The sequence below is a fragment of the Diceros bicornis genome, chromosome 7, assembly GCF_020826845.1.
Source record: "Diceros bicornis minor isolate mBicDic1 chromosome 7, mDicBic1.mat.cur, whole genome shotgun sequence".
Classification (NCBI taxonomy): Eukaryota; Metazoa; Chordata; class Mammalia; order Perissodactyla; family Rhinocerotidae; genus Diceros; species Diceros bicornis.
This window is the reverse complement of record NC_080746.1, coordinates 39,802,420-39,915,404: the sequence shown is the minus strand read 5'-3', so window position 1 is coordinate 39,915,404 and position 112,985 is coordinate 39,802,420. Positions and strand designations below refer to the sequence as shown.

The window sequence follows — 112,985 nt, the reverse complement described above, 5'->3', positions numbered from 1 at the left end:
AGACTCTGTTCTGTTCTTTTGGTGCTTTGTTTTGGCTTTTTCCATTGACCAGTCTTTGAGTTCACTAATTCCGTTCTGTGCTGTGTCAAATCTCTTAGTAAACCTATCTGATGGGTTATTAATTTCAGCTATTTTTAGTCTAGAATGTACATTTGATTTTTTTTTAGAGATTGAAATTTTCTGTCAAAACTCCCCATCTTTTCATCCATTTTGTCCATTTTCCTCTATTTTCTTTAACATATTAATCAGTTATTTTAAAGTCCTTGCCTCCATCCCATCTCCAATGTTTTGATCATCCATGGATATGTTCCTATTATGTGTTTTTGCTTTTGATTATCAGTCACTCTTTTCTGCCACTTTACATATCTACCACTACTACTATTATTCTATCCTAGATATTGTGTGTTCTAGATGATATTTTCCACCAGTGAGGGTTTCTACCTTTCTTTTGTTAGATAAGGTGACACACTGATTACCTCAATATAATCAGAGATTTAGCTGGGTTGCAGTTGGGTTTTTTTTTTTTTTTTTTTTGCTGAGGAAGATTTGCCGTGAGCTAACACCTGTGCCAGTCTTCCTCTATTTTGTATGTGGGTCTCCGCCACAGCGTGGGCACCGATGAGTGGCGTAGGTCTGTGCCTTGGAACTGAACCCGGGCCACCGAAGCGGAGCGTGCTGAACTTAACCACCTGGCCACAGGGCCGGCCCCTGTTTTTTTCTTCTGGTGAGGAAGATTGGCCCTGCGCTAACATCTGTGCCCGTCTTCCTCTGGGTTGCATTTTAAATAAGACTCAGGCCACCTCTGCTTACAGGCTGTTACTGCATGTGTTCCTTTTGGGGTTTTAATTGAGAGCCTGGCAGATCTCTGTCTCCTCAGCCCTGAAAGATGATAGGGGGTTCAGTTCTTCCCTTTGGAAGATTTGAGCTCCATGAACCCTCAAAATCTGACAAATATTTTTCATAGAACACTTCCCTCTCAGCAGGACTTAGTATCATGTATCTAAGTCTGCAGAAGACTTCACTCTCTTTTTTATATTTAGATCTTTAATCCATTTGGAATTTATTTTATTTATGGTGTGAGATAGGAGAATGTAATTGGATTATTTTCCATATGGAGACAGATTGTTGGCCCTGCTCTTTCCTTTATCCATACTCCTTTCCATGTAACTCTGCAGTTTCTGCAACTGAAAAGGCTGAGTGTATCTCTTCTCCCACCCTTGACTTTTGGCCCTGGCCATGGGACTTGTGGGTCTTAGATACATAATGCAGGCAAGGCTTACCTCTTGTACCTCTGCCATCACCATGAGAAGAACATATTCTGACCAGCCATATTCTGACCATTCTTCTTCTCAAACAAGAAGAATGAGAAATACATGGTACAAAGTCATCTGAGTGACCTGTAAACCTATAACTTGAAGTAGAACCAACCAGCTGAGGCCAGCCTAGATCAGCTGACCCTCAGGTGTGTGAGCCAGCCTAGCTGAGAGAGTAGACACCCCAGCCAAACTGCAGAAGTATGAGCACCTTATAGAGATTAAATGAAAAATAGGTTTAAAACACTTAGCACAGTGACTGGCACAAATAGAGCCCATGATAAATATTAATCTAATTTTAAAATAAAGTATTAAAACCTTTTACAAATTTATGCATAAAGAGTAAGTACAGTAGTTCTCAAACATGATTGTGTAATAGAATCACTGTTGAGCTTGCCAAAAATAGGTTCCTCCTGAAAATTCTGTTTTCAAACCCACATGTATTCTGTTTTGGTACAGACTGACACCAGGGAAACCCTATTTCCCTAAGTACTTTAGAAAAGTAGTTCAAAATCTTAAGTATATTTTGGTCAGTACAAAACTTGGAAAGACTCATGATAAATGATATACATAATCCCTTAAACTGGAGTTTTGTAATATAAAATAATCCATCTGTGGAATTATTACTAACGAAATACTTTCTCGGGGACTCAGAGACTGAAGTTACACCACTGCTTCTTAATCTTTTAAATATTTATTCTCAGGCACTCAAGCATTAAATATTTATTAAGCGCCTATTACGTGCCAGTATCTATTATGCTTGCTGGAGATAGCCGCCGTAACGGAGTTTACAACTAATGGGAAAACAGATAATTATATAGGATCGTTTTAAGTAGCGATAAGCACAATTAATTGTTTTCTTCAAAGTACGCCCTTATTGTATAAGTCTTCAGACATGCTGTTTCTGCTGAATCTCAGCATTCTCAGAGGGACTCTCATCGCTCAAATCCAGGAGCCATTCATTTCCTTTTCTCTACCTCTTCGGCCTTCTTCAGCTTTCTTTCCTCCATCACTTTCAAACAAGTGAACACGTAAAACGCAGACGGACACCAGGGACCAGCCCCCCCACCGCTCCTCACCCGGACCCCTTCCTCCCACCGCGGGCCACGCCTCCTGCAGACCCGGGAGTTTTTCCCGACGCGGCACTGGGATTCACCGGAAGCGCTCGCCAGAGGGCCGCAGCGCCGGCGCCTGCCAGTTTCGTTCCGGGAGACTCCGAGCGCAGCGGGTGGGTGTATCTCCTGCAGTGCATTCTGGGAAAGTCACTGCGGCCTCCGCTTTGTTTCCGGCCCAAGTGCCCGGCAGGTTTCCCGAGGGTTGTCAGCGGCACCTTTACTGCCTCTTTCGGTTTTCGGGTCGGGCGGGGGTCCTACCGTCGCTCGCCGACGCCGCCGGCATGTCTGGGGTGCGCGCTGTGCGGATCAGCATCGAGTCGGCCTGCGAGAAGCAGGTCCAGGAGGTGGGCCTGGATGGCACGGAGACGTACCTGCAACCCCTGTCCATGTCGCAGAATCTGGCGCGTCTGGCCCAGCGGATCGACTTCAGCCAGGGCTCGGGCTCCGAGGAGGAGGAGGCGGCGGGGGCCGAGGGCGACGCGCAGGACTGGGCGGGCGCCGGGTCCAGCGCGGACCAGGACGACGAGGAAGGTAAGGCCCAGGTCTGCTGCTCGAGTCCGCGGGCCTGGCCCGGGTACTGTCGCTCGGCCTCGGGCGCTGGGTGAGATGCTGGGCGTGGGAGTACTTGAAAGTAACACCTGCGGGGAGCAGTAGTTGTGCTCATCGTCATCTTTGTTTATAGCTGGACAATTTAGGGCACCGGTTGGCTCTTAATACTCCTTCTCCTTCTGCAGGTTTCCGTGAGTGGGAGCGTTTGAGACACTGTCGCTGGTGAAGTGTTTAAATAAATTTTTAATAGAGAGTCTGTAACGTGGCACATTCTAGTTAAGAGCCCAGTAATTCGTATCGCCGCTCTGCCACTCACTTATTAGCTTGTGATCGGCGAGTTAATGTCTTCCCTTTGCAGTGTGGCTGATAGTAACACCTACTGAAAAGAGATCTGTCTTGACTGGAGTGTGGCATAGGTGTAAAATAGATAAGGTAGGCCGGAGCCAAATCATGTAGTGCCAGTAGGCCAGGATAAGCATTTGGCTTTTATTAGAAGAACAACTGAAAGCTTTTGAAGGATTTTAAGTAGACAGATTAAAAAGATTACTCTGCATCGGATGTAGTAAATGAATTATGGGGAAAACAGAACGGGAAGGAGAGAGGCTAGTTAGGAGAGAATTGTAGAAAAAGTATGAGTGCTTTTTGGATTCTCATTATTGTCGAGAATGAACAATACAATTCTTGATTTAGTTATGTGCAACAAACCCTGTGTAAATGGGAATTTAAAGATGGCATTTCAAGCCAGTGGTGTTAGGAGAACTGGGTCCATTTCGGAATAAAAGGTAAATACTGCCTCATACCTCAGACAAAAATTATTTCCACAAGGATTGAAATGCAAATGAAGAGAATAAACAAAATATGGGAAGAAAGTTATAATCCTATAACCTTAGGAGTAGGAGAGACCTTAAGCAAGATAGGAAACAGAAGTTATAAAGGAAAAGATAGACATTTTAATTACGTTAAATTTAAAGGTAATAATGGGAGAAGATGCCATAAACAAAGTAGAAAGATAAATGACAGACTGGGCACAGTATTTGCAACACATATGACACACAAGTGGTTGATATTCTTTATATTCATAGAGTCCTTTCAAACTGAAAAGAAAAAGACAACTCGGGCCGGCCCCGTGGCTTAGCCGTTAAGTGCGCGTGCTCCGCTGCTGGGGGCCCGGGTTCAGATCCTGGGCGCGCACCAATGCACCGCTTCTCTGGCCATGCTGAGGCCACATCCCACATACAGCAACTAGAAGGATGTGCAACTATGACATACAACTATCTACTGGGGCTTTGGGGGAAAAAAAAAAGGGAGGAGGATTGGCAATAGATGTTAGCTCAGAGCCGGCCTTCCTCAGCAGAAAAGAGGAGGATTCAGCATGGATGTTAGCTCAGGGCTGATCTTCCTCACACACACACACGAAAAAAGACAACTCTTTGAAAAATAAGCCAGAGATATAAACAGTCAGCTCACAGAGGAAAGACTTCAGATCTCACTAGTAGGAAGAGGCAAATTAACACATCCTTAAAATAGTATTTTAAGATTAGCAGAAATTTCAAAGATTGTTAACGTCCAGTGTCGGGAATGTGAATTGATAGAGCCTGTTTGGAAGAGAGTTTGACAGTTCAGTATGTGTCAGAATTTTTAAATGTGCATCTCTTTTGACCCACTAATATCACGGCTAAGAATTGAACCTACAGAAAAAGTTTTACGTATGCACAGATGTGTGTTCAAGATGCTTACCACTACTAGCATTGTTGGAACCAGTCTACGTGTCCGTTAAATACGAATGGTTAGACTTATTGTACATCCATGCTCCAGAATATCATCCAGTGTTAAAAGAATGAAGTAGATCTGTATGTGCTGACATGGAAGTGTCTCTAGGACATATAAAGTCAGGGAAAAAACAAGTAATAGAAAAATGGGAGTATAAGTATATAAATGCATAGAAAAACATTTGGATGGGTACTCCCCAACTGTTAATAGTGATTACCTCTCAGTAGGGGAGATAATTAGGGGTAAAGAATGAAGCAAAACTTTGACTTTTTATTCTGTAAGTCTCTATCGTTTGAACTCTATATAGTGAGCATGTGTTCGTGAAACTTAATTTAAAAAATAAATTTAAAAAAAGTGATTCAGAGGTTGGAAGATATGTTAATAGTGTTTACTATCTGAGTGCTGCCGTTATAGGTCATTTTTATTTTTGTACTTTTCTGTATTTTGGAAATTCTCTATAATTACTCAAGTTTTAAAAGCTGAAAGAAAAAGGGTTATTTAAAAGGCTTGCATAAATTTAAAAAGATTTGAATGCCTACTTATCATGTTGTAATGTTAGATTTAACCTATGGAAATTAGATCTATATTTGTTTTGCCGTTGTAGGAATGCGTACTTAAATGTTAACAGCCATTCGAGAAAGGGTGGAGAGCATGGGATAAAAGAGGGAACAATTTGAAAATAAAATTCATTATTTCTTCTGTTAGTACTTTTAAACCTCTAAATGAGCTTTCTAGCTTCTATTCAATGTAACTAATACCTGTGTATTTCTTTTTTCTTTCTCTTTTTAGGTTTGGTAAAGTTTCAGCCTTCCCTTTGGCCTTGGGACTCAGTGAGGAACAATTTGAGAAGTGCCCTGACAGAGATGTGCGTTCTCTATGATGTTCTCAGTATTGTTAGGGATAAAAAGTTTATGACTCTTGATCCCGTCTCTCAGGATGCACTTCCTCCAAAACAGGTATTTGTGGGCTTTAATTGAATAATGGTACCATTTTATTAAGTCCCAGGACCATTTTCCTTTCATGCAAAATTAAGTCAGTCCGGATGAATATTTGAAAACTAACTGGGTCAAAACAAAGGCATAAAACTGTATCTCCTTTATCTATTATTTTGTTAATATACTTGTGACCCTTGGAAAAGTTGTTTCGTTAATAATGTAATACTTTAAAGAGCCTGGATCCTTGATCTGTAATATAAAATATTATACAAAAATGTGGTGGTAAAATGGCTTTGGAGTCAGATAGACCTGGGTTCAAATTCCTGCCTTTGCCCTCATATCCCTGTGACCTCGAACAAGTTATTTCCTCTCTTGAAGTCTTAGTTTTCCCCCTCAAACCCCCCTCCCCACTTTTTAGGGCCTGGTTAGAAAAGTTAGAAAGGCCAAATTATGGAGGGTATTGAGAGCTAGGTAGAATTGTTGAGATTTGATGAAGAGTATATTCAATTTTTGAACATTAGAAAATGAAAGGGAGGCAGCAGAAGGATGAATTGGTGAATGAAGAGTCTGAAATCAAGGAGACCACTTAGTAGGTGCTTAAGGAAACAAGCATCGGGACCATGACCAAGTAAGTGGCACGAGAGGAAGTAATAGCTGTAAGAACCCATTTGTAAATAAAACTAATTGAATATAATTACTCACATAGCAATAGTTTCAGACTCTAGAAACATTGTGCTGGAAGACTTCTTAGAGATCATTAAGCCTGCTTCCTTCATTTTACAAAGAGAAAAACTAAGGCCCAGAGCCTTTTCTCTGTGATGTGTTCAGGTTGCAGTAAAGCCAGTGGTTAGAGAGCCAAGACGAGAACTCCAGCACCTCACTCATAGCCCATTGCCTTTCCCGCCATTCTGTGCTTTTCCCAGAGAGGAGTCTCCAGGAATTCCTTGAGCTCTCTAAGAACTTACAATTAGGTTCCCTAATATGATCAAAAGATTATTGTGGGGCCGGCCCTGTGGCTTAGCGGTTAAGTGCTCGCACTCTGCTGCTGGCGGCCCGGGTTCAGATCCGGGCGCACACCGACGCACCTCGTGTCTGGCCATGCTGAGACTGCGTCCCACATACAGCAACTAGAAGGATGTGCAACTATGACATACAACTATCTACTGGGGCTTTGGGGGAAAAAAAAGGGAGGAGGATTGGCAATAGATGTTAGCTCAGAGCTGGTCTTCCTCAGCAAAAAGAGGAGGATTAGCATGGATGTTAGCTCAGGGCTGATCTTCCTCACAAAAAAAAAAAAAAAAGATTGTGACATTTTTTGAAACTTCATGATTTTGACTCTCATATAGCCAGAAAACTTTCTTTCATCAAACTTGGCTTTTTGGAAATATGTCTGGCTGATACAGTACACAAATGGGTGGTGATTATGGCTATTGATGTATGTATATATAATACATAGATTTTGATTTCTCATCAGTTTTCCAAAAATTAGCGTTCAGTGAAGTACTTTTAATATTAATACTGCATGGTTTCAGTGTTAATTCCAAAGGCACTTTGCTTGCTGTAATACAAGATAATTTTACAGCTATACTCATTGGAGTCATTCATTTATTCATTAAGTCAAATATGATGTGCCAGGCATTATTCTAGGGTCTGTGAATATAGTGGTTTCTGCCATCATGAAGGTTACATTCAGGCAGAGATTATAGACTTTAATCAAAAATGTAATGAGTGCCACAAAAGAGTGAGCTTACACGTGGGTGGAGAGTAGGGACTGGCAGTACATAAGAGGGGGACATAACCCAGGCTGGGCAGGGTTGATGCAGTGGTAAGTTCTGATCTGTAGTTCACTGTGGTGTGTTTGGTTTAACATAAGTCTTTATTTGAGTTGACCAAAGAAATAGGTTGAGGTTATTATTATTTTTGTGTGTATGTGTGAGGAGGACTAGCCCTGAGCTAAAGTCTGTTAGCAATCCTCCTCTTTTTTGCTGAGGAAGACTGGCCCTGGGCTAACATACATGCCCATCTTCCTCCACTTTGTATGGGACGCCTCCACAGCATGGCTTGACAAGCGGTGCGTAGGTGCGTGCCTGGGATCCGAACCCCAGGCCGCTGCACTGGAGCACACGCACCTAAGGGCTACGCCACTGGGCTGGCTCCAAGGTTATTATTCTTAAAAAACATTATTATGTGTACTTTTCCCCCCTTCTCTTTGCTTTTCTTTAATTTGTAAATTTTCTCTTGAATAATGGGTATTTCATTATTGGGAAAATGTATAATTTTAAAATCATTTAAAAATTTGCACTTTTGGTTGTTTTTGATAGAATCCTCAGACGCTGCAGCTGATCTCTAAGAAGAAGTCACTTGCTGGAGCAGCACAGATCCTGTTGAAGGGGGCGGAAAGACTGACTAAATCCGTGACTGAAAACCAAGAAAATAAGCTACAGAGAGACTTCAACTCTGAGCTTCTGAGATTAAGGCAACACTGGAAACTCAGGAAAGTTGGAGATAAAATTCTTGGAGATCTCAGCTACAGAAGTGCAGGTGTAGATTATTGTTAGAAACTATGCTTTTAAACTATAGTTTGTCAAAAAACTACAGGGTTGATTGTAATGTTACATATTCTTCTCTAATGTATTATTTCTCAGTTACATGTTATATTTTGAAGTTTTAATTTCTGTACACATAATCCTGAAGAAATTAAAATTACTGTCATAGCCTTCCATAAATATATATAAATAGTTTAGATTCCATTTGAAAACGTTTTAGGTACATTTAACAGAAAGGTCAGAGATAGGGTTTCTGTGCTAACACATGTTGACCCTCATTGACATTTTAGTCAGAAATAAGGAGGTAGGGCTACACTCCTCAATCAGGAGTTTACATGTAGCCCTTAGAAACTGGGCATAAAAGGAGAAAAGAGACATTTCTATTCCTATTCTTTTTTTCTCCCTTTAGTCTGCTGAGCTGTTTTTACATCCTGGGTGAAGAGAGGATGGTGAAAACACTTTGCCTTCCTTTTCTGCCAAGGCTACACACTAACTTAAGGAACATATTTTGTTGGAGTATACCAAAGTTTGGTGATCTTGAATTCACATCTTCTGGTATAAATTCTTTGTTGTTGAGCTGTAATAGCAGGTTCTCAAGGTACTCATGGTAATGTCTTTCTATAAGCTGCTCAGGTGTATTCAAAGGAACTGTACAGTAAAAGTTTATAAGATTAGGGGCCAGCCCGGTGGCGCAAGCGGTTAAGTGCACACGTTCTGCTGCGACGGCCCGGGGTTCACTGGTTCGGATCCCGGGTGCGCACCGACGCACCGCTTGTCAAGCCATGCTGTGGCGGCGTCCCATATAAAGTAGAGGAAGATGGGCATGGATGTTAGCCCAGGGCCAGTCTTCCTCAGCAAAAAAGAGGAGGATTGGCATTGGATGTTAGCTCAGGGCTGGTCCTCCTCACAAAAAAAAAAAAAAAAAAAAAGTTTATAAGATTCACAGCTCAGTGGCTTAAAGGCTTTGAATGCCAAGGGATAAAGTGAGGAGCCCTGGTTGTGATCGTGAGATAGCAATAGTAGAGTGATATTTCAGAAGGATTCATAATCCCAGAGCAAGCCATCATTATCCTAAAATTAAAGGAGGGTAGGGCGAGGTGGTCATGTCAAATATTGGAGGACCTATGTGCCTCTGCTTTGATGAGTTTTGGGAAGTTTTGAATTATGAAGGTAAAATCCCATTACAAAGATGAATTCAAGATGACAATTCAAGATGACAGAGACATTTTTACATTTTAATAGGTGGTCTGTAGAAGCAGTACTTCTGGCTCTGGACATTGTAAATTCTTTCCAACAAATAATTATGTACAAGTACTTTACCTAATTTCTCTTTACGGGACAGTCGCCCATGATTATACAGTCATGCACCGCATAACGACATTTTGTTCAACAACAGACCGCGTGTATGATGGTGGTCCCATAAGACTAATACCATATAGCCTAGGTGTGTAGTGGGCTTACCATCTAGGTTTTTGTAAGTACACTCTATGATATTTGAACAATGATGAAATCGCCTAACGACATATTTCTCAAAACATTCCCATTGTTAAGTGGCATAAGACTGTACAAGGATTTGATTATATTCTATTTTTAATTGCAAGAAGATCTTAAACATCTCCCTTGTTATAAAACAGCAGTTACATTTAAGTACCCACTCCTCGTATAATTCAGCAGCCCAGAACAACTTACCCAAACTTCTGCACTGCACGAAAAGATACACACAAAAATCTAGGAACTGGTTGAAAAAGAGGTGGTGTATGCTCTATCCTTTTGTCCTCTTGCTGGATTCAGAACACTTCAGTTGAAACCTTATTACAGAGGGTGAGCTCCAGAAGTATTTAATCTCCAAGGTTTAACTCTGAGGAAGTATTTTCTAGAAGTATATTCATTTTATCGAAACTGCATTGGAATAAAAGTTTGGATGGCTCATGGAGTTCCTTTATACTAACTTTACCATTAGACTAAGGAGTGTTATTTTTTAAGGTAAATAAATCTTTTCTCCTGCCTTCTTTCTTCCCTTTGCCCACCACCCCTTCTCCTTTCCTCTAAACACATGTGTTTGGTGGGAACTTAATTTATGATCAATGATGTGGATGTGAAATATTATTATATACTTAATAAGTACTTAAATTAGTTTGTTAACTGTTTTTGATTTTCCTATTTTTAATACCCCATTAGGATCTCTTTTTCCCCATCATGGTACATTTGAAGTAATAAAGAATACAGATATTGATCTGGATAAGAAGATACCTGAAGATTACTGTCCCCTGGATGTTCAAATTCCTAGTGATTTAGAAGGATCTGCATATATCAAGGTATTTGTCAGCGTATTTTTCAAATAATTTCTTAGTAATAGCCCAGAAGCTAATTTGCTAACATCTTTTTTCATGTTTTTATTGTCACATAGGTTTCAATTCAAAAACAGGCTCCAGACATAGGTGATCTCGGCACAGTTAACCTCTTCAAACGACCTTTGCCCAAATCTAAACCAGGTGTAGTTATGTTCTATTCTCTAACTTCTAGTCTTTTTTTTTTTTGTGTGTGAGGAAGATCAGCCCTGAGCTAATATCCATGCCAATCCTCCTCTTTTTGCTGAGGAAGACCGGCTCTGAGTTAACATCTATTGCCAATCCTCCTCCTTTTTTTTTCCCCAAAGCCCCAGTAGATAGTTGTATGTCATAGTTGCACATCCTTCTAGTTGCTGTATGTGGGACGAGGCCTCAGCATGGCCCGAGAAGCAGTGCGTTGGTGCGCGCCCGGGATCCGAACCTGGGCCGCCAGTAGTGGAGCGCACACTTAACCGCTAAGCCACGGGGCCAGCCCTCTAACTTCTAGTTTTAACTGAGCTTACATTTACAAATAAACTGAAGATAAATATAAATAGGAAAAATAGGTACTTTGGAGTAAGAACAATTGGAAATGTACTGTTTAGAATTTGTTAATTGACCATTAGTGAATAGTTGTACAATATTTTTTTAAAGATTGAGCTTGTTTACCAGTTTTTTCTGTGTAAAAAGAATTTTTATATTTTGGAAAAGATATGCTGTAATACAGTGTTTTCTGGACTTTTGTCTAAGGTCTTCAGATCACCATTAAGCTAGTTAATACATCATATAGTTAGGTAATTAATATATATGTTTATGTTTCCTGTCTTTCAGGTTCCCCACATTGGCAGACAAAATTAGAAGCAGCACAAAACGTGCTCTTGTGTAAAGAAATTTTTGCGCAGCTCTCTCGGGAAGCTGTTCAAATTAAATCACAGATCCCTCACATTGTGGTGAAAAACCAGATTATCTCTCAGCCCTTTCCAAGTAAGAGCAGCCAACCCTTTGAGATTTATAAATAGGACTTTGTGGTTTGGGGACCAGGACAAAGTGGGGAGCTGTTTGGGTGTGTTGAAGGAACAGTAAGAGCAGAGAGGTAGTGTGCTCTTCATAATGGCAGCTAGTAAAGTGGGCAGCACAAACTACACTGGTGACTCTATTCTGGGTCCCAAATAGCGCACCTCCGGGATTTTAAACAGCATATGTTAAAAATTTGCAGTAGCAAGACCTTTATTAAGCAACAGTTGCTTTCAGGGTCTATGCTAACACATTTGTGGAGGATTTTTCAAGGATCATGCCTTATTGTCCGCATGAGATATCAATTAGAAAATGCTTAATTTATTAAAAACTCATAATATTCCTAAATTTGTGGAAATTGAATTGTAATCATATTATTCAAAAGCAGTTAGACTTACCCTGGAGATCAGTTTGTAGTTAGCTGTGCACTTGTTTTTTACATAAGTTCTGAGGAGTATCTTCATAGATCTTGTCAAGGGAATGGGTTTTCAGAGTGAAAAATTCCATCCTCGTTCTCATGGGAGCAGAGAAGAGTGTCTTCTAGTCAGTAAGACCAGATACCAACTCTGTGTGTTTTTTAAAAAAGGTTTTGTTTTTTTTTTTTTAATTTAAAGGCAAGAAGAAACTAGTTAATTAATATATAGTTTCTGTTCACCTGTCTTTAGCCACAGCTCAAAGTCAGCAGCCACATTGTAGGTCAGCAGAATTTGAATTGTTGACATATGTGGTACTTTATTATACTCATGAACAGTTTTTCCAGTGAAAAATGTTACTCATGAACCCTCTTTTTCAAGTTTAGAATGTATCTTTTGAGAATGGGCTATGATTATGCTTTGTGAAGAGAGTTTCTGCCTTCCCGTATTTTAGGTTATTTATATCGGTTCTCCTTATTTTTATAAATAGGCTTGCAGTTATCTATTTCTTTGTGCCATTCTTCACATGATAAGAAATCCCAGAAATCTGCTAGTGAGAAGCAAAGTCCAGAGGACCATCTTTATGTCCTAGAGCATAATTTGCATCTACTAATGAGAGAGGTAATGCACTGCGGTAAGCATATCCTGGGCAGTGAATATGCACAGGCTCCCCTCTGCTGAATCCTCATTATTCTCAGAGCAATGGCAGTCGGTGTCTGTGATCCTTGACATTCACTGCGAAAGAGCCTTGCTGTATGCTGGGGGAATACAGACATAATCAGAATACAGCCTCTGTTCCCAAGCATAGCTTCTAGTGGTAGAAATAGACCAGACGTTTTATAGAGAGGATAAGAAACATGCTAAGGCTCCAGAGGGATTCTGATTGGGTGATCAGGGGAAATGTCTTGCCAGAGCCTGTGAACAGGATAGGTGAGTTATTTCAGGACATACCCTACTTACAGGTCGTCTAGAACTGTGTTTCCAGTTTAGGCTAATTTCAAAAGAATCCCCCAAGAAACTTTTAATAGAAGTATATATTCCAGCCTCACCCCAAAACCTGGGTCAGTTGTTTGTCATGGTGCAAGAATCAGTATTTTCTGAAAGTTCCTCGGGTGGTTCTGATAGGCAGCCAGGTTTGGGAACCCATAATCTAGGGTATAAAGGAATAGCTACTGATTGCATGTGTTCTGTCAATGAGACTTACTGAAGAATGTTTTTTTTTAAAAACCTTTAAAATAAAAATGACAGCTTGAGAGGGACCCTTCTTTTTACAAACTCGCATTATGCATGGCCTAGTAGATGTTAACGTTTTCCTGTGTGCCAGGATTGCCTTTATGTGTTGTTCACGTCCATTGCTTTTGTGTTTCCAAAATGTGAGCTGTGCTTTGATTGAACGTTGTGTAGTATTTCATCTGTGGCTGTTTTTGTTACAGTTTCATAAACAGACCTTGAGTTCCATCACGATGCCTCATCCAGCAAGTGCACCTTTTGGCCACAAGAGAATGAGACTTTCGGGTCCTCAAGCTTTTGATAAAAATGAAATTAATTCATTACAGTCCAGTGAAGGGCTTCTGGAAAAAATAATTAAACAGGCAAAACATATTTTTCTGAGGAGTAGGTAAGGATGAACAAAGTTACTATTTTTTTTGAAGCTGTAGTCCTGTTTCCTTTATTAGTTACCTCATAAACATTATTTTTGGCATGCTTTAACCTTTTTTCCAGGGAGAGGAAGGTGGCTGCAGGGTCAGAGTTTATGGTCCTAGACAGTCCTGTCAAGTCTGGGAAGACTTCGATCCAGGGCCCATGTAACTTCATATATTGTTTCTAACACTGGCACTAAAATTTTGAAAGACGACTGACTGGGAATGTGCCCTAGAACACCATACTTTCTTCTAGAATCCGTCCATGAGATACTTCTTCCTGAACTGATTTAAATCTTTTTTTGAAGCTGTCTGTATTTTTTGGTTGTCATGCATTTTAGGCCTTTGGAAGGCACTTTCCCACATGTTGACTTATTTAATCCTTATTCTCTGGGGTAGATGGTGTTAACCCATTTTTACTGATGAGATTGAGGCTTAGAGAAATTGTACAACGTGCTCAAGGTTACACAGCTAAAAAGTAGCAAAATCAGGATTTATGCCTGGGTCTGTGTAACTCCAAAGCTCATTTTCTTTCTTCCATGCACATTGTTTACAAAAGAACTGGCATGATTGGGCCTAAATAAATGTGTCTTTTTCAAATGCTAACGGATGTTCTTCTATTTTATTATTGGTACTTAGTGAAGAGGTCTGTTGTTACTTCATTCATAATTGTGCCTTGATAGTACTGCAGGATTTTAGGCATGGGCACACTGCTGTTCCATGAATGATATTTTATTTTTGGTTTTCAGCTTTTTCCTGTTAATACATGGTTTTATTAGCACATTAGCTTGTAGTCTTAGAATGGAAACTTTTAGTAAAATGAATTAGGAAGACATGTTAGAGAAGATAGCATGATGCAGTGAAAAGAGTAAGGAATTTAAGGTAAAAAATGGGTTTAAGCCAGGGCTCAGCCACTTGTTAAGTAATTTTGGGCAAGTTACTTAATATCTATGGCCTCCATCTATTCCTCTGTCAGCTGAGGGTATAGGAGTCTGGGCTTGTGATCAAATTAAATAATGCATACAGAAGTTCTTTACAAACAAGGAAAATATTATATGGTAGGTTACTGTTGTTACTTTCCTTTTGTATATTTCAATTATAAAAGCTGTTAATTTGAGTATATTGTCAATCTTGCAAATTTCTGATTAACCATAAAGTTAAATATTCCTTGAAATAAATGAAGGCCTGGAAATAGCTCTCTTTAGAATCGTTATAAATTTCAGAGTAGTAGTTATAATCTTGGAAGCAGCAAAGCTTTAAAAATGTTCCGTTTTTTTCACTTAGGTATAGAAATCATGTTCCAGTGTATCAACACCATCTGTATAATACCATACGCAGCGAGACCTACTATTAACATGCTCATGTATTTTGATATATATGTGTCAGGGCGTGTGTATTTTTTTTTCTGTGTGTGTGTGTGAGGAAGATCAGCCCTGAGCTAACATCCGTGCTAATCTTCCTCTTTTTGCTGAGGAAGACCGGCTCTGAGCTAACATCTATTGTCAATCCTCCTCCTTCCCCCCCCCACAAAGCCACAGTAGATAGTTTATATCATAGTTGCACATCCTTCTAGTTGCTGTATGTGGGATGCGGCCTCAGCATGGCTGGAGAAGCAGTGCTTCGGTGTGCGCCCGGGATCTGAACCCGGGCTGCCAGTAGCAGAGCGCGTGCACTTAACTGCTAAGCCACCGGGCCAGACCCAGTGTATCTTTTCTAAAAACAAAAATCTGGGATCATTAAATTTTATACCCTGCCTTCAAAGATATTTTAATAGCTATGTAATATCCCATTATGTGAATATTCCATGGTTTTTTTTTTTTGTGAGGAAGATCAGCTCTGAGCTAACCTCCATGCAATCCTCCTCTTTTTGCTGGGGAAGACTGGCCCTGGGCTAACATCTGTGCCCATCTTCCTCCACTATATATGGGACGCCACCACAGCATGGCCTGACAAGCGGTGCATCAGTGCACGTCTGGGATCTGAACCCGGGCCACAAGCAGCGGAGCGTGCACACTTAACCGCTATGCCAGCGGCCAGCCCCCATGATTTCTTTTACCAGTTCTCAATTGCTAGATATTTTTAATTTCTAGTTAGTTGATAATTGTAATGCTGAGATGAACACTCTCACGTACGTATTTATCAGCCGTCAGAATTTTTGAAGCACTGTCAGGGAAACAAATCACAGAAAAAGAAGAAAAAGTTAAGTAAGCATTGAAAGAAACCAGTACTAGAGCAGAAGTAGGGTCAAAGAGCAAATTCCAAGCCCATTTTTCTAAAAGCCCTTGTCCTTCATCACTGGCTAGTCACTTCCTCCAGGCCTTGCCTTCTCTTTCATGAAAGTGCTAGAGTCAGATCATTAGAAACTGAGGACCTCTAATAGTTTGGTTAACTTGCCTGGTTTATGCTTTGTTCCAGGCAGTGGCTGTTGATTAGTGTGTATAAAATATAAAGGAAAGATTGCCGGCTCTGGAGTTAGACTCCCAGGTTTTGTACTCCAGCTTACATCTCTGGAACCTGGGGCAAGGCACTAAACATGGCCCAACTGCTTTTTTCTCTTCTGAAAAATGGGATGATAATGGTACCTACTTCACAGGGTTGTTAGTAAGATTAAATGATGTTGGGGCCGCCCGGTGGCGCAGTGGTCAAGTGTGCGCACTCCGCTTCGGTGGCCCAGGGTTCGCAGGTTCGGATCCCGGGTGCGCACCGATGCATCGCTTGTTAAGCCGTGCTGTGGCGGCATCCCATATAAAGTAGAGGAAGATGGGCACGAATGTTAGCCCAGGGCCAGTCTTCCTCAGGAAAATGAGGAGGATTGGCATCAGATGTTAGCTCAGGGCTAGTCCTCCTCACAAAAAAAAAAAAAAAAAAAGATGCTGTAATTCATGAAAGCACTTACTACAATATTTGGTACATAATTAGCACTTGATGAATCTTATTTCTCATTTAAACTTATCATATTTATCTTTCTTGCAGTATAAGATTTTAATTGTGCAGAAAGTCTCTCTAGCTTCTCTCTCTTTTTTCCTTCCTTTTTTTTTTATACAATACCCTGTCAGTTTCAGGTATACATCATAGTGATTCAACATTCTCTCTTGCTTCTCTTGAAAATGATTATAATTCCATGACAGTAATGGGCCTCAGCTATGGGTGTGTCCCAAGTCATTTGTCACCAGGGATCAAATACTGATATTTATGAATGATTTATATTCTTAATAGAGCTGAGGTTAGTACCCTAGAAGTGTCCTTCTTGCCTGTGTTCTGATAAGATTTCCTGAGTGGGAGAAAACAAATGGAGTTAAAAGAGAATAAAGCTGTGCATGTGTGTTGTAATGGGAAGCTGAGAACCAGCGCATCAGAGCAACGTGAAGGAGGGTCTTGAAACTACATCTGACCTTGCTTGAAAATCTTTGCTTTTCAAATGGTGGTATTTTCAAAAAGTAGTCATCTGATTTTCAAGTATCCATAAAACTGATAAGTGATTTCTAGTCTTATTATTTTATATGGTGACTTTCTAAAAATTTTGATTTCTTTTCTTTTAAAGAACTGCTGCCACCATTGACAGCTTAGCAAGTCGCATTGAGGATCCGCAGATACAAGCTCATTGGTCGAATATTAATGATGTTTATGAGTCTAGTGTGAAAGTTTTAATCACATCACAAGGTTATGAACAAATATGCAAGTAAGTGTCAAAAAGTTATTCATTTAATATATTAAGTTACTTTTTATGTATTGATGTTTGCTGAGTGATAATATCAAGATTTTGTTTTTTTTGCTAGGGTGGCATACCATTCTAGTAAATTATATCAACTATAGAGTGATTGTGAGAATGAGAGGAAAGAATGTCTAAAATAGTCTCTATTAGATAAATGTCACATATTTGAGCTATGGTGAAAAATGAACCTTGGCATTGAGCAGAAAGCTGCCATACCTCCTTAGACTCTGGTCTGCTTCACTTCTTGCCTAGAGGCTGTAGTGAGTCTAGGATATTTGAAGTGAGTAGGTTCATTTATATTAGAGCCTATACTCTTGGTATTGTGCCTAAAACAGCCTAAGTTTTATGGCTCTCTCCTGGCCTGGAATTAATTCTGTGTCTAATTCAGTTCATGATTATGCCCTTAAAACTGTGTGACATCTGTGCAAAATGACTTTTGTCCCCAGCATTCATAGAGCAGCCATCTACTTGATTTACATTCACAAATCACAGGTTAATATAGAGAGAATTGATTGGTGGTTGCCAGAGGTGGGGCTGGGTGAAATGGGTGAAGGTGTTCAAGGTACAGACTTCCAGTTTAAGATAAATAAGTTCTGGGGGAGTAATGTACAGCATGGTGACTATGGTTGATAATACGCTATTGTATATTTGAAAGTTGCTGAGAGTAGATCTTAGTAGTTTTCATCACAAGAAAAAAAAATGGGTAACTGTAAGGTAATGAATGTTAACTAAACTTATTGTGATGATCATTTTGCAAAATAATACATATATCAAATCATTATGTTGTACAGCTTAAACTAATGCAATGATAAGTGTCAATTATATTCAATAAGACTAGGGGGCACAAAACAAGTTAATACAATTGGCTAGTAGTCACGAAAGGCATTTTTGGTCTCCATTTGAGCCTCTTTGAAATTTAACAACTGACAAGATATGGCTGAGTCCCCTTCCCCAAGTCAGTCTGAGAGAGCCGTTAGCAAACGTTTATCAGGGTCTGTGAATACTTTTTATTTTTCAAGATTCAGTTGCTTTATTTCAGGCAGACCTAACTAGCCACAGTGGTCTCTCCATTGAGCGAAACACACCTTGAAAGAAAATCACCACCCTCAGGACTGGGGGAGTATAATACATTTATAATGCTATTTTTTAATATGGAGGTTTTAATTCACTATTTTTTAAATGAAAAACAGTAGATGAGCATGATTTAAAAGATCAAATGTAGAAGATAAAAGAGTGCACAATGGAAAGGAAATCAGTCTTGAAACTTGTAGGAAAAGAGGGTGGAATGAGGCTGGATCATGGCTTTCTTCCCCCATACCTAAAGAAATAATGAAATAATTGGGGTGACTTAGGGGTGTGGTGGGAGGGTTGGTGTTGAATGTAAATGAAAGAAACAAGTTTGGCATGAGTTTTTAACTGTTAGGCTGGGTGGTGGGGTCATTGTACTCTACTCTTGTTTGCTTGTAAAATTTTCCATAATAAAAAGTTGAGAGTGAGCACAAAGGAGAGGAAGAGAGAGAAATTATCAGCATTAAATTGTTTGCAGCTAGAACTAAGACCAAATAATTTATGGGATTATGGTTACAGGACCCAGTGTAAACGTTCTAAACTTCTGTGAAGAAGGGTTAGTGATAATGTGGCCTTGATAGAATCAGGAGGGAAGAGGAAGTAGAAGGAAGTAGTAGAATGCCCTTTTCCTCAACTTTTATAGCTGCAGTTATGTTATGCTGTTTAAAGTTGAAAGTAATTCTCTTTCTTAGAACGCCACCGAAGCAGTCTTGAAAACAGTTTCTTACACATCCTTCCAGGAAAGTCTATGCATTTACAAGCGTATATGTCTTACCTGCTCCCTACCTCTTTTACACAATATTGTGTGCTTTTTGAAAAATGAGATATAATTCACATAACAAAATTTAACATTTTAAAGTTTACAATTCAGTGGTTTCTAGTATATTCCCTATGTTGTATAACTATCATCACTGTCTAATTCCAGAACATTTCCATCACCCCAGAAAGAAATGTTGTACCTATTAGCAGTCATTCCCAGTTTGTGTGCTTTTTTTACTCGGTAGTATTATATTGGTAAATAAGCATTCCTTATCAGCACATAAAGATCTACTTCATTCTTTTTTACAGCTTTATTGTGTTCCATTATATGTACCGAGGCTTTTAATCAGCCTTCTATTGATGAACATTTTAGTTGGATGACAGCAAAATAATTTGTATACATGCAAGTATGTGTATAGGATAAAGTCCTACAAGTGTAATTGCTGGCTCAAAAAATAAAGACATTTAAAATTTTGATTAATGTTACCAAATAGCTTTCCAAAGTGGTTGCCATGACTCTGCTGTGATGAGAAATCCTCTTCCCTCACACCCTTGTTTTAAAAAAAAGACTTTAAAAAATTTGGTTAGATTAATAAGTCTTTTCCTTTCAGCCTTCTGAATTTTGTGTTTTGCTTTGAAAGAAATATATAAACTTTAATTCATCAAAATTACAGTTTTACGTAGACAACTGCCAAAATGTTTTATTCCTAAATATTTACTATAAAATAAAGTTAGAAAAAAGAGGTACTATCAGATGTGAAAAGATATAATGCTATTTCTTCTGCATTTGTTCATCTAGATTATTTGGTTTGGGGAATTTTGTGTTTCTTGTACGTCATATGCTAAAAATTTGTAAACTGGTTTGAAAAAGTGTCGTGATCTGCATCTTATTCACTGGCTATTTGATGAGTTTCTTTGTTTGACCTAAGTCAAGTTTAGAGTGTACATATTCTGACTTGTTTGCTGATTATTTCAGGAAAGGGTGAAGAGTTAAAACTTTTTCCCTTTCTGTATGAAAAGGAAACTCTGGCTCTGGTCCCTTAGTAACCGGATAAGGAAAGATGTCATCTGTGTTACTAGGCAACACTGCTTATGACAAAAATGATCCCAAATTGGTAAAATGGATCTGGACTGGGAGGAATTCTAAATACCTGATGGGGCTGCCTTTGGATTTCCCCGGATAGAGTGACTTCTCAAACTGGGCAGGTCTCTTGCGGGGACCCTGGAAACCATGCCTATGGAGTTGTTACAAGAGCACGTGGCTCCTATGAGGAATGAGGTTTCTGAGTCAGGGCAGGTCCCACACACCCAGTGTGGATCTCATCTCACTGCACTGCTGCTGTGTAGACAGCTGCATGTCCTGCTGCAAGGACTGCCATAGAAGAGGAACAGCCAGCGTTGGCCGGCTGGCAAGCTGTGGTTCCTCTCCTGTACCCTTCTGAGTAGACGAGTGCTCAGGGTGGTCTATGGTAGTCTGGTGGAAGTCTGACGGTTTAGTTGAACCCAAGAAAACCCCAGTCCCTCATGGGTGTTGGTGTAGATTATTAAAACTGTCTGTTATTTTCTTTTTCTTCGATGTTAGGGTTTAATGTTTGTGGCGTTATATAAGGTAATTTTGAACATTTCTGATGTTAAGTATATGTGTCTGTACAGGTCCATTCAGCTGCAGTTGAACATTGGGGTTGAGCAGATCCGAGTTGTACACAGAGATGGAAGAGTGATCACACTGTCCCATCAGGAGCAGGAGCTGCAGGATTTCCTTCTGTCTCAGGTAAGAGTTGCAGGCTGCAACTCTTGATCCCCTTCCTCTCATGACCATTTAAAGAACAAAGTGGGTGAGAAGTATTTCAAGTATAGTAAAGTATAAAAAGAAAACCATTGTTTCTGCCATCTTATTTAATTTCTAGTGCACATTTTACAACCTATTGGTTAATTGAAAATGTTGATAAACTATCCTAGATTTGTTTCCACTAAGTTTAAGATGAAGAACCAGTTCTGAGACTAGCAGACTTGTTTTATTTCTCACGTTTGCCAAGGTTTACAAGCCCTCTAGGACCGCATGAAAGTGGAGAAGTATTAACCCAAGCAAACCAGAGAAAGGGAGATCAGATACAAAACTATAGTGACCATTCTCCATAATAATAAGTGGAATGCTTTTATCTTAAGCCCTAAGAAAGAGTTCCTCATATTAAGGGGCAGTATGGAAAGTGCTGGGTTCTAGTCTCACTCCACCACAAAATTTAGACAAATTTCTAAACCCCTCTTTCCTCATCTGTAAAGCAAGAACAGTATTTTTCGTGCCTTCTTCATGGAGTTGTGATGATCCAGTGAAATACTGAGTTATGGGAGAAAGGGTAGGTTTCGAAATTCTAATGTATTTTTCACATAAAACATTTATATTTTACATAAAATTCAAAAAAAAATACACTCTCCATCCTAGAAGCAATAATCTTTTATGCTGACTTCCTTCTTTGGTGCCAAGTAAATAAAATGCATTTGTGAGGTATGGCAGCTCTTGGTTGATTACACCTGAAATGGCTTTGGTCAGCTTAAGCACACAGACACAGACACACACGTGCGCACGCGTATTGGAAGGCTATTGGGTAGCTCTCAGAATCAATGAGAAGTCTAGAGAACAAGGCTTGCAGATGGATAGGGATCAAAGGAAACCAGCTGGTGAGAACCACAGCCAGGGGGATGCCACTGTTGCCATCCTGGCACTATTGCCTTCATCGCTGGTCGGGGAGTGCACTCTAAATAGCCCCTGGGTATCAGTCAGGGTCTTAACAGGAAATAGTGGCACATTCAGGATAATTTCAGGAGGGTCTGTTTACAAAAGTTTGAGTGTACGAGAACCACCAGGGAAAGTATGGTGACCTGCTGCTACTAGTAACCAGGTAACCAGGCCTGTGGGGTTTAGTAGTCAGTAGTCCTAAGCCAAAGGGATAAGGAGAGGGACAGTCATGTAGAACAGGCCACTTTGAGAAGACCAGCGGCCTTTTGTCAGGGATACAGCCAGTCTCGGCAACCTCACAGGGAGGGTACCAGGGGAATAAATGCCCTGACCTTACTCTCTTCTTGCCGTCCCGCTGGCTCTCACTGCATGGATTACCTGGGTGCCTCCCATTATCTGAACCTAGCCTGAAGCCAGAGGACATAGAAAGCCGTTAGTGTAACTATACAGATCAACCTTCCAGGGCAGAGTAGGGTGCAGAGTGGATTTGAAGGAGTGAAGGTGAGATAGTCAGCACACCCTGCTGCTTGTAATGTTGCTTCACGTTCAGGGATACAGGTAGGAGTCTCCAGTTGGCCAGGTTTCGGTCGCATGCTTGTGCTCAAGCTGCCAGTGGACAGGGAAAGCATGTGTCAGACTATTTTAGTTCCTGCAGTGGAAGGTGGGGTCCTGCTCCCTCCACCCAGTAGTCACACAGGAGGATTCCTCAAATGTGAGATAGGGTCCCTGTGCTAGGCAGTGAAAACCCCAACGAAAGTTTACTTCACATTCATGATGTCAACTCACTGCAAAGTAAATATGCATGCTGATTGTCAGTAAAGTTTCCTTTTCTTTCACAGATGTCACAGCATCAGGTGCATGCAGTTCAGCAGCTAGCCAAGGTTATGGGCTGGCAAGTGCTGAGCTTCAGTAATCATGTGGGACTTGGGCCCATAGAGAGCATTGGCAATGCCTCTGCCATAACTGTGGCCTCCCCGAATGGTGACTATGCCATTTCAGGTACTTTCTGCTTCTTTACATGTGAAGAGACCTTTGGGAGTTTGTCCTTAACATGTAGCTTTAATAGTTACATAAACTAAAGAGTAATTTTTCTCTGCAGTAAGTGAGTTCATGTAGTAGTTATGCTGAGCATTTATCTGATTATAGCTATTATTCAGAGCAACAGATTATTACTTCTCTTTCTAGATGTTTTGCGTGGCAACACATTTTCCTAGGAGATTATCTGAAAACTGCCATCAGCATTGTTACTCCTGCAGTTCAAAACCTTTAATGGATAAATGCTTTTTAAAAATGTATTTCTGCAAATCAATAATATCTGCAAGAATATTATCTGATCCTAAAGATGGCAAACGAATAGAACTGAGAGGAGAGATGTCTTATTAAGCACCTACTCCGAGCAGGGCACTTTAATAGGCACTTACACGTGTTATCTAGTTAAAAATTATATTTGGAGTGCTTTTGGTTTTAGTGTGATCTTTTCTAACCCCTGCTCTAAATATTTGCAAAAGTGGGTAATTAGAAATTTTTCCCCACAGGATCACAGCTTGTGAATCCATAGGCTTGGTCATTGCTAGGTCTTTATTGATAAGAATTTCAAAATACCCTTTTCTCCTTTCCTGAGTAATAAAGCTTCATTAAACTCTGAAGTTCTTAGTGCAGAATAATCTTTCCTTTCTCCCTCTCAGTCCTGATTCTGAACATTTGAGTTTCACTGTATGGTAGGTGTACATTAACCAACTCAGTGAATGATTGGATTATCAAATAATGTGTTAGAAAAAATAAATTGGTGATTTTCTGAAAATATATAGGACATTTCACTTTCTTAAGCCAGAATTCATCTTGCCTCATTTTTATACTACAAATAGTAATTCATGAATATTTATACCAGCCCAGTATATATGAATTAGTAAAAAAATTTTTTAGCACATTGAAACTGAAAAGCACTTTTATTTTTTTTTGTGTGAGGAAGATCAGCCCTGAGCTAACATCAGATGCCAATCCTCCTCTTTTTTTTTCCTGAGGAAGATTGGCCCTGGGCTAACATCTGTGCCCATCTTCCTCTACTTTATATGGGACGCTGCCACAGCATGGCTTGACAGGCAATGCGTTGGTGTGCGCCTGGGATCCAAACCTGTGAACCCTAGGCTGCCGAAACGGAGCGCACACATTTAACCGCTTGTGCCACCGGGCCGGCCCTGAAAAGCCGGTTCTTTTAAACAAGTTCTTTTAAACTAGAACTTTCAAGTTGGTAGACAGACAAGGTTTTTGTATCCACGGTAGAATGAAGTTGTGGGATCTACCCTTGTTTTCTAGTTTGGAAAATGAATGTATTGATATTTTGGTTTTGTTCCACAGTTCGTAATGGCCCTGAAAGTGGCAGCAAGATTATGGTTCAGTTTCCCCGTAACCAGTGTAAAGACCTTCCAAAAAGTGATGTTTTACAAGATAGCAAATGGAGTCATCTTCGTGGACCATTCAGAGAAGTTCAGTGGAATAAAATGGAAGGTCGAAACTTTGTTTATAAAATGGAGCTGCTTATGTCTGCACTTAGCCCTTGTCTACTATGATTTTTTCCAGAACAGTTTTCAGATTATTTTTTCCAGTGAGGTTTCCAGAAACTTGGACATGAGATGTTTGCAGATCAACTATAAGCAGAAGGAAGAGAAATCTTCCAAAGGAGTATTGTTTTAAAAAAGTAATAACGAGCAAGTGTTTACCAAGCATTTTGAAACCTTTCACTTTATAAGTGACAAGTGCTTTGAAATGCAGAAGTTTATGTACAGTTATAGAGTATACAGTATGGAAAGATGTAAAATAATACATTTTTTTATGCAGTTAACTTGAAATGTTACTTATGGGTTTGAACTTAGTTTTTAAAATATTCCTTTGATGTTGACATCAAATAAAGCATATGGTTAAAAATCCCAGACGCTTTCTGAACTCTTAACAACCTAAATGAATTGTGTCTTTACTTAACTCGTCTTATTCCACTATTTGTTAAAAAGATTGCTTAAGAATATTTAAATACTCGTATGACCCAGCTTTCATCCAGGAATTCACTCACATGGGGAGAAGCAGATCCTTCCCTGAAGCGTAACCAAGTACCTGCCAACATAAGGAGCCTCTCCTCCCCTCCGCACCAGAGCTGTTAAAGCATGCTCTTGTGTTAATGAAGTACACCCCCTCCAGCTGTCTTCTTGATGCATGCCTGGGTCTAACCTAAACAGGTACATTGAGAACTTCCTCAGAAAGTACCAGCTGAATGTGTGGAAGGCAACAGATTGTTATCTTTAGGGCTTCCTCAGTCCCTTTTGGGGACCCATTTGAATGATCTCACTCTGCTTGCAACACTTAGTGTCTCGCCCTGCCCTGGGATTCTCTGGCTTCCGCCCAGGGACCCGGGATTGCTTCTTCCAGTTAAAGACTTGTCCTGTTTTATTCCACTAGCTCTCTGCTTTCTCACGGGGAAGATACTAATGGGTTAATGGATTACATTTTGCAAATAACATGTTTGAACTTCTTGGAAATAGTGCCCCAATCCTAAAATGTGCCTGAGGCGGCCCGGGTTGGGATCCCGGTGGGCGGGCACCGACACACCACTTCTCCGGCCACGCTGAGGCCGCGTCCCACCTACAGCAACCAGAAGGATGTGCAACTACGACATACAACTATCTACTGGGGCTTTGGGGGGCAAAAAAAAAAAAGGAGGAGGATTGGCAATAGAAGTTAGCTCAGAGCCCGTCTTCCTCAGCAAAAAGAGGATTGGCACGGATGTTAGCTCAGGGTTGATCTCCCTCACAAAAAAAAAAGTGAGGAACTTCCCTTAATAAGAGACTTAGGCTTATAGGACCTTTTGGTACCAATATCGATAATATATAGGTAATGGTTTCCTTATGAGTAAGGCTTTCAATTTTTAAAAGATACCCTTCTTATAAGGTGACTATGAAGTAACTTTTAAAAAGTCTTTTGTGTTTCTCCACCTTTTTTCTCTTCAAAGAAAAATGGAACTTGTAGGCTATAAAGTACCATAACACCTTCGGGTTTGTGTTTGCTTTTTTTCCCTTCTGATCGAAGTTCTGCGTCTTTCTATCCATGAGAATTAAAAGAATTGGTATGAATCTGCAATTAATTATTTAAAAGTCATTAGTACCTCGTAAGTTTTGGTGGCCCACAAAAGTTGCCTTAGCAAATTTTACTAAGCTGATCTGTACAGTTCTACTCACATACGGAGTCTCTTATGTGACTTTGCAGGCCCACGCTGTAGTACAGTGAATCTCAGACTTTTGCCAAAGGACTAGTTTTTGTTTTTTTTAATTTCCATTTGTTGCAGATTGATACTTCTTTGATAAAATATAATAAAAATGAATTACTAGAAAAATTAAATTTAAAAAACATACAAAAGCCCCCCCTTTAAGTGGCTGTCAAATATAAACATTTCTGAATGCTTTATTTTCTGTTTCTATGATTATCTTGTCATAAACCAGTAACAGGACCACGTCTGAGTAGAACAGATGAGAATACATGCACAGATATTACCACCTGTTCTTCTAAACGTCATCTGAGTAGACTGTAATAACTGAAGACTGACATGATCTTCATATGCCTGCCTTTCCCCATTTTAAGTCGCTGTGTAGTGAATAGCCATTACCCACTGAAAGAATAGTGGAAACTAAAGTAAATGTGGGGAGAAATGGCAGCTCAGTTGCTGTGCAGCAAATCTTGTGCCTTGTGTGTGTTTACATTTTCCAGCTTAATGTTTCAACCTGAATCACCTGGAGTTGGAAGGATGTGCTGTGAACTTGGGAGACAGGCTGGTGAAAACGAGTTAGTCCCTCACCAAGCAAACAGGTTGGTAAAAGCTGTGTTGGAATGTTGGCTCCCCTACTGCTTAGCTGTATCAGCTTGGCAAGGTCACCCTCTCTGACCTGTTTCCTGATGTATCAAATGGGGACAAGGATGCCTCTGCTAACCTCAGTGGTGATTCAAAGCTTTCAATGTGGTTGATAATGGATATTAAATTCTAAAGTGCTATGCAAATATAAAGCATTAAGTAACTGTTTTATAAAAGTCAAGCCAATTAGAAGTTGGAAAAATAGTTAAGACACCAGCTTTATTTTTATTTATCACTAGGAGAAAGCGTTTCAGAAAGTCCTGCGATGTTCAAATTTACAGATGGTAAAGACAATAAGTGCGTTAGTGAGTAGGAAGATTTTAGTTTGTTCTGGTTCATTTTTAAAGCCTGTGCTTTAAAATGCTACAGTGCTCTGTAGTCGACCTCTCGCCATACTCTCTGCCTTTGTCTTTAATTCGTTCCTTTCACTTCCCTACTCCTGTTCTTCGGCGATGCCTCACATACTTGGGGCAAAAGTCAAGTCTCTTTGAATCTCACTTTGGGATGGGAACTTTTTCCCATATTTTTCACTTTAGGATGGGAACGGATGTAATAGGCTGTTCACAGCTGAGACATGCTGTCTCTGAAATACGAGCACCGTGACGCAACTGCTACTCAGAAATCAGTGACCAGAGCTTGGTCTTCGTTCTCAAGTTTGCAGTTTCCTATCTGCAAGTCCACCTCTAGAAATTCATCATATAGACACACTTCACAAAGCACAGATTCACAAGGATCATTGTGTAAGGGTTATCGAGGAGGTCTGTAAAAGTGAAAAATTGAGACCAATGAGAGAATGACTAAACTTATGGTAGAGGGGCCCCAGACAAAGGTGCTCATTTTTACTTCTCTAAAAGTTGAGCTCAGTGGCCGAGGAATTTTTCTACTCTCGATATTCTGGCTCCCCTTGCTTAGGAATCAGAACAACTTTCATGTTCTATGGTATTTGTTTCCCTGTTTACTATCATGAACTGTTGTAGAACAGACTATATTTGGCTTGAAACTTAATAGATGAGAGAGAAGATTGAGATATAAAAGTTACATACAATCTGAAAAACTTCCTGATGATTTAGTGAGTATACCATGGAGATGAGGCCAGTGGCAGAATCTCCTCTTTCACTCAAATCTGTGCATGGCTTCTGTTAACTTTCTTTACAAGTACTCCCAATCCAAGCCCCTTGGGACCCGAAGATGCAGTAACAGACATATGTGATCTGTATTTGGTATTTGAAAAAGCCTAATGGCAATCATACATTTACCGTCTAAAACTTCATCAGATTTCTTGGCCAGGGCACCATCAAATCAAAGTGATACGCCTGATTATCTCATGTTGACCAGGAATTCTAATCAGCATTTATGCATTGTTGATGAATAGAAATAGGAAACTGAATTATTATTTAATAAGTTTACTTTGTTTAGTAAGGAAAAATCCTTCCAAACCATGAAGTACCTGAGGGAAAAATACTTGTAGCATTTTTAGGGACAGAACTGCCTGAACGTCAGTCACTGGTCTGTTGCATCAAAGGAATTTTGATTCCTAGCTGTGTGTGCACTTGATAAGGTCAAATCTAAAGCTAAAACTTGACTCATTTTACGTTAGCAGTGCTTTTTCTCCCTCCCTCAAACATTCAATCTCTGATAAACTTTACTTAAAACCCACCAATATTATAAAACATTGTAGGGGCTGGCCCTGTGGCTTAGCGCGCTCCGCTTCTGGCGGCCCTGGTTCAGATCCCGGGCGTGCACCAACGCATCGCTTCTCTGGCCATGCTGAGGTGGCGTCCCACATACAGCAACTAGAATGATGTGCAACTATGACATGCAACTATATACTGGGCCTTTGGGGAAAAAAAGGAGGAGGATTGGCAATAGATGTTAGCTCAGAGCCAGTCTTCCTCAGCAAAAAGAGGAGGATTGGCATGGTTGTTAGCTCAGGTCTGATCTTCCTTACAAAAAATAAAAATAAAAAAAATAAAACATTCAAAATGCACTGAAAGAGAAAGAGATCCATAGGAAATAAAGTTGAACGCATTAGTTAACAAGAGGGAGCCATCATGGTTGAAGGAACAAGTCTTTAATGTAATAGAAAGACTGCCCAAGATATTTATTTTGTATATATCATTTGAAATAAAAAGTAATTTTTCAGTGAACAATCAATTATAATATATCCATGCTATAGATTGCATTGTGCAGGCAATAAGAAGAATGAAGTTCAGGATATATATATATATAAAATAGAATCCCATTTGCCTAAAAAGAAAATAAATTAAATATGTGTATTGTGGTACGTGTATATATAGATATGTTCACATATGCATATGCAAGTCTAGAAGAATACACTCCAAATTTATTGTTCTCTCTGGAGAGTAGGATTGGAGGGAGAACTTTTAAACTTCAATATCATTTTAATTTTAAAGAAGGATTTGTAACCTTTGTAATTAAACCAAACCAAAACCACCCACCTAATTTTTAAAAAGCAGTGGAAATAGTGAACTCAGCAACCATGTTCTCAAGGACTGGAAAAGCTGACAGCTGGGATGGGTTTGGGTGTGCAAAGAGGCGCACATACTGGCAACTCACACCATTCTTTAGTGAAGTTGAGTTATGGACACACATGCTAACAAGAGCCACAGGGATTTACTCTGCTTTCAGTAAACTAGAGATGTGTCTGATGCTTCCCCGGAAACTAGGCAGAAACCTCTGCTGGATATATAAAAGCTGATGACAGAAAGAGGGTTTCCCTTTCCCCCAGTATCCCCTCTGAGCTTCTCAAGGAGACTGAATGTGAGTCACGTCCCTGGGGTTTCATATTTGGTTCCTCCGTCTTGGTTACATCTCCCAGCATCCTATTCTGCCACCTCTTCTCTACCCATGTCAGTTATCCAGCCCTTCTGAATTGCATCCTCCTGCAGGGCCTGCCTCTGCATTCCTGCACGGAGCAAGATATCCTGATAACCTCTCTTACCTCACACTGCCTTTGCTCCTCACCTTCCCGTGGTGTGATTTCCAATCAGAGTGAGTGTGAAGTGCTGTCAGGCATTTACTACCTCATGTGGGCTTCAGAGGACGGGGATTCTGTCTCAGCTCTCCTTGCACACCCAGAAGACCGTGAAATGAGGAAATACAATATATACCTTTTTGGTTTCTTAGATCACAATCTCTGAAAGGACATTCTGTTGACAAAGCATGTATGTTCTGTTGGGCACCTTACTCATCGTTGAACGAGGTGGTACAATTGTCGCATCCTCGTTTTTAGCCCTTTCCAGAAGCAGAAAGTACTCTATTACAATTAATATTCTGGAAGCAAAAACTTCAAATTAGTCTTCAGGCTACAGTGCAGGGGAGATTGATGGGCTAATTAGATGTTTTTCTGAATTGCTCAAGAATATTTACAGTTAAAAGCAATGTGGTGAATTCCATTGTCATTTAAAAAAAATGTGCCAGACCCACAGCTGTGGCTGAGGGTTTGTTTGTGTCTACAGCTGGTGGAAACCTCACCAAGCCTCTGAGTTCTCAGCAGGAGTGGGCTTACACACAATGAAGCAGGATTTTATTTTCAGGTTTTATTTCATTCTTTAAAACGTTTTTTTTCACAGTTTGAAACATAACTTACAGCTTAACATTTATAGTGGCCAACCTCTATGATTTAATATTTTCTTTTTTGAAAAATAGACAAAAACCTCAGGCTCTGGAATCAAAACCTTTCCACAGGAATGTTCAGGATGGAGGGAGCTTTACAAGTGCAAAATAAGGAAATGGAAAGCTGAGGGAATAACCTTTGGTGAGATTTTTGGGGGGCAATTTAATTTACCTCTGGGTTTGCCCCTGGGTATTCTTTTCCATTTCTCCTTTTATGATTGGAGATTACTACCCTGACTTCTGACAAGCTGAGAGGTAGAATTCTGGAAAGCAGGTCGGGTAAGAGAGGATACACAGACAGACTCCAGCAGCTACCCAGATCCAAACCGCTTTCCTGCTGATGGGCTTGCTGTGAAAGAGAAGAAAGAATCCGACTGCCCTCGACTCCCCTTTTTCTCTGGTACTGCTCACCCTGCTGCTTCATGGCGAGACCAGTACAAGGAACCTGTCCTGGCACAGGCTTGGTTCCTCTGACTGCTCCTGGGGAAAGGGCACGGGTGTGCATGTTTACACATGTACGTAAGGAGGTGGCCCGAGGTGAGAACCTTCTATGAATCAGGTGCTAGAGCTACAAATCAGTCGTGTAGACCAACTGCTCTCTTGCCTTTTGAGTCAAGTAGTGCCTTCAGAGCCCTCCAATAGATCACTGAGAGCTCCTGAATACTCCAAAAGATCCCTTCCTGTAACCCTGGATTCATTATTTAGGGAAAGGCCTCATACTAACTTCTCCAGGCAACTCCTTATCTGCCACAGGGCAAGTAGAAGAGATGTGGACATTGGAAACTTGAAGGGAGGCAGGAGAGAAGGGAATATTCTAGTTCTTCATGTTTGCATGGATGAATTTGCAGCTGAGGGCTGAGGACACAGCTAATAACCTCAGCCTCCATCAATAATTGGGGTAGTACCTTTGGTCTGGAGCTAAGAATGTTTGAGAGAGAAAAGATAATGGAAAATAAATTCACGCCTGCTTTAGAGCTTGCCAAATGGAAGTTGGGGATGGAGAAACTCAGGTCAACATGGTGACCAATAAGTTGAGAGAGGGCCAAGGCCAGCTGTGATGTAGTCCCTAATTTCACTTGGAGCCCCAGTACCCCAGAGCATTTTATCAATTTCCAGTACTCAGATGGTATAGCGCTTATTGCTTTCCAAGTTCTTGAAGAATCCTCCTGCTGTTCTTAAATCGCTCAGAGAGCTCTATGCTACTGTGGACTTCACGTGATACCCTGACTGAGGTAGGTAAGTACCAAGTGTTCCTTAGCCCAGTTGGGAGAGAGCAAGGGCCTGACTTGAGACATGAAGTGTTAGTGACCAAGGGGGACAGATTCAAAGCCCGAGCTGACTGACTTTCCAGTTGTAACAACCATTATGCAGGCTCAGCTTTCACACAGGTAGCATTACCTAGCTTGTCAGGGGGACATTTGGAGGCCAGATGCTGTCCATAGTGGAAATGAACTGTTCTTTTCCTCACACTGGCCTACGTTGGGCCCATAGGTGGGAAAATCCAATTCATGTTGGAATGAGAGAGGAGGAGAAAGGTAATTTTCTCCCTATTCCTGGTTCCCAATGCTGGACCCTCAGAAACAAATTAAGCTCGTCTCCCTAAATCTCCAGGCCATGGGGCATCCTCGGCCTGCTCTCACAGCAACTCACTGCAGCACAGCAGCACCCATCTCAGTCTCTTTCTACCTCTGCCTCTTAGGCATCAGACTGTCTAAAAGCCTCAGGTTTTCTCACAACAGCTCCCACAGCAGAGTGTCGGAGGGCACAAGGAGAGCAGACAAGAGCACAGAGAGCTGTTCCAATGCTGGCTGCACACTCGATCTAGAGACACTCTGGCCTCTGATACAGGGACCCCTCCAATGGCCATCCCCCGAGCCAGAGCAGAGCACAGTGAGCAAGCAGCCAGCACCCACACTATGCCATTGGAATGGGTCAACAGGGCCCAGAGACTGCAGCCCAGCAAAGCTCTGGCTCAAAGCCTCAAGCTCTCCTCCCCTTGAACTTCATGCAAGTACAAGAACTGACTTTGTCCCATCCAGAGTCCTCAACTCCACGCAGTCAATTTTGTTAACGTCCCGCTGCCCCATCAGGAATGGGTGGCTGTGGTGGGGCAACAGGAGGCTGCAGGGTGGAGTGTCCGTGTTCAATCAAACAAAAAATAATGTTTTCCTCTTGAGGTAGGAATGTAATTGGGCCCAGCCTTGGCTAACACTCAACATCTTGCAGCTCGATCTCCTCAGTTGTGCTTTCTGCAAAAGCAAAAGACACGTCCGTGAGTTGCAAATCAGCCACACAGGGTTTCTCGGTGAGAACAAGGTAACACATGCCACCTCCAGCCATAAAAACATGAAGTGACTATCATAAGGCCCAGAGAATTACCTTTGAGTTTGTGTCTCCTCTTCCTCTGGAATTTATATGCACACTTATTACAAACCCACATGAGGCTGATTAGCACGGCGGCCACAGCAGCGAGAAAAGCAAGGAAGACGACGACGAAGTGGAGGTCTTCATAGAGGATCTCTATGGGGCGGGTGAGGGGAAGGGGAACATAACGGCTCTTTTAACATCATGAAGTCTGCCGGCCTCCCACACGCTCACAGCTCAGAGGGGAGCTGGCCCTGGGGCTCTTACCCGACACGTGCAGCACGATGGTGCCAAACTGGCTGCTCCCCAGGCTCTCCGTCACTGTGATGACGTAGTAGCCAGAATCCCTCACGCCCACACTGAAGAGCTGGATGGAGCCGTTGTCGAAGGTACAGACTCTGTCCTTGTGGCTTTGGGAGATGTTGGCCTGAGTCCCTGGCTTCCACTCCACGATCTTCTGCACTCCCCAGTTGGATGTATACCTCCATACGATGGTGGGGACGCCATGGCAGGAGTATTCAACGGAGAGCAGGATGTCTTCTTCCACTGTAGCATTGATGGCGGACTGGGGAATGTACAGTGACACGCCCTGACCTGCAGGATGGAGTGCAAGATGTAGGGCAACTTACATGAACTTACAGTGAAATGAACATCTATAATTCATTAATTTATTTACTGAGTGTCTGTTACATGCCAGGCTCTCTTCTAGGTTCTGGTGCTGATGTTACAATGGTGAATGTTATGGACTGAATGTTTGTATCCCTCCCAAATTCCTATACTGAAGCCCTAACCCCCAGTGTGGCTGTATTTGGAGATGGGGCCTCTAAGGAAGTAATTAAAGTTAAATGAGGTCATAAGGGTGGGGTTCTGATCCCATAAGATTAGTGTCTTTATAAGAAGAGACATAAAAGCTCCCTTCCCCATCCTCATCCCCTCCGCATCCCTATCCCCCTCCCTCTCTTCCTCCCCATGGGCATGCATGGAGGAAAGGCCATGTGAGGTCACAGCTTAAAGGATGTCTGAGCTCTCATCAGAAACCAAACCCTGCCAGAACCTTAATCTTGGACTTTCCAGCATCAAGAACTATAAGAAAATAAATCTCTCTTCCTTAAGCCTCCAGTCTGTGGTATTTTGTTACACAGCCTGAGCGGACTAAGACAGTGAACAAGACTCAAGGCTACTGTTTACTGTTCCCTGGGGCTTCTGTTCTATAAGGGAGACATACAAGGGTTAAATAAACAAACGAGATCATTTTAGATCATGCATGACAAGAGCTTTAAAGATAATAAAACAGAGCACTGGTGACGGGTAGGGGTGGAGATGGTACACAACATTAGATAGGATGGTCAGAGAGGACCTCGCTGAGGAAATGACATTTGAACTGAGACCTAAAGGACAGGGAGGCAGCCATGTGAAGACATGTGGAAGAGCATTTCAGGCAGAGGAACAACCACAAAGACTGAGGTGAGAGTGAACGTTGGTGCATGAGGGACAGAAAGAAGGCCAGCATGCCAGAATGCAGTGAGCAACATGGAGAGTTAGGAGACAAGGCTGGAGAGTTGGGCAGGACCCAGGTCGTGATGTGAGGGTCAGCGGTGGGGTTTTACTCAAGGGTGATGGGAAGCCATAGCAGGGCTTAGGGAGGAGGGTGACATTCTCCATTAAGCTTGACAATGTCTGCTGTGGAGAACATTCTGGGGGTGAGGGTGCAGAGTGGAAGCAAGAAGAACAGTCAGGTGGCTGTAGCAGGGGACTAGACAAAAGATGGAGATGTAGCCTTGGGGAGAGTGAAAAGCAGTCTGATTTGGGATATGTATTTGGAAGTAGGGAGGACATGCTGATGAACTAGATATGGGGGTGGGTGAGGCAGAGAGGCATCAAGCAGAGATTTCCGTGTGTGCAGATAAATAGTAGTGCCATTGGCTAAGGTTATGTATGTGTCGTCATACATGTATTAAGTAGGTACCATGCACAGGCCCTGTGCTGACTGCCTTACACACATCATCTCTTCAAGTCTCACACAACCCACTGCGATTCTATCGAGGATGCAAGAAACTTCAGTGTCAACAAGACTAACTAGTTGTCCAAGTTCACTCTGCAAGGCTGAGAGTCACACAAGGGCTGCTGACTCCAAAGCTCATGTATTAACCTCTACGCTCAAATCAAAGGTCAATGGTTGGCAGTGGAGGGCACAGAATGTGACAAATGCCCCCTACACGGAGAGGAGTGGTCAGGGCTTGCTGGAGACTGGATGGTGAATAGGGCAGGACTTCGGCTTGGAGCCCATCCCGTGGTTCCCACCTCCACTTCCTGTGTAGCCCCCTCACTCTATGGCTGCCCAGTTGCCCCAAGGTCCCTGCTGTGTGGCTCCAGGTAACCATGCCCGTTACTTTTCCAGGCCTTTCTCATTGTCTTTTCCCATCCCCAGCATAGCCCATTAGCATCCCTCTCCTAAGGCCTGGCTAAGCGATGAGATAATCCGATAAATTCCACGCTGAAAAATTGGGAGGTAATAATGGCTTTCAAGAGTTACAGCTGCCAAGTACCAGAAGTGTGTTTTCTCCCCAACTCTGGGGAGAAAACATTCTGTGTTTTCTCATTTTAAAAAATGTTAAACTCACTGGACTGTGGTTACCAGGGGCAGTGGGGGTGGGGGGAGGGGGTGGGGGATGGGCACAAGGGGTGAAGGGAGTCATATATATGGTGATGGACAAACAAAAATGTACAACCCAAAATTTCACAATGTTAGAAACCATTAAAACATCAATAAAAAAAAAAAAAGAATTAATTTTCAGAAAAAAAAAATGTTAAACTCACAGAAAAGTTGCAAGTACAATTAATATCTATACACCCTCTCCCTATATTCATCAATTATTAACACTTTGCCACATTTGTGCTCACTCATGCGTGCTCTCTCTCTCTCTCTGGAAGAAAATGGGTCAAATTCCAGATCAGCCCTGGGAGGGCAAAAGTTATGTATTTTTTATCTCTGTGTCCCCTGTACCCAACACAATGCCTGACACATAGTGGCTGGTTAATAAATGTTTGTTGAGTGAATGAATAAGTGAATGACCAAATACTTATAGCAACAAGAAGGGCGAACTGTTTCCTGATAGAAATGTTGCCACTTGGGTGGTTTGAAAAATTAGGCACATCTAAAAGGTAACATAGGGACCGGCCCCATGGCTTAGCGGTTAAGTGCGCGCTCTCCGCTACTGGCGGCCCCTGGGTTCGGATCCCGGCCGCGCACCGAGGCACCGCTTCTACAGCCATGCTGAGGCGGCGTCCCACATACAGCAACTAGAAGGATGTGCAACTATGACATCCAACTATCTGCTGGGGCTTTGGGGGAAAAAAAAGGAGGAGGCTTGGCAACAGATGTTAGCTCAGAGCCGGTCTTCCTCAGCAAAAAGAGGAGAATTAGCATGGATGTTAGCTCAGGGCTGATCTTCCTCACAAAAAAAAATAAATAAATAAAAGCTAACATACATATAGGAAAGAGAACTATAATTTAGTCAAGGCTGCATGTGCCAGTTACTATATTATATACTTATTGTGTACTTTACAATCCTTCTCTCTCTCATTTTTCACGTGAGAGTCAGCAACGTGCCCATGTAGCTAGGAAATGGCAAAGGCAGGATTTGAATGCATTTCTGTCTGATTCAAAACGCTGTGTTTTTCAAACTCTACTCTACTTTGTGACTATCTATCATCTATTTAACTATCTTTTCTGATTTCTCTGACCCAAAATATGAGCAGTTGGAATCATGATTACTGTAAGATTTGGAGAACCATATTTAGAACTAGTGACAAATCTGTATCATAACCTATGTGTATTTCACGTGCATCCTATGTCAACCATGTTGGTCAAGGTTACTGATGGATTAGTCTCCTGGGAGACCACCAGCCCTCTGAATAGCCTTAGGGACCTTCACTTTGAGCCTATCAGGTACTCTGGCCTGAGAAACAGCAAAACTGAAAAATGAACAAAAATAACAAGCCAAAGTTTCTCAGATGCTGATACCCCTGGAAACTGGCCAACCAGTCAGAGTTGGTTTCTATATTTTTTCTTGACCAGAAAAACTTCCTCCTAATCAGACAGACTAACGAGGTATTTAACTAGGTTTAAGGAACAAACAGTCCTGCTTCTTGACACATATAATTAGGAATAAATGGTCTATAGCAAAGATGGAAACTTAACAGTTCCAAGAGTTTAAAGGCAAACTGCTCGTCTACTGTTTAAGAAGTGGAATTAATGAGTAACCACTTCAGCACCCCATGCTGAAATCATTCCAGAACAAGCCCAAAAAAACTCTGTGGCTAGACCAATATTCAGATCTGGCTCAAACGGTCCACTCAAGTAGGTTGGTTCAATAAATCAGATTTTACTTGTAAAATGGGTGCCAGGAAGCCATTAACAAGAGTGAGCTTTGTGTGGACAAGGGAAGATGTCGATGACATGTTACTAAGTTAAAAAATAAATCTTATTTATATTTGTGGAAATATGTGCTTCTATTTAGTGGTGTGGAGTCAATTCCAACTTCTAGTGATCCTATGTACAGCAGAGCGGAGCCCTGCCCGGTCTTTTTGTGCCATCCTTTCACCTTCCAGCGCTATATCAGATGATGCTCCACTGCTATTCATAGGGCTTTCATGGCCAATTTTTTCAGAAGAGGGTGGCCAGGTCCTTCTTCCTAGTCTATCATAGTCTGGAAGCTCCGCTGAAACCTGTCCACCATGGGTGACTTTGCTGGTATTTGATATACTGGTGGCATAGCTTTCAGCATCACAGCAACATGCAGCCGTCACAGTATGACAACCAACAGTCGGGTGGTATGGTTCCCTGACCAGGAAACGAACTCGGGCCATGGGAATGAGAGCGCTGAATCTTCACCAGGGCTAGACCACCAGGGCTGGCAAATATGTGCTAAATGTACATATTATGTATAGAAAAATGTTGTAGTAATATATGCTAAAGTGTTAACAGGGATTGCCCCTTAGAGATTGGACGGCAATAGAATTTTATATTCGAAGTTAAACATTCATATAAATTTGAATTTTCCATATTTATTGAATTGATAATAAAAAATATATTTTTAAAAATCTTTTTAAGTTCTCCTGATTAGACCAAGCAATCTGAAGGGCAAAGTTTTAAAAAAATGTTTAAAAGTTTACCTTGCTTTTCATCTTCACTTGAATTCTTTGTAAAAAGCAGAAAAGAACTAAATTCTACCCATTTCCCAGACAGATGGGGATGCCTCCTCTAAGGAAAAAGTCACAGAACTGAAATTTTAGCAGGGCAGAAGTCACTGGAACCTGAACTGAGAAGCTTCCTGAAAGCCTGATTTCCTGGAGCTAGGGAGACCCGCTGGGAACTATCAGAAAGAAAGCACCAGGCAGGTGAAACCAGCCACTGAGCACAGGCTGGACTATAATACTCAGAATGGTTCCTTATTCCTTTTCCTACATATAAATTACACAGGTAGTGCTTTGCTGTTTTTAAAGCAGGATATATTTAAGCAGGATATATTTAAAGCAGGATATATTTCCTGAAATCACAATAAAGGTCAACACTGTTCAGACCACACTTTCAGTGGACAGCTAATGGTGAGGCAGATACATTGCTGACATGGTCTCTGAGTTTAAGGAGTCAAGGAGGATACACCTTACTCAGGACAACTCATTTTCACCTCACTTATCTGGAAAGCCACTTATCCAGCCAGCGTGATGATCAGATGCAGCGAGAACCAGGAAATAAGCGTCATTGTCATCATTATCAAACCTGTAAGCAGCTAAAATAGGAGTCAGAAAGCTAGGGTTCAGGAGCCCTAATTTGGAAAACTGTTGGAGCAGGTGCCGGAGTGATGAAGCACATTACAAAAGGGTTATTCCAGGTGGCACTGAGGTGTGGTGGAGACACCTGGTGTGGGCAGGATACACACAGGTGCAACCCCGGGACTCCTAGCTGTGAGACCTAGAGAAAGTGCCTTCACTTCTGAGAGCCTCCGATTCCTCTCCTGTACCATGAGGACTGGAAAACCTCCAGAGGAACACTGTGAGGATGAGGTGACACAACCCTGAAGGCCCAGCAGGACACAGCTTAGTGCCCGTCCAGGAGCTGCAGCCCCCATTGCTCTTCTGGATCGGTGTGTCACTGGCCTCAGGGTGACCAACCCTCCTGGGGTTGAGAGTTTTCCCAGGATTCGGGAGCTTCAGTGCTAAAATCAGAACAGTCACGGGCAAACCAAGACAGCTGGTCACCCTATCTGAGACTCAATAAAAATGTTGAAGAGCAAAGAGAAAACTCTAAGATACACGATGGCTGATTTCTGAGGCACCCCCGGGGGCTCAGCAGTGGAGGTGCAGAGGTGGCCAGCTCCAGGTAAGCTGAGGGAGGACGAAAGACCTTCCCTTAACCCTCTGGCTCCCAAACACCTCTCCCATTGGTCAGCAATCCCACTGCAGCCCCATTTTAGTGGGGACCTCCCACCAGTCGCTGAACCCAGGCCCGCACTCACCATGCTTCCTCTACACAGGGCTCTGGCTGGCAGGTGCTGGCCTGGTGAAAAGTATATTGTTATCCCCATTTTACAGAGGAGCAAATTCAAGGTTACTGAGGTTAGGTAATTTGTGCCATGTCACAGTAAATGGCTGAGCAGAGACTGAGATCCTGGGTACTTTTCACTGTCCTGGTAAATGAGCCAGGAAGTTTGCAGGGGTTGGGGAAGGGGGACGACACTCAGTTAAGTGGAGGCTTGAAGAATAAGATTTTAAAAGCGTGGGAAAAGGAGGGAGCACAATCCCAGCTGAGAGAACAGTGAGTCCCCCCAGGGAGGCATGATGGAGCCTCAGGTTTGGGACCTGGTGAGCACGAAGTGCAGGTTGGCTGTGGCTCGAGGAATCTGCGACAGGCTGGGGATTCCTTGAAGGAGTTATCCCTCAGGCAGGGAGAACCAGGATGGTGTTCAAATAGAAGCATGGCATGATCTGACCTGGGTGTCTGGAAGGGCAATCTGGCAGCAGAATTCATTATCTTATCATTTACACACATCACCTGCACTGCCCCGGGCCCACCGCATGTGCTTGTCCTGTGCATCTTCAGGAGATCCCATGGCTAGAGCCCAATCAGTTGGGAACAACTTGAGGTGCTGGGTGTGGCCCTAGCTGGGCCAGCCTTTCGCATGCACTGGGGAGAAGAAAGGGGGCAGCTAGAAGCACACGTATGCATGGTGATTTCACAGCCTAGGGCTGTGAAATCTTTTTTGGGAGAACTCGCTTCTGATTCATCTCAGAAACCCCAGCGCCCAGTACAGGGTCTATACGCGCTCACAATATACTCGTATGAATGAATGAATAAAGACAGGCACACCCTGCCTGTCAAACTGCTGCCCATTTGGAGAGATCAGGAAGTGGGGGGTGGGGGCGGGGTCTGTGTTAAGCCAAGGGGGCAAGGGATCTGGCTGAGGGAGGTGCTGGCAAGACCCCTATTCCAGCCCCAAGTCTGCTGAGAGTCAAATAGGTAGGAGGAGAAATGGCACAATTTATAAGCCACAAAATATCCATGTCCCTGCCTGACTTCTGCCATTCTTGAAATAAGTGAGCCTGGAATGTCAGAAACACAGCTCGTGTGGGAGGCCAGCACAGCAACCTCAATAATGGCTTTCAGGTTTAGATGCCATGACGAGTGTTGATGACTGGCATCTGCATGTAATTTACAGGGCACCTAGCCCTCCTGCTCGTTCAGGTGGTAATTCCCCCTCTCAGAGCCTGATTACTCAGAGACCACAGCTCAGCTCGTCCCCGGGGGAGCTCCCCCATGATCTTACTGTATAATAGCCCCGGGAAGCCACCCAGATGTCAGCCAAATCCAAACAACACGAACAGATGCAGGTTTAGAGGGAGGCCAGCAGGCTGCTCCCCTTCATCAGATTCCTTATTTGTACCCCAACCAGAAAAATCACTCCAAAATAGCAATAGCCACCATTTCTCTTGGTAACCCCTCTTAGGTACCAGCTGTCATACACAGTTATCTCAGCCCAGTGAAACCCAGGCTGGAAAAGTTGAATGACTTGGCCACTACCAGACTGGGAAAGATGAAGTTTGATAACATTATGTTATCAGGGGTGTGCAGAAGTTATACTCAACATTACTGTGGGGTTGTAAATGGGTGTAACCTGCTTGGGGGGCAATATGGTAAAATCTATAAAAATATTAAATAGCACATACCTCTTGACCCAGAAATTCTACTTTTAGGAACTTATTCTACAAATAATAAGGACACATAGATGCAAAGATATATGTGTACATACCATCACTAAAGCATAGTATAGTCAATCACAGTACAAAAGACTGGAGACACCTGTGTGCTCACAGTTGTGGGACCGTAAAGAAAACTGTTCTCTACTCACAACACTCTGCCAGTAACTACCTGGACTTAGCACAGACCCCACAGGTTAAGGGCTCAGTCTCACAAGACTGGCCCCCACTTCAGACACTGAACATGAGTCCAGGCCTCCTGTACTTCTGACCAACCGGCTATACATCGGGGGTTCCCACGACCCCCTCCTCAGGTTTGACAATTTGCTAGAACGGCTCACAGAACTGAGGAAAGCACCTTACTTACTATTACCAATTTGATATAAAGAATACAACTCGGGAACAGCCAGCTGGAAGAGATGCACAGGGCAACGTATGTGGGAAGGGGGTGGAGCATTCATGCCCTCTCTGGGTGCACCACCCTCCCAGCACCTTGATGTGTCTGTTCACCAACACAGAAGCTCTCCAAAGGCCTTCAGATAGGAATTTTTTTGGAGGTTCCATTACATAGGCATGACTGATTAAATCATTGGCCATTGGTGATTAACTCAATCCCCAGCCCCTGTCCTATCTCCAGTTTGGGGGAGGTTAGGGCTGAAAGTTCCAACCCTCTAATCACATAGGTAGGTCCTCTGCCAACCAGCCTTATCTTCCAAGAGTCACCACATTAGCAAACAACAGAACACTTATCACTCTGGAGATTCCAAGTGTTTCAGAAACTTTTATGTCAGGAACAAGGACTAAGACCGAATATTATAATATCATTATCACTCAGGAAATTACTAGGGTTTTAGGAGTTCTGTGCCAGGAACCAGGAGCACAGACTAAATATATGTTTCTTATTATGTCACAACTGGTTAAATAAATTATCAATATTCATACTTTGTAATACTACAGAGACATTAAAAATGAGGTAGATCTATATGCATGGATATTGTATGATCTAAAAAACAATGAAAAAACACAGGGCAGAATAGTATGCAGAGAAGGTTTCCATTTGAGTAATGATATGTATGCACACATGCACAGATGCACACTTATCCACATAAATGCATAGAAAAATCTCTGGAAGGATACTCTAAAATCCAGGAGCTGTGGTTGTCTTTAGGGACGAGCCTGGGTGTCTGGGGTGGAAGAAAGCCTTACATTTCACTTTATACCCTTTTGAACAATTGGAATCTTTTAGCAAGTTTGTGAATGACTAAAAACTAAAAACAGCATGATCCTAAAAATAAATAAAAACACATGCCAAGACTGGGTCTGAGCCCCAGATTTGAAAATGTTACTAATTCACATGTACACAAAGTACTTCACAAGCACCATCTCATCCTGTGAGCAGGCAGGAGACTTGGGTTAAGGAACTATGCTTTTTGCTTCACAGGCACTTACTTATTTGATCGCTACTTTACAGATGAGGAAACTGAGGCTCAGAGGCATAAGTGCCCAAGTTCTTGCCAAGTAGAAAATCAGAGCTGAGGCTGGACCCCAACTCTCTTTTCACTGCCCCACAGCTGCTTGTAATAAAATAAAACACTGAGTATAGAGGTGGAGTTTGACCATTCTTTTATGTTTCTTCAAATAGCACATGGCTCAGTGCTGGTAAAGACTTGGGAGATAGATGTGACAAGAAGCAAGAGTCTAGACCTGGCCTTTCCAATATGGTCCCCGCTAGGCACATGGAGCTGTTGAGCACTTGAAATGGGTAGTCCAAATTGAGATGTGCTCTAAGTGTAACATACACACCGGATTTTGATGACTTAGTATTCCGTATGTTAAACAGAATCTAAAATATCTCAATAATTTTTTTACATTGATTACGTTGAAATGATAATATTTTGGACATATGGGGTTAAACAAAATATATTAAAATTAATTTCACCTGTTTCTTTTTACTTTTTTAATGTGGCCACTAGAAAATTCAAAATTACATACGTGGCGTATATTATATTTCTATTGGACAGCTTTGGGTTGGATTATCACTCCTCCACCATCTTGCAGAAAAAAATCCTGTTCCCTTGAGGTTGTTCCACTCTGTCTCCCAGTCTTTCCTCTTCATTCTTTTTTTTTGTGTGTGTGAGGAGATCAGCCCTGAGCTAACATCTGCTAATCCTCCTCTTTTTGCTGAGGAAGACTGGCCCTGGGCTAACATCCGTGCCCATCTTCCTCCGCTTTATATGGGATGCCACCACAGCATGGCTTGACAAGCAGTGCATCTGTGCGCACCCGGGATCTGAGCCGGTGAGCCCCGGGCTGCTGCAGCAGAGCGCGTGCACTTAACTGCTTGCGCCATCCGGCCGGCCCCCTCCTCTTCATACTTTAAACATGTTGGAAACTCTACTGCAAGGTATGGCATCATCCTAGTACCTCCAGCACCCCCGTCTACAGGAACATTCCCCCTCTACTCTCCCTTGGCCTCCAGTAAAGCAGCCTGCTCTGACCACAACAGTTGGCCTCCTGGGTCCTTCCACTCCAACTCCCTCCACTTTTCCCAGTCCATCATCCTCACTTCCCTCCCTATCAAGCCTGGGTTCCATGGCCCATCATGTCTCAAGCACTCTTGCCAATTCTTTAAACTCCATTGGCTTCCGTCTTTTCATCATATCTGCCTGGCAAAACTCTAGCCCTGGATCAACAACTCTCTACTTTCTCTCTTCTCAAACCTGAGCAGTCAAGACTGCAGGAGAAAGTCTCACAGCAGACGCTCTCCAGAACAACAAAACACACTGTTTCCAGTTTACATTCAAGATCACCAGATTCAAGACAGCCCTCCTACTGCCAATCTGACTATGTTGTTCAGTGAATTTACTCTTCCTTTTTCCACGATTACTATGACCAGGTCCCTCCAATCTCTTTAGACATCCAAATTCCTCCTCATTCTCAGCAGATGACCTTCTCCTGGGACGCTGCTGACCACTCTCTCCTGCATGAAACACTTGTGTGGCTTCTGGGCCACCACACTCACCCGATGTTCTTCCCAGCTCCTTCTCTGACCATGGAGTGGAAACTGCAGGCTTCGCAAAAGGTCAGCTCCGCCCTTCTCCCCAGATGCAGAGAAGGACACCTGGCTGGGGGGGCAGAGGGTGGCAGAAGAGGGCAAGATGCCGGTTGAGGAAGCCCTAGGAAGGCCAACCCATGCACACTCTGTGGAACCAAAAGACCTAGGTTCTGTTTTGACCGCTCTATGCTCTAGCTGGGTGACTGTGCCGTCCGTCACCTCTCTGACCCACCATTTCTTCATTTGTAATCAGGGATCGGCACAGCTTGACTGTCAATGATTCAATAAAAAAACAAACCACAAAACATGTGAGTGAGAAAGCTTGACAGCCAGGAAAAATTCCAAGGGGCATAGGAGCTTCCTTCCCTGATTTCTCACCCAGAGGAAGCCCTGATTCCAGGCCATGAGAATTCAGTCCAGTCTCTTTCCATTCCATTTGGGAAGGGAAGTGAAGGGGACTAACATTTACCAAGCTCCAACACCAACTTGGCGGCCCACGCTCCACATGGAAATCCATTATTAGTTAATGTGGCACCTGACCAGCTCCCCCCAATCTCTTCTCAGAGCCCCTGCAGAGAGGGCCATATGCACCCACCTTCCTGGCCACTGCTGATTGGACCAAAGTGGACCACCTGATCTAATCTAGTTATTGTCAATCCTTGATTGAACATTAGACCATCTGGGGAAGCTTTTAAAACTCCTACCCCAGACTCATGAATTCAGAATCTTTGGGGTGGGACCAAGGCCTCCATGATTTTTAAAAGTCCCCAAGTGATTCCAGTGTACACCCAAGATTGATCAGAACTGAGTGAATCCACAGTAAGGGGTTAGCTGCCGAAGCCCATGACCCCTTCATGGGCACTTTAACAAAGCCTAAAGCTAAAGGCGTGCAGGGCTGCTGGGAAAGAGGAATGTTTGAGGCACCTGTGACAGCCCTTTCAGCCACATATTTGGGGGAAATGGACTCTTTCTGGTATCCCTCAAATTCTATTGTATCTGGTCCTATTTCTAGTGATGCTTTGGGGTTAGGGAGGAAGAACAGGGGAGTTATGTAATTCCATTTGCCCCATCGACCCTCTCCAATGCTCCACTGCAGTGGTTCTCAACATTTAGCTACATCAGAATTACCTGGAGGGCTTGTTAAAACACAACTGCTGGGCACCATCCCCAGTTTCTTATTCAGCAGGTCTAGGGGGAGGCCCCAGAGTTTGCATTTCTAACTAGTTGCTAGATAATGCTGCTGCTGGTCCCAGGACCACACTTTTAGAACTTCAGTAGTTATGTTTCTGCAAGACTTGAGGGCAAAGGAGGGCACTGAGGATGCTCCCAGTATCCCTGCAGGCCGGCCCCTCCTCTCCTTCTCCAACACTGCTAACACCACTTCTGCTAGGCAGGGACCAGCATCTGCTGCAGAACTTCTCATCTTGGAGAAAGAAGAACCCAATCATTGCCAGAATGAGGACCAGTGGGTAAAGACTGAAAGGAGACAGATTCTGGTGAACAGAATTGAGGCAGTGTGTATATAATGGATGCCTTCATGGACTCTGGAATCAGACAGGCTTGTGTTTGATATTTAGGTCTGCCAGTAACAGCTGTGTGATCTGCGGTAAATTACTTAGTTTTTTTCAGTCTCAGTTACCATACCTATGAAATAAGTATACTGAGTGCTGTCCCCACCTCCTGCAGCAGAATGAGGTTTAAGTGTGGCAATACGTGTAGGGAGTTTATCACTTTTTTTTTTTTTTTTTTTTGTGAGAAAGATCAGCCCTGAGCTAACATCCATGCCAATCCTCCTCTTTTTGCTGAGGAAGACCGGCCCTGAGCTAACATCTATTGCCAATCCTCCTCCTTTTTTTCCCCTTTTTCTCCCCAAAGCCCCAGTAGATAGTTGTATGTTATAGATGCACATCCTTCTATTTGCTGCATGTGGGACGCGGCCTCAACATGGCCAGACAAGCGGTGCATCGGTGCGCGCCCGGGATCCGAACCCGGGCCGCCAGTAGTGGAGCACGCGCACTTAACCGCTAAGCCACGGGGCCGGCCCGTGTCAGTTTCTAACACTCGGTGATCACTCAATAAATATTAGCTATTATTAATGAGAATTCCTTGAAGAAGCACTGAGCAGCTTACATCCCCAGGGGTGTGTAAGCAGAAGCTGGAGGTGTACCAGGGACTGAAGCAGTAGATCTGAGATGGAGAGCTGGAGTGTTGGGTGCAGGAGGCTGGTTCTTCCAGCCCAAATCACATGGTAGGTATAGAACTGGAATGAGCATTTGTAAATCTCTGATTCCCTTGTGGAAGTGTGGCAAGAGACTGGGCGACCTGAAATTTCTCCCTGTGGAATTCCTCCTGGACTGTCTACCATAAGCAAGAGTCAGCTTTATCAGAAAGCTGAACTCTTTTCTGAATGGCCATGGGCTATGGTCATGTCACTGCCGTGTTTCTACTCAGATGCCAAGGAAGCCGGGCACGGCAGAGGCGGCTCCCTGGCTCTGCACAACCTTGTGGGGAGCACTGCTGGGTTTGCTCTCTGCAGAGCTGGGCTGCAGGACTTATGGTCAGGCCTGGGCCAGTGGCCAGCCTGGGGAATGGGAAGGTGGGGTCCTCCTCAGCCACCCCTGCAAAAATGTGTGTGGAACAGGAGAACGAAGGAAGAAATGAGGCGGTGTGACCTCTCAACAATTCTTTGGGAGGACTTTACAGGATGCCTGAAGGCACTTGGAAGAGGGGTGTAAAGTGATCAAAAGATAATTCAGGCACACCCATGACTGAGTATGACGGTTAGGGTACAAAGTTCCTCCTTCAAAGAGACTAAAGGGCCAACTCCTCTTCATCCTGTGGGTCTCATTTTCAACATCCCTTCTTCCAGAAAGCCTTCCCCAATCCCTCAACACCAGGTTAGGAGTCCCAGCTCCATGTTCCCGTAGCTCCCCGTTCCTCTCTAGCAACACACTTATCTCAGTATGTTGCAATTACCCTTGATTAATGGTTCATCCTCCTAGACCAGCTGTCAGCTCTGAACACTGGCGCTGGTCCATCTTCTTCACCGTTGAATCCCCAGGGCCTAGCACAGTGCATGGCACTGTGGTTTCCAAACCATATGGTGGTTTCCATAAACACCTGCTGAATGAATTAATGTCCCTAAGCAAGTCCCTCAACCTTTCTGAGCCTCAGCTTCCTTACTGATAAAATGGGGACTAAAAACACCTATTTGCAGGATTACTGTGAAAATGAACGGAAAGCAGCTGTTACAGTGCCTGGCACAAAGTAGGTGCTTAATAAACAATCACAGTTATTATTGTCTTGTATTGTTATTAACGATTATAAAAACTCAGGAGATACTGGCTTTTCTTCTCTTCAGTTGGCTGGAGGCTCTTGTTAGCGATCTTTTTAAACCACTCGTCGGGCTGGGTCTCCTCTAGCTCTGAAAGACCTCAATAATCTGGTCTCAAGTTTCTTTTCCATCTCCATCTCCCAACACTCCTTGCCACCACCCTCAATTCCAGTTGCACTGTTCTATGGACCACTCCTCACTGGGCCTTTATCCCTTCTATCTCAGCTCAGATCACCCTCTCCCCACTCTCAGGTTTCTCACTCTCCAATGCCCATCTTAAATGGCACTTCCTCTGCCAGGCCCTATTAGGCTCCCACAGCACAGTTCACAGCCTGCCTTGCATGCATGTTAGATGAGTAACAGCCCATCTCCCCACTAGAAGGAGCAGGTAAGCATGTACCATATGCTTAGGTCTGATTTGAGGTCAGCACCCAGCAGTGTATGACACAATGGATGGCTCATTCAAGCTGCGGGTGTCAAATGGAATTGACAGTCTACCAGACATCAAGGAACAAGTTGTGGTTTAAGAGTCCCTGCAATCCCATCCCAAAGTAAGGAGAAGGCTTGGTTGATAGCAGCAGGAAAGAGCAGGTCTGGTGTTCTGGGCATTGGCTTCCAAAAGGAATGTGATCCAGTCCCACAGTGAGCCTGGGGCAGGGATATTACATAAGTACAGAAGGACGAACAGTCAGAGGAGCCTCACGTTAGGTCCCCTGGCCACTGCCTGGTGTGGAGGGACCCAGATCTCTCTCCTGATTGTCTGGCACTAGGGTAAGGGTCTATCAGAGGAACTAGTCCAGCACCTTCCACCTAAGATCCAAGACCTTCCCAAGCTTCATTCCTTTAACTGTTAGACGATTTATCAGATTGAATATGAAGAAACTAGCAAGAGATAACAAACCTGGTTTAACTACAGAATTGTCACCCTGCCATTGGCCCAAAGGGAGAGAAGAAAGCAATGCTGTCTGAGCCCATTATTTCCTGCTGCTCAGAACTTTTTCCCTCCTTGCTCACCTTGCCACCTCCTACTTTGCCTTCAAGACTTCTCCTTCAAGAATCCTCCTCCCAACTCTGAGCTGAGCTAAATACCTTCCTCAGTGCTCCCAGGGCATCTGACCTCAAATCATCCAGCTAGGATCTGACCTCCCCTCTGGGTCATGTGACTCCCCACTGGGGGACGGTGCTGAGTATCCGCAGGTCCTGGCACAGTGCACCTCACACAGCAGGTGCTCAGAAACTATTTATTGAACCAAACCAAACTTCGAAGCAAAGCAGCCTTGTCTCCTGACCTAAGCCTGGCAGGAAAGTATTCATAGGTTTGTCAGGATAAAACCGCAAATAAGACATACGCGAGATTCTACTACACGCAATGGTGGGTGTTATGGAAACAGAAGGTGGGAGAAACGTGCACACTTCTTGACAAGCTGTTTCCATAGGATGAGACTAATAGAGGGGACCTGGAAATGGTCTAGTCTAGGAGCTCTCTGCCTGGTCACACATTAGAATCACCAGAGGAGCTTAAACTCCAAACAGTGCTGCGTCCTACCCTCAGAGATACCAATTTAACTGTCTGGGGTAGGGCGTGGGCATCTGTAGGTCTTAAAGCCGCCCACATGGTTCTAATGTTCAGTCTTGGCTGAGAGCCACTAGGCCAGCCACCCTCCTTGTGTGCTCAGAGAAGGAAGGTGACCTCACATCCAGGGCTTACAGCCAGCACTGGGACTGGGACTGGGAGCAGTCCACCAGGCCCTTCCCCTTCCTTCTGCCAGCTGAGGATTCCCCAGGGAGCCCCAGAGCAGCCTGGCTCCTCTGGAGTCAGCATGGCACAGGCCTGAGCCTCCCCCCCCCGGGGTGCACCTCACAGGAGGAAAGGCCCATTTACTTCCTGGACCACATGTGAACTAGGAATGTCCTGTGCCCCCTTTACAGTCCAGTGTGTCATTTTCCCTTTGCCCACACGGCTGACCAGTGCTTTCCCAGCCCAGCAAACCAGTTACGGGAGAAAATAATTTTCCAACTTTGAACTTGCCAACCCCTCCTCTCTCCTACTCGCATCTCTGCTGGATAAGTAAATATTTTCCTACCTCAAGCCCATTTTCCAGGGAAAACCCAGGTACAGGCAGACCAGGGTCCTGAGAGCACTGGACTATGGAGGTGTAGTGTCAGCGGGGTCTCTGAGCGGGGTACCAGCTAAGATCCAGAAGCTGCATGCTAATCAGCTCCTCACTTCCTCTTCGGTAGCTCAGCATGTCCAGATCCTGCCAGGCCCCAAGAGCAATAGTGCACCTACTTTTTGAGCACTTGCTGTATGCCTAGAATTCTCTTCTCCACCCTGTCCTGCTGTATACACTTACTCATCTTTCAAGATTCGGCCTCACCTTCTCCATGAAGCCTTTCCTACTCCCCAGGGAGGATGCCTTCTGGTGACTGACAGAAGCAACACACATCCTCTTGGGAAGGACTCAAACTCAATCCAGGCCGACAGAGATTATAGCAAAGCTATTGATTTGTAACACGCATCTTGACTTTAGATATATTAAAATATTAAACAAAATCTTAGAGTGGATGAAATATATAGTGTCCTTAGGCCCTGGGGATAATGGAGAAAGTAGGGTTTCCTGACTGCAGCCCCTCCCAGACCAGCACAAGTATACTCAGGACTCCCTTGGAGATCAGGAACGAAGGAATATTGGTGACTTTCTGGTTGATGCCACCTCTCCCTCAATAGCTTTAATTTAATCTTCCAGGCATTTTGAGCACATTTTGAGGAGGTGTGTGTGCAGGAGGTGCCTGTCAGCCTGGAGGTGGCCTCGGCCTTCCATATCCTCTATACCACGTGCATCACCAGCACTGCCCTCGTCACCCTGCATTAGGGGTCTGCTCTCTCCCGAGTGAGGGCTAAAAGCTGAAAGCTGCATCATCCATCAGGAGGGGGCTGGCTAAGTAAAAAGCAGCATATTTATATGAAGACATAGGTATAGCCGTTGAGAGGAATGAGCAAGATCTCTGCTTATTAATGTGGATAGAGCTAAAAAGAAATTTGATGTAAAAATTAAGTTACTTAACAAAAAGTAGTATGATTAGGGGCCGGCCTGGTGGCGCAAGCGGTTGAGTGCGCGCGCTCCGCTGCGGCGGCCCGGGGTTCGCTGGTTCGGATCCCGGGCGCGCACCGACGCACTGCTTGGTGAGCCATGCTGTGGCGACGTCCCATATAAAGTGGAGGAAGATAGGCACAGATGTTAGCCCAGGGCCGTCTTCCTCAGCAAAAAAAGAGGAGGATTGGCGGATGTTAGCTCAGGGCTGATCTCCTCACAAAAAAAAAAAAAAAAAAAAAAAAAAAAGAAAGGAAAAAAATTAAAAAAAAAAAAAAAAAGTAGTATGATTACATTTTTTAAAAGCACACCCAAACACCACTTTTTTTTTGGTGGGTACATTTATATGTTTGCAGAACCACTGTCTATAAATCTGAAAGGACAATGCAGAAAGAGACCACACCTCACTTGTCGCTGTTTCATCAGACCCAGTGCAGAGCCCTAAGTGTGGTAGGTGCTCGGTAAATGTGTGCTGCATGGATGGCAGCCCCGGGGGACCAGTGTGGCCTGGTCCTGGAGTGACGGATCTGGGTGTCTCCCCAGGGGCCTCAAGGGGATTCCTCCTATACCGGCTCTCCCTTTCCTTCCCATCCATCCCACCCCCCTCCCCCCCCAAGCTAAGCCTAGAACCCACAGCTTCTTTCTGGTTGTGGCAGCTCCCAGCCTGTCCCCTCCCTCCCCAGACCCAGACTCAGACCCTACTCTGTTCCTCTCTTCTCCTAGGCACTGGGCCATGAGTGACTCAGGTCCTGGCCTGTCCCCTCCCTCCTCCAGCCCTGGCCCCACCCCATTAAGTGGAGATGTTAAAGGTCACTTGTGTGTGTATTCATGTGTGTATGTGTGTGTGTGTGCTGGGAGAGAGGGCTGCTTCTTAGAAGCTGGGGTTGGAACATAGGAAGCAAGCTGGCTTGGCCCCAGGACATCAACTAAACTTTGCTACTCTAGTCTTGGATCATCTGCTTCCAAATGAGAGGCAGCACTGCATACTCACAGGCCTGATGGCTAACTTACCACGTTGAGAGAGGAAATGAACAAAGGTCCAAGAAAGGGCCCCACCTCGGCCAGCTGTGGGAGGCCTGCCAGCTTTCTAAGGAGATAAGCCTTTCAGTCTCTGTCTTAGTGCTGGCTGCTATAACAAAATACCATATATTGGGGGCATAAACAAAAGACATTTATTTCTCACAGTTCCAGAAGCTGGGAAGTCTAAGATTAAGGTGCCAACAGACTCAGTTCTTGGTGAGGGCCCTCTTCCTGGCTTACAGATGGCTACCTTCTTGCTATATCATCACACAGTGGAGAGAAAGTGAACTCTGGTCTCTTCTTCTTCTTATAAGGACACTTATCCCATCGTGAAAGTCCCACTCTTGTGACCTCATCTAAACCTAACTGTCTCTCAAAGGCCCTACCTCCAAATACCATCATATTGGGAGTTAGGGCTTCATTATGAATTTCAGGGGTAAACAAACATTCAGACCATAACATTCTACTCCTGGACTCCCAAAATTCATGTCCTTCCTGCATCAAAATACATTCATTCCATCCCAACAGCCCTAGAAGTCTTAACCAGTTTCAGCTTCAACTTTAAAGTCTAAAGTCCAAAGTCTCCAGCCGGCCCCGTGGCTTAGCGGTTAAGTGCGCGCGCTCCGCTGCTGGCGGCCCGGGTTCGGATCCCGGGCGGGCACCGACACACCGCTTCTCTGGTCACGATGAGGCCGCGTCCCACGTACAGCAACTAGAAGGCTGTGCAACTATGACATACAACTATCTACTGGGGCTTTGGGGGAAAAAAATAAAATAAATAATAATAATAAAAAAATTAAAGTCCAAAGTCTCATCTAAACACTATCTAAATCAGTTATGGGTGAGACTGGAGGTACAATTCATCTTGAAGCAAAATTACCATCCAACTAGGAACCTGCGAAACCAGATAAGTTACCGGCTCCCAAAATGCAGTGGAGGGACATGGGAGACCAGAGGATTGACATCCCCATTCCCAAAGGGAGAAATCAGAAGGAGAAAAGGGGTGACGAGTCCCAACTGAGTCCAAAACCTAGCAAGGTAAACACCAGTAGATCTAAGTCTCAAGAACAATCTTATTTGGTTCAGTGCTGTGCCTTCTGGACCCACTGAGGTGGTGGTTCTGCCTTCAGGACCTACTGAGGCAGGGATTATGCCCCTCAGCCCTGCAGCTCTGCTGGGCAGTTCTGTGTCCCCAGAGGCTCTGCGGGGCCTCCATCTGGCCTATTGAAACCAAGGCAATGACCCCCCCCCATTTGAAACTGAGGAGGCAGCTCTGATGATCACTGAATCACCTTCGGAGTCTTTCTTTCCTTGTCTTGAAAAATAGCGCACATTCACAGCTGAATAGCCATTTGCAGTGCTGTGGGATCTAACAAGTCGGACAGCCTTCCTTCATATCATTCTTTCATCATCCCCTTCAAACTGGCAGTGTTTCTGCTGGGGTGGCTGATTAGGTCCATGTCCACACCCAAACTAATCTTATCAAATGGTGGTTTGGCCACACTCTTGGTGTTCTCTTCCAAACGTGCTCTCTCATTTTTTGTAATACAGACAGGGTGAGAATTTTCCAAATCTTTAAGTTCTAGTCACTTTTTGCTTAACAAATCCTTCTTCAATTCATTCCTCTCTTTTTGTATTTTACTATAATCAGTCAGGAGGAACCTAGCCACTCCTTCAACGCTTTGCGTAGAAGTCTCCTCAGCTAAATATCTAATTTCATCACTCCCAAGTTCTACCTTCCACAAAACACTAGAACATGAACACAGTTCAGCCAAGTTCTTTGCCACTTTTTAACAAGGATCACCTTTTCTCCATTGTCCAATAACATGTTCCTCACTTTCATCTAAAACCTCCCCAGAATTGCCCTTAGAGTCCATATTTCTAGCATGCACCTCAAAACTCCTCCAGCCTCTACCCATTACCCAGTTCCAAAGCTCCTTCCACAGTTTTAGGCATTTGTTACAGCAGCACCCCACTTCACGGTACCAATTTCTGTCTTAGCTCAGGCTGCTATAACAAAACACCATAGACTAGGTGGCTTAAATAACAGACATCTATTTCTCATTGTTCTGGAGGCTGGGGTGTCCAAAATCAAGGTGCTGGCAGATGTGGAGGGCTCTCTTCCTGGCTTGCAGACAGCTGACATTTTGCTGTGTCCTCACATGGCAGAGAGAGAGAGGGAGCTCTAGTCTCTCTTCTTCTTAAAAAGAACTAATCCCATCATGAGGGCCCCATCATTATGACCTCATTAAACCTAAATATCTCCCAAGGCCCCACCTCCAAATACCATCACATTGGGGGTTAGGGCTTCAACATATGAATTTCAGGGTGACACAAACATTCAGTCCATAACAGTCCCATCTATAGAGAAAAGGCTTCAAATGCAGGGTGTTTGTGTTTGCGGGGCGTGCTTTAACACAGACTTCAGCGTAAATGATGAATGTCAGACTTTCTGGGTGGAAACTTCTGACAGAGGCTGAAGAGGAAGAGAATGGAGGGAGCTGGTGAGAGGGAGGAGGCCCACTCTACATCATCAGGGCTGGCCCTGAAGCACAGGCCTCCTTCAGGAAGATGCACATCCATTCACTACCTCTTAAGGGGTAGACCCTGGCTACCATCAGGCAAATGCTGGGAATCCAGAGCTGAAAAAGAGTGCCTGCCTCCCTGAACCTTACAGCTCTGCAGGAGTCAGATATTCAATGCGGAACTGCAAAACTTTTACCTGTCCTCCAGGTTTTGCATGTGCTTCCTCTTTGTCTAGGACACCCTGCATTCCCTCTGTCCCATTCCCTTGGCTGCTCCTGTCCATCTGTCAGGGCTGGGGAGGTGTGGCTCTCTGTGGGAGGCTTGCGCTGGTTCCCCAAATCTGAACCTCTATGGCTTCCAGAATGTTGGCACCTCCTGCCTCTTAGTGCTTGCCACTCCAGGCTGGCACTCTTGTTTGCTTGTCTGGGGACAAGATTGTGAACCATGGCATCCGCTCCTGCAGGCAGAGGGCACCGTGAATGAGTGAGTGAATAAATGAATTATACGCTGTGGCAAATGGCTGGCCCCCGGACGTCAGGGACGTCTGTACAGATGTTGCATAAGAATGGTGGTTGGAGGGGCCGGCCTGGTGGCCTAGCAGTTAAGTTCGTGCACTCTGCTTGGGCAGCCGGAGTTCGCAGGTTCGAATCCCAGGCGCAGACCTACGCACCGCTCATCAAGCCATGTGTGGCAACATCCCACATACAAAATAGAGCAAGATGGGCACAGATGTTAGGTCAAGGATAATCTTCCTTAGCAAAACGAGGAGGATTGGCAACAGATGTTAGCTCAGAGCCAATCTTCCTCTAAAAGAAAAATAAAGAATGGTGGTTGGAAACATGTGCTGGAGGGTTGAAAAACAATAAAAAAGGTCACTGCAATGCCAAACACACCCACCAACCTGATGGACTAACAATCGCCTATTTCTTGCTCCATAGAAGCCAGAGGCACATGCCCCATCCCAGTCTTTCTGGGTTTCTAAGATTTGCAGCCTCAAAAGCTGGGCTCTAGCCAGAGGTATAAAGGTCAAGAGTGCTAGATTGCCCAGGTTTGAATCCTAGCTCTACCACTGACTAGCTCGTGTCTTTGTGCAAATGACAACCTCTCTGTGCTTCAGTTTCCTCATGTGAAACAGGGATAAGAGTAGCACTTATTTCATAGAGTTTCCCTGAGGGTTAAATGGTAGAAGTCTTGTAAAGTCCAGGGATGTTGAATGCATCCGTGCTTAATAAGTGCTGGCTCTTACTATATGTCCTCCTACCTCCAGTGGCCCTGCACTGGTCACTCTCTAAACCTCAGCTGATTAGTGTGCAAAATGGGAATGATAATAATGATAATGATTAAATGAGAAAGTAAAACTGCGTTGAAATCGGTTGTTTGTGCGGATGGGAGTGCGTGGGGCTGTGCGCTACATTTAGACTCATCAAGCTGGGGGATTCTAGAGCCGACCCACCCAAAGCCCTCGGCTCAGTGTGGAGTGGCGAGGTCCACCTCTGGCCTGAGGAATTCAGGTCTTAAAGCCCCACCCAAACTCTCAGAGCCCCTTTTCCTCAAGAGTCTGCTGTGGGTTCGTCTGAGTGGTCGGGGGCACCTATAAAACGTGCTGGTGACCAGGAAAGCCCGCAGGAGGGTGACGGATCCCGTACGCCCTGGGGTCTGATTATTTCGGGAAAAAGAAATAAAAAATATTGCAGAGGAGGCGGCGACCCACCGGGCCGGGAACCGGTTATCTCCTGGCCGGCTTCCGGCTCTGATAACGCCCGGCCGGGCAAGGCGCTGGGCGGGCGCCTCGAAGTGGCCCCGGTGCCGGCCCGGGGAGCCTCCCCTTTGCCCTGGTCCCTCCGGCCGCGATCGGCGCCCGGCTCGAGGCCGCGCCCAGCCCCGCCGGGAAGCGGCGCGTTCCCTGCCAGCCGGGCCGGCGGCCCTGCGGCCGCGACACCTGGGACCCGCGCCCCCGCGCCCGGCGCCCCGCGCCCCGCTCCCCGCGCTTACTCTGCAGACAGCGGGCTGCGGCCAGGCAGAGGGCGAAGAGTCCCAGGGAGATGCCGCCGTTCTTCCTCCTCCGGCTCGGCAGAGGCCTCATGAGCAAGCCCCGGGCGGCACGGGCCGGGCATGGGCTTCCCCGGCGGCGCGGCGCGGGCCCGGCTGTGCGCTGTCGCAGCCGCCGCTGCCGCTCCTGCCCGCCCGCCTCCTGTCTCCCTGTCTCCTCCTCCTCTGGTTCCCGCAGGTCCTCTAGGGAGAGATGCAGATGAGCTGGTTGTACTGTGGTTGAACCAGTCCCCAAGGAGAGAGAAAAAACAGGAGAGAGAACAGGAGAGAGAGAGAGAGAGGGAGAACGAGAGAGAGAGAGAGAGAGAGAGAGAGAGAGAGAGAGAGAGAATGGGAAGCAGTGGGAATGCACACACTCAGAGGTAAATAATGGCAAATGAGCAGTCTCCTTCCGTTCACACCCAATTTTACCGGTGTTGATTCAAGATTCAGCTGGATGCTGGGTGGCAGGAGGGAAGGAAAGTACTAGCTGTTGCCTGAGGACCAAGAGGGAACATATAATGGTTCCTTCAAGGAGAAGGCTTTTAGGAAAGTGAAATAGCCTGGAGTGAGAGGGATAAGAAGAGGACGAGGGACCCTCAGGCTGCTCTGGGTGGAGCCATTGGACAGTGATAATATCCATCCACCATCTACCCATCCATCATCCACCCATCCATCCACCCATCATCCACCCACCATACATCCACCCATCCATCCACCCATCCACCCATCATCCACGCACCATACATCCAACCATCCATCCACCCACCCACCCATCCACCCATCCACCACCCATCCACTCATCCATCCACCCATCCACCACCCATCCACTGATCCATCCACCCATCCATCCACCCATCCACCCATCATCCACCCACCATACATCCAACCATACATCCACCCATCCACCGTCGGCCCACCCACCCACACATTCACACATCCATCCATCCAAGAAGTGTTCATTGAGAACCTACTTGTTTGCACAGGGCCTGGCACGTGGTAGATACTCGGAGAACATTGTTGGAATGAGGCTGGACAGTGCTAACTGCTGGGGATACAACTATGAACCAGATAGGCATGGACACGTCTTTAGAAATCCTAGCAAGAGGTGGTGGCTGGAAAAATAAGCAATTGCTGTACAGTGCGTATGTCGCTTTGATGAGGATGCTATGGGGACTTAGAGCAAGAGTAATTAACCCTTGGGGGGAGAAGTATAGGGTGGGAAGGAATTAGTTTTGGTCCTAGCTAGTCATGAAGTTCTATTCTAGTTTGTTAAAACTAGATTTCCTAGCCTCCTTTACAGCTGAGGTTAGCAGTGTGATCCAGTGCTGCCCAGTGAAGTTTAACAGAAGTCTTGGGATGTTTCTGGGAACATGTTCGCTTTCCCAATAAAAGTGACAGATAGGGATAGGGCTGTCCTTCCCCCTTTCTTCCTGCTTTGAAGACATTATAATGTTTAGATCTGTGGCACCTATCTTGCATCCATGAAGTTATGTGGATGAGGACAAAAGCCATCATACCAAGTACGGATGGTGGAGCAGAAAGATGGAAAGAGATAGAAGACCACGGTAGTCCAGCACACTTTCTTATCTCCTTCTGGTTCCTAAGGGGGACTCCTTGCCAATTTCGTGTATTCTTGGTGAGGCTGACAGTAGTGGTACCCTGCTGACTGCCCCAGGGTGGGCTTGTGAGCCAGGCTGACCCATCAGAGTACCCTCTTCATCAGTCAAAGTGTTTGGTGCAGGGATTGGGCAGATGGGGTCCTCAGGGTCTTCCCTGGAAATGATATGTGGCCGTTGTTGGGATTGCTAAAATCAGAGGATACGAGCCTGGGAATACTGGGGGACCATCTGGCCTGGCATGGGGAGAGGCCCTGAATTGAATTGAAAGAGTGAGGCCAAGATAACACCAACTGAACTGGGAGCTGAGAAGAGCGATAGAGCCCTACTGACATGGTTGGAGCTCTGGGAGTCTGGAGCACTTACCTTTGCCAGTTATGAGCAAATAAATACCCTCTTTTGCCCCAGAAAATTTAAGTTGGATTTCTATGACATATAATTGAGAAAGTCTTGACTAATACAAGTGGTCTTCTTGACGTTTTTCTGTTTTGTTTATTCCATGTAAGAGGATTCAGGAATCACTTGCATTCATTTGTTTATTCAAACAAATCAAATCAATTCAAACAAATCAAATTATCAAACTTTTATCAAATCTGCCCGCCTGTACCAGGCAATGTGCTAGGCCTTGAAACTCCAAAGATGAATGGCTCCTAGTCCCAAGAAACTCACAAACTAGTGGGGACAGATGATCCAAATTGAGAAAGGGCTCCAGGTATATAGGCTCTTCCCGCCAAGCTGAGAGGAAACTGGCTGTTTTGCGGCCTGCCCTGTAGACCTGGCACCTGGCACATGGTAGGTGCTTAATAACGATTTGTTAAATGACTATATGAATGAGAAAAACTCAAGTCTGAGAGATGTAAGAGAGAAGGAAGAATGTCATGTGATAAAGGGCTGGTAAAGGCTAGAGTGACTCAGTGATGCTGTGAATTCTTATCCTGCCTCTGTCACCTACCAGCTCTTCAGCCATGGAGAAGTGACATCAACTCTCTGGGCCTCTGAGGGGGTCTGACTGTATCAGAAATGGTCAGCCCTGTCTGGACATTAGAAAAAAGCACTGGGGCTGGGCCTCACTCCAGTTCCAGTATATCAGATTTTCTGGGAGTGGGGCCTTGACATTAGTGTTTTTCGAAAGCTCTCTGAGTGATTCTAATGTGCAGTCAGGGTGGAAAACCACTGCTCTAGATTAGTTAGAAACTTCTCATGGTCATGTTCGCTGACACTTTAACCTGAGTTTATCACATCCTTTCTTTAGAGTAGGATTCCAAGGAGGGGAGGAGGGAGATAACACGAGTCCATTTAAGCCATGATTATATTTACCATTTCATTTGTTCTTTCTTTCATTCTTTCGACAAATATTACTTAAGTGCCTACAAGATCCCAGGCATAGCACTAGTCTGGTTGAGGCAGAGAGGGAGGAGTAGGAAGGAAGACTAGAAAAAGACTAGATTAGGACTAAGATTTGAAGGGTTTATATATTGAATACTGGGGATGATTGTTTTTACTAAAAGGATGTAATTCAAGATTCACATTTAGTATGAAATGTTGGCTCCTCCTTTGCAATCCTTGGCATATGCTATAGACCTCAGGTATTTGGTAACTCTTCTCACAATCAACCACTCTGGAAAAAAACCAGACCCACTAGTGTTTATTTTCTCAAAGTCTTCGAAGCCATTCTTCTCTTCCACGAGAAGCAAATGATGTGTGTTTATAGCGACCTAGCTTTATGACAGCCAGATATCCCCATACAGTTCTCATTTTCGAGGACAGTCCTGATTTTAAATACGCTATTCCATTGTTCCTGTAAGTACACAGAAATTTGTGAGACCATATATCCTGATGTTTGGTTCTGCAAAATTGATCACCACATTCAGATGACCTGTAAGTTCTTGTTTGTTTTGTCTCTTTCAAAAATATGCTTGTTGTTTATTGTGTATATATGTTGTTATGGTGCCAGGCAGGTGGCTGAACTGGGAGGGGATTGTGCTGAATGTTACAATATGGAAGACATATAGGAATCTTTGTTAAAGTTGGTTCCTTTGAGCTGGGCTTAATGGTGCCATATAGTGCCTGAGCTGGTTTGTGTTCCTCATGTCACCTTGGGACCACGTGGAGGCCAAGCCTCCTAAGGGAGGGATCCAAAATGGAAAGTCTCTTCCTCCTTTGAACGTGACTGGTCCAAACTGCCTGTACCACGCAGCCTGTATGTAGCCTCTATGACCAGAAGTTGTGGTGATTGATGCAGACAAGCCTTATCCCTTATTGGCATATAGTCCTCTTAAGGGTGAGTACCAAAGCTTTTTCTCTTAGCATCCCATCCACATGATACTAGAGAGGCTAGGGAGCACATTGGGTAAGAACTCTGGCTCTGGAGTCAAACAGACCCAGAGAAAGCCCAGCTCTTCCACTCCTAGCTGTGTGACCTTAGGCAAGCTGCTTAACATTTCTTTACAGCAGTTTCCTTATCTGTAAAATGGAATTCTGATGTTACTACTTGATAGTGCTGCTCTGAGGGTCAGATAAGACGCAGGTGTGAAGTGGGATGGGTGCATGGAAAATCCTTGATCCATGTCAGTTATTTTCACAGTGTCCAGCTCAGTGCCTTGCTTAATAGGTGCTCAGTAATTAAATAAATGTCCCTAGTGTATTCATGCTCTTTAGTCTTCGGTTCTAAGACTGTACTTCCAAAGGGCAGAGACCATTTCTTCCAAATCTACGGACTTTCTTTTCCTGCACAATGCTGGGCACATAAAAGGAGTTCAGTACATAGGTAGTTGAGGCAATGTGGTGGATGGCAAAGTCTAACTTGATTTCTGGTCTTAGCTGTTCCATTATGGACATGATTTAATATCTCTAGATCTCGGTTTCTTCACTGGTAAAAATGAAGAAGAGTTAGGCATTGGGTATATGGTCTGGAGTAGATGCCATGTGCTTGCTCTCAGAATATGGTCTACAGGAGATTTTAGGTCAAACGTAACAAAACAAACATAAAAATTAGAAAGACACACAAATGGAACACTTTTCCTGTATTACCTAGTGTTTGTGAGCTAGTTGGCCAGCAGGGTCTGACATTACCATTACGTACCTGGATGGGCTGGGTATCCCGTGTACAAGATGGGAATTGACCTGTTTAAGTCTAATTTCAATAAAAATCAATGAAAAAGTCACGAAGTCAGGACACGACGAAGGAGCACTGCCAAAGAAAAATAGGTGTGATGAAAACTTATGAGCCATATTTTAAAAATCATGATTTACCACTATATTGAATACAAATTAATGTGGCCTATATGCCACACACAATTTTCTGATCCCGTGGACCATTACTGAAAACACTGGTGTGGGAGCAGTCTGCTCCAGCAGGGAAGAGTATTTTATCACTGGCGTTGTTTAGAATTGCCAGTGCATGGTGATAATACAAACTTTTAGGTGGGTCTTATTCTTATTTTTAAATTCTCTTTAGACACTGCACCTCTTCATTGAATTAGGGGCCAGATGCTCCCTGCCCTTGGTTCGCCATGGATTGAAAATATTTGGATGCCCTTGGACTAGATCTCTTCAGCTTCCTACAGCTTGAACATCCTTCTCATCGTTTAGTTCTCAGCCCAGATCTCATTCTCTTTGAGAGGCCTAAGGTAGCCCTACCCTACCGACCTTCATAGTCATCATCCTATGTTTTAAAATCATTTTTACCGAGGTTTAATTAATGTGCAGGAAACTGCATCTGTTTAAAGTATACAATTTGATGAGTTTTGTTATATGTATACACCCTTGAAACAACCACCACAATCGAGATACAGAACATTTCCATCACTCCTCTGTGATGGAAAACGTTCCTCTGTGCTGTCAGTCCATCCTTCTCTCTGCTCTCAGCCCTAGGCAACTACTGGATTGTTTTTTGACAAGATAGATTCATTTGCTTTCTCTAGAATGTTATATAAATAGACTCATACAGCAGGTAGTATTTTGTGTCTGCCCTTTTTCACCCAGCATCATGATTTTGAGATTCATCCATGGTATGTATATCCATAATTCATTCCTTGTTATTCCTTTGTATGGATATTCTACAGTTCGTTTATTCATTCACCTGTTGATAAACATTTGGGTTATTTTCAGTTTTTTCCTATTGACAGCAGTCTGTTTTATCATCTTCATTGCATTATCACTAACTGAAATTATCTTGTTTGTCTATTTGGCTGTTTTTGACTCCCCTCCGCTCCCTAGCTAAAACAAACAAGACCTTATCTTGTTGTTGCTCACTTCTTCTGCAGTGCTGGACACATGATAGGAGCTCATGCATTAAATAATTCCAGGAATTTCAATGTTGGGCTGTACTTGGAGCATTCCTGAGTTCAAACACAAGCTATTGCACTGTTAGCTTTGTAACTTTGAACAAATTGCCTCACCTCTCTGAATCTCAGTTATTTCGTCTGTAAATTGAGCATGATCAGACTCTCTCACAAGGGTGTTGTAAAGATAAAGGCAGATTACTAACAGTGGAAAGTCAGTGCTGTCCTAAATGTCTTACAAGTAATAACTCATTTAATCCTTTAATCAATTAATCAACCTCGTGAGGAAAGTACTGTTGTTATCATTCTAGCCATTTCACAGACGAGAAAATTGAGGCATGGAGTTAGTAAGTGGCAGTGCTTCACTTGAACCCAGGCTGTCTGGCTTATGAGACTCTTCTCCCCATCCCTCTGTTATTCTGTTTCTCTATGTCACTAAATGAGATGATATGGGAAGTGCCCAGCACAGTACCTGACACATACTAGCTTCACAATAAATATGAGCTTCCTTCTTCCTTAGGTGTAAAGTCACAGAGCAAAATGCCAAACACCCCACCATTTACCTACAGTTTCAGGAGCTTATGTGCAAAGTTGCAGCAGGTAAAATTCAATAGAATTTTATAGACTGGGATATACTACATTATTTTCATCTCTGGACATTTCAGTTTCTTGGTTTGAGACATGATTATAAGTACTGGGAAGATGATAAGTTTGTCAAGTAAATTAGTATGGTTATATATTTTTCCAGTAAATTGGCTATGAACTCTTGTTCATACTTGTGGCCCAGAAAGGGACTCCTGATCCCCTTTTAAGGCAATCCAGGGGCTGGCCTGAGAATGGGATCTGATCCTGAGGGTGTCCAGGTTAACACTCTAAGCAACTCACACAGCCACAGGGACCAATCAATGTCAAATGATCAGGGTAGGACAGGTGCCAACCCTCAGGGATGGACAGCTATTTTCTGATTTGGACCATAAACACTCTGCTAAAAATAACTGTTTAGGAATATTCTTAGAGCTACAGGCTATGAGCTCTGTTTATAGACTGTTATCTGAGTGGCCAATCTGGAAGAGGCCCTCAGATCCAGCGAGAGGCAGGAGGGAGGGGAAAACTAGCTGATGCGGCTTCCAGTAGCATAGTTCTCCTTGGTGGAACATTAACCCAATAGAGGCAGGTGCAGGACAGGTGACTCAGCCACGGCCTGCTCCTGATCTTGGGGACTTACACAAGCCACAGCCAGTCTTCTATGAGACCTGATGGGGAGAGATAGCAAAGGAGTCCCTCTTTCTGCCCTCTGGCAGCTGCCAGTCTTACGGCGACACAGAAGCTAACTAGACAAGAGCTTTGTGGTAGGATAACACGTGAGGGAGTCCCAGGCACAGAGCATGGCATCCTCCAGGGCAGAGGGGCTGGGAGAGGGGACGACAGGCACCAGAGGTAGTTTCTTGGAGTGGATAAGTCTTGATTTTGACTCATCTGTCCCCGGGCTGACTTCATGGGTGTATGACCTGTGCTCAATGGGCCTCACACTCTTGGATTATTGCTGTGCTGTTGCCATCTTGAAATTCTTAATAGTTTTCAAACAAGGGATCCTACATTTTCATTTTGTATTGGGTCTCACAAATTATGTCTTGATCATCCCTATCAGGTTACTTCCATCATTTATTAGTTTTCCTCCCAAACAGGCTTCTCCTGTTTTAATTCACCTCACCTGAAAATGCCAGCTTCTTCCTAGTCCTCTGGACTTAAAATCTCAAGGCGGCTGTCACCCTTGCCTCACCTTCCATGCCCAAATGCCTGCCAAGACCTGAGGAGTATCCTGCTTCTCAGCATTTCCAGAGCCATACACCTAGTTCAGGCCTATCTGGTCTTTTGTCTAGAGTCTCTAGACCCTCGCTAGCTACTTTGTGGTCTAGGGATCATCAACATCAGCATAACCTGAGAGCTGGCTGGAAATGCAAAATCTTGGGCCCCACCCTAGATCTACATTTTGACAAAATACTTAGGTAATTCCTATGCACTTTAAACATTGAAGAAGTCCAGTCGGTGGTCACTGGTTATGTATTAGAATCACCTGGGGAGATAAAAAAACTACTAATGATTGAGTCCTATCCTTAGAGATTCTGATTTAATTAGTTAACAGAAGTATTTAAAAAAAAAATCTGGTTATTTTAATCAAGATAATGGGCAATCAACATAATTGAGTTCTGAAGTGGATCATTTCAATCAAAATTATTTAGTATTGCTTTCTACATAATCTGAAATCAACATATCCTGCCCATTAATATGACTGCTGTTTATATAATTATCATCTAGATCAAAGATATATAACACAATTACACAAACTCATATGGAATTTCTCTGAGAATAAAGACATTTACATATAACATATTGATATAATTTTTGGGGGGTAAATGTCTTAAGGAGCCCCTAAAATGAGTTGCCACTTTTTTTGTCTGAGAGCTACTTCAGATCTGGATTTCCTATGAAAATGGATGTCACGCTGAGTTATTTGGAATACATGCATATACCCTACCCCTGCACACGTGCAGTCACTTTAATAGGTTCAAGTACCACAAACTGTTCAAAATCAGTAAATCATTCCATTTTTCGTCTAATTAAAAAATGTTTGGTGCAGTAAATCACAAACTTAAGCTGTAAGCATCGGTATTGTTTTTTAAAGCCCCTCATTCCCACTTGTTTCAGTTATCTATTGGTGCATAACAAATTACCCTAACACTTAGTGGCTTAAAGCAACACGCATTTATTATCTCACAGTTTCTGTGCTCAGGAATCCAGACACAGTTCATCTGGATCCTCCGCTTCAGGGAGCAGAGGCATTGGCCCAGGGGCTCTCAGAAGGCTGCAGTCAAGGTCCAACCGGAGCAGCATTTGCTTCCAAGCTCACTCGGTGGTTGTTGGCAGGACTCAGTTCCTCGCAGGCTGCTGGACTGAGGGTCTCAGTTCCTTGTTAGCTGTTGGCTGGAGGCCACCTTCAGTTCTCTGCCACTTGGGCCCCTCCAACTTGGAAGCTTGCTTCATTAAAGTCAGCGAGAGAGAGAGTCTGCTAGCAAGACGGAAGTCACGATCTTTTTTAACCCATGCATAGAAATGACATCTCATTTCTTTGCCATATTATATTCATTAGAAACAAGCCACTAGCCACTAGCCTAAACTCAAAGGGAGAGGATTACACAAGGGCATGCCTACCAGGAGGGGGGGATCGCTGGGGGCTATCTTGGAAGTGTGCCTACCCCACCACCCATGTGATTCCAATGTGTACTGGGATTGAGGACCATTGCTCTAGAACAGGAGGTAAAGAAGCCCATCCCTTAACTCAGATTAAATAGTAAGAGATTCCAGGTGATGAAAGGGATATACCTGGGCTCTATGGGAACAGCGTGGTAACTGAATAGTAACATCTGCCAAGGTTAAGGGATGTGACAAATGTGCGATAAGCCATCCCTAGTCTGGACTCTGCAGAACCCAGTTATAGACTTTTGGAGTAGTCTGATAACTCCAGTCTCCCCCAGTCCTCCAACAATAACAGTTTTTTTCTGACTTGTTTGCGGTGCCAATTATTCTAAGCCCATGTGTGCATGTATAGCCTTCCTCAAATAATACTATAAATAATAGCTAATACCTTGTGAGGACTTACTAAATGCCAGACACTGTTCTAAGTGCTTAAAGTTTATTATCTCATTTCACCTCACAACAATCCTATGAGGCAAGTTACTATTACTATCACCGTTTTCTTTTTCTTTTTTTTTATAATTTTATTTATTTTTCTCCCCCCAAAGCCCCAGTAGATAGTTGTATGTCATCGCTGCACATCCTTCTAGTTGCTGTATGTGGGACGCAGCCTCAGCATGGCCGCAGAAGCAGTGCGTCGGTGCGCACCCAGGATCCGAACCCAGGCCGCCAGCAGTAGAGCGCTCGCACTTAACCGCTAAGCCACGGGGCCGGCCCCTCTATCACCGTTTTCAATGAGGGAATTGAAGCAGAGAGGGGCTAAGTAACTTGCCCAGGTCACACAACTAGTAAGTGATGGAACCGAGATTCAAACTTAGCTCCTCTGGCTCCAGAGTCCCAGCTCTTAAACCACTAATTTAATGTAAAAAACCTTCAATATCTACACATTTCCACTTATGTTTGTCATGACATTGCCATTTATAATAGTGAAAAATTGAAAACAACATCCCTGTCCAACATTAGGGAAATGGTGAAGTAAGTCATGATACATCTTTATGAAGACCTATTATACCCATCAAAAGGGGTGCTTTTCAAAGAATTTTAAAGACATGGGAAAATGCATAAAATGATATTAAGAGAAAAAGAATCACATATATCATTTAACCACAATTATGAAAATATATCTGTATATAAATAGAGAAAAATGAAAATATAGCGGTATCTTTCTGTGGATTATATAATTATGGGTGATTTTTTAAAAAGAACATAATTTATATATGTTAGAATGCATAGATCTTGTGTCCAGTTTAATACATTTTGATAAATGTATACACCTGTGTGACTGCCATCCAAAATGATAGAACATTTCTGTCATCTAAGAAAGTTACTTTATGCCTCTTTCCAGTTAATCTCTCTCCTGCCTTTCTTCCCTGCCAGTCCCACACCACTACTGTTATCATTTTTATCACAGTAGATTAGTTTTAATGACATGGAAAAGTGGCCCTCTGTTTTAGAGTCTCACAAAGATGCAACCAAGATCAACTGGGGCAATTGTCTGTTTTTGAATTTCATGTAAATGGAATCATATTCTTTTGTGTTTGGCTTCTTTCACTCAATATTACGTTTTAGAGATTCATCATTACGTTGCTTTCTTCTTTTTATTGCTGAATAATATTCCATTGTATGACTATACCATGGTATTTATCCATTTTCTTACTGATAGACATTTGGATATTTTCCAGATTTTGGCTATTATGAATAAAGCTACTATGGACATTTATGTTTTGTCTTTATGTGATCAAATATTTTCACTTCTCTTAGGTATATACCAAAGAGTGGAATTGCTGCGTCACAGAGCAGATGTATGTTGAACATTATGAGAAAAGAAAATGACAGTTTTCCAAAGTGATTGTAACATTTTACACTCCCACCAGCAATGGAGGAAAGTTCTAGTTGCTTTTCCATCCTTGCCAACATTTGGTCAAATCAAATTTTTAGCCAGTGTTGTGAGTGTAAAGTAGTATCTTATTGTGTTTTATTTGTGGGGAAAATACCATCTTTAGCCTGGTTTCAAGTTCATCTAATAGATAATTTCAAATACCTTCCCAGAGTCCTCTGATTACCCCTCCATGTGTCCTGTGTTCCATTAGAACTAGACTTTTCTTGGGCCCTGAACCACCTGTGCTTTCCTGCCTCTGTAATGGCTGCAAGATTGAGGGTGATGAGTTAGGAGTGGAGAAGGAGGGGAGAAAGAGGAAAACACAGAAAGGGAGACAGAAACAGACATACACAAAAAGACAGACAGAAGCAAAGCAGCAGAGAGGTGGAATTAGACAAAGACGAGAGACAGAGGGAGACAGCCAAGGAAAGGAGGTAGGCACAGGATAAAGTAGGAGGGAAACAATGAGAAAGCAGGAAAAATGATAAAGAAAGAGAGCAAGAAGAGGTATGTGTGTGGGGAGGGGACACAAAGAAAGTGAAGTGGGGCCAAGGAAAGGAAGTAGGGGGACAAAAGCCAAAGAGAGAAGCCAAATCCTACCCATACCACCCATCCAGCAGGCAGCCTTGGAATGGCCCAGGACTGGAGGGAGGAGCATTTACCAGCAAGATCTGTCTCTGCTCCTGGTGGGCTGATGCCCAAGAAGCAGAGCTGAGTTATGCTGAGAGCATCCCTCATTAATATCAGAGGCCTCAGCCAGCCCTAATGGCCCCTGAGCCTTGTGGGCTGCAAAGGGACTGGAGAGCTAACATGTTAGTTGGGCAGATGCCAGGCTGCACTCACAGAGCTGGCACCTCCCTGGACCACCCTGGGGTGTGATGCCAGGCCAGGACCTAGAGACTGCTGAGTCATCTGCAGGGCAAGGAGTAGTTCCTTTGGGGTAATAGAGACATGACGAATCCAGTTCCCTCTCCTGGGCCTAACCAGAATGACAAGCAGACCCTGTGAGTATAGTTAACGGTTAGAGAGAAGCTAGTTCATGGCAGCTGTGTTATTTGAGAAGTGGTCAGTCCTCTGGGTTCATTTGGTCAGTCAACAGACACTGAAACTTGTCCAGATCCCACCTGTCCTCAAGTCTAGCTCATAGTCTAGTCAGGAGGAGGAGACAGTCAACTAAATTACTAATAAGACTAAAATATATCCTGTAAGAGATAAATACTGTAGCTCCTTTCAAATGTCAGGGGCTCAAGAAAGACTTATTAAATAAATCCACAAATGAATGTTTAACCCGTATACCTAGTAGCACAGAGGAAGAGCGGTTATCTATGAACTAATTCTTTGCACAGGGTTGTACACGTGGTAGACGCCCAATTCAATTTTATTAGATGAATGGCTGGTTACATTTCACTCCAGAGAAAAATGCAATATTCTTCAGGGAAGCGGCACTGTTAGCTGCTGTCACTCACTGTTAGTTTAATATGAACTTATTCATGTTGTTCATGTTTGCTGATATTTACAAATCACATTAGCTCCATTAAAATCTGTTCTGTGAGGTGGACAGGGCTGGAATCATCATCTGCATTTACAGATGAAGAAATTGAGGGCCAGACAGGCTGGGTGTGTCCATTTGAAGTACCAAAGCCACATGTGGAATGCAGGGCTCCTGACAGCTAACCCCTTTCTCGTTCCACTGTTCCATGCGGCCATCCTCACGCTCAGTAATGGCTAATGGAGGGGGGCTCTGAGGCGTTTAGGATTTTGGGTGGAAGGATTGATGGTGGTGAAGGTGGGAACAATATGCTGGCACTAATGTAGTAGCTTTATATAAATTATTACATTTAACTATCACAGCGACCTTGTGAGATGGGAATTATGATCCCCATTTTAGAGTTAAGGAAATATAAGCTCAGAAAAATTGCATAAATTGTCCAAGGTCAGAGCTGGGACTCAACCCAGATCTGTTGCACCTCAAAGCTCACTTTTTTCCCATTGCATCATGGTTACTTGAGGTAATTTTGGAGAGAGAAGAGCAAAGTGATAATATGGAAGTTTCTGAGACTCTTCCAGCAAGTCACAGTGGCTCTGGGGAAGGGTAGGAGTGGAAGGGGGGAGATGGTGCCTCTCTAGGCCTCAGGGGCACCGAAAGATTTCTTCCCTGTGGGGTGAACACATGGGATTTTATCTGGCTTTTTTTCCAGTGAAAAGTCCTCAGAAACTGGGGAGCTGGGATTCCAGGGACAATTCCAGGGACAAACCAACCAATCAAGTTTAAGTGAGACAGAATAGGGGAGAAGTTCTGAGGGGAAAGAAAACAATTTGCCGGTAATTCTCCGAGGTCGATTTCTAATTCATGCCTGCAACCTGCGTGGGTAAGTTCGGTGTCTGTGGGGTGGCCCAGCCTCTCAGTTCAAGCTTCTCCTTTCCCTCCATCTGCTTCAGCCTCCACTGCATGACCCACCCCATGACTCTGCTGTTATGCAGATCAACTCTACCTCTGACATCTTAAATGGCTTTCTTACAGCCTCCTTCCCACTGCCATTTTAATACTTATGGAAGCCTCCAGAGCCTGGAGTCCAGGCCCTGATCTCTCTGTCATCCTTCATTCTGTTTGTCAGCCTGCATCGTTAGTGAGGGCTTTTCCAGTTGCATCTGATATGAGATAGGCAGGAAGCTAGATATGAGCTGGGAGCAAGGTCACTCCACTGGGTGCAGCGTCCTCATTACCAGGCCATGGCGCTTTGGACATGCAACACTCCCCCTGACCCTGACCAAGAGTAGCCCCAAGCCTCATTATGCCCTCATTTGCCTTGTGGTTTTGACTCCCCCTCCTCGGGGGATCACCGCCATGACGGTTCCAGAGATGCCTACGTAAGGAAAAAATCTCCCCCTCATGATGTGGGGGTGGAGACAATGCCCCGATTGGCCCACGTTCCAAGACCCTCACCCGCCCCTGGGACTCCACCTTCCAAAGCCACCACCGCAACTTCGGGGCAGTTGCTCCCCTCGAGCCTGCCCGCCCCTCCGCTTTGGGGGTGTGCTTTCACTTTGCTAATAAATCCTCCTCTGTCAAAACTTCCTCTTTGTGTCGGCTCTCAAATTCCTTTGTGTCTGTGGACTAAGAACCTGGGACCTCACCACAACGATCTGACTGGTGCCAGTGACAATAGGAACCCATTTTAAACCTGCTTAAAGGGAAGAAGAGTTTGTTGGCTTTTTAACTGGGAAGGCATAGATATATATATGTGTGTGTGTGTGTGTGTGTATCTCTTTCCTATTGTCACCAAGGGGAGGGGCGGGCAAGTGAGTAACTGCCCCGAAGTTGTGGTGGTCAGTGGCTTTGGAAGGTGGGGTCCCAGGGGCGGGTGAGGGTCTTGGAATGTGGGCCAATCGGGGCATTGTCTCCACCCTCACATCATGAGGGGGAGATTTTTTTCCTTACGTAGGCATCTCCGGAACTCTCATGGCAGTGATCCCCCACAAGGGGGGGGGGGGTCAAAACTGCAATGCAAATGAGGGTGTAATGAGGCTTGGTGCCACTCTCAGTCAGGGTCCGGGGAGTGTTGTATGTCTGAAGAGCTGCTGCCCGGTAATGAAGACGCTGCACCCGGTGGAGTGGCCTTGCTCCTATCTCATATCTAGCTTCCTGCCTATCTCACTATTGCTTCTGTTTTTCTAGAGAACTCTAACTAAATGCATTGACCAACTGGCTCCCAATCCCATCTGCACCATTTACTAATCTGTGACCTTGGACACATCTCTTAATCTCCCTCATTATCAATTTCTTGATATGTAAAACAGAGATTTAAAAAATATGTATTTAAAAAAATCTCCTTCTCTTCTCTTTGCACAAAGGTCCCCTGCCTGCTTCCCTGTGTCTATGAGGGAGTGTCTGAGGGGTGAGGCATCAGAGAGGGTACCAACTGGTTATCATCCCCACCATTCAGGCCTGCCCCATCCTGCCCTGTTCTTCTTCTGCTGATGGCCCTTCCAGACCGTCCAATGTCTGCGTTCCGGTGGAACCTGTGGCAGTGACTCTTCAGTCCCAGCTCCCATCGGGACCAGAAGAATCAGGCAGCCTTCTCTCTACTCCCAATGCTTCTTCTACCCAGGTCTTCTCCTTCTGGTTCAATAGCCTCTCCACCGCCTTCGAAGTCCACACATTTGGACATTGTCAGCCTCCCCTGTTCTTAGGGGCATCGTCCTCCTCCCTGCAGATCCTCTCCCATGTTACTTGAGCAGTGTGTCATCTGCCCACGGTTTTCTCTTCAGTGCTTTCCTGTGCCATTGTCTTTGCTGACTTCAGTTGATGATCCATCCAAATATAATACCCACAGAAAAAAATGCATAAAACATAAACATACAACATGACAAATAATAAACACAAATGTACAAGTTTACAAATAATGGTAAAGCAAACATCTATGTTACCACTGTCTAGGTCAAGAAATAGAAGGACTGGAAAACACCTGGAATTGATTGCTGTTTCAACTATACGGGCAGCTAATTGTCCCAGCAGTACACATTAAAAAACTGTCCTTGGCGCACCTCTGTCATGTACCAAGTGCTCATATAACACAAAGTTCTCTTTCTGGACTCTATTGTATTGGTGTATTTGTTGGCCCATGTACCAATCCATACTGTCTTAAATATTATGGCTTCATAACAAATCTTGATATTTGGTAATGCCAGTCCTTCATTTTTATTCTTCTTCTTCAAGTGTATCTTGGCTGTCTTTGCCCTTTGCATCTGCATATACATTTGGGAATCAACTTGTCAATACTACTAAAAATGTGTTGGGATTTTGACTGGCATTGCACTGACTCCATAAGCCATTTGGAAAAGTTGACATCTTTACAATATTGTGTCTTCTAATCCATGAACATGGTATATCACTTAATTTAAAAATTATATCTAATGTCTCTCAATAAGTTTTATATTTTTCCTCATTAATATCTTGCACAGTTTTTGTCATATTCATCCCTAGATACTTCATATTTTTTTATGTGATTATAAAAGGTAGGGTCCATCTGCCACAGATACAGAAAATTTTTCTATGTGGTTTTGATTATTTGTGAAATGAAAGAGCATCTTTGATAAGGTCTCTGCCTTTACTTCGCCTTTCTCTCATTTACCTGGGTCAGTGATGGCTCATCAGTGAGAAAGGGATGCATTTTTCCTTTATGGAAGGTACCCTTCTATGGACTAATAACAGTAATAAACAAAACTCGATCAGCACTTTGAAAAGTGTTTCCCACTTTATTATCTTATTTAATCCTTATAACCATCCTGAAAGGTAGGCATTTTTATTTCCATTTTACTACTGAGGAAACAGAGGCTCAGAGACATAAAAAGACCTGCTCAGTTTCACCTGGCTTTATTTAGCTCAAGTTCAGGACTATTGACTTCAGTCTAGTTCTCTTTCCTCTGCCCATAATTGCCTCACCTGCTGGCACCTTTGAAGATGTGGGGTTTTGTTGTGTTTTGCAATGTCTGGTCAGAGTAAAATTTGGAAAGCTAGAGAAAATGAGAGTAGGCCCAGAAGAAAAACGGTTTACATGGACGGAGTGGATTTTATATTTTCCATTTAACAGTGAATACTATGTTCTCTTCTCTTCTGCGAGGAACTATAGTTCAGTCAAGAGATCTTAGTTCTCATTCAATTTGCTTTCACATAGGGTTTCAACTCAGAAATTATTGTAAGTCCTAACAAATGATTACATTTTTTCTTATTAGAATATAGGAAACTTGAGGGCACATATTTGTGTTCCTGGTGCCTGTTACAATGTTTTGGGCAATAAATATTGCTGAAGTAATGCATTTTTCTCCTGTTCTTAGAATCTAGAACTCTTTCCTCTGGAAGCTAAATGTTTAATACCTTGAATACCCACCAGGGGGCGTTCCAAGACTACCTGGTGTAGGTCATACTTGCTGCAAAAGAATTCTGGGCACGGGGACAAGGAGCTGAAATGTGATTTTTGATTTAAAAGAAGGAGAAAGGAGAAGGAGAAGAGAAAACACCTTTGGTTTTGGCATTCTTTGCACTCACAGTTGAGCCATAGCGTGAGACCTCCTGTGGTTTTACTTAGGCATTTATGACTCCCTCGTATTTGACGTATTTTCTAGAGCCTCCAAGTCAGGGGCTTTCCTGTTTTTCTCTGTACTCAACACAAGGTCCAGCAGGTAATAGGAGCCTGATAAATTCTTGTTGATCTGAGATGGCTAGCTCTATCTGCAAGTCTGACGCCCCCATACCTCTTCCCTGAGTTAGGCTTCCTTCTGGCTGTTCCCTTTCTTGGTTGATGGCATCTGCTGTCCTGGCATCGCGGTTGAATCCTCAGAGCCACCCTGCTGCCCAGCAATCCCTCTGGAAGGGTCTGGTGGGCGTTCAGTCCCATTCCCTACAGTAACTGTTTCAAACCTTCAGTTCTCTCCTCAATTCCCCCTTCTCTTCCTTGCCACCCCTCTGTTTCAGGAGATAACTGCTCACCCCCCCCACCCCCGCCCCCACCGCCCTTCACAGATAAAGTAGAAGACAGCTTCCTAACTCTGCACCGTGGAACTTCCCCATATTCCTACCTATTCTCCTCTGCTCTCCTCCCCTTGATATCGAACCTGAAGTGGGTTCGTTCACCTGTCATGCAGCAAGCCAATCGCTGACACCGGGTGTAGTGGAAGAAAGCAGGAATCTTATTGCAAAGCGCTGAGCAAGGAGAATGGGCAGCTAACGCTGTAATCTCGAACTCTCGGAAAAGCTACAAGCAACGGTTTTATAGGTAGGGGATGGAGAGCATGCAGCCTTGGGGGCTGAGGTTCTAAGAGTCCTCCGCACAGGCGTGACTGTCTGTTGTATGTACTGCACATGGTGGATTTTTAGTCTGACGTCTAAAGTTCACAATCAGTCATTTTAGCTTCTCAATGTTCCTGCAAGATGCTTAGGCAGGCAGGGGGCTGTCAGCAAGTCCCTCTCTTATCAGCGGTCCTCCTGCTGTTCTGCAAGGCAAGCTCAGAAACTTTGGTGGTTTTGTTTCCCATGTTAATCTTGTGGGTGCGAGGCACAGTTTCCCCCTAATCCAGGGAAATTTTAACTCCTTCCTCCTCAGTTTCACCGTGATGCTGGAAAAGATCTCTTTTATTTTGGTGAATTCTGTCCACCTACACTCTTTTGTTCTTTCATTTGTTCATTTATTTACCCATTCTTCAAAAATTTGTTAATTATTACTAAGTGCTGGGTTCTGGGAATACAGCGATAAGTAAAACCCACGAGGACTAGTGGGAGAGACAGCTGTTAATTGAATAAGCAACTCTCTAGGTGAAGTGGGTCAATATTTTCATTTTACTCTGAAATGTGCTAAGAAAATATGGCTTTTTAGTTCCTATAACTGATACATAAGCCAATTATGGTACCTCAAGTTTAGACTAAGGAATCAGGTTAAACACACCTGGGCAGGCAATTGTCCCCTCATAGAGCCACCTGCACCTGCTGGAGGAGGGTCCTGCTTGACCCCAAAAGAAGGGCTTTGCTGGGTGCAGTGGCAGGAAGGCCCACCCAGAACCTGGTGACTCCGATTTCTCATGCTACACTGTTCTTGTGTCTGTGGCTCAGCTCTCCCCATGGGCTTTGGGGCCGGGAGGAGAGTGCAAAGGGGAGATGTGGATGGGGACAGAGTAGACGTGTGGTACCCATGGCCAGAATTGGAGAGAAGGATTCTGGGAGCAAGTGGAGGCAAGGTCCAGTGGGTTTTCAGGCCAGGTCCATGCCCAGAGTTATTAAATCCCTGGTGTCACAACATGAGGATCAGTTAAGATGGAAGCCAAGTGAGCCAGTGATTGAGGGGATGCAACTGTGAGGAGATTCTGAGCAGACAGTGGGAAAGAAGGCCTGGTTGAAGGCTTGAGCTGAAGAGAAAGAGTCTACTTCATATCTTCCTAGTAACCCGTCATTCGTATTTGCAGTTCCACTACTATTTCTGTCTATTTCTGCCTCAACATTTCATCCGATGTTAAAAGGGAAATGGTGTCTGGGGGAAGAACTGCTCTCATCTCTTCTATTTTTATCATCAGATTCAAATAACATATGCTGAGCACTTTTGATATGCCAGGGACTACGACTGCTTTCACATACTGCTGTAGACTGAATGTATGTGTCCCCTCCAAATTCATACGTTAAATCCTCACCCCCAGTGTGAGGATATTAGGAGGTTGGGCCTCTGGGAGGTGATTAGGTCATGAGGGTGGAGCCCTCATGAATGGGTTTAGTGCCCTTACGAAAGAAACCTCGGAGAGCTCCCACACCCCTTCTGCAGTGTGAGGACACAGCCAGAAGACAGCCGTCTATGAACCAGGAAGCAGGCTCTCACCAAGCACTGAAGGCATCTGTTGATGCCTTGATCTTGGACTTAACCAGCCTCCAGAACTGTGAGAAATAAATGTTTGTTGTTACTTTTGTTATAACAGCCCGAATGGACTAAAACATATGCACTTCTAAAAATTTAATTCCCCCAACAACACTGTGAAAATGGCACCATTTTCTTTATTTTGGAGATGAGGAAAATTGAGGTTCAGTGAGGTTGCCCCAGTCACATGGCTGGTAAGTGGTGTCCAGTCTCTGGCTCCGGGTCCAGTCTTCTTTCTCCTGTATCACATTGCTTTCATAGCAAGAATGTGTCAAGTTGTCATATATAGAAAGGAAGCTCCAGAATGTGGGGCCAACATGAAAGAAAAATACCTCAGTGAGAGACAAGGTAATAAAACCTGACACACAGTGGATGAGTGAGGCCCCTCTAGCCTCTTCCCCTGAACACCTCTCAACATGCAGCAGCAGTCGCAGGAGACAGGCAGTCCTCAAGTCTGCACAGAGTGGCCAAAAGGGAGGCGTTTAGAGCTGGGTGTGACCCCTGCAGGACTGCGTGGGAGTGAAGGAGGAGAATGAAATGGGCGGCCGTGGGAAGGCGTCAATACCACACAGTGCTGGCTCCAAGGTTTATCCACTGCTGGCCCCGTTCACGCCCCCTCCATGACTCAAAAAGTTCTCTCCGCTGGGAACTTGTATTACACCCATAGCTCCCAGGCTTATGAATTTCATAGAACTGTAAAATTAAAAAAAAATTTAGATAACGTAAGGTCAGCAATGTTTTATTTTGCTGAGAAAGCACAAACAGCAGCAAAGCAACAAGCCCTGCCTGAAATCCACTCTTTCTAGCATTGCATTAAAGATTTTTAAACACCCATAGGTGGGAAGGATGAATAACAAAATAGCCTTATACACTGAATGCTTTTAGCTGGATGGACATTAATATAGTGTCCCTATTTTTCTTATTTGGTTGTGGATTGGTGGAGACTCCTGTAGATGGGTGTTTGGGAGTCTCTGCATTTGATGATTTCCCATAGAAAGATCACCCACTGGCCCGGTGGCATAGCGGTGAAGTATACGTGCTCTGTGGCAGTTGCCGGGGGTTCACGGGATTGGATCCTGGGCAGGCACTGACACACTGCTAGTCAAGCCATGCTGTGGCGGTGTCCCATATAAAGTAGAGGAAGATGGGCACGGATGTTAGCTCAGGGCCAATCTTCCTCAGCAAAAAAGAGGATTGGCGATGGATGTTAGCTCAGGGCTAATCTTCCTTACAAAAAAAAAAAAAAACGATCACCAAGCATCACTCTTAACTGCTCATCCAATCCATTCATTTGATTGATAAACGATGTGATTAAACACGGATAGGACAGACGCTAAGGCTGAAAAGGATCTTTCCAAAATGTGTGCAGTTAAGGGCAAGTCCTTCTTTTGGGTAACACCTCGGCTCTTGAAGTACCTAAAATCCTCATGGAAAGTAGTGGAGACACGTACCATTTATCACATTTCCTGGGTGATGAACAGCATCCATTCTACTCCCAGACCCAGGTCTAGAATATGAAAGACTCCAGGATAGGTTTAAGAAAAAGTATGCTCAAACAAATGTGATTGAAGCTTATTTAATGGGGATCAAAATTTGAAGCCTGGGTTTCTGATGAAAGGAGTCAGGTTGAACACACCAATTCACATCTGCTCACTCTTGAAACCTCTCCAAATTCAGGGTGGTAAGAGGACTTTTAAAGAAGGCACGAACTCTTAAGGATTAATAGGAGGAGAAAAGAGATGATAGAAACAAGATTTTGGAAGATGGAAAGGAATTGAGCTAATTCTGGGCTAGCAGAAAAGGAATTCTGGGGAAAAGCCAAGGATCCATTTACAACACAGGACCCTCTGCAGACTCAGACATTGTTGGCACCGAGCACTTGTGGCAAGAGCGGGGTAAACGTGAGGCTGAACATCAGAGGATTGGCTGAAAGTCTAAGTAGGAGTTAGACCCCAGATCCCAACTACACTCACAAAGTGAGGTGGAAGATTGGAGATTCTTTCTCTGAAGAGGCTGAAGAAGAGAGTCTCCAAAAGAACACAGTTGTGGCAGGGCTACCATACGGAAAAGGGGGGATCAAAGTGGCATTAAAACAGCCAGGACACAATGTCTGACAGAGTATGTGTATATGTGTTGACTATGGGAGAGAATATTTGAAATTGGGAAGGATTAAGAAAATTCTAGGTTTACAGTCTTTTCTCTCTAAATGGGCCATCCTAAGACTATATAACAGTGTAAGGAGTTCTCTTTCTATTTTATTTTATTTATTTATTATCTATTTATTTATTTATTTGTGAAGAAGATCAGCCCTGAGCTAACATCTGCCAATCCTCCTCTTTTTGCTGAGGAAGAGTGGCCCTGGGCTAACTTCTATGCCCATCTTCCTCCACTTTATATGGGATGCTGCCACAGCATGGCTTGACAAGCGGTGCGTCTGTGCGTGCCCTGGATCCAAACCCGTGAACCCCCGGCTGCCGAGACTGAGCGCGTGGACTTAACCGCCAAGCCACCGGGCCAGCCCTCTCTTTCTATTTTAAACGGTTGCCTTTTTCCACTTTCCCAACATTTTCTATCACCTTCTATGTTTCATTACAGGGTCTCTTGACTTTAGGCTCTCAGGTGCTCTATTCTAAATATTGCAAAGCCCCTCAGATACCCATAATCCTTGGGGAATGAGCCTGCTGAAGTTTCTCATCATCGTATAACTGTCAGACACACTCAGGTCCTCAATGTAGTAGTAATGATCCTGCTAATAATAACTCCCAGACTTCCTTCCAGTTAGGGTTCTGCATGTGACCTAGATGTGTCTTCTGAGACTTGAATAACCAGAGTGAATAATGTAAGGAGGTAGAATGTAAGGTGGTGGCCATGTGGAGAGATTGGATCTTCTTGGATGCTGTGGTGGAGTGTCTATTCTCTGGCCCCTGGCTCCATAGATGCAAAGTGGCAGACAGCTATAGCAGTAGGGTTTCTACTAGAGTAGTCTCATGATGTGGTTGTGTGTATCTCTTGGCTGCCTTGTCCTAAATTTGTAGCAGCCAAGCTTAATTCTATGTCTCCCAGGAATTCTGTAAATCATCCTGTAACAAATCCCTTTCTGCTTAAAATAGCTGGAATGGAGGAAATCTGAGGCTCTGGCTCTCTCTCCCTCTGCTTTAAGCCTAGACCCCAGAGCAAGCCCCAAGAAGCCAACTTCCTGCTCTCTCTAGCTCTCCAGGACCAACAGGGCACTCTGAAACCCAAGACTTTCGATCACTCTGACTCCAAAGCTCAGCTTTAAAAATCCCCCATAGTGGAAAGATGAAACAAGCAAACCATTCATAACTGTTGAGGCTTGGTGATGAGTACATGAGGATTTCTCTCTACTTTGTATATATTTAAAATTTCTGTACTAAAAGTTTAAAAAGAAAGCCCTAAGAACCTTCCATCTTTTTACTATTCTTTCAATTCTTCTTGTGCAGTTTCTGTCCTTGAGTCTTGTGATGTTAATCCCTGGAGCAGAAGGTGAAGGAGGAATAAGACATGTGGGCAAAGAGGCCTGGGATGGAGTATCAGCACACCTTCTCCAAATCTTTTTTAGTTTGTAGTTGGTGGAATTGGAGGGTTGAGCTCTTTCCTGATAGTTCCACTGTTCCATGTTTCTATGCTGGCTCCTTATGCCTCCCTCCATAACCTGGATGCTTGAATTCAAATCTCATTCCTGCCATTTACTAGTTATGAGAATTTGGGCAATATTCTCAAACTTTCTGAGTCTTAGTTTTCTTATCTATAAAACTGGACATTAGCATCCACCTTGTGAGTTTATCGTGGACATGAAATGCTTTGATGTGCCTAGCAAAGTGCCTTGTCCAGAATTGGTGTTAAGTGTGGATGTGAATTCTCTCTTTCTCCTCCTTACTTGTGTTCCTATTTCATCACCACTGACTAGATAAGACACACACTTGTGTGAGAGCAGGGTCTGGTATTCCTTGTATCCGGTGCCCAGCACAGTGCTTGCCCCAGAAGATGGGATATTCAGCATTTGTGGAGCTAGGAACTAACAAAGGAGTGAGAAAGGAGACAAAACTGGATGAATCCATTTTTCCCAACTGTGATAGCTGGCTTCCAAGATGGCTCCAATGATCCCTGCCTGCTGGTATGCACACACCTTGGTGTGTGTGACTAATAGCATATGGCAAAAGTGATGGTATGTCACTGCTAGGATTAAGTTATAAAAGACTTGGGTTTCTGTTTTGGATGTCTTCCCTCTCTCTCTCTTTAATCTCTCACTCTCGGCGAAGCCAGCTGCCGTGTCGTGAGCTACCCTCTGGAGAGGCCCATGTGGCAATGAACTGAAGCTTCCAGTCAATAGCCATGGAGGAACCGAGGCATGCCAATACCATGAGAATGAGCTTGGAAGCAGAATGTTCAGCCCCAGCCAACCCTAAAGATGACCGCAGCCCTGGCTGTCAGTTTGACTAACATCTTGTGAGAGACCCTGAGCCAGAACCACTCAGCTAAAATGCTTCCAGGTTCCTGACAATCAGAAACTGAGTGAAATAATATTCTTCTATTTTAGGTTGCTAAGTTTTGGAGTACTTTGTTCCAAAGCAGTAGATAACGAATACAGATTTTGGTTCCGAAGGTGGGACGCTGCCATAATGAAAACCTAAAATGTGGGAGTGGCTTTGGAAGCAGGCTATGAGTTTTGAAGAGAATGTTAGTGAAAGGTTTAGGTGTACATGGCTCATAGAATTTTGGACTTTGAGGAGGCTGCCTGTGAGGGCTTAAAGGAAAGTAAGGAAAATCTTATTGGAAACTTGAAGAAGGGATATCTTTGTTATGTAGCGGCAGAAATAACTAGCAACACTGTCGCCTGCAGCAATGTGGAAAGTAGAAAATATACTTAATGAAGTGGGTGATCTACTTCATGGAATTTCCAAGTAAAGAGTTGAAGGTGCCTCCTGACTTCTCCCTACTGTTTATTATAAAATGTGAGAGGAGAGAGAGAAATTGAGGGAAGGACTGTTAAGCAAAAAGAAGCCAAGGCTTGATTGTTTTGAATATTCTCAGCCTCTGCTGATGGCAAATGGTGTTAAAATTAAGAAACGGCTTCTAAGCAAAGATCAAATCCAGGACACTGCCAGGTAAACCTGAAGATGAAGCAAGGGTGTGAGTGTAAAACCTTTTGTTAAGATCTTAGAAATATCAAAGATGGTGCCTCTGAGTACCCCAAATCTCCATGTCTAGCCCAGACTCTGACCTCTGGACCCCTGTACCCAAAGCCCACTGGGCATCTGTGCTTAGATGCTCGGCAGGCACTTCAAAGTTAACATGTCCCAACGCAGCTCAGCGTCTCTCCACCTACAGCTGGCCCTCCTCTCGGGCTTCCAAAATACAAATTATTCCAAAAATACAGACTTGATTGTGTTTTTCCATAGCTCACCACTCTCTAAAGATGCCCTTCTGTAAAATTCCTCCTTTTGGCTCTGACCACTCATCCTCCTTCATACGTGTTGGATATCATCCATCCAGAATTCCTTGTGTTCCTCACACTCAGGCTGTCTCTCACCTGGACCCCATGCTGCTGTTACCTCTGACTAAAATACTTCCTTTCCCATCCATCCCTCTGCTGGCATTTTCATGCTCTTTTTTTGGGTTTTCCCCGAGTCCCCAAGGCTAGGTTAGATACCCCTGCTACGTGCTCCAGTGGGATGAGCAATGGGGAACGTAAGGCAAGAGGCAAAGGGGGAGACACTTTGAGAAGATGGAGCCTGGGGCATAAGGACAAGCTGCTGTGCAGAACATCGGTTGTTCAGATTTACTTTGAGACCTGACTCTGTGACTCTATTGAAAGTAGCGTCTTGGTCGGGGCCCAGGACAGCTGAATCACAGCCTAAGGTGTGTCCCAAACATCCGTCAATCACTTGCCATATCTATCCTAAAGGACAATGCCCAAAGCACGAGTTTCTTCTGCCTTTATGCTTTCCACAAATAGGCCATTTTTCTTTCTTTAAGAGCGTGGGCTAAGAATGATCAATTCCATTGGTCCTTAGAGGTGGCATCACAATAGCATCTTTGACTCTCTACCAGAGCCCAGTCCTTCAGCGAGAAGTGCCAACAAGAACAGGGTGGCCCTAGCCCTGGCCTGGGGGGCAGGAATTGCTTGTTCTGCCACCGACTTATGTGTGGCCCCAGATGATTCCCTCCTCCTCCCCTGGTAGCCCTTTATTCATCTGTAAGATGGGTATAATAATTTTTACCTACCTCAGAGGTCTGCTGGGAGGTATAATTAATGGTGTTAAAATACTTTGAGAGGCACAGATGAAAGGCCCTATTTAAGTACACATCATTATTATGATTAATGGTATTTTTCTTCTTCGAACACACTGGGAGACAGCCTTCTTAGTTTAAGTCATTTAACTGCATCTCATCTCCCCATTCAGACAAGAGACAGCACAGCCTCCAGGCTGGCCACACAAGAAAACTTTAATGCTTTGGAAATCTACAGACATCTTAAAAGCGATTTCAATCTCTCTCTTATCCACCTTCTTTTGACATCCCCCCAAAACGATCTGATTTGAATAGTGGCAGTTTTATGTATGATGAATAATCTGCTTAATCCAAAGCATTTTACCAAGTGTGAAGGGAGGAGAGAAAAAAGCTCTTTAATGTTAATTAAAATGCACAGATTAACTCGGCAGCGGCCCAAACTTTTCCCAGACCACAGAGAAAATGCAGACATCTGTGAGCCAGTGAGGGGGCAATTTCCCAAGGTGGGAACCCAAGTGACTTACTAGGGGCAGTGCTAATATCCTGTTGGGTCCTGAGATTCCCAAGAGTCAGGACCCCTGCTTCAGGGGAAAAACCTGTTTTGAGGTTCCCACCTAGACCCCTCCAGGCCACCTCACAGAGCATGATGTTTAGTGCAGGCTGTGATAGACAGAGATGACCACCTGGCTTCCCTGGTGGGCCTGTCGGAGGAGTGTGACACCCGGGGCAGCCAGGCTAGAATTCTTATTCCCACCTGCTTCTAATTAGCTCCACAGCCTTGGGCAGGTTACACAACCACTCTGTGCTCCCTGTGGACAACACATGTCCCTCATAAGGTGGAGAGGGGACCAAGAGAGAGAAGGCATTTGAAACATCATAGTGCCTGCCACGTGATAGGTGCTCAATGTATTTTCATTCCCTTCCCCTTGGAGGGCCTGAAGAGGCTAAATCTGCTTTTCTGAAGCAGCTGGGCAAATGCCCAGAGTGTCTGACCACAGAGCAGGTTTCCGGGAGAAGCTGAGTCTTGCTGCTGCCTCATCTATGCAAGGTCATGACTTTGCATGAAGTCATGAAGTGGGGCAGGTCCTATCTCCCAACCCAGTAACCCAGTATAGAGCAACATCCAAGGACTCAGGTAGGAGGACCTGGGGAAGCTCCTGTAGTGGCCCTTAGACCCTCTGATTCCAGAATCTTCCAACCAAGAGCTGCAGCATTCATGACACAATTAAATGGAAGGCATAGAGGAGCTCAAGAGGGATAAGGATCAGCCATGTGTTTTTAAACTGTTTAAAAATTTCTTTTGAGTATTTAAAAATCCTTTTTGTCATTTAACAGACTTGTGTCTAGAATTTATTTATATGCGTGCATTCAGAAATGGACTCTGTATCTGTACCTATGAAGACACATCAAGGTGGCATTAGCTATATTTGTATCCCAATCCTTCACTGGCAGGGGTTCACTTTGTTCCTCTTCTTCTTGATCAGAACATGCCGTGGAGTATGGGCTCAGTTCTGGATACCACATTTTAAAACAGGCATAGACAAAATTGGAGTGAGTTTGGAGGTGACAGTCTGCTGATAAAAGGAATCACAGAGCTGAGAGCTCGAGAGAAGGAAGGCTTGGGGAGATGTGCTCACTGTCTTAAAGTATCTGAAGGTGAAGTGAAAGACAGATTAAACCCTAGGTCAAATTATGAGGCTGCAGAGAGATAGCTCTTGGCTCATTGGAAGAAAGATCTATCTAGCCATCTGGCTGCCTGATGTGGAATGGACAGCCTTGGGGATGGATTCCCATCAATTAACATCTGACTGAATAATTGACAGGACTGTGATGGGAGGATCCTGGCGCTGGGGAGATGTGTTGACTTGAATCAGGTCACTTGCAAATCTCCAAAGTGTAAGCTTTATGATTCTAGAATTTGCCTAAATTAACCATCCGTGTATAGAACATCTGGCAGCATAATATTAACCAGAGTATTTGCTTAGTGGGAGCAGTCCTTGGCAATGCTTTGTAATATAAGGTTTACCGTACTTTTTTAAGTTCTGAGAACATAATTTCTGCTTTGTACTAAATACTAATAGACATGTGAGCATAAGCTTTAGTATTAAGCTACTCAGGCCCTACAAAGTTGGGAAGTGGGGCCACAGTGCAAACTCTTTTTATTTCATTTTTTCATTTTTGAGGAAGAAAATTGGCCCTGTGCTAACATCTGTTGCCAATTGTCCTCTTTTTCTTTTTTTTTCCCCAAAGCCCCAGTACATAGTTGTGTATCATAGTTGTAGAGTTGTAGCTCTTCTGTGTGGGACGCTGCCTCAGCATGGTTTGATGAGCGGTGAGTAGGTCTGCGCCCAGGATCCGAACCAGCGAACCCCAGGCCGCCTAAGCGGAATGCGCGAACTTAACCGCTAGGCCACTGTGCCGGCCCCCAAACTCTTTTTAGCAATCCACAATCCGCTTGGCCACTTTGGTTGGCGTAGGTGGGAGTCGCTGAAATAGTTGGACCAAATTACTTGGTTTAGTGATGCTGGCAACACACCCCTGAGGGCTCACAGGCCCTGGGGAAATGCTCTAGCAGCAAGTGCACCCAGCAAGCCACAAGCCAGTGCAGGCCCAGGGTTAGATGTGGACACTGCAGGACACCTCAGTCCACTGTAGGGTCCAGTCAGCCTTCAGGACTAAGGTGCAAGCAGCTCATAAGTTAGGAGAGGGCTCTCATGCAGGCCGTAGGGTGGTTGGAGACGTGACTCTGGAGCCAGGTTCCCTGCGAATGACTTCATTTCTTTGCTTCTCAGTTTCCTGATTTGTGAAATGGAGACGATAATAATAATAGTGCTTGGTCTATGGGATTGTTGTGAGGATGGAAGGACCTGATAGGGGATGTTCCAAATGTCTTAGTGCAGTTCTAAGCCACATTGTCTTCAGAAGGATAAATGCTACAAACTTAGAAAAAATATTGTTTTAAATGAAACCAAAAGAACGTCATTAAAGCACTTTAGAAGAGTACTTGGTATATAGTAAGTGGGATTCACACTTGGGAAAACTCTGGTTTGCTGAGAAGCCAACCCTGAAATCTCACAGATGGAAGACATTCACTAGATGGTTCAAGGTGTCAGAGGAAGAAGAAAAGAAAACTGGGGTCCCAGGAGCTTGTCTCCTACAGCACCTGTCTGATTTGTTCTGCTCTTAAGCCAGTGGTCCCCAAACTTGAGCGTGTCTCAGAATCACCTGAAGGGCTTATTAAAATCAGATTGCTGGTCCGCTTCCCACAGTGTTTGGTTCAGTAGGGCTCAGGTGGGGCTCCTGAACTTGCTTTTCTAACAAGTTTCCAGGTGATGTGGGTACTGCTGGCCTGGGGACCACACTTTGAGAATCACTGTTTTGGAAGAACTAGTGGAGGAAACTGATCTGGTTTCAGTTCATTCCATCTTCCCTGGGGAGGGAGAGAATCAGGAAGCCAGGCCAGAGCAGGCTCTTCTCCATACACAGCAGTCTGGGTGGGTGATAAAAGAAGGCAAGAAACTTCCATTTATGAAACATAAACATTGTTGGCTGAGGTTGGAGCAAGTACCCCAGAGGCCCAGAGGTGGACCTAGCAGGGAAAATGGTGATCATCTAAGGCAAGTACTGGTAACAAAGCTGAGAAACACACTTGTGATGGTTAATTTTATACATCAACTTGACTAGACGCGATACCCGGATATTTGGTCAAACATTATTCTAGATGTTCCTCCGAAAGTCTTTTTTAGGTGAGATTAACATTAAATCAGTAGACTTTGAGTAAAGCAGATTACCCTCCATAATGTAGGTGGGCCTCATCCAATCAGTTGAACTCCTTAGTTGAAAAAGACTGATGTCCCCAGAAGAAGAGGGAATTCTGTCAGCAGATGGCTTTGAACTTGAACTATAACTCTTCTCTGGGTCTCCAGCCTGCTGGCCTACCCTGCAGATTTTGGACTTACCAAGCCTCCATAATCACATGAGCCTATTTTCTATCTCTCTATATATACACATCCTGTTGGTTCTGTTTCTCTGGAGAACCCTGACTTAACACAACACTCATTGGGATGTGGCCACTGGCCTGTTAGGAATGCACATGTGATCTCTTATTATTGTCAGAAATTTGAAAGCATATTTTGTCAACACAGTTGTTTGAAATGTTTATTTTCTCCCTGGGCTGGAGGTGGGTGGTGGTGCTGCGTGTCATCTATCGTGGTGTTATTTAAACTGATCTCACTCAGCATAAGTCAATGATGGGAAGCTTGTGCTGCAGGGCCCACATCCCTGGTGACAAAGGGGCAGGTACTAGTTTGGTGTTTTTCTTCTAACAGGTGATGCACCTTTTTATTTTCTATTTTGGAATACTTACTCAGCACTTTGAGCTTCAAAGGGCCCTGTAAGAAGTAATTAGTATATCCTCACAACAGCCTGGGAGGCAGTGGGTGTCATTCCCATTTTACGTCTGGTAAGACAGGTAATAAGATTGTGAAACATCTGAAGATGCAGACAGAAACCAAACTTGGGACTGCCTGACACCTAGGTCTGTTTCTTCTGCAAGGCCCTGCTTTTTTCCAAAGAGATTCACATTTGGGGGATCAAAATTATTCTTATTAACAATAATAGATACTGTGTATTGACAGCTATCGTGTGGCAAGTGCCATATAAAATACTCTGCATACATCACCTCATTCAGTTCTCCCAACGACAACCCCATGTAGCTAATGAGATTACCATCCACACTTCACAGATGAGAAACTAAGACTCAGGGGTGCCGGCCCGGTGGCGCAAGCGGTTAAGTGCGCGCGCTCCGCTGCGGCGGCCCGGGGTTCGCTGGTTTGGATCCCGGGCGCGCACCAACGCACTGCTTGGTAAGCCATGCTGTGGCGGCGTCCCATATAAAGTGGAGGAAGATGGGCACCGATGTTAGCCCAGGGCCGTCTTCCTCAGCAAAAAAAAGAGGAGGATTGGCGGATGTTAGCTCAGGGCTGATCTCCTCACAAAAAAAAAAAAAAAAAAAAAAAAAGAAACTAAGACTCAGGGAGGTTAAGACATTTGTTCAAGGTAGCGCAGTTGGGAAGTGGGAGTGCTGGGGTTTGAACTCAGGTCTCACTTTCTCCTAGTCCCACACCTACACCACCAGACTCAAATGCCTTGTATGAATCCTGAGGATCCACTGGGGGACAAGAGCTTCGAGGCCAGCGATTCCGAACATTAGAGATTTTGACCCCCTTCGACTGTAAACAACACAGGGCAAGGAGCTGGCTTGGCTTCTTCACCACTGCAGCCCCAGAGCTTAGTGTAGACCCTGGTACCCAGTAGGCGCTCAGTAAATATTTGAGGAATAAACAAATGAATAGTAGACTGCTTTGGGACCTTTCTGGAGAAATGCATTGAAAATAAATAAGGCAGCTTCTTCGAGCTCTGTAAGAAGTTGCAAATATCATTTTGGTGCCATGGAGGTCTAATGTGGGAAAAAGTATGGTGTGCAAGGACTTACATTGACTGGCTCTAGAAATTCTCACGCAGCATGCTTCAGTTCTCCCCTGGCCCATTTGGAAGTTTAACCCAAATGATCTTTTCCTAAACTAACACCAGCTTAAAAAGGATGGGAAGGGCATTTATTGGGATATGGACAAAGGGGAAAATATATAGATGTTATCAATTGGCCAGCTTCCATTTGCCCACACTTGTCCTTAGATAGGATGTGGTTTATGGTGTTAATGGCTTCTTCTGGACCGTGTTTTGCTTGGATGGGTTACCATACTTCATCTCCCAGGAAAGCTGGAGAAATAGTATTGGGATTCAAGATGCTTGACATCCCAAGAGGATGAGATGGTGTCCACTACAACAGCAGTCTGTGACAAGGAGTTAAATTCTTTTTATAGTGCCTCTCCTCAATTTCTGTCCATCAGAGCAGAACCAGGTCTGTACTTACCCTTCCCTCAGCTTGTTATCTTGGAATCCAGAGGCTTATCTCTCATTTCTGTATTCCTTCCTAAGACCCAGATAGTGGAGAGGAGGTCTACCTGTTATTGGCTCAACCATATTATCTTACTAGGTAGGACTGAGTTGAACAAAGTTATTTTAAATTTATGATGTACTTTAATGATATATTTTTAATTAATAAATATTTTTATTGAGACAAAATATACATAAAAATGTTACCATTTTAACCATTTTAAGTGTACAAGTCAGTGGCATTAAGTACATTCACATTGTTGTGCAACCATCACCACTATCTATCTTCAGAACTTTTTCATCATCCCAAACTGAAATTCCATGCTCACTGAATAATAATTCCCCATCGCCTCCTCTCCCTAGCCCCACTATTCTACTCTCTGTCTCTGTGAATTTGTCTTTTAGTTAATTTTATCTCTCTTTTGTCCTTTAGTTTTGAGCGGAGGCTAGGAAGCGCCAGCCCCAGGTGAATGGTTATGAAGATCATCCAGATTCCAGAGAGATGGGATGCTTTTTTTCTCCTGTTACCTGGGAGTAAAGAGTGAGTCTAGATGGCAGAGGAGAGAAGGGAGAAAACAAGATGCACTGACCAACCTCCCTGAGTCAGGCCTCGGACATACAATCCCCCTGCAAGGGCTAGTGTCATCTTCATCTTAGAGAGAGGGAACTGAGACTCAGTGGTGGGGTGACTTGCCCAAGGTTGTAAGAGGAAAGCTGGGATTTGAACTCAGATCTGACTCCTAGTCCAGTGCTTTCTCCTGGTATCTTTTTTTTTTTTTTTTTTCAAAAACAGCATTACTATATAGCATAAAATTTATCTTTAAGTGTACAATCACAATTTTGTATATTGTACATTCACAATATTGTACAACCCTCACTACTAACTAATTTTAGAATATTTTTATCACTCCAAAAAGAAACTCTGTACCCATTGGTAGTCAATCCCCATTCCTCTCTCTGTCACCCGGCCTCTGACAATCACTAACCTACTTTCTGTCTCTATAGACTAGCCTATTCTGGACATTGTATATAAATGGAATCATACAACATGTGGTCTTTTGTGACTGGCTTCTGTCACTTAACATAATATTTTCAAGATTCATCCATGTTGTATCATGTAGCATTCCTTTTTATTGCTGAGTAATAGTATTTAATTGTATGGATATATCATTTTAAAAATTTATTCATCAATTGATGAACATTTGAGTTGTTTCCACTTTTTTGGCTAAGAATAATGCTGCTATGAACATTTGTGTACAAGTTTCTGTGAGGACATGTTTTCATTTCTCTTGGGTCCACTTTTTCTTGCCTAATTGCCTGGCTAGAACCTCAAGTATAATATAGAATAGAAGCAGAGAGAGTGGACACCCTTGTCCTGTTCCTGACCTTAGGGGGAAAGCTTTCAGTCTTTCACCTTTAAGTGTGACGTTAAATGTGGGTTTTTTTGTACATGCTCTTTATCAGGTTGAGGGAGTTCCCTTCTATTTCTAGTTTGTTGAACGCTGTTATAAGGAAAGGGTGTTGGATTTTGTCAATGCTTTTTCTCTATCTATTGAAACGATCACGTGGCTTTTTTCCCTTTATTTTACTAATAAGGTATATTACATCAATTGATTTTTAGAAGTGAAACCAATCCTGCATTCCTGGCATAAATCTCACTTGGTTGTGGTATATAATCCTTTTTACATGTATGTCGAGTTGGCCAGTGCCGTTTCATCTGCTGCAGCTGCACCTCTCAGGCTGTTTCTCTTCCTCAAAGCAAACCTGCTGTGGTGGTCCTGGATCACATTTCTGATCTTAAACACTGCTGAATGGCAAAGGCTACCCTGTATCCTAAACATCACTCAGCTGGATTCCTCAGGGGACTTCAGAGCTTGATGAGATCAGCCACAAAGAGAGCTCAGGGGACGCACTGGGAGGCTGCTGTTTTCTTCCAGGGTGTGGGGGAAGCATGTTGGTGAATTGCCTGCGAGTTTAGTGAGCTGATGTACCAGATCTATGGCCATCCTATTTTCAAATATTTTGTAGTCTGGCGTGTGACCGCATGTCCAAACTTTCAGCCTAGAAAGCATGGCTTCTGTTTGTCGTTATAGCCCAGCCATCCAGCTCTCAAGCCCGACTACAGCACCGTTCTGTAGCGCGGACCCTCATCTACAGCTACAACTTGGGGAAGAGTTTGGCTCAAAACAGATGTTCCTCCACTTCAGACTCTCAATTTTTCCTACTTGGTCTTGCTTTTTTTTGTTTTGTTTGCTTTTTAAACACTACCAAAGATTCAAGAGAAAAGACCCTGAAAACTGAGGGGTGAAAATTTATGGTAGCCAGTAGCTGGTGGCATCTTGAGTGCCCTAATTACAGCACGCAGTCCAAAGTGTACTGGCAGTAAGGAAGTATAGTCAGTAAATCATCCTGGAGCAAACTAATAGATGTAATCATAGAAGAAAAATAGCGTTAGGTTTGGAATTAAATCAAGCTGAATCCTCTGAGTTTATGGCTTTCTGCACTAAGCACTCTTATTATGTATCATTGTTATTTGTTAGATAAAGGCAGGAGGATACAAATCTTGAGTCCTCCATGAAATTTACGGGCCTTGAGGCTATCATCCCAGCCCTGGTGTCTCTTCACTCCTCTTGGAGTGTCCAAGAGGCTGGTTTTAGGTGGCAGGTTTTATCTATCATCCTGATAAGTTTTGAAGATAGCTTCACATCTGGGCATAAAATGGTGTTTTGAATACACTTCTCCCCTCAGCAGTCTGAACTGATCCTGCCTCAGTTCTTGAAGGAAAAATGCAATTGGCTACAGGATGTCCAGAACCTGCCGTGTCCATGAATACACGGGCTCTGCCCAAGCCTTCCCAAGGGGTAGTGTGATGTGGGAAGTGGGGTTGGCAAAGCTGAAGTTTCAAGTTCCCCTCATCTTCCTAGGTGGTAACCTTGGTAGATTTACCTTAGCTAGAGGCTGAACTTCTGTTTTCTTCTCTGTAAAATTAAACTTGCCTCTCTGGGTTGTTGTGATGATTAAGTGAATGTATGCAAGACATTTAGCAAGGAGCTGGATGCACGGGAGGTGCTCAGTAAACGTTGATTCGCTTCCTTTTCTCCTTCAGTTGAGGCAAGACCAGGTTCTGCAGCTGTAGACCCAGAAAAGAGTGAACAGCACATGGTGGCTATGGGGTTGTAGCCGTGAAATCGGCATGGCCGCGTCATGGAGAAATTAAGAGCCGGGAAGCCTGGGTTTCAGTCCTGGCTCTGTTACTTACTAATTATGTGGTGTAATGCAGGTCTCCTAACCCCTCTGAGCCTCAATGTCCTCATTTTAATAAAAGTGATGATTATCTCAGACTGAGGATCTTCTTTGCTTGCCTTTGATACCTATACGGATAGTCCCCAACTTACAATTTTTTGGCTTTACAATGGCGCAAAAGCAATATGCATTCAGTAGAAACTGCACTTCAAATTTTGAATTGTGATCCTATCCTGGGCTAGTGATATGCTGTACGATACTCTCTGGTGATGCTGGGCGGCAGCAGCGAGTGAGCCACAGCCCCCAGTCAGCCACACGGTCACGAGGGTAAATAATTGATACACTTACAACCATTCTGTACCCACACAACCATTCTGTTTTTCAGTTTCAGTACAGTATTCAATAAATTTCGTGAGATATTCAACACTTTATTATAAAATAGGCTTTGTGTTAGATGATTTTGCCTACTGTAGGCTAATGTAAGTGTTCTGAGCATGTTTCAGGTAGGCTAGGCTAAGCGATGATGTTCGGCAGGTTAGGTGTATTAAATGCCTTTTTGTCTTATAATGTTTTCAACTTACGATGAGGTTATCAGGAGATAGGAGGTATCAGGAGATAACCTCATCGTAAGTTGAGGAAGATCTGTATACGAGGGTTTGAGCTTCATGTCTGGGCCAACCAAGTCTTATCTTTTGCTTCCCCGTCTCTGCTCTGCCGAGTGCTCCCCACACTCATCTGCCAGGATGACCGGGGCATGGCCAGGATGGGATGGTGACCATAGGCCCCTTGGTTGTGGCACTGTGACTCATTCCATACACTGTGGTGGTTACCAGCATGGGATCTGGGTCAGTCACACCTCCACTGACTCTGGGCTCTGTCACTTACAGTTGGTGACCTTGGTAAATGAGTATCTCTGAATCTTCATTTCTTCATCTATGAAAAGAGACTAATGATATCTAATACTTGCTTCATGGGGTTGTGGTGAACTTTAATATTGGCTAATATCTACTGAGCACTTAATCTGTGCTGGGCATATGTTAAGCGCTTCACACGAGTTTCCTCACCTAATTCCCACAACAACTCTATGAGACTGATACTTTTATTATCATTTCCATTTTACAGATGAGGAAACTGAGGATCCAAGAGTAATTAATCTTGTTCAAGGTCACTTAGCTATTTTGTGACAAAGAAGGATCAACGCCCACATCTTTCTGACTCCAGAGGTAACCTCTTAGCCAGATAATGAGATGACATGTGTAAAGCTCTGAGAACACAGTAGCACTCAAAATAATCTATTGACTATGATAAATAGACTATATGGAGTGTAGTGAGATGGATATTTCTCTAGCTTTTGGAGATGACCAAATACCAAAGATAGAAGTCAGAGACCTGCCTCAATCCCTGTCACTCTCTCCTGCTGTCTGTCTTCTCCTAGTGATCATACTACACTCCTTGGAAAGGGAGAAGGCCATCCTACAGCAACATAGTTGCTTCCTCAAACAGATCGCACCTGGCTAGCTCCCTGAGGGCTGAATAAAGCAAAATGATTAATTAACTAGACCTTAATGGAGAGAGGTGATTGTGTGAGGTTGGGCTGGAAGAGATAAAAGAAGAGTTCAGTTGATGGCTAATGTTGGGTTTTCTACCCACTGCCTATGGAATGGGGTTGGGCCTAATGAATGTTTGCAAAGGGTCTTTAAAATTCCTGAGATGAAAGGCTGTGCCCCATTTTTCAAGGAGATTTGCTAGTTATCATTGATCTGTTTGCTATTGGGGATGGAGGGCAATTAAATAATCTGTGAACATCAAAGCTGCATTACACCACTTTGTATCCTCACTGCCTAACTCAGTGTCCCCTGTGTATAATGCAAGCTCTATAAATGTCTGTTTTCATTACTGAAGATAGGGTCATCTGGCTTTCCTTACTGGCTCTGGTTTTTCTTCATTCAGCCAAACCCCTCTTCTGTTAATTGAGTATGCAGTCACAAGGTGCCATGCATGTTTATGTGGGGAGTGGTGGAGGGATGGAGGTGGTGAAAGGGAGAGGAATGGAACATTCTTCTTTTTAGTCTTTTTCATGCCAATCAGAGTGTATAATGATCAATACATGGGAGTCCCTAGCACTAGGGGCATGTGTGTGTGCTAATGTTGGAGTGTGCAATAAAAACCAAACGCAGAGCAACAATAAAATTCCCGACTCTAAAGAAATCAGAATTCACTGCTACAGCGAAAACTCTCTTGTGAAGCTGAGCTAGGCATTTGAGACAAGTTGTATTATCAAGAAACCAGGCTTGGTAATGGTTCTGTACCTCTGAGGCAACACCTGGAAAGCTTCCTTGCACCTTTCATAAGCTATGGCACTTACCCAAGGTAGGCCTCAGGTTAGATTAATCAAAAAAAATTTTTTTTTTACTTTACTGTTTTCTCTGGCTGAGCAATGCCATTGTTGATGAAGAACCCTGGGTGTTCCAGATCTTCATTTCTGATAACTCGCAGATTTTCTCTGTCACGAACATTGGTGGGGCTCTCCATTGTCCTTAGTTTGCCTTTTGAGTTGTCAGGCTGCACAGCATTTCCTCCTTTCAGGATTTCAGATGAGATTCTGCGTTCAGTCAAGTGAGGTGGCCCGGCTGGTTGGGTGTAAAGATGTGAGGCTACAAGTGATCTGTGCCTGCTTGGGGAGGGCATGGAATAGTTTCTAAATTTTCCCCAGAAGGTCTACGCCACCAGGCAATATGATAAACTGATTCATGCAAAGGACATTCTGGTGTGGTGGGCAGTGCCCTGGACTTTAAATCAGAAGACTTGGGTGTCAATAATGGCTTAGCTATTTACAAAACTGTGCGTCAACTGACCACCTCTCTGTGCCTTGCTTTCTTTACTTAGTGACATGGGTATATTAATATCTCTGTTTCCACAAGCTGGGGAAGATACTCTTTCCTTCGTTGTCTAACTCAGAGGAACTCTATTCCAGGTGACTTTCAAATCACATAGGTAAGAACCTAGTGCCTAGAATAACAGGTGGCATGGTAGGCGCTCAAACATTGTTTGACTGAGTGACAGAATTACTGGGTGTGGAAGGGAATGAGATAAGTAGATACCTTCTGGATATTGTGGGGAGCATTTATTTACTGGGCTTAAAAGCATACCTTTAAGTATAGGAACACAGCTACCGTAAAAACTAAATAAAGGAAGCTCTCGATTGCTCAATAGAGAATTTAAAAAAATACTGCACTATGTATTACAGATTATGAGCCCAGTATTTTTTCTAGTAATTTCAAAATAACTGAGTGTATCAGTTATTAAACTATTGTCTTTCAGCTTCAAATCCGCTTTTCTATGCTAGGCTCTCTGCTTCATGGTAGCACCAGGAGGGGGTACTAGAGGAAGCCTGGAGGAGGTAAAAGGGAGGGACACAGCTCTATCTGTTTGCTTCCGGTGCCTCTCAGCAGTGCCCCAGCAATGCTTCTTCTTCACCTAGGCTGGGCCAGTGTGGTCAAGTAGCAGCAGGTGAATCCAATTTGTAGTTTTCCCAACACTTGCTGAATCAGCATCTTGGCAACACTTCTCCCTGTGTGACCCGGGCCATCAGCTCCAGTCGGCCAGTGCCTCCTCCTCAGAGGTCTGGATCTCAGCCCCATCAGACCCTTCCTCCAAGCTTCTAGGTCTTAATCATTCCAACCTCTTCCCTTTGTTTCCCCAGCCCCAGGGTGGGAACTGCATCCTGCACTTGTTACTGCATGTTTGAATTGTTACCTAAGGCACGTGAAGCCTTAAAGTTCCCCTTTTGCCTTTTCAGTTCTGCCAAACCTAGCTAAACATTCTTTATATTAAATTATCTCTGTTCAGATAACTGGTGAGGTAGTTGGTATGGTGTGGACTGTCCTCTGACAGATACCCTGAGTCTTAGAAACCCTGAGAGCTCTACACAGATGTCACTCCCTTTGTAGGGGCTGGTGGGTCCTCTCTGGGAAACCGCCTTTCTGGAAGGGAGGCAAAGGAGAAGTTAGATATATGAAGAGGCACTGCTTGTTCTAGAACATTTGGAGAGGTCCAGGGGATGATCTTTCAGTGGAGGATGGAATTACAAATATCTCTTTCCTGGTCTTGAGAACATTTTCTCTAGGGCTTTTTAAAATTTTTTGGGGGGAGGAAGATCAGCCCTGAGCTAACATCTGTGCTAATCCTCCTCTTTTTGCTGAGGAAGACCGGCTCTGAGCTAACATCTATTGCCAATCCTCCTCCTTTTTTTTCCCCCAAAGCCCCAGTAGACAGCTGCATGTGTCAGAGGAAGAGGGAGAATCTCCCTCTGCCCTTTTCCTTAAGGTTCTTATGGCTGGCCAAATAATTAACAAGACAGGTTAGCAGGAGAAAATAATACCAAGTTTAATAACATGTATACATGGGAGAAACTCAGAAATGAGCAACTCGTCCCTCTGTCTAAGCTGCTTGCTTAAGTATTGCAGCTAAAGGCGAGGAGCGTGTTGGGGGTGGGTAATGGCCTGGGACTTCAGAGGGCAGGAAGACAATTCTTTTCAGGGTCATCTATAGATAATGTGGTCAGGGAGAGACAGAGTTTTTGGTAAAAGAGGCTTGGTGCCTTTCCTATTGTAACTTCTATCCTACATTATCTTTACAGCCATCATGATAGAAGATCTGTTCCAGGAAGGAGCCACCATGTCAAATTCTTTAGGCAGTTAGTGGGGGAGGTCAAATGTCCCTCAGAGAAAACAATCAAGGTAAAGAGATATATTTCAGGGTGGCCAAATCTTGATCTCCCACATATGTCATAGTTGCACATCCTTCTAGTTGCTGTATGTGGGACGCGGCCTCAGCATGGCCGGAGAAGAGGTGTGTCGGTGCGCGCCTGGATTCCGAACCCGGGTCCCCAGTAGCGGATCGCGCGCACTTAACCGCTAAGCCACGGGGCCGGCCCCTTTAGGGTTTTTAAAATAAAAAGCTGGAAGAAACTTTAAGGACGACTTAGTTCAACCTCTTCATTTTGTGAGTGAAGCAGCTAAGGTCCAGAGAGGTGGTATTTGCTTGAGTTTGGTTAATTAAAGCCATGGTGTGGACTGGAGCTCACGTCTGTTGATGTCTTTGTCACCACATCATGCTGTACTTTGGTTATAAACTCACCTCGGCCCTGCATGGGCTGGTTCCAAATCAGATGGGTCTCAGACACATGTGGGCCATGTATAGGTGGTGGTACTTCCTGGAGCTATTAGGCATAAGATATGGCTCTTCAGGGCTGCATGGTGACATTTGCCTTGTATTTTTTCTGGAAACCTCATATCTTAGGTGCCATTGAGAAATGACATCGTGACTATGTGGAGGATACAGAAGTTTGCTTTGCTGGCTTCTTGCCTTCTAAATGTTGAAGTCCCCCAGCCTCAGGCTTTGAACCTGTCCTTTAGCTACACTTACTTTATAGGTGATCTCACCTAGTCCTGACTTTCAGTTCATTCTGTATTCCAGATTTATAGCTTCAGTCTTGACCTTTACCCTACTTTCCAGACACACATGACCAACTATCTACGTATCATCTCCTCAAGGATGCCAATAGGAAACTCAGACCTGACATGCCTGAAACCAGACTTTTCATCTTCCCCCCAGTCCTAGGCCTGGTTCTCCCCCAGTGTTCTCCATCTCTATAAATGGTACCACGATTCACCCAGCTGCTGCTCACGTCAAAAAGCCTTGGAATCGTCCTTGATTTTTCTCTTTCCTTCACCTCTACATATAATTAATCTGCAAACCCTGTGGGTTCCACCTTCAAAATATATCCAGAATCTACCTTCTCTCTTCCTCCATTGCTCCACCCTACCCTTACCTAGATGGCTTTAGTAGTCTTCTGCTTGGTCTCATGTGTCCACTCTTGCCATCTTTCATTCTATTCTCCACATAACAGCCAGACTGGACTCTTAAAACTTAAATCAAGAACTATAAACAAACATGGTGAGCCCTGAGATCGCTCCAGCTTGCTGCCTGGAAGTAATTTCCAGACTGTAGTGCAGGGATGGAGAATCCAAGCAGAACATGGTGGCCTTGCTGAACTGAGGAGAGATTGGAGTTTGAGGGGGCTGAGGCAGCTACAATTTGCAAAGCAGAGTAATGAAGAGGGGGAGGGAACCACACAGAGAGAGAAATCCGAGGGGTCCACTTGAATCATCTAACTCATCTCCTGCCTGTGGTCTCACTCCTTATAATTGGTTCTCGACTATCTGGCTCGTGTGTACAAAACTGACCACTTCAGTCCCCCGTCTTACAACTATTCTCTCTTCAGAATAAAGCCTGAAGTCCTTAGCATTGCAGGGCAGAGAACAGCATTGCATTGTGTGTATTCTCTGCATTGCTAGCTGACTGAAGTGCTGGAAAACCAGAGTAAAAGCTCCCCTATTGAGTCTGGCTTGCCGTTCTCTGTGGTTCTTGAACCTGGCCTCACTAGAGCAGAGGGGAAGAATGCCAGGCAAACGAGAACAACATGATGCAGTAAGTGTCATCATAAAAGACAACACTGAATGTTCTGTAGGAAGAAAAGAAAAAGATGCTTGACTATGCTTGGAGTGGAGGAGGTCGGAGGAAATGATGCTTAAGTTGAATCTTCAGGGATGAATAGGAGTTTTGCAGGTGGTCAAGGTGAGAAAGGGCGTTCTAGTCTAAGCATGCAGCGCAGCGCTGGTGCAGAGAGGTCAGATGATAAAGGGTTTGATATGTCATGCACAGGAGTCTGGGTATACCCCGGCAGAGGAATCACTGGAGGGTTTTAGAATCAAATTTGCATGTTGAAAGGTGACTTTGGCAACAATGTGTGGGATGGATTTAAGTGGGGACTGGAGGTATGAAACAGTTAAGAGATCTCTACAATACTCCAGGCAAGAGATAATGAGAAGCAGAAATAACACCACTTGCTAACATTGATTCAGAGCTTGCTATGTTCCAGGCATATAATAAGTTCCCATTTTATCTCATTTTATCCTAACAATGTTCCTATGAGGTGGGGAAACTGAGGCAGTTTTGCCCAGGGTCACACAGTCAGTGGTGAAGCTGAGATAGAAACCCAGGTATTGGCCGCAGAGCTCGTGTTCCACAACAGAGGGGAGGGACTGTAGAGTCTTTTAGGATGTTAAGTAATTAAAGGACAAGTTCCCAGTTTCCTGCCAGAACAGTCCAACTCAAAGTGCTTGATTTGGCTTGTGGGAGGGTCACCAGAGGCCAACCTCACTTCCCTGGGCACAGAGGATGTGAGTCAGGCCATCTGGGCTGATGGCTGGGCAAGTCCGTGTTTCCTCTGGGCTTTGCTTGCTTGGTTTCTGCCTTGTCACACAATGCTATTGGATTTGAATTATGAGAGTGACTGCGGCAGGCTGGTGTCAGCATGATGCGTGACAAGCACGCTCTCCAAGTTGGAAGGAATGTTCCTATGGGTTAAGTTTAGGGCACATATGGCTCAGCAGAATGTCCAGAAAATGCCAGCATGCAGAGATTTACCAGCAGCCTCTGTCAGGCTAAGCAAATGCCTCTGGTTTCTGAGAAGAACTAAATGAGAAAGAAATGAAGTCCTGACATTCTCCACTCATCAACAAGGTGGATTTTGAAGACCAAGGTGACAAAAAGTGTGGAGGTTTGTATTTCTCAGATCATTTCTACCTAATAGAAATGTGAGCTAATTTTTAAGCTTTAAAATCAGATACACTCGTCATCTATTAGTGATGGCTGTATTAACATGCTTCTTTCACCACCATAGACTTGTTTCTGTTCCATTTGGCAGTTGGATGAGCAGGAGCAAAGCAAGCAGGAAACCTTGCTCCTTGAGAATCTCTGTACGTGTCTGAGAAAACTCCAGCAGCTCTGGTGTCCACACAACTGGCTTGCAAGTCTCTTTGATGTGACGACATTCACAGGGGCCTTGAACCGACTGGACTCCCTGTATCTTGCAGTGTAAGTCCACTCCTCCCCTCACATTGAATAAACAAAAAGGTTTAAAATTTTAAACAAAAATTAAAGAGTTAAAATATAAAAATTTCAAAAAGTTTCATTGGCAGCATTTTCATCGTGTTTAAACCTGTAGGTCTCAAAGAATCACTCCTTCACTTCCTTTAGGTCTCTGATTAAAGCCACCTATCTGAGAGGTCTTCCTGACCACCGAATATAGACATCAACATTCCTTTGCCCTGCCCACATTGTTACTCCCCACCCAGTTGCCCTGATTTGTTTTTCTCCATGACACTTATCAGCGCACGATAAATATATTGCTTATCATCCATTTTTCCTTACTAACGGAAAGCTCCTTGTGGGCAGGGACTTTATTTTGTTCACTGGTCTATCCTCAGTATCTAGAACAGTTCTTGGCACACAGTGGATGCTCAACAAATATTTATGGAGTGACCGAATAAACAACTCCTAGCCAACTTCTAATTATGCTAGTCTAATGTGAATTTGGAGTTCATGCTGATCTTCAGGCTGCATACTCAAAAGCTTCCCATTTCATTCATCCCTTCTCCTCCTGTCTGGCTGGTGGCTGCACATTTGCAGTTGTAGTACTGCTCACATGTGGCAGGATTTTCTTTCATTTTGAAAATCATTCCTATTGTCAAAGGGCATTAGAATGGGCAACATTATCCTTTTTGTATCATTTTTAACCTCTGTTTTTGTTTCCGTTGTAAGGATGCTCCTCGTAATAATCTTTGTAAATTCTTAAAACTGAGCATAGCAGTGTGCCCCAACAAAATGTCAGAGGGCAAATGACTGCTAATACCGAGTGCTGGTCAGGGGCACTTTGGCTCCAGAGTTCAGCTTTGTTTTTGTGTGGAAATTCATACATCGCAAGTTTGCAAATAGAAGAGCTTCTCCACTCCCCGGTGTGCATAGCGTTATGCACTGTCCTAATCACCTGGCCTCCTTAGTGTGCCTCTCGGAGGCCCTGAGAAGTCCTGCTTCCTTCTTTTGCTCCTGCTGTTGCCTCGGCCTGGAGTGGCCTCTCCTTCCCACTTGTCCAGCTCAAGCTCTTCTCCTCCCAAGGCCTCCCTTACTGCTCCAGCCAACAGCACGGAGCCCTCTGCTTCTTTCCTCTGTACTGGCCTTATCTCTTCAACCAGGCTATGAGCAGGGAGATCCCATGAAAGGAACCCTTGGACTTGGAGTCAAAAGTTCAGCTTTGAGCCTCATATCTGCTTCATCTTGGGCAGCCACCTCTGAGCCTCAGTTTTGGTGATAACCTTTTGTCCCCGGACAATGTGATGCAACTGTTTTAGGGTCAGATACAATCAAGTAGGAAAAGAGCCTTGGAAATGATTCAGCCTATGCAAAGACCCCAGACACTATTGCTATAGGATTTTTGTGTGTTATGCTTGTAAAGGAAAAAACACTCTTATTGTTTTCCTTTACGCTGCTACACACAATACGCCTAACACTTCTGTACTCTGGTCACCGAATGAGTGATCATTTTTACCATACCAGGCAATTCTGTGACACCAGCTGGGTGTCCTACAGTTTAACTCAATTCTGACACTACCTGGAGATAGCATCAGATCCCACAGGTTAAGGGCTCTGGCCCACAAGACTGCCCCTCCCCTTCTCACCTGTGCTTCTGACTACCTGCTATACATCAGAGGTTCCCATGACCCCTTCTCAGGTTCAATTAATTTGTTAGATCAGCTCACAGAACTCATGCAACCAGTTTACTTACTATAGCCAGTTTATTATAAAAGAGTATAACTCAGGAACAGCCAGATGGAAGAGAGGCACAGGGCAAGGTATGGGGATGGGGTGCGGAGCTTCCCTGCCCTCTCTGGGCACACCACTCTCCCAGCACCTGCACGTGTTCACCAACCTGGAAGCTCTCTGAGTCCTGTCCTTTTGGGTTTTTTTGGAGGGCTCATTGCATAGGCATGATTGATTAAATCATTGGCCATTGGTGATTGAACTCAATCTCCAACCCCTCTCCCCTCCCTGGAGGTTGGGGGTGGGAGTGGGGGGGCTGAAAGTTCCAACCCTCTAATCTTGGTTTGTTCTTCTGGCAACCCAGGCCCCATCCTGAGTGCTTTCCAGAAGTCACCTCATTAATGCAAACTCAGGTGTGGTTTGAAAGGGGCTTGTGATTCATAATAAAAAAACACCATGATCTCTCTTATCACTTAGGAAATTCCAAGGGTTTTAGGAACTCTGTGCCAGAAATGGAGGAAGGCCAAAATACCTATTTCTTTTTATAAATCATAATATTACAATGCTGCATCTAGAACAGTGTGGCCCGTACTAAGAACTTCATATAAACCCCAGCTGACGGGTGGTGGTGAGTAACAGAGTACATTTTAACTACAATTGCAAAATGAAACTTTGCTTGGAATTGGTTTTATTTCCTTTTGGGAACTTCTCTCTGGGCCAGAGTGATGAAAGAGAGGAAGAGAAAAAGAAGGAAGGTGAGTTTTTGAAGAGCTGTGCATTCAGTCTGTATAAACTGCTTTGTATAATTACATTTCCTGAACCCCTTTGCAGGTTAGGAACATTCACTCATTCATTCTTTCTTTATTCATTCACTAAACATTTATTGAGAGCCTATTATGCCCTGGGCACTGGGGGGAGACAGATGAATAAGGCGATCTTGCATTACAGCCGGGTCGAGGGATCCTGCATGTGGACAACAAGATGGGTGCAGTGATGGAGATACTTCCAGGGAATGGAGGAGGCAACTAGTTCAAACCAGGGGCATGTGACAAACCAATTATTCTCAGAGTAATGTTTGCATGGAGGGTAAAAGGGTACAGGGGGTGTGGACAGCATGTCATAGGGCAAGAAAACACCCAATATAGAGGAATCCATCAGACTCTGCTGTTGGATTCCTGAACCCATGTTCTTGGTCATTTTAGGGCTGAAGTGCTGGTTTATCAGGGGTCAGGTGGCATGGTGCTTGTCTTCATGACAAATGTAATTTCTTTAGACCCACTCTCAGCATACTGCCCTGGAGGAAAAGGCCAAATCAGGGTCCCTACATAAAGAGCCCTGTTTTCTCAACGTGTTTTACTCACTTTAGCCATCTGTGGATAAGACCACTGCTCAGGCAACGATACCCAGACACAGGAGGGGCTAGCTGAGTCTGTCTCCAATTCTGGATGATTTTGGGTTTCCTAGACTGCTGCTTGGGTGGGTTGGGAAGCTCAAAACTTCTTACTCAAGGAAAGCCATTTTCCTCTTTTTCTTTTCTTTTTAAATAGCAATGAATTTCATAAAATTTTAAATTTAAAATAATAAATTATTTTTTTAATAAATAGTAAAAATGAGCACTGAGTGTGCTCATTGCTACCGGGGTGTCATTGCTTCTAGCTCTCTCAGCAAACAGAGCTAGGAAATATATGTAGGTATAATAACTCTTGCTTATATACACACATCTGTATTTCTGTAACTATATTCATATTAAGCCAAACATGAGTTTATAGTGATGTCCTTGACTCTAATCCAGTACATGGATCATTCTAGCCTTCCTTCTTTGCCTATCTGTAACTTTTTCCTCCAACAGTGAGAAACTGGCTCGCACCATCCACCTATTCAACCCTATTATACACGCATGACAGTTTCACAATTGTTAACTCAGACCCCTGTGAGAAACAACTTTAGAGTGCAGTGTTTACGGACAATTCTCTTTGTCTTTAGCCTTACAGATTTTAGTCAAAATAACTTTTTCCAAATTTTCCAAAGCTACTTAAGTTAGCTTCGTTTACTTCCCTCCACTCCCTATAGTGAATCTCCCTCTTTTAAAATTATTTTCTGCCCATTTGACTTGGGAGAAATCCTAAATGTTGGTTTGTAAGCGGGCCTTTGAACCATGAAGTTTCTCTGAAGTCAGTGTCAGACCTGCAAGAGCGTTTCACCAGACACGACAGACAGATGAGTCTTCTAGATGGTTTTCGTAAAATGGTAAAATCAACTTTTTCACATATATTTATAATTATAAAAGTCATCCTTGCTTATTCTGGAAAATGTGGAAATTGTTATACTATAGCAAAGTGTAAAGAGTAAAATGGAAAGAATTTCTAACCTCACTATGGAGAGCTATTTTCTTCATACTTCCAATAACATGTGTACCATATTATATAAACACTGTTGTATCCTGCAGTAAAAACAATTTAAAATATTCAGAATATGAGTTTTGGAAAAAAAATGTCAGTCAGCTCTGGTCTGGAAAACATGTGGTTTCTCTTGAGAGAGTAAGGAATTTAAAAAGATAAGATAAGCTTGAGGACAGAGAGATTGAAGAGAAAATGACCACCTCCTTCATTTCTGCCTCACATCTGGGTGGTTGTGCACTGAGGTTTTTCCCTCTGCTTAAACCCTTTCTTACAGAACTGAGAACCCTTCCATCTCTCTCCTTTCTCCAGGCACTTTGCTCTGCATATTGTGGGAAATCAGGAAATAATTGTAATGTAGCTGAAGAGTAGACCTAAGTCAGCCTCAAAAATCAACTATTTCTCCTTAATTTCAGAGAACTACTTTCTATTAGGCAATAAATACTTTTTTAGTGGATTAATCATGAATCATTTTATGGTTGGCCCCATGTTTAAAATGTTGGTGGTGCGCTTCCCACCCTCCAAGCCCTTGATGGAGCACATTAGCCCTGCCCTGCTCGCCTTTATGAGCTGGGGCCCGCCCCAGGGCAGCTCAGTGCCTCCTCCGCCCACTTTATTGGCCATAGAATGTTTGTAATTTGGTGTCTTTAACAGCGAGTTCCTTTTACTCACCAAAGGAAGAACCACAAGAGGGACTTTTGCTAGAGGCAGAAAACCTTTCTCCTCCCTTGCTTCAAATTCATCACTTTACACATAGGGTGTTTTAATGGGGAAAAGCTAATAAAACTTTTTGCTTTGGATATTTTTTTTGCCCTCCCAGGAAACAGTATTTGGGCCACACAGAGCCATTCTATCTGGTGGACTGACTGTCCTAAATACCTCTCCTCCCTAAGCCCAGTTTCCTCACTGGGATGACAACCTATGGTGTTGTCAAGGCTGAGGGGAGAATCTCGGGTACTAGGGCAGTGCCAGGCTCATTGCAGGGTACTTAGTACATCTCTCATCCGGTGTCATGTCAGTGGGAGAGCTAGAGGGAAGCTGAAGAAACAGCCTGGGTTAGCCGGGCCTTCGGGTGTTCATGACATCAACAGGGCCACGCTGTTCAGTTGAGTAGGTTGTTCATGCACAAGGCAGCTATCCGGATGAGTGATGAGGCTGAGTTCCAGCCTGTGCCCTGCTCTCCTATGCTCTGGTGTGGGGCTGTATAAGAGTTTCCTAGGGCTGAAATCAAGGTGTCAGCTGTCTTCTGGAGGCTCAGAGGGACAATCTGTTCCATGACTCTCCCCTAGCTTCTGGTGGTTGTCGGCAGTCATCGGCATTCGTTTCTTGGTGGCGGCGTAACTCCAATCTCTGCCTCCATCTTGACGTGACCTTCTTCTTTGTGTGTATATTTCTTCTCCTCTTATAAGGACACTAGTCATGTTGGATTTAGGGTCCACCCTAATCCCGAATGACCTCATTTGAGTAACTACATTTACAAAGACCCTATTTCCAAATAAGGTCACAATCTGAGGCTCCTGTTAAATATGAATTTGGGGGGGACATTATTCAACCCAGTACAGGCTGTATCGACCTGGAGGAGAAGGTGCTTTTTAAAAATTTGCCATTGGCTCTGACTGTTTGCCAAGCTGTGTCTTCTGCTTTTTTTCTAATTTGTACAAAGGCACCATGTGGACCAGCAGGGGCCCCGGATATCATCTACGGAAGCAGTCAGCTATGCGGGGTCCATTAGTTTGCAAGCTTCCTGGAGCAGAGACCCTCTCTGATGCTTCTTTGGGTACTGCCATAGCTTGTATAGTAGATTGAGTTCTCAAAAATGTTTGTTGCAATGACAGTAAAGAAGCCTGAAAAGAAAACTTCTGATTCCAGCTACTACAGCAAAACTTTTTTTTTTTTTAACACAGATGAGAAGTCCTTAATTTATTTCATCCCATATTTTTCTGCTTCTCCAGTGGTTTGGAAAAGTCTCTTGGATTCTCATGGGTTAAGTGAGGTAGTTTCTACGTCATTACTGAGTCACACAGTGTTTCTCAAAGGATGCTCCATCGAATATTAGACCCATAAAAATTGTTCCAGGAGAAAAGGATTTTGTGGTCAAATAAGACTAGGGAATTGTGCATTCGCCATTCTCTTCCTGGAGATTAGCAACGCACACTGGCTTTGTAAAGGTTCTGACAAGTCCTGCAGTAGAGAAACCTATTAAACTTTGTTTAATCCAGTGTATCTCAAATTAATTTGGCTACCAGAGTCTCCTCTACTGCTTTTTTTAAATAAATCAATAGCACTTATTACAATCCATGGAACTAGGGTCTAAGTAATAAACTTTGAGACCCACTGGAGAGTAGTCGAGAATATAAATGTTAGAATCAGGCTCAAGTTCAAGACTTAGATTCACTGACTTTGGACAAGTAACTGAGCCTGTCTGAGCCTGAAATTTTCCTCATTTGTAAGATGGCCTTATAACGCTCCTTGCTTCATAGGATTAGCTGAAATAATGTAGATAAAGTGCTTAGCACAGGGCCTGGGATATAGTAACAACTGAATACATTTAAGCATCTATTTATATTATTATTTAAAATTTTTTTATTATTATACAGCCCTATGACTTCTTATATCATTCTTAGAGATAAGTTAGGGGAAATGACAATCTTGATTCTAGCAAAGAAGATCACAACTGCGGTCCTTTTATAAAAATCTACTCTGATAAGAAAGTTGAGGGCTCTTTTTCTCAGCTTCTCAGAACTCTGGGGATCAATATTCCCCAAATCCAGTCTTTCTGAACCTGGGGAACTCTCCTTTGTCTGTCAGTCAGTTGTGATTTCTCAGGCTGGTCATAAGCCGGTTATGTTCACCTGAAAGATAATGAAGCCCAAAGAGACTAATGAAGATCTACTTTCAAAAGATATTTCCCAGTGACTGGATTACCTCTGGGAGTGGGGGGCTGGGGCAGGAGGGAGATGTGAAGAACAGGTCAGGGGGAAGTGACTTGAAAATTCTTGGGTTCTAGAAGCACTGACCTGTCCTTTTCGGACACAGGTACCACAGAAGATGTCACAGAGTCCACTGACGACTTGGCTAAGGCAAAGCACAGCTTCCACCACGCCGATTCCCAGGAGGATGGAGAACAAGACCACGTTCCAGAGGACGATATGCTCAGGCTCTTGGCAGGTGGCCCAGGTGGGCTGGTTGAATAAGTAGTTGTCCCTGCCAGGGCAGAGGAGAAAATTAGCCTGGTTTTGAGAGACAGTAAGGGGAGGGAGCTGCTACTTATAAGCATGTGAGAAGCACTAACCCAATGCAGGAGATGACAAAACTCAAGGGTCTTATTGCTCTCCTCTTCGTAAAGACAGCAGATTTATTACTGCCCATTTGTGGGAGTGTTAAACACACCATCGTTCCCTCTAACAGCACAACATCTCAGCAAGACACTATGGATACAGACATTGCTGCACAAGGGAGCATATGAAAAAGTGGGAAACCATGTGATACGAGATTTTTACTACTATAAAGATTTCAGAGGCAATAGGAGTGGTTAAGAGCATGGACTCCAAAGTCCCACAGAGCCGGATCCCAATTCCACCTCCCTCGCTAAGAAGTTCTACATAAGTTCCCTAAATATTTCTGTACATTAGAGTCCTTGTGTGTACAATGGAGTTAAAAATAGCATCAATACCATAGAGTGGCTAGGAGGATTAGATAAGATATTAGCACAGTGCCTGCCATGCAGTAGGCAACATGTTTTAGTTACACCATACTTATTATCATAGAAAGAGGAGGTCTAGAGGTGTAGAGTAGCTGGAGAAGCCTTCATAGGGAAAGCTGGAGTCACCTGGCCTTGAAGGAGGCAGCAGCAGAGAGGAGAGCAGCAAATCTTAAGAAGAAACAGCATGTAATCAAAAACTGTAAGGGAAATTTGGAATCAGTGCGCTAGCTGGACAAAGGGAAAATGGAATAGATTTTCAGGCCATATTTCATAGGGCTATATATTATTTGATACATCTGTCTCTACCTCTGCCTTCACCCATAGCCATATCTGTATCTCAGTTCCCAGCGAGACTGTAAATTCCTTAAATGTAGAGATTTCTTGGCCTTATCAGCACGTTTCCATTTTACAAAAACCCCTTTGGCTAATCTGTGGCAAAAGGATTGAAGAGCAAAATGGAACTGGGATACTCGTCAGAGGGCTGTTGTAGGAATGGAGGCAAAAGGCCTTGGAGATTTGGAATGGGGTGATGACAGGCTAGGTGAAGAGGAGTGGTCAGATTCAAGATCTATTGAATCTGAAGGATGAGGTCAGATTCAAGATGTATTGTCAAGGTAGAATTGACATGATTTGGTGGTGGATTGAATGTGGGAAGTGAGAAGGGAGAAGAATTAAAGATGACTCACCGGTTTTAGGTGCCCTTTAATAGGATGGGGATGACTGAGAGATGAGATATATGGGGGGACATCAAGGGTTTTGGACATATTAATATTAAAATGGTATGAGATGTTCAAGATGAAATTTCAAGAAGGTAATTAGATGTTTGGGTCAAGAATTCAGAAGAAAGATCTAGGCTAGAGATAGATGTTTGGGAATTATTTACGTAGAGAGATGGATGGTTCTGAAAGCCATGGGGATGGATGAGATCTGCCAGGGAAAGAATATGAAATGAGAAGAGAAGTAGAGTCTTTCTCAATCAATTGGTGCTGGGTTTCTTTCTGTATTCCTTTAGGAAAATAAACATGCATCATAGGGCCCAGCCATTTCAGAATATTTGTGCAACCTCAAATTTGGTAATTAAGTCTCCCCAATTAGATTGTGAGCTCCTTGCAAATAGGTGAGTTGTATTATCTTCCTTTGGTCTCCCTTCTCTTATCACACCAGTGCCTAGCAGGCCCTCAGCATGTGCTCAATTGAGCTTAATAATTGGGGCTAATGAAGTCAAGGTATTGTATTGAATACCTTGGGTGGACTGTTTAAGTCATGGGCACTCCTTGCCTTGGCCAATCACCTCCTAGAAATTGTTGATTTGGGACAGGTGTGAAGAAAGGAACAAGACCCTAGGTATGAATGGAAGTACCTGGCCCCAATACTGGATAATCAATACTGAGAGCACACACTCTTCATGGTCATCAGCTGTATCATTAGGTGTTAGACACTGACCCAAGACCATGAATGCTACTCACTCCAGGGTGTCATTCCTGAAAGGGTAGGTGTAGTTTCCACTGCCTGTGTCACAGAACGGGCCGCTGAGCAAACCCAGTGAAGAAATGACCACACAGTACACAGCCCCCACAGTGCCCTGTGTGGCCAGAAGCACAGAGAACAGCATCTGCAATGGAACAGAGCCAGAAATTCAGTGCAGCAATGGGAAGGGAGGTGATGGGAAGTTAGCTTTTTAAAGATGCATCCCCTGAGTTTCCTGGCAAATTGAAGAGGATCTGAATCTTCTCTTGTAGATGCCAGACTGGGTAGTTGTCCTTGTTTTGCTTCCCAAACATACAGAAAATGAGGTACTAGAGCTAAGAAGCCCTCTGTCCATTCATCTGCCCCAGTTGCAATTCTCAAGAATGAAATCCACCACTACAAATCTGTGAGCTGGAAATGTGACTCATTCACCACTAAACTCCCAGCACCTACACACTGTCTGGCTCATAAAGGAAGTGTGCTGCCAGTCTCCTCACCCGCCCTCCTAGCAGACATCAGTAATTGATTTCAGCACTCTTCCCCTCCAAGCCTGGAGGAGGCCTCATAGTCCTTTTCAAAGCAGAGCAACTGATCAATTCGTGTTGGCTCTCTAAATGAAACCTATTTGCCACCCTTGTGGTGGGCGTTCAGTAAATGTTTGTTGTATGGTTGGGTGAGTAAATGAATAATTGTTTTTCTAATGCCTGAGTCAGAAACCAACACAGGGCCTTGGACTGTGTACAGACTTCATAAATATGTGTTGACTCGATGGATGGGTGAGTGAGTGTGACAGCGAGGCAAGTGTCAAGGAAAGGTGACCTTCTGGCATATTAGCGCATTACTGAACTGGGGCAAAGCTGAGGGAATTGTCTGCTTCCAAGTTTGAGCTTTGATTCCTGACACATCCATTTTGTGTCTTTCTTACCACAGGGAGTGAGAGAGGGGGATGGCTGGAGCTGAATGGAATCACTCAGGGAGCTTCTTGGAGATGGTCCTCAGCAATGTGGGGGCTGAGGTCTCTGTGGAGGGTCTGAGTGGAAGCTGCAAGGGTTGGGATAGGGAACTTTTGGAGCAGAAAAGACAAGTGAGATGGTGTATGAACTAAAAGTGTAGGAACTGTGGACAGCTTGCTGTGATCAGGGGCAAGATCAGGAACAAGAAATAAATACATAATGGATAAACTTACAGAGCTATGGCCTTCTGTTCTTCACTGGGCCATTGTAAGAGAATATCTATGAAAGTGTTTCTGAGAGTACAATTTCCAATGTCCCCTATTGCTCGAATACCAGTCCTGTGATGTGTTACCACATTGGCTACTGGGGAAATAGGAAAGCCAAGGGATGGAAGGGTCCTAGACCTTTCCACAGACAGAAGACAGATAGAAACACAAACAACCAAACCCCAGCAGGCTGGCCTACTAGAGCTGGTAGGCTTTGTGTCCACAGCAAATGGCTCTCTTCACGCTCTCACCAGGTTCATTTTTCCTGGGATCTCACGCAGCAGCCCCATCTCTGTGGGCTAGAACCTTGCACAATATCACTATGCTTTAAAAGAGGGTATTAGAAGTGCTACACATTGGTCAATAGTCTATCCTTCAAAAGAGAGAAAGCACACAGCCTAGGAAATAAGCTCTTTGGGGGTGAGGGTGGGTGGGAAGTTAAACATTCTGTAGACCCCACAGTACCTACCCCACATCTGTGAGCACAGCAGCCCTCTCCATCTCCTCTCAACAGCATTAGCGCTGGCACCATAACCTGTGGCAAAGGAAATGCTCTTGTGATAAAGGGAATGTTACCCTTTTGGAGCAAACTTTTGATTGTGTCTCTAGCAATTTAAAAGTGTCTAATGATTCCTCATTGCCTATAGGATGCAACACAGACCCTAGACGTTGTACATGAGCCCCTCATGCCCTGATCTTGCCCTGCCTCACCTCTCCTCCATCATCGAGACCTCCCCACACACCAGCTTATGGGCTCCCAGGACAGACCCAGGACTTTCCTGCCTCTGGGCCTCGGAATATGTCCTTCACCCTTTGCCATCAGGTAAACTCCTCTTTACCCTCAAAGGGCCAGTTCAATTGTTATCTCCTGTGGTAGACTGAACAAATGGACCCCCAAAGATATATGCACTTCCTAATCCCAGGACCTGTGAATATTACCTTATATGACAAAAGATATCCTTAAATTGGGATCTTAATGGGAGGACTTTGCTCTGGATTATCTGGATAGGCCCTAAGTGCAGTCACATGCATCCTTATAAGAGGGAGGGAGAAGGAGTTTTGAGAGACAGACACACAGAGGAGAAGGCAGAGGCAGAGACTGTGAAGACAGAGGCAGAGACTGGAGTGATATGTTCACAGCCAAAGAATGCCAACAGTCACCAGAAGCTGGAAGAGGCAGGGAATGGATTTTCTCCTAGAGCCCAGAACATGGGGCCCTGCCAACACATTTACTTAGAGCTTCTGGCTCTGGAACTGTGAGAGAATAAATTTCTGATGTTTTAAGCCACCAAACTTGTGGTAATTTGTTACAGCAGCTGTGGGAAACCAATACATCTCCTCTTGGTAGTTTTCAGTGACCTCCGCCAGGCAAAATGAATCATTCCCTTCCTGCCTGCCAATCTGTCCTATTGCACTGAGCACTGCATTCTCATTCTCCCCGCAGGGCAGTGAGCTCTGGGTCACTCTTCCCACAGTGCCTGACACAGATTCAGGACCCAGTGATATGGTGGTAACATTTGTGATGACATTTCCCCACGATTCTTCTGGCAGTGTGGGGTAGGAGAATGAACACTGACTGGATAGGGCCATGGGCCAGGAACATGAAATAAATACATAATGGATGAACATAACTTTATGAAAAAAATCACCTCACCTAAGTGATGGTTGGTAAATGTGTTTGCTGATGCAAGCATCTGGGAAATCCCCAGTTCTCACCAAGGTCACCGAGATGTACCCCAGGAAATGTATGATGGGTATGTGGTCCGTGCTAAAGATGATTGTTCCCTACCTAAATGTCTTCTTTCACCTCATGGTCTGAGGTGAGGGGCGCAAACCCAACTGCCTTTAGAGGCTAAGCAGGTAATTTTAAGTAAGAAAAAGTGTCCTGGTATAACACAATAGGGAGTGGTGGGGACTGTGGAGAACTGGGATGTGCATACCTCTCCAAAAGGTATCCAATTCACTGTAAAGCAAAACAAATACGCACTGCACCAAACGAACTTGGGTCAACTCCCAGCTGGCTTGCTCTGGGAGTTGGTGAAGCTCTGATGAGGGCTGGGGTGGTTACATGGCATCTAGTAAAAGAAGAACCACAGTTTTGGATTTGGCACCGTGTGTCCACTGCGCTGGGGAAGAGCGTGCTGAGCTTCCCTTATTATCAGCTTTCTCTCTTCAGTGGAAATGAGCACATCTGACCATCACAACTCCCTAACACTGGGCACAAAGATGGTTCAGCATCCCCTTGCTCCAGTCCTCTCACAGCTGCCGTTGCGTGAGCACTGGCTACGAGCCAGGCTCGGTACTAGGTCCTCTCTATGCGCTCTCACACAGTGCTCATCGTAACCAGAGGGAGTGGCTACTGTTAACATCCCCATTTTACAGAGAGAGCAAACTGAGGCTTAGAGAGACGAAGTGCCTTGCCTAAGATCTCCCAGCTGGCCTGCTGTAGAGCCTGGTTTCAAACTCAACTCTGTTTGGCTCCCACCACTCTGCATGTCACTTCCTATGGAGACGGGGGAGGAGAGGTCTTGCATTTTTTCCCCCTTTTCCTGGCAGAAGCGTTTCTTCTTGGGATAAATACACTGAGATTTTGATTTATCAGTCACGCTTTGGTGAGTTTGGTTAGTGTTGTTCAGGGTCCCCGAGAGGTTTTACTTTATGCCTAGACAAAACAGATTTCCTGATCTGCAATGCTGCCCATCAGACTCTGGCAAGAACTGACCCCACAAAGGCACTGCCCCTCTGAGCTGCCACTGTCTGTCTCAGCCACCTTTTAAGCTTCAACAGATGAGAGTCCAGAGACCTGCATTCTACACATCGCTATGCCATATGCTAGCTCTATGACCTGCGTCTAGCTTAACCTTTCTTGGGCCTCTATTTTAAATCTATTAAATAAGGGGATTAAAATACTGACATCTAAGATTCTTTCCAGTTCAAGTGTTCAGTTCCAAGATGCCTTAAACAGAGTATGATTTTTGCCTTTCGGTTGGCAAGTGTGCTGTGGGAGTCTTTTCGCTCTGAGGGTTGAGGAGGTGAGAGAAGAGAGGAGGAGAGTTATTAAGGGCCTGCCAGCCCTCTCTTTCCCTTTCCCCTCCTGATCTTCTGCCTTATTTTCTTTCCTCCAAACACTGATATAAATCAGGTCACATAGCTGAATTCTTAACCCCAAAGGAGAAGACTATTCAAAGATCAGAACTGCTGGTGCTTCCTGCAGACCTCAGGCAAATTACAAAATGACTGTATGCCCTGAACTGTTTTATTGCATGAATAAAGCATATTAAAATTTTCTGGAAAAGCTTGACTAGTATAATGGGCATGTGTACTTCCTATGTATTCAGTGAAACGTATTTCTTTAAATGAAGTATTTTCACAAAAATCTCAGATTCTCAAAGTCATCTCTAGGCAAGTCAGCGCTGGGAATCAGAGAACCTTCCAGGTACGAAGAGGTGGACCAGGACCCCTGGCTTCCCTGGGGGGATGGCTCTGGGCAACTTTGGGCCTCAGGTTCCTGTACACTATCCCAAAGACAGCGCTCTCCCTTTTTGAGTTTCTTTTCCTTGTTCT

At 44.0% G+C, this 112,985-nt stretch overlaps 3 protein-coding genes across 4 annotated transcripts in view; 1 reads left to right on the top strand and 2 right to left on the bottom strand.

Moving 5' to 3' along the window:
- The first annotated feature begins 2,541 nt into the window (after positions 1-2,541).
- MED17 (mediator complex subunit 17) lies at positions 2,542-27,115 on the top strand. 2 transcript variants are annotated; one of them, XM_058545401.1, is made up of 12 exons: positions 2,542-2,959; positions 5,537-5,703; positions 8,004-8,223; positions 10,407-10,543; positions 10,636-10,720; positions 11,387-11,539; positions 12,473-12,603; positions 13,416-13,600; positions 17,164-17,301; positions 20,815-20,932; positions 22,717-22,894; positions 24,251-27,115. In XM_058545401.1, the coding sequence occupies exons 1-12, from the start codon at positions 2,710-2,712 to the stop codon at positions 24,460-24,462; spliced, it is 1,974 nt and encodes a 657-aa protein (XP_058401384.1). In that variant the 5' UTR covers positions 2,542-2,709; the 3' UTR covers positions 24,463-27,115. The 2 variants fall into 2 exon arrangements, with proteins under 2 accessions (XP_058401384.1, XP_058401385.1); XM_058545402.1 differs by having other exon boundaries at positions 2,543-2,959; positions 22,735-22,894.
- Positions 27,116-30,614: 3,499 nt separating this feature from the next.
- VSTM5 (V-set and transmembrane domain containing 5) lies at positions 30,615-56,461 on the bottom strand. The gene is made up of 4 exons (XM_058545400.1): positions 56,062-56,461; positions 33,054-33,380; positions 32,802-32,942; positions 30,615-32,671 (listed from the first exon to the last, which is right to left on the bottom strand). Exons 1-4 carry the CDS (start codon positions 56,150-56,152, stop codon positions 32,628-32,630), a joined length of 603 nt encoding a protein of 200 aa, XP_058401383.1. The 5' UTR covers positions 56,153-56,461; the 3' UTR covers positions 30,615-32,627.
- A 49,402-nt stretch (positions 56,462-105,863) lies between these two features.
- The window catches only part of LOC131408987 (transmembrane 4 L6 family member 1-like), a 12,927-nt gene continuing 5,805 nt past the window's right edge, over positions 105,864-112,985 (bottom strand). The window contains exons 2-5 of the mRNA XM_058546208.1: positions 109,891-109,956; positions 108,202-108,347; positions 106,050-106,236; positions 105,864-105,884 (exon numbers count right to left, since the gene is read on the bottom strand). Of these exons, the coding sequence (XP_058402191.1) occupies positions 105,864-105,884; positions 106,050-106,236; positions 108,202-108,347; positions 109,891-109,956 (420 nt within the window). The remainder of the gene's footprint in view (positions 105,885-106,049; positions 106,237-108,201; positions 108,348-109,890; positions 109,957-112,985) is intronic.

Bases quoted from the DNA above. Each gene is read 5' to 3' on its own strand.
- MED17 (XM_058545401.1), top strand. From the start codon at position 2,710: ATGTCTGGGGTGCGCGCTGTGCGGATCAGCATCGAGTCGGCCTGCGAG. The intron at 2,960-5,536 runs GTAAGGCCCAGG...TTCTCTTTTTAG, and splicing joins GGACCAGGACGACGAGGAAG to GTTTGGTAAAGTTTCAGCCT. The intron at 20,933-22,716 runs GTAAGAGTTGCA...TTGTCAGTAAAG, and splicing joins AGGATTTCCTTCTGTCTCAG to TTTCCTTTTCTTTCACAGAT.
- VSTM5 (XM_058545400.1), bottom strand. From the start codon at position 56,152: ATGAGGCCTCTGCCGAGCCGGAGGAGGAAGAACGGCGGCATCTCCCTG. The intron at 33,381-56,061 runs GTAAGCGCGGGG...TCCATCCTGCAG, and splicing joins CGCAGCCCGCTGTCTGCAGA to GTCAGGGCGTGTCACTGTAC. The intron at 32,943-33,053 runs GTAAGAGCCCCA...CCCGCCCCATAG, and splicing joins CATCGTGCTGCACGTGTCGG to AGATCCTCTATGAAGACCTC.